Here is a 144179-nt window from a genome sequence, read left to right as displayed (position 1 = left end):
CTTATGCCTGGTGCGGCGCCCATTTCTTTACCCACCTATCGGATGCCTCCGAGTGAAATGGAGGAGTTGAGGAAGCAGATAGATGATTTGCTAGAATTGGGTTTTATTCGGCCCAGTGTGTCTCCTTGCGAAGCCCCACTTTTGTTTGTGAAGAAGAAGGATGGTTCCTTGCGATTGTGTATTGATTATCGCAGTTGAACTAATCACTGTGAAGAATAAGTACCCCTTGCCCGGGATTGATGATCTGTTTGATCGGTTGAAGGGGGCAGTACTTTTCAAGGTTGATCTGCGGTATCATCGATTGCGTCAAGGATGGGGACGTGCGGAAGACCGCTAGCTCCGGTCATTATGAGTTCCTTGTGATGTCGTTCGGCCTGACAAACGCACCGCCGTGTTCATGGATCTGATGGAACAAGGTATTTCGGCCTTTCCTGTTGATTCGTCATTGTATTTATTGATGACATCTTGATTTATTCGGCGAGCCGGCAGAGCACGAGGAGCACTTAAGAGCGGTTTTGGGTACTCTTAGGGAGCATCGGCTTTTCGCACAAGAAGTGTGATTTCCGGAAAGAGGAAGTCAAGTTCCCGGGACATGTGGTGTCCAAGGAAGGTATAGCCGTCGACCTTGCCAAGGTAGGTGCAGTACGGTTCGATTTTCGAGGTGAGGAGTTTTCTTGGCCTTGCAGGATATTATCGACGCTTTATTCAGACTTCTCGAAGATTGCCGACCGTTGTCGCGGTGACACGGAAAGATTTGAAGTTTGCTTGGAGTGAGCAGCGGAGTTAGCTTTTCGTGAAGGACAAGTTGACGTCCGCCCCTGTGCTAGTATTGCGAGCAAGGGGTTAAGTATATTATATATCCTGACGCCTCTCGCGTTGGTCGGGGTTGTGTCTATGCAGAAGGACAGGTGATTGCTTATGCTTGCGTCAATTAAGGAAACACGAAGAGAATTACCCTACGCACGACTTGGATGCTGCCATCTTCGCATTAAAGCTTTGGAGACATTACCTCTATGGTGAGGAGTTCGAGCTCTTTGCGACCACAAGAGCCTTAAGTATATTTTCACGCAGCGTGATTTGAATATGAGCAGCGCAGATGGATGGAAACATTGAAGGACTTCAAGTTCGATGTTTCTTACCATCCTGGTAAGGCGAACCTTGTGGCAGATGCGTTGAGTCGCAAGAAGGCTTTGGAGTTTGCGGCTCCGCCGATGATAGCAGAGTGGGAGATGTTGGAGTTCGTGCGCGATTTTGAGCGAAGCTTACGGTGGTTGAGCCGTATGAGGTTATCGCACACATTCGTGTGCACGCTATCGACGAGAGGATCGTTGCGGCTCAGGCCGATGATGAGCTTTTGGTGAAGATGAGGCGGCGGGTTGGTACAGATGAGAACTCGACTGGAGTGTTAGTTCCGATGGGGGCCTACGTTTTCGTGGCCGGTTATGTGTTCCCCACATCCTGACTTGAGACGTGAGGTTCTCGAGTTAGCCCATAGTTCTAAGCTTGCGATGCATCCAGTAGCACGAAGATGTATCAGGATATGAGGAGATCATATTGGTGGGATAATATGAAGGTCCAGATTGCTGAATTTGTTTCTCGTTGTCTCACGTGCCAGCAGGTCAAGGCGGAGCATCGCCGACCTCCTGGGCTGTTGCAGCCCATGCCCATAGCCGAATGGAAGTGGGATTTCATCTCTATGGATTTTATTTCTGGGTTGCCGAGGACGAGAAAGGGATTTGACTCTATTTGGGTGATCGTTGATCGATTAACGAAGTCGGCACATTTCTTACCGATCGAGTCACTTACTCGCAGACGAGTTGGCTAGGTTGTATATCAAGGAGATAGTGCGCCTGCATGGTTCCCCTGGAGATTGTGTCCGATAGAGACACGCGTTTTACATCTATCTTCGGACTCGTATCCAGTGAAGCGATGGGTGTGAAATCAAGTTCAAGACTGCGTTTCATCCGCAAAGATGGGCGACGGGAGCGCGTGAATCAAGTCCTGGAAGATATGTTGTGAGCTTGTGTTTTGGATTTCAAAGACATTTGGGATGATTCCTTATGCCGAGTTCGCGTATAATAATAGTTTCCGAGTATCGGCATGGCTCCCTTCGAGGCGTTGTATGGTCGCCGTGCGAGCACCACATTGTTGGGCGTAAATTGGTGAGCGTAGTTTGCTTGGCCCGCAATTGGTGCAGGTGACTTGAGAGAAGGTTGACATCATTCGACGTCGACTTCTAGCAGCACAGAGCAGAAGAGTTATGTCGATACGAGGCGTCGACCGCTTGAGTTCGTAGTGGGAGATCATGTTTTTCTCAAGGTCTCTCCTATGAAGGGAGTTTTGCGGTTCGGTAAGAAGGGAAGCCGACGCCGAGATTTATTGGTCCATTTCAAGTTCGATCGAGTGGGAGCGGTAGCTTACCGCCTTGCTTTGCCCACACCTCTTGCGGGCGTGCATAACGTATTTCACGTTTCTATGCTGAAGAAGTACGTTCCTGATCCTTCGCATATTATCAGTTGAGAGCAAGTGCAGTTAAGTGAGGATGCCACTTATGTATTGCAACCGACACGTATCCTAGACAAAAAGGAGCAGGTTCTGCGTAGCAAGGTTATCCCTCTCGTGAAGGTGTTATGGTCGCATCATGGCGTAGAAGAGGCTACTTGGGAATCTGAGGTCAGGAAGACCTACCCTCCGATCCTCGAGGATTATATGAAGGTATGAATTTCGAGGACGAAATTTTCTTTAAGGGGGTAGATTGTAACGACCTTGGAATTTTTGTGCTAATCTTTCCTTAAGTAGTTGTTTTTGGGGTAATTAGCGCTACTTGATTGCTTGTGAAATTCGCATCAATCACTTTAAATTGTATCCGCATGGCTCTAAACGTGTAGATTAGTGAGCGCTACGTTACTCGGAATCTGGGATCCATCGCTAAATCCGGTTGTTCGGGGAATTTTTGGAAGATCCGGATCGGACTGGACCGCGCGTCGAAAGTCCGATGGCGATGATCTTAGTCAGGTCACCGAGTTGGGCTTGGTCTTCACCTCAAAATCAAGTCGATCGATGTTCTGGGTCGATTTGGTTGAGTTCGAGTGAAGAGTGTGAGAACGGTTGGAATTTAATAAGCTTTTATGAAATTGAGTCGTGTCGCTTGACGATTTTAAGCTATCTGACCGTTGGATTTCGACCCAATTTCACCCTCGAATCAGGGGTTGGCCCAAGCATATCCTAGTGCTTGTGGACTCGATCGAGATTCCGTGACCGTTGAATTGAGTGTGGTCCGCCACCGCTGATCTGAAGAGCCGGTCGGTACGAAAACTCAGCCTGACCTAGATCCATGGTCAGTAAGTCCGACCTATAGTGGTTATAGGCCCACCATAAGTGAATAGATGCAACGAGAACGGCGTACTTTGGTTATAACCTAAGAATACCATGACCCCAGGGTTATATCCATCATTTTAAGGCATATATAAACTCCTTAAACCCTAGCACTCATTTCCATACGAATTTTCTCTAACCTAGCTTGGAAAGAGAGTGAAAAAGAGAGAGGTAGTGAGAGAGATTGGTTGGTGAATCACCTTGATTCTTTCTTGTTCTTTTTCACCTTTGAACCTTCTCTTTGAATCGTTCCTCTGACGTTTCTGAGTTCTTTTGGGTTTTTTTAAGCTATCCCTATTCTGTGTTAGAGCTTATATTAGACTTGGTTTTGTTGTATCTCATTTCTATCCTTATTTTAGTGTATTCTTGCGCCGTTGACGAAGACATCTCGTCTATAAACCAGTTCGGCGGTTCTTTCTTCGCTTAAGGTGCGGACTTTAAGTGTATAGGTTATGGTTTTCAAGGCTTTCAATCCCGATTAGTGATTTATTCTTGTTATGGATGAGATTTCACATGTCAAATGTTATGTTTACATTGCTTTCCGATATGCATGTGCTATATTGAGATTTGTGTATTCTCAGTGTTTTTATAAAGTACCTTATACGTATAAAATACTCAATTAGGTTTGCCATGATTTTTGGTCATGTATTTATGATAGATGCATGTATGACAACTCCTTGGAAGAAGGAATTGTCTAAGTGCACGTATTTCAACATGCGTCATGTATGTTGTTCAATGAATGCTAAGTGTTTGTAGAAATGCATGAATGATCTACGTGTAAATGATTACACTAAATGCAGGCGTTGAGAAGTGATTCTCAATACTCCTATGGATGCGCATGATTTCCTTATGCATTTACATTCCAAGTTATTTAAATTCAAGCATTCCTATGCTTACATTTATGTTAAATTGATATTCTTCAGATGTGTATGCACCATGATTTGAGTGGTTGTTCCATTCCTGTTTTACATTCCATATGAATATCTGTCGTAGTGTAGGATGTTTGGGACTATGCCTTAGTCCAGAACATCGGTAATTGACCCTTTGGTCGTGGTTGAGATTGCTTTCGCCACGTGAGACGCATTAGACGAACCCGAGTCGTATTAGAGTTGGCGGCAGTGGTTTGGCCACGCGAGTGTTTGCGCACTCTATGTCGCTCAATTCAACGTGCGCTCGTGCTAGTCGAGTTCGTCAACTAACCCGATTGTCCGTGTATGTTAACCATGTATGGACGCCATGCTTGAATCTAGGTACCGAACTTACCAGTGAAATCCTAATAACCATGGTACACGATCCGCTAAGACTCATGAGCCGGCATGGTGGTATGGGACACCGTGGTCGAGCCGTCGCCCTACCCTGGGGTGACGAGCCTCCCGTAGTGACCAATGAGCAACTAAACTCGTGAGCCGATTATGGTGGTATGGGACACTATATTCGTGCTGTATTGCCGGCCTACATTGATTGGTGACGAGCCCTTTGTAGTGACCTCGAGCATACCTGGATACCGCAAGGAGGTGACGAGCCGATCCTGTGGTAGTAAGGGCATGAAAGGCGTGCATTGATTGGTGACGAGCCCTTTCTACGACCTCAACTATATGATCGTATGAGATGTCTAGGATTGACGACCCTAGTATGGATCCCTGTTGGATGGTGATATGAGGAAGGTATCTTAGCTTCCCAATCCCGCTGTATGAATTGGACTAATAACAACTTGGTAATCATATCCATGCACCGCATTTGCATGTGCTTTGTAGATGTGGCGCACTTTGAGGCGATGTCATGCGTAACGTAAGATGAAGACGCGAGGGTGTACGCGTGAGGGCACGCATCATATTGCATTCATACCGCATTAACAAGAGTACTTAGGATTTATTTAATTGTCTTCGCTTTATCATTATTCTTGATTGAATCGATAAAGCATGTTAACCAAAGGCCTTATTGTTCCACCGAGTTGATCACTCACTCCCACGCTTCGGCGGTGTTACACACCCACCGGACTCTTAGGCCCTGGTGTTGCAGATGTGGATGCGACGCCCGAGGCGAGGCGCTGAGGCCGGATGACGACGAGGCCCTTCTCCTATATGCGCGTTTGACACGGGTTCGGGTTATGGCGAGCCTCGTCTTGCGCGGATCTATGGGATGATTATTTTGGGAACTGAAATGATGTAACTTGTACTTATAATTTTGATAAATAACACTTTTACACGATCTGGTTGTATATGTAATTCAGGGACTTACACTTGTACACATATTTTACTATAAGTCTTCCGCTTGCTTTATTCACTTACCCCTGAATCATATCTGCGTTTTGGCTTAATCTATCCCATGTTTATGTGTTAATACAGTCAACATACATCATTCATTAATTATGTTGCATAAGTGATGTTTTGGAACTCGGGAGCTGAGTTATGCTCGACCCCCGAATTTCAGGGCGTTACACCTGTGAAAATGTACTAATACATGTAAACATGGATTGGGCAATGGACCGGTATGCAGGCCCACCCCAATGCAATAAGTTAACCCAACCTACAGCTTCAAGCAGAGGAAGGATGTCAAAAGGTGCAATGTGATTAACATCAACAGGATGTTCAACAATAACATTACGTGATCTAATGTCCCTAACATATGATGGATCATCATTAGGAACAAGAAGATAACGCTTAGAGATAGCGGTCGATCTGGAGGAAGAAGAAGGACCACGTGAAGTAGTTTTTCTACCTCTAGAAGCCATTTGTAACAAGGATTTCAAGAAAATAGGAAGTTGCAAAGGATTGAGAAGTGGGTTTGCTCAAAACAGATTTTTTACAATCCAAACCCCAAATCTCAATGATTTTCAAAATAGAAAGCTTCAAGAGAGAAAAGGAAACAATCTAGACATAAATATGCAAGAAAAACAGGATTTGGAACACTAACCTTGAAGAACTTGAAGGATGGGTTTGACAAGTCGAAATTCGGCTCCAAGGAGAAGAAAGAAGAAATGAGGAAGAAAGTGAAAAATCTCCAATTTGAAGTGAAACCCGTGTTCCACGACTGGTCGAATAAACCCCAAAAATTCAAATTTTCTTGCAATTTAAACAAAAAATGGAATTTAATCTAGCAAATATATACAATATAATACAAGTAAGCATAAATTATCAATTTAAAATGCACATGCCAAGATCAAATTTCATCTTTTTGAACCTGCTTTTATCGAGAGGTTTTGTGAAAATGTCAGCTCGTTGATCTTCAGTAGGAATATATTCTAGAGATATAACTTTTTCTTCTACTAATTCTCTTATATAATGAAATCTAATGTCAATGTGCTTAGTACGAGAATGCTGAATAGGATTTTTTGAAATATTTATCGCACTGGAATTATCACAATGTAATAACATAGAATCCTGTTTAATTCCATAATCACTTAGCATTCGTTGCATCCAAACAAGCTGTGTACATGCATTACCAGCTGCGATATACTCAGCTTCAGCTGATATAGAATTTTATTTCTTACTAAACCAGGAAACTAGACAATTTCCAATGTAAAAACAACCACCACTGGTTGATTTTCTATCATCTAGATTACCAGCCCAGTCAGCATCCGAGTACCTAGCTAATTGAACATTGGTTTCATGAGGATACCAGAGACCAAGATTTACAGTACTTGCGACATATCTAATAATTCGCTTGACAGCAATCAAGTGAGATTCTTTTGGATCAGATTGATATCTTACGCAAATACCTACACTTAGAGAAATATCAGGTCTACTAGCAGTTAAATATAACAAACTACCAATCATACTCCGATCAAGTTTTGAATCAATATTTTTACCATTAGAGTCTTTTGATAGTTTCAGGGTAGTACTCATAGGAGTATCGAAATTCTTGCCATTCTCAAATTCAAATCTTTTGATTAGATTCAAGGTATACTTAGATTGAGAAATGAATATTCCTTCAGGTTGTTGCTTTACTTGCAATCCAAGGAAATAAGTCAATTCCCCAACCAAGCTCATTTCGAACTGTGATTTCATCAAATCTGCAAACTCAGTAGTCAAGTCAGTACAAGTTGATCCATAAATGATATCATCAACATAAATCTGTACCATTAAGATATGATCATTATGTTTCTTAACAAACAGAGTTTTATCAACAGATCCCATTTGAAAATTATGACTTAAAAGAAATTTTGTTAGTTTCTCATACCATGCCCTAGGTGCTTGTTTTAATCCATAAAGTGCCTTTTTAAGCCGATATACATGATCAGTATTTTTGGAATCTTCAAATCCCATTGGCTGTTCAACATAGACTTCTTCATGTAAATCGCCATTTAGAAAAGCACTTTTCACATCCATCTGATAGATCTTTATCTTTTTAAAACATGCAATGGATATAAATAGTCTGATAGATTCAAGACGTGCTACCGGTGCAAAGGTTTCATCGAAATCAATCCCTTCAATTTGAGTATAACCTTGTACCACCAGTCTAGCCTTGTTTCTAATTATATTTCCACATTCGTCAAACTTATTTTTGAAAATCCATTTTGTTCTAATGATGTGTTTATCTTTAAGTCTTGGTACGAGATACCAAACATCATTTCTTACAAATTAGTTGAGTTCATCTTGCATCGCAATAATCCAGTTCTCATCAGCCAGAGCTTCTTTTACGTTAGATGGTTCAATATGGGATGTAAAACATACATAATTACATATATCCTCAAGTTGTCTACGGGTGCGAACACCGGTGAGAGGGTTTTCAAGAATTTGTGTGGTTAGATGATCTTTAACAGTCCTCAACTCAGAATCAGTCTGATTCGATGAAGTATCGGGTTTATCAATGATTAGTACTTCATCATTATCTGAATTAGAAATTGGTGTGTTTAAATGATCATCAATGACAACATTAATGGATTCTTGAATCACACTAGTCCTTTTGTTTAGGACCCTATAAGCTCGACTGTTTAAGGAATATCCTAGAAAGATCCCTTCATCACTCTTTGTATCGAATTTTCTCAAATTTTCACGATCACGTAAAATATAGCACTTGCTGCCAAAAACTCGAAAGTATTTAACAGTAGGCTTTTTATTGAACCACAATTCGTAAGCCGTTTTATTATTATCTTTGCTAGTGTAGACTCGGTTAATAATATAGCAAGCTGTGTTGACTGCTTCAGCCCAAAGATTTTTAGAGAGCTTCATGCTATTCAACATGACATTAGCCATTTCTTGAAGCACCCTATTCTTTCTTTCAACAATTCCATTTTGTTGTGGAGTTTTGGGAGCAGAGAATTCATGTAATATTCCTTGGTCGGTACAGAACTTCTCAAAATTGCTATTCTCAAATTCAGATCCATGATCACTACGAATTTTACTGATTTGAGAAGATTTTTCAGTTTGAATCCTTTTGAGAACTTTTCTTACTTCTTCAAGGGTTTCAGATTTATCCCTTAAGAAGACTACCCAAGTAAATCTGGTAAAGTCATCAACTATTACCAAGATATACTTTTTACCACCACGACTTTCTGATCTAGTAGGTCCTATCAGATCTATGTGGAGAAGTTCAAGTGGTCTTGATGTGGTATTTGAATTCACCTTTTTGTGTGAGTTCTTTGTTTATTTGCCTATCTGGCACTCACCACATATTTTATCTAATTTCTGAAGTTTGGGTAAACCTCTTACAAGTTCTCGTTTGCTCAATCGATATAAATTTCGATAATGTACATGTCCAAGACGTTTGTGCCATAAATCAGTCTCGTCTGTATGGACCATGTAACATGTTTGATTAGATGAGCTGGATTCACTAATAATATAGCAATTTTCAGACGTTCTACGTCCAGTTAATATTACAGAACACTTATTGTTTAGTATTTCACAGCTTTGATTAGAAAATCGAACATTATGGTTATTATCACATATTTGTGATATACTAAGCAAGTTGTGCTTTAGGCCTTCAACGTATAAAACATTTTTAAACACTGGAAGATTAAAAAGTTGAACCGTACCTTGGCCTATAATCTTGCAGTTGCTACCATCACCAAATGTGACTGAACCATCAGTCATATCTTTCAGATCGGTGAATAAAGCTTTGTCACCTGTCATATGCCTGGAGCATCCACTGTCTAGGTACCACTTTGAATGACTTGTTGCTTTGAAAGCAGTGTGAGCAACCAAGCAGGTGACTTTAGGAACCCATTTCAAAACTGTTTTGGGTTTAGGAACATGGTTGGTCTTCTTTTGTGTATACTTGTAGGAATGACCTATAGAGTTAGATTTTAAGAGCTCCTTGAGTAAATCAACTATCTTTTCAGCTAGTGGATTTCGTTTCTGATTAAAGTTGACATGGCTGTTTCTAGGTTTTTGAAAAGTTTTTGAATTTTTAGAAAAATCTTGATAAGTACTTTTTCCTTTTGAGTTTGAGGACTCTCCTTTAACAAACATAGGAGTATACTTTTGTTTAGGAGGTAGATTTTTATCATAGCCCAACCCGGATCGATCGCCACATTTTCTTAATCCGGATAAAAGTTTCTCTAACTTTGGATCACCTTGGGCATATTTCCATGTGTCCTTTAAACTCATAAGAGAAGATACTTCAGTTTTAAGTTTCTCAATTTCAGATTTTAAATCAATAATTAGGGAGTTTTTGAATTCCAAATCGCATTTTGATTTTTCAAAACAATCTGAAATTTGTGATTTTTCTAAGACAAGTGATTCAAAACAATTTTTGAGTTTAGAAAACTTTTCTTTTTGAAGTTTAAGTTTGACAGCAATTTTACAACTTTCCTTATATAGGGCATTGTAAGCGTCTTGAAGATCATCTTCATTTTCACATTCACTATTCAGATTTTCTTCACTTGTAGAGTCATTATCTGAAAATGTGAATTTGGCTAGAGTCATAAGAGCTTTGACCTCATTGCCCGACTCAGTTTCAGAATCTTCTGATTCAGAAGTACCTTCAGAATCAGATGATTCATCCCATGTAGCCAACATACCCTTCTTCTTGGGTTTGTCCATTTTAGGACATCTATTTGCTAAGTGCCCATATTCTTGACAGTTGTAACATTGACTATCTTTCAAAGATTTTCTAGATTTGGGTCTAAACTTCTTTTTATCATTTGATTTTTGAAAATCAACCCTTTTCTTGCTTTTGAAAATCTTGTAAAATTTTTTAGCTAAAAGAGCCATATCATCTTCTGAATCAGAATTTGCTTCTGAATTACATTTAGAAGATTTTAGTGCGATAGATTTTCCTTTAGGAGCTTTAAAGTTTAACTCGTAGGTTTGTAGAGAACCAACTAGTTCTTCAACCCTCATATTATCCGTATCACGAAGTTCCTGGATCGCGGTTACTTTAGAATTGAACCGTTCAGGAAGTGAGCGTAGTATTTTTGCACACACTTTACTTTCTGGGATTTTATCGCCAAGACCCCACATTGAGTTTACAATGTCATTCAATCTAGTGTAAAAGTCCATAAACATTTCATTTTCCTCCATATGAATTTCTTCAAATCTGGTTGTGAGGAGTTGGACTTTAGATTTTTTGACAATTGTAGTACCCTCGTGTGTCATTTCTAATATATCTCAGGCTTGCTTTGCAGTATCACAGGAAATGATTCTTTTGAACTCATCCGGTGATAGTGCGCAAGTAATTGCATTTAGTGCTTTAGCATTTGCACTACTCTCACTTTTCTGAAGAGTGGTCCATTGGTAGTATGGTGTGGCTTTCATAAACTTTGAACCATCAACCCCAGTAACTTCCATGATAGGAGGATTCCATTCAGTCACTGTAGCTTGCCACACATTTTCATCCATTGATTTGAGGAAGATCCTCATTCTGGCTTTCCAATAAGCATAGTTGGAGCCATCAAAGGGTGGAGGCCTAGTGACTGAAAGGCTATCAAAATTTGACATCTTAAATAGCTTAAATCGTTAGCTCAGGAATTAAATCCAAGAATTAAAAAAGAGCTATTAGGCTCTGATACCACTTGAAAAGGCCAAGCTATATGTCCTAGAGGGGGGGTGAATAGGACAATGCCAAATAAAACTAATAACAGCGGAAATAAAAATAAAATGATAGCCAAAGTAAATAACAATGCAGGAAAGAAAAACAACCTCAAAATTCAGATCTTGAGAGGTTGATACAAACGTTGTTCTAAGGACAACCTTACACCAAAAACAGAGTTTATGGTAGGACAACCTTATTTCTAGAAAGATCTTTGTATCAAGTCTCAAACCGAAGAGGAAAACAATAATAAATATAAACTGAATTGAAATAACTTGTAATTAAAAATGTATTGTTCTAGGGACAGCCATACACCATAAAAATGGCAGGGCAACCTTGCTGGAACAACTTTCAAATGAAATTGAAAATCAAGCTTATAAAGGAATAGCAGAAAATAAATTCTAAGCTATTACAACATTCTCACAAAGCTTGAATTAAATAATTACAACATTCATCACCATACATACATCCCACAAAAATTAATTAAAGATTAGAAATATAAATCATTCAACCACAACACAAGGGTTTATAGTGGTTCGCCTGTGTGTTCACCAACTGTTATACAACAGCCACACAAAATGCTACTCCACTCCTAATATCCTCACACAGGGGATATTAGCGTTCACTAAAAATAGGTTTTCCCATGTTCACCCAAAACCTTTACAATTGTGTCTTTGTCTGTGGGCTTACACAATTAAAAAACCCCACTTCTGAGTTTTCCTGGCTCTCCTTAGAAAACCAATACAACAAGATTTTTCTGGCAAATCTTGAAAGAAACCAAAATAGAAAGGAATTTACAATAAGATGTAAAATACCTGAATATCTCCTTCGATGTAGCAGCCCGGTAGAACCAAATCAGAGTAGATGATTGAATGTCCAAGTTCAATGTCCAGTACTCAATTACAATGGTTCTAATTCTAATAGATTTTAAATTAAACCAAATAGGGCTTGCCTTAATTGATTTTGATTCCAAAGAAAGGGAATAATAATTCCTCTTATCAAATCAGATTGGAATAGCAGAAACAAAATCAATTAAATAAAGCTAAGGAAAGAGAATATTAAATAAGCACACTTAGCTTAGATGGAGCATTGAATTATCTCTCAGAAGTTCAACGAAGATTGGCTTGAATAGATTAAGTAATTCGATGATTTCTTCTGAGATTCGTGCACTATTTATAGGTGAGAAGATCGGGTCTTCGACTGGTCTAGAGTGTTCTTCGACTAGTCGAAGCAATAACAGATATTTGAAAAATCCGGCGGGATATGCTTTGACCGTTCTACGACTGGTCGAAGCTCTCCTACGACTGGTCGTAGGTCACCTACGACTAGTCGTAGGTCTCCTTCAACTGGTCGTAGGTCCTGTAAAACTTCGCTGGAATTCGAGTCGAAGATTTTCGGAGTCGTAGATTTGTTTTAAATTTCTGGTCGAACAGATTCCTGGACTAGTCGAAGCCTAACAAATTTTATCCGGAATTTGTAACAAACTTACAACTGATCGAGGATTTTCTTAGACTGGTCGAAGCAAGTCTAGGACTAGTCGAAGAAGGCCTAGGACTAGTCGAAGAACAAACCAATCACATGTAAAATAAACATTCGGTTTATGTATCTGAAATGACCTACTTCTAAGGTCAACCTATGGTCAATCAAACCGCAATCATGAAGTATGGACATTGAAACATTAGGAACAAGTGACCTTGAAGTATGAGCCTTGAAGTCTTGATGTAGTTGAAATCTTGATGTAGCTCAATCTTGAAAGTGGCTTGAGTTTCAGCTTGAGTCTTGCCTTGTACTTTCTTTTTAGCTTGAGTCTTGTTTTGTGAGCAGTTCTTGCACTCAAGATTGATCTTTGTACTTGAGCTTTGCTTGTTGTGAGCTTAGCTTGTTCATGAATGTTGATCCTTGAGAGAGCTTCACTTATGCAAGTTATATATAACATAACAGTGATTTTGGCACCACAAATTTGACAACAAACAGGGATAGAAACTATAGCACTTACAGACATCGAAACCTATTCGATGGCATGGAGAATTCTGAAGATTTTGGAGTAACTCGCTGGAACATTCTTGACACTTTTTCGATTAATTGAAGCCCTGTTCAATGACATCAAAGATATGTTCGAAGGCATCAAAGATTTATGTAGTGTGAATAGGTGCAACATCTGAATCCAATTCAAGCTAGTATTCCATGTTCAATGGCATCGAAGGTTGTTCGATGCCATCGAACGCGTTACACAGAGTAAATTTGAAGTGGTTTCCAAAGATGGTCCCGGAAAGCATATAAATATGGGGTTCTTCAAGGAGTTTTAGGCACGAATTAGGGTTCAAGGAGCAGAACAAAAGGATAGAGTAGCCTCCCAAAGAGTTTTTCTTCCTTAATTTATTTTTAATGTTTTGTTTGAGAGTTTTAATCTTAATCATGTATATGGTTAACTAAACCTCTTAGCTAGAGCTAAGAGGTGAAGCTTGTAGTTTGTTTAGATGTTTATCTTACTTTGATTTAAGTTTTTGTTGAACTCCATTGATTTCTAGTTTGATTAAAGGATGATTTCAGTTTTCAATGGTTTATTGTGACTCTAATTACAGTAGATGTTATAAGAGCTTTAAATATCTTCTTACTTATTTTAAGTTGTAGGATCTGTAAACTTTGTGAACCACCATTGTCTCTTGGGCATAATGGATGGTTGAATTTCCTTCTGATCACCACAATGGTTCTTGATGTGAGAACTAATTCTGTGAGGCCCGTATCCTAGTCTGTACCATTCCTTAGACTCTCACGGTCATCCCGGTCGAACTCCGGTGACCCACGATGCGTAGATAGCATTTGCGCGTGACCCTAAGTCACATCTTGTCAATTTAAGTCGGCTCAACCCAAGACTTATACCCTTGCAACCGCGCCTTCGCCACTGTTCCAACACCACGTCTCACGCACCAATGAGATACCCAAGCCAAGGGTTGTGGGCGTGCATTTATTTCGAGAAAACGCCCCACATTTATAAATCTTGAGAAGTGAATCTCTACAATATATCAAATCAATCCCATCAATCAGTCAAGTACAACACCCATATCTTTCTCACGGCCCAAAAGTCAACACAACCATACCTCTCAAGTCAAGTACATCCATCACTCACCCATCACACCCATCCATCACTCTCTCTCTCTCTCATTTCTCTCTTCACTTCCATGCAACCAAAGAGGAGAAAACATCCAAGCTCTTCTAAGAGAGCCAAGTGTGGCCCACTTCCTACCCCTCTTATCTCTCATCCTAACCATCCATACTTCATCAACCTCCATCAAAAGGAAAGCTTAGGAGCTAAGGAGTCCATGAAGCCTAAAAGAAGCGGAATCGGTGGGTGTTTATAGGTTTAGATTGTGCTTTTTGTGATGGACCGAGTGGGGTCCACCAATTGATGGTGTGGATCCTATTTGGCACTCCCTTTGATGTATGTTTTGTAACCTAGAGGGGCCCATAGTGGCGAGGTCCCTCCACTTCACCAATCTCTCTCTCTCTCTCTCTCTCTCTCTCTCTCTCTCTCTCTCTCTCTCTCTCTCTCTCTCTCTCTCTCTCTCTTTTGTAGTGGTGTGTGGCCCACCTGATGTGTCCAAACATCCAAATTGTTCGCCCATTGGTCGGACATGGGGCCACCTTGATGATGTATTCCATCTAGGCCTTCCGTCCGCTGGACGTCCAGGACGCCTGGATGGGAGTAGGGAAAACACAAATATCAGCTTGATATTCTGGTGGGTCCCACACGTGTGGACCCACCCCATCCATGAAAATCCACACCGTCCAGCAGCTATTTAGCTGCTGGATTAACATCAGCAAGCTCAGTGATCCCATCAAGAGATGTGTGTTATAACCATCCGTCCACTTAGCTTGTGTGGGGCCCATCCCACACATGCAATACGTGTGGGGGTAGGGCCCACCTATCATGTATGTATTGTTAATCCAGGTCATCCATACTTGGACGGTCCTATGGGATGCACATGAGGTATACATTAAATCCATACCGTCTAACCATTTGAAAAGTTCGTTTTATGTCATAACAAAGGGAATGAGATAGACCTAAATTCCAAGTGGGACCCACCGTGCACGTGTGGGGGGTGAGGCCCACATTGATGTTTGTGTTTTATCACACTGTCCATCCAGACGGTGGGTCTCACACAGCTCAAAGCTGCTGAATTTAAACCTAGTAAATGCTGGTGGGGCCAACCGTGATGTATCTGTATATCCCACCGTCCATCTGTTTGGGTGGGACCCACCTTGATGTATTATTTGATATCTACATTGTCCATTTGGATGGTGCGGTGTAACACCCACCATGATGTATATTTTATATCTACACCGTCTATCTGGACGGTGCCGTGCGGCGCACATTGTGATATATGTATTTCCCTATGATGTCCATCCTTTTGGCAGGTGGGGCCCACCATGATGTAGTGTTGTAACCCCACCGTCCAACCTACTAGATGGTCGGCCCCAGCAGCAGCCGTGCTGCCTTGCCGTCTACAAGTTCTGTGGGCCCCTCCGTGATGTATGTGTTGTATACGCACACTATCCATTTGGAAGGTGTTGCGTGGGCTCGCTCGATGTCTATGTTGTGTATGCACACCATCGATCTGGATGGTGCTGCATGGACCACCCCGTGATGTATTTGTGGCCCATCCATGAGGCCCACCTTGATGTATTTGTAGCCCATCCATGAGGCTCACTTTGATGTATTTATAGCCCATCTATGAGGCCCACCTTGATGTATTTGTGGCCCATCCATGAGGCCCACCTTGATGTATTTGTGGCCCATTCGTGATGTATTTATGGCCCATTCATTGAGGCCCAATGTGACGTATTTGTGGCCTATCCGTTAAGGCCCACCTTGATGCAATTGCGGCCCATTTGATGAGGCCCAATGTGATGTTTATTGGGCACAAGTGATGAGGCCCATTGTGATGCATTTGAGGGTCAGGCGATGGGGCCCATTGTGATGTATATTCGGCACGTGTTTGTGGCTCATTGTGGTGTATATACGGCCCATATATGAGGCCCATTGTGATGTATTTGAGGCCAATGTGATGCGGCCCATTATGATGTTTATTAGGCCCATGTGATGTATTTTAGGCCCAAGTATGAGGCCCAATGTGATTTATATGAGTCCCATGGTGAGGCCTAATGTGATGCATATAAAGCCCTTGCGTAAGGCCCGATGTGATGTATATGTGGCCCTTGAGTGAGGCCCATGGTGATGTATATTAGGCCCTTGTGTGATGCCATGGGCCCACTATAAGTTTGGTCCTATGAGGGCCACTCCTTGGGAGCAATGTTGGTTGAATGTCCACATTAATGGGCGATGATGGTTAAATGTCCACATTATGACCTTCCCTTAGGCCTCGTTAGACCCATTCTTAACATTAGTAGGCCGTCTAAGCCCATCCTTGATATCAGAAGAGTACATCATCATCATATAACATGCTTAATATAGCTTCACGATCCATGCCCATGCACGTCATATGTATGCTTGATATGAGGAGTGATTGATCATAGCACATGTCATTGGGCGAATTATTATGTGACTCACTAAGAGACGGGGTTGCTCCACATGAGCGCTCGGTATGCGTAGGTTTGATGCATGACTAGATGGTATAAATCATGCATCTCGAATTTTGTGATATGACCACTGTACGCCCTAGCGACATCAGGGTTGTGGCCTCCACAAGCATGTCGTGGATGGCAAATGGGACACCGAAAATGTTTAGTTCGAGCATCTGGGCACATTGGATGTCCGTGGGTGAAAGTCCTTAAACCTCCATGGCTAGGAGACGCTCCAACGTCTAGACTGAGTAGATATACATGAGCGTCTGAGTGCCGAATACTAGTAGGTCGCGTCTCCCACTATATCATGGTCGGTTGGAAGGGGGTGTGACCTTATTCACCCGAGTGAGGGGCTGTAAGCTAGGCTGAGTTTGACCAGCTCCCAAATGGGTCCGCTATTGACGAGCTAAGTAGGCATTGGTATACTGCTGACAGGCAGGTAGTGAGGTCTTTTTCACTTACATGGCTGCGCGGCTAGGGAGGTGGTAGCTAGAGTGGAGTGTACTAGACCCTGGTGATGATCCCATAGATGTACAGTACTGATATGTGGACTTACTAAGCTGGAGTTGTGTACTCAGCATTATACTCATTCATTCATTCACTATCCACTCGGGTTGGTGGTGCACAACTAATTGTTATGTGCACCTTCACAATGGCTAGGATTTTGTAATTGCATAGTTTATAGCCCTTTGGGTTGTCAAATTTATGGTGTCAAAGACACTACTATGAAGCTTGCATATATGAAGAACAAAGCTCTACTCAAGATCAGCTTTGATTAACAAGCACTGTTCATAAGTCAAGACTCGAGAAAGTGAGATTGTTCGACTAGATTCAAGAAGCTTTCAAGTTCAAACTTAAGATCTCAAGAAGCTTTCAAGTTCAATCTCAAGCTCTCAAAAAGTTCTCAAGTTTAAACGACAGCAAGACTTCAAGCTCCATTACTTTCAAAGGTCACTCGTCTCTAAAGTTTCAATGTCCTTACTTCACTATTGAGGTATGACTGACCTTAGGTTGACCTTTAGAGTAGACCATTTTGGATACATAATTCATATGTTTTATATAAGTGAGTTTGGTTTATTTTAAGACTAGTCCTGGACTTTGTTCGACTAGTCCTAGCACAGTTTCAACCTGTCTAAACATTTCCTGGATCAGTCGTAAGTTTGTTACAAAAATTAAAAAATTTCTATTAGGCTTCGACTAGTCCTGGGGACTGTTCGACTAGTCGTAGGAACAGTGTCGACTGCATCTTCGACCAGTCGTAGACCTACGAATCAAAGAACAGCGTTGAAATTCGGCCACCTACGACCAGTCGAAGGGATCCTACGACCAGTCAAAGGAGACCTACAACCAGTCATGAAGGAAACCTATGACTAGTCGTGAAACTACCAAATCTTATCACGCCCGAATTGTAGAGGTCCTTAGACCAGTCAAAGACATGATTTGTTCACCTATAAATAGAGTACGAATCTCAGAATAAAATAAGCAATTCAAGTTAATTTAATTTGGTCTTCTGAAAGATAAGTCAGTACTCCATATAAGCTAAGTGTGCATATTTAATATTATCTTTCTTTAGCTTTATTAATTGATTTTGTTTCTTGCATTCCAATCTAATCTGAAAAGAGGAATTGTTGTTTTCCTTTTTCTGGAATCCAAATCAATTAGAGCTAGCCCTTTTATTTTAATTTAAAATCTATTAGAACCTAGAACCATTATAAGGTGAGTATTGGATATTGAACTTTGACATTCAAATCTCTACTCCGACTTGGTTCTTCTGGGTTGCTACAACAAAGGAGAAAATTAGGTATTTTACAATTTGTGTAATTTACATTGTTTGGTTTTATTTGAGGTTAAGTTAGAAAAATCTCAAAGTTGTTGGTTATCTGAGGAGAGCCAAAAAACTCAGAAGTGAGGGTTTTTTGAATTACATAAACCCTTTGAAAAAGACACAATTGTGAAGGTTTTGGGTGAACCTGTGAAAACCTATTTGATAGTGAACGCTAATATCCCCTGTGTGAGGATATTAGGAGTGGAGTAGCATTTTGTGTAGCTGTTGTTTAACAGTTAGTGAACACACAGGCGAACCACTATAATTCTTAGTGTTGTGGATGTGTGATTTATATTTCCTATCTTTTATCATTCAGAATTGTGGAATGTATGTGTGAATGTGAATGTTGTAATCATTTCATTTCAAGCATAGTGGGGAATGTTGTAATAATTTAGATTTACATTTTAGCATTATATTTTTGATTTCTCCTTATCACGTTGAGCTTCAGTTTCTCTATTTGTTCTAGAAATAAGGTTGTCCTACCATAAACTTTGGTTTTTGGTGTAAGGTTGTCCTTAGAACAATTTTTGTTTCAATTTCTCTATTTTAGGTTGCTTTCTATTCTTATACTGTGATTGGTGTATAGTGCTATCTATTTCTTATTTCATATTCCGTAGTATTTATTTTTAATTGGGCATAGTCCTATTCACCCCTCCTTAGGACATATAGATTGGCCATTTCAAGTGGTATCAAAGCCTAATAGCTCGCTCTTATTGCTTTTTATTTGGATTTAATTCCTGAGCTAACGATCTAAGATATATATAAGATGTTTTGATAGCCTATCGGTCACTAGACCTCCACCCTTTGATGGCTCCAATTATGCCTATTGGAAAGCCAGGATGAGGATCTTCCTCAAATCAATGGATGAGAGTGTGTGGTAAGCCACAGTGACTGAATGGAACCCACCTGCCACTGAAGTGACTGGTATTGATGGTTCAAAATCAATGAGAGTAACACCATATTTCTCATGGACCACCCTTCAGAAAAATGAGAGTAGTGCCAATGCAAAAGTACTAAATGCAATCACTTGCGCACTATCACCAGATGAGTTCAAAAGAATCATATCCTATGATACTGCAAAGCAAGCCTGGGATATATTAGAAATGACACACGAGGGTACTACAATTGTCAAAAAATCTAAAGTCCAACTCCTCACAACCAAATTTGAAGAAATTCATATGGAGGAAAATAAAATGTTTATGGACTTTTACACTAGATTAAATGACATTGTGAACTCAATGTGGGGTCTTGGCGATAAAATCCCAGAAAGTAAAGTGTGTGCAAAGATACTACGCTCACTTCCTGAACGGTTCAACTCTAAGGTAACCACAATCCAAGAACTTCGTGATACGGATAATATGAGGGTAGAAGAACTAGTTAGTTCTTTACAAACCTATGAGTTAAACTTTAAAGCTCCTAAAAGTAAATCCATTGCTCTCAAATCTTCCAAAGGAATTTCTCAAGAAAACTCGGATTTAGAAAATTCTGAAGACGATATGGCTCTTTTAGCGAAGAAATTTTATAAGATTTTCAAAAGCAAGAAAAGGGTAGATTTTTAAAAATCAAATGATAAGAAAAGATCTAAACCTAGATCTAAAAGTTGGAAGTCTTTGAAAGATAGTCAATGTTACAACTGCCAAGAGTATGGGCACTGAGCAAACAAATGTCCTAAAAAGGACAAAACAAAAAAAAAGGGTATGTTGGCTACTTGGGATGAATCATCTGATTCTGAAGCTTCTTCTGAATCAAAAGATTCTGAAACCGAGTCGACAGTGAAGTTAAAGCCCTTATGACTCTAGCCAAATTCACTTTTTCAGATCATGACGATTCGACTAGTGAAGAAAATCTAAATAGTGATTATGAAATGAAGATGATCTTCAAGATGCTTACAATGCCCTATACAAGGAAAGTTGTAAAATTGTTATCAAACTTAAACTTCAAAAAGAAAAGTTTTTTAAACTCAAAGAATGTTTTGAATCACTTGTTTTCGAAAAATCCCAAATTTCAGATTGTTTTGAAAAATCAAAATGCGATTTAGAATTCAAAACCTCGCTGATTGAAAATCTGAAATCTGAAAATGAGATACTTAAAAATGACGTATCTTCTCTTCTGGGTTTAAAGGATATATGAAGGTATGCCCAAGGTGATCCAAAGTTAGAAGAACTATTATCCGGATTAAGAAAAAGTGGCGATCGATCCGGATTGGGCAATGATAAGAATATACCTCCTAAACAAAAGTATACTCCTCCCAAGTTTGTGAAAGGAGAGTCCTCAAACTCAAAAGGGAAAAGTACTTATCAAGGTTTTTCTAAAAATACAAAAACTTTTCAAAAACCTAAAAGCAGCCATGTCAACTTTAAAAATCAGAACCGAAACCCTCTTGCTGAAAAGATAGTAGATTTACTCAAGGAGCTCTTAAAATCTAACTGAGTAGGTGATTCTTACAACATCAGTCAGAAGAAGACCAACTATACTCCTAAACTAAAACAGTTCTGAAATCGGTTCCTAAAGTTGCCTGCTTAGTTACTCACACCACTTTCAAAGCTACAAGTCATTCAAAGTGGTACCTAGACAGTGGATGCTCAAGGCATATGACTGGTGATAAAGGTTTATTCACCGATCTCAAAGACATGACTGATGGTTCAGTCACATTTGGTGATGGCAGCAACTGCAAGATTATGGGCCAAGGTACTATTCAACTCTATAACCTTCCTTTGTTTAAAAATGTTTTATATGTTGAAGCTCTAAAACGTAACTTGCTTATCATATCTCAAATATGCGACAATAACCATAGTGTACGGTTTTCTAATCAAAGCTGTGAGATTCTAAACAACAAGGGTTTAGTAATACTAACTGGACGTAGAATGTCTGAAAACTGTTATATTGTTAGCAAATCCAACTCATCTAATCAATCATGTTACATGGTCCATACAGACGAGACTGACTTATGGCACAAACGTCTTGGACATGTACACTACCAAAATCTATATAGATTGAGCAAACGGGAACTTATAAGAGGTTTACCTACACTACAAAAATTAGATAAAATAAGCAGTGAATGCCAGATTGGCAAACAAACAAGGAACTCACACAAAAAGGTGAATTCCAATACCACATCAAGACCACTCGAGCTTCTCCACATGGACCTAGTAGGACCTACCACGACGGAAAGTCAAGGTGGCAAAAGATATATCTTGGTAATTGTAGATGACTTTACCAGATATACATGGGTAGTCTTCTTAAGGGACAAATCAGAAACCTTTGAAGAAATGAAAAAGGTTCTTAAAAGGATTCAAACTGAAAAAGGTTCTCAAGTCAGTAAGATTCGTAGTGATCATGGATCTGAATTTGAGAATAGCGGTTTTGAGAAGTTCTGTAGTGACCAGGGAATATTACATGAATTCTCAGCGCCCAAAACTCCACAACAAAATGGAATAGTTGAAAGGAAAAATAGAGTGCTTCAAGAAATGGCTAATGTCATGTTGAACAGTATGAAGCTCTCTAAGAATCTTTAGGCTGAAGCAGTGAATACAGCTTGCTATAGTATTAACCGGGTTTACACTAGTAAAGGTAATAATAAAATGGCTTACGAAATGTGGTTTGATAAAAAGCCTACTGTCAAATACTTTCGATTTTTTGGCAGTAAGTGCTATATTTTACGAGATCGTGAAAATCTGGGAATGTTTGATATGAAGAGTGATGAAGGAATCTTTCTAGGATATTCTTTAAATAGACGAGCTTATAGGGTTTTGAACAAAAGGACCGATGTGATTCAAGAGTTCATCAATGTGGTCATTGATGATCACTTAAGCACACCTATCTCAAGTTCAGATAATGATGAAGTTCTTGTAATTGATAAACCTGATACTTCATCTAATCAGACTGATTCTGAACTAAGGATTGTTAAAGATCATCCAACCACACAGATTCTTGGAAACCCTCTCACTGGTGTTCGTACCCATAGAAAACTTGAGGATATATGTAATTATGTATGTTTTACATCCCAGATAGAACCATCTAACGTAAAAGAAGCTCTTGCTGATGAAAACTGGATTGTTGCGATGCAAGAAGAACTTAACCAATTTGTGAGAAATGATGTTTGGTATCTCGTACCTAGACCTAAAGATAAACACATCATTGGAACCAAATAGATTTTCAAAAATAAGTCTGACGAACTTGGCAATATAATTAGAAACAAGGCTAGGCTAGTGGTACAAGGTTACACTCAAATTGAAGGTATTGACTATGATGAAACCTTTGCACCAGTAGAGTATCTTGAATCAATTAGACTCTTTATATCCATTGCGTGTTTCGGAAAGTTTAAGATTTACCAAATGGATGTGAAAAGTGCATTTTTAAATGGCAATCTGCATGAGAAAGTCTATGTTAAACAACCGATGGGTTTTGAAGATCCTAAGAATGCCGATCATGTTTATTGCCTTAAAAAGGCACTTTACAACTTAAAACAAGCTCCTAGGGCATGGTATGAGAAACTAACAAAGTTTCTATTAAGCCATAATTTTCAAATGGGATGTGTTGATAAAACTCTGTTTATTAAAAAACATAAGGATCATATTTTATTAGTACAAATCTATGTTGATGATATCATTTATGGATCTACCTGTACTGACATGACTATTGAGTTTGCAGATTTGATGAAATCTCAGTTTGAAATGAGCTTGGTTGGGGAATTGAATTATTTCCTTGGGTTGCAAGTAAAATAAAAACCTGATGGAATGCTCATTTCTCAATCTAAATATGCTATGAACTTGATTAAGAGATTTGGATTTGAGAATGGTAAGAACTTTGATACTCCTATAAGTACAACCTTGAAACTCTCAAAAGATTCTGCAAGTAAAAATGTGGATCTGAAATTATACTGGAGTATGATTGGTAGTCTATTGTATTTAACTGCTAGTAGACCCAATATCAATTTAAGTGTTGGTATTTGCGCTAGATATCAATCTGAACCTAAAGAGTCGCACTTGACTGCTGTCAAGTGGATTATACGATATGTCGCAAGTACTGTTAATCTCGGTCTCTAGTATCCACATGAGACTAGTGTTCAATTAGCTGGGTACTCGGATGCTGACTGGGCTGGTAATCTTAATGATCGAAAATCAACCAGTAGTGGTTATTTTTATATCGAAAACTATTTAGTTTCTTGGTTTAGCAAGTCACTTTCAACAGCTGAAGCTGAATATATCGCAGCTAGTAATGCGTGTACACAGCTTGTTTGGATGAAACGTATGCTAAGTGATTACGGAATTAAACAAGATTCTATATTATTATATTATGATAATTCCAGTGCCATAAATATTTCAAAAAATCCAATTCAGCATTCTCGTACTAAGCACATTGACATTAGATTTCATTATATTTGGGAATTAGTAGAAGACAAGATTATATCTTTGGAATATATCCCTACCGAGAATCAACGTGCTGATATTTTCATTAAACCGCTCGACAAAAGCAAGTTTAACAAAATGAAATTTGATCTCGGCATGTGCATTTTAAAATGATTAATTATGCCTATTTGTATTATAGTGTATATATTTGCTAGTTTAATTTCCAAATCTTGAAAAATATATAAAAATCAGATTTTTTTTGGCCTGTACTCGACTAGTCGTGAGTATCTACGACCAGTCGTGTATATCCACGACCAGTCGTGAATCACGTGGATTCACTTAAAATTTGGGAGAAATCATCTCCTTCTTCATTTCAACTTCACTCTCCAACGAGCCGACACACGACTAGTCGAACCCATCTTCCAAAATCTTCAAGGTTAGTGTTCCATTTGCATTTTGCTTATAGATTTGTGTCTTGATTGCTTCTATTTCTCTCTTGGAGTTGTCTATTTCAAATTTAGTTGAGATTTGGGATTTTTCTTTTGAAAAATCTGATTTAAGAAAACCCTTTTCTCAATCCTTTGCAACTCTTTATATTCTTGAAATCTTTGTTGCATATGGCTTCTAGAGGAAGAAAATCAACTTCCCGTGGTCTGTCTACTTCTTCCAGATTGGCCCCTATCACTAAGCGTCATCTTAGGGCTCCTTAGGACGATCCAACTTATGTTCGGGACGTCAGATTGCATAATGTTATTATTGAGCATCCAGTTGATATTAATCATGTTGCTCCTTTTGATATTTTTCCTATGCTCCAATCTGTAGGTTGGAATAACTTATTGCTTTGGAGTGGGCCAGCATATCGGTCCATTGCCCAATCCATGTTTGCATGCATATGTGCTTTCTCACTGGAAAATTTAACTTTTTCTATCTCCACAAGAGAAGGGCCATTTGAAGTTGATCGTCATTTGATTTCAGCCCTTATGGATATTCCAGTGAATGATGAGGGTATTCCCATCCATACTTTATCTGATAAACCCTCCGTCGCTGAAAAACGTATGCTGACTAAGGACTTATGCAATTTGGATGTACAATGGACGCATAAAGGGAATGCGCTTCCTTCAAAATATCTGTTACCCAAATATAGAGTTCTTCACAAAATCTGGGTCAGATTAGTATTTTTAAGATTACTGGTCTGTAATAACTTTATTACTCCTAACTTGTTTTGAGTTTGTCACTCTCTTTAACTTAGCTCAGTCTATGAATTATGTGTGTTGCTTATGCTATGTTCTCATATCTTGACTAGTTACCTCTCGTATTTTTCATTGATTATTTCTCCTCAGCCATCTATTTTATGCTTCCTTTGTCATATTGTGACAAAAAGGGGGAGTATGGATATGTTATGAATATTTATATGGATATGGATGTTGTCATGAGGAGGGAGTAGCATTGTATTGTATGGTGTTTTATGAGTATGTTACTCAGGGGGAGTATGTTACTCAGGGGGAGTATGTGCAGAGGTGTGAGCAGAGGTGGACTGAATATTGATTTACAAGTCTGCAGGATGCCGGTTGATAACAACTGGTGCATGATTCTTTAATCAGATATTCTGTGTTATGTAACATATCTTGAAAGTGTGTTTTGTCACTAATTTGACAAAGGGGGAGATTGTAAGTGCCATAGTTTATAGCCCTTTGTGTTGTTAAATTTATGGTGCCAAAGACACTACTATGAAGCTTGCATATATGAAGAACAAAGCTCTACTCAAGATCAGCTTTGATTAACAAGCATTGTTCATAAGTCAAGACTCAAGAAAGTGAGATTGTTTGACTAGATTCAAGAAGCTTTCAAGTTCAAACTCAAGATCTCAAGAAGCTTTCAAGTTCAATCTCAAGATCTCAAAAAGCTCTCAAGTTTAAACGACAGCAAGACTTCAAGCTCCATTACTTTTAATAGTAACTCGTCTCTAAAGTTTCAATGTCCTTACTTCACTATTGAGGTATGACTGACCTTGGGTTGACCTTTAGAGTAGGCCATTTTGGATACATAATTCATATGTTTTATATAAGTGAGTTTGGTCTGTTCTAAGACTAGTCCTGGACTTTGTTCGACTAGTCCTAGTACTGCTTCGACCTGTCTAAACATTTCCTAGATCAGTCATAAGAAATTTTCTGTTAGGGTTCGACTAGTCCTGGGGACTGTTCGACCAGTCGTAGCAACAGTGTCGACTGCATCTTCGACCAGTCGTAGACCTAAGACTCAAAGAACAGTGTTGAAATTCGGCCACCTATGACCAGTCGAAGGCATCCTACGACCAGTCGAAGGAGACCTACAACCAGTCGAAGGAGACCTACAACCAGTCGTGAAACTGCCAAATCTTATCGCGCCCGAATTTTCAAATATCTGTTGGTTCTATGACCAGTCGTAAAAGTCCTTAGACCAGTCGAAGATGTGATTTTTTCACCTATAAATAGAGCACGAATCTCAGAATAAAATAAGCAATTTAAGTTAATTTAATTCGGTCTTCTGAGAGATAAGTCGGTGCTCCATATAAGCTAAGTGTGCATATTTAATATTCTCTTTCTTTAGCTTTGTTAATTGATTTTTTTTCTTGCATTCCAATCTAATCTGAAAAGAGGAATTATTGTTTTCCTTTTTCTGGAATCAAAATCAATTAGAGCTAGCCCTTTTATTTTAATTTAAAATCTATTAGAACCTAGAACCATTATAAAGTGAGTATTGGACATTGAACTTTGACATTCAAATCTCTACTCTGACTTGGTTCTTCTGGGCTTGTACAACGAAGGAGAAAATCAGGTATTTTACAATTTATGTAATTTATATTGTTTGGTTTTATTTAAGATTAAGCCAGAAAAATCTCAAAGTTGTTGGTTATCTGAGGAGAGCCAGAAAACTCATAAGTGAGGGTTTTTTTGAATTGTGTAAGCCCTTTGAAAAAGACACAATTGTGAAGGTTTTGGGTGAACCTGTGAAAACCTATTTGATAGTGAACGCTAATATCCCCTGTGTGAGGATATTAGGAGTGGAGTAGCATTCTGTGTGGCTGTTGTTTAACAGTTGGTGAACACACAGGCGAACCACTATAATTCTTAGTGTTGTGGATGTGTGATTTATATTTCCTATCTTTTATCATTCAGAATTGTGAAATGTATGTGTGAATGTGAATGTTGTAATCATTTCATTTCAAACATAGTGGGGAATGTTGTAATAATTTAGATTTACATTTCAGCATTATATTTTTGCTATCTATTTATTACGTTGAGCTTCAATTTCTCTATTTGTTCTAGAAATAAGGTTGTCCTACCATAAACTTTGGTTTTTGGTGTAAGGTTGTCCTTAGAATAATTTTTGTTTCAATTTCTCTATTTTAGGTTGCTTTCCATTCCTATACTGTGATTGGTGTATAGTGCTATATATTCCTTGTTTCATATTCCGCAGTATTTATTTTTAATTTGGCATAGTCCTATTCACCCCCCCTCTAGGACATATAGCTTGGCCATTTCAGATTTCTATTGGGGAGCACGACTAACTTGAGATCAGGAGTCTGACTATCTAAATTTATATATGGGACTAGTTTGGATAGAAGTCCCTTGTGATGGACCCCATAGTCGTGATAATATGTACTATCATCCCAACTTCACACTCCAGCTTGGTCATTTCATTCACACCGCATATTGCATTACATCCATGGCATATGTTATTTTCAGTTGCTATGTTTCTGCATTTATATGGCCTAGATGAGGTTGATGGTATTCGTGGCTCTTAAGAATTGCATATTGTATTGCATCCTCGATATATGATATTTGGCTTACTGTGTCTCCATATTGCAGAGTTGTTCTACATTGCATCTTCAGTATATGATATTGGCTTATTATGTTTTTGCATTGTATAGTCTGGATAAGGCTGATGGTATTTATGAACTTACTAGCATGTTTCCGCATTGCTCTAATATTGCATAATTGGCACTTACCTTGCGCACACACTTACACCACCCTCTAAGCTTTCTATAAGCTTATGCACGATAGATGCGTGCAGGTGGCATTAGGTCAAAGCAATGTTGAGCTTAGAGCATGCAGTTGTCTTCTGGAGCTTTCATTTTTTATATATGTATTTCCCTTTTAGTATTGTATTCAATTGTTTATATTAGTGGATATGTGATGATGATGTTGCCTTTGTAATTTGGGTAAACTAGTGGTTATGCTTCTTACGAGATAAATGTACATTGAAAACCCTCCTTGTAAGATCCCAGGATCAGAATCTGGCGTATGGGCGCTGGGAGCTGAAAATGGGGTACTACGGAGGCTGTCAGCATTGGATTCAGCGATTGAGAATTTTGTAGCCCAGTTTTCGAGTTTGGTATTAGAGCATAACTTGGGAATACCTGAGGATAACATCACATATCTACTGATAGCTATCCTACACTTTATAATTGTTAAGAACTTAAAATAGTTATATCCTCGAGTTCGAATAACTTAGAAACTTTCTCATATAGCTCCCTACCGTTGGGATTGTAAGGCTGCATAGTATTCCAATCTCGATCGTTTCTGACCAATATCCGAGGATCAGTGGGGTCACCATATTGTTGATGAGGTGTCTTAGGAGCGTGAGGTTGAGGTTAAAGGGTGTTATTTGTCACGCTCCAAACTCGGACAGCGGGCTCACAAAATTCTCAATCGCCGAATCCGGTGCCGACAGCCTCCATAACACCCCATTCTCGGCTCCCAGCGCCCTTACGCCAGATTTCGATCCTGGGATCCTACAAGGAGGATTTTCAGTATGAATTTTTTTTGTAATGGAGCATAACCACAAGCATAACCAAGTCACAAAACAACAACACCACATATCCACTATATCAAAAACTTTAAGTACAATGCGTATGAAAAGGAAATACAATATAATTAAAGTAACAGAAACTCTAGAAGCTCGGCTGCACGCTCCAAGCTCAACGCTGCTGCAACCTAACGCCACCTGCACGCATCTATCGTGCATAAGCTTATAGAAAGCTTAGAGGGTGGTGAAAGTGTGTGCAAGGCGAGTGCCAAGTGTATAATATCAGAGTAATGCGGAAATATGTGGTAAGTCCATAAATGCTATCAGCTATATCAAAGCTATGTGATGCAAGGCATGAATGCTATCAGCCATACCAAGGCCATGCGATGCGAGGCCTATGTAGCCAAATGTCATATGCGAGATGCAAAGCAAGCGTGCCAGTACTCATCACGTACACATATCAGTACAGTTCCTCTTTGGATATCCCCGGGGTCTAATACACCTCACACTGACTGCCTCCTCCCTAGCTGCACAGTCAAGCAAGTGGAAGAGACCACACTATCCGCCTAACCAGTAGTCTGCCAATACCTACCCGGCTCATCGATAACGGACTCATTTACGAGCTGGTCAAACTCAGCCTAGCTTATAGCCCCCTCACTCGGGCGGATAAGGCCACACCCCCTTCCAACCGACCACGACACAATGGGAGACGCGGCCTACTGGTATTCGGCACCCGGGCGCTCATGTATCCACTCGGTCTAGACATTGGAGCATCTCCTGGTACCAAAAAAGTTCTGGGACTTTCACCCAAGGACATCCTAAGTGCCCACAGTGCTAGAACCAAGCATTTTCGGTATCCGATACGGCCATCCATGATGTGTCTGTGGAGCCACAGCCCTGATGTCGCTAGGGCGTGCAGTGATCACGACACACAATGCGAGATGCATGAGTCACACCGTACAATCATGCAGCAATCCTGCGCGTACCACGCGATCATGTGGGGCACTCTGTCTCATAAGGAGTCCTGTAAATGTCTCAGCCCAACGGCTTATGCTATGATCAAACATTCCTCATCTCAAGCATACATATGATGCGTATGGGCATGATCATGGAAGTGCACTAAGCATGCTTATAAAGTAATGAATTATCAACAAGTATGGGCCTATCAATGGGCCCTAAGGAGAGTCATAATGCGAACATTTAACCAACATTATTCTTACAATGTGGACGTCAAACCAACATTGCTCCCTAGGCATGGCCCGCCATAAAACATCATTTCATAAACTAAGGGGGAATCACACATTGCAATGGACCCTAAGGACATCCCGTTGGGCCTCGACCCATGGGCCTTAGATACATCAAATGGGCCGTATCGCATGAGCCTTACATTCATCAAATGGGCCGCATTAATGGGCCCCCACCAATGGGCCTTATGTACATTGCAATGGGCCCTATCCCATAGGCCTTTGAAAACATCACAATGGGCCTTGTAACATGTGCCTTATGTACATCAAAGTGGTCCTCAACAACGGCCTTGTACACATCAAGGTGGGCCTCAACAATGGGCCATAAATACATCAAGATGGCCTAATCACATGGGCCTTATGCATACCAAATGGGCCTAATCATATGGGCCCTAGATATATACCAAGGTGGGCCTCAATGGACGGCCATAATTAAATCAAGATGGGCCCCAAACATATGCTAAGGTGGGGTCCATTTGAACTACAGATCTATCTTATTTTTAGTCTCAAGCCTTAAAATGGGCTTTCAAAATGATTGGACAACTTGGATGCAGCACATGCATCATGGTGGGGGTCCACATGAAGGCCCACCATCAGGTATATTATAAAATATAATATATATAATACACACACACACACACACACACACATGCACACACAGGGCAGCTGTAGGGGTGGGTCCCACCATCCAGGGTGGACGGTGCAGATAGAACATATAGATCATGGTGGGGTCCACTGTCCAGACAGTGGACAGTGTGGATAAACACATAAATCATGGAGTTCACCGTCCACTGCTGTGGACGGCGTGGAGAGATCACATACACAGGACGGGTCCACCGTCCCGTGCTGGGGACGGTGTGAATAAAATACATACATCACTGTGGGTCCCACGTGGGGCCCATCATAACGTTTGCTTTCCATCCAACCTGTTGAGAAGGTCACGCAGACCTGGATTGAAGTGGAAAAATAAATTTCATCTTGATCCAAAACTTCTATGGCCCAAAAAAAGGGTTTCAAAGGTATACGTTCAATCCCACTGTTTCCTTTGATGTGGGCCACCTGAGCCGTTTATTCGGCTGATTTTTGGGGTGGGCCCACTGTTAGAAGTGGCCCACCATATGAACGGGTTGGATGACAAATATACGTCATGGCGGGGCCCACAGAGGGAGCGTGGGTCCTGCCTTCACGGCCGCCCGCCTGGCACATGTCTGCGCATCTGACAGCAGCAGCAATGCTACAGTTGTAATTTTATTTTTTTTGAAAAAATAAGTTTTTCAGGGGTTTTTCATGTGGGGTCCGAATCAAGTGAATCCACCCCAGCCAATGGATTCCATGGCCCGAGACAGGCTAAACAAGTCCAATATCGAATATATTTCAGCGTGTAGTAAAAATTAAAGTGAATTTAAACAATGAGAATCACTATTTAGAAGGGTATAGCCCGCCAAAAGCTTGGATCAACTTCATCTTTCAGCTTAACGCCTAAAATGATTTGGGAAATAGAATGGACGGTGTGGATTAGTCCCATACATCAAGGTGGGTCCTACATGGACAAGCCCCTTCCAAAGCTTATAAATCAAGCTCATATTTGTATTTTCAATTGACGTGCATGGACATCCTTAGACGTCTAGACATAACATGTGCGTTGAGGTGGGCCCTGCTTAGGTGGGCCGCCAAATGGTGAGTGGCGGGCATACAACACATATATAAAGTGGGCCTCACCCACCAATGACTTGGGTTCAATACATGCTTCATGGTGGGGTCCATCCAAGTGGGCCACACGGCCATATCATCACATAGAAAAAAATAAATAACTAAAAAGAGAGGGAGAGAGAGAAATAGAGTGGGACGCGTGTGATGGAGGGCTCCGCCACTATGAGCCCTCCCTTGCAAGAAATCATACATTAAGTGGGTCCCAATACATGTGGGCCCACCAAATCAAGGATTCAACGGTGGAGACCCTTTCTCCACCAAATGCAAGGTCTAGATGACCCTATCCATACATGAAAAATAAACATCATGATGGGGTCCATGGAGAATGGCCCCATCATGGAATGATCATGAGGATCAAAGTGGTCCATCGGCCACATCAAGGGTCCAAAGTGAGATCCATACCATCAATCGGTAGGCCTCACTTGTCCCATCATAAAAACACAAAAAAACCTATCCTATAAGGCACCCACCGGTCGATCTTCTTGGTCCGTTGGAACGCTTATCTCCTTGTGCTCTTCTTTGATGGTGGAAGATGAGAAGTGAATGGCTAGGATGGAGGATTTGGGATGGGAAAGTGGGCCACCAAAATCACATTTCTCTCACATGGAGAAGCTTGGACGTGAGCTCTCTTGTTTGCTTGGGATTGAGTTGAGAAAGAGAGGGAGAGATGGGATGTAAGGAGAGGAGTGATGGATGTGAGTGATGGGTGAGGTGATGGTGTACTTGACTAGCATGGGTGTGTAAGAGAGAGGGTGAGAAAGGATTGACTTTGGAGAGAGAAAGCATGGGTTGCTTTGTACTTGACATGAGGTGATGGATGGGATTGATTTGACATATTGTAGAGATTCTCTTGGGATTGCAAACGCGCGGTGTTTCCTCGAAATAAACGTCGGCTCACATCTTCCTGTCAGGGTATCGGATCGGTGCACGAGTCGCGGCGTTGGAACCGCGGCGACGGTGCGGTCGCAATAGTACAAGTCTCGAATTAAGCCAACTCAAATCTACAACATACAACTTAGGGTCGATAGCAAACATCGATTACTAATCGCAGGTTACCGAAATTCGACGGGAAGGATCGTGGGATTCGACGGAACAGTACAGACTAGGATACGGGTCTTACACTATTCCCATCCTTTTCTAGATTGATTGTGCCTTGACATATATATATATAGTGATGCTTCATCTTCCCTTACTTTGTCCTGCGTCATAATAAATTTCGAGGATGAAATTTTTATTAGGAGGGGAGACCTATAAGGCCTGTATCCTAATCCGTACCATTCCATAGACTCCCACAGTCCTCCCAGTAGAATTTTCGTGACCCGCGACGCGCAGATAGCATTTACTCACAACTCTGAGCCACATCCTGTTGATTTGAGTCGGCTTGACCCAAAACTTGTACCCTTGCAACGCGCCGTCACTGCAGTTCCAACACCGCGTCTCGCGCGCCGATGCGATACCCAGGCCAGGAGTTATGGGCCCGTGTTTATTTCGAGAAAATGCCGTGCATTTACAAATCCCGAGAAGAGAATCTCTACTATATATCAAATCAATCCCATCAATCAATCAATTACAACACCCATATCTCTCTCATCCAAAAGTCAACACAACCATACCTCTCAAGTCAAGTACATCCATCACTCACCCATCACACCCATCCCTCTCTCCCATCCATCACTCTCTCTTTCTCTCTCATTTCTCTCTTCACTTCCAAGTAACCAAAGAGGAGCAAATGTCCAAGCTTTTCCAAGAGAGCTAAGTGTGGCCCACTTCCTGCCCCTTTCATCTCTCATCATAGCCATCCATACTTCATCAACCTCCATCAAAAGGAAAGTGTAGGAGCTAACGAGTACATGGAGCCTAGAAGAAGCAAAATCAGTGGGTATTTATAGGTTTAGATTGTGCTTTTTGTGATGGACTGAGTGGGGCCCACTGATTGATGGTGTGGATCCTATTTGGGACTCCCTTTAATGTATGTTTTGTAACCTAGAGGGGCCCATAGTGGCCGGGTCCCTCCATTTCACCGATCTCTCTCTCTCTCTCTCTCTCTCTCTCTCTCTTGTAACGGTGTGTGGCCGACCTGATGTGTCCAAACATCTAAACTGTCCACCCATTTGGCCGGATATGGGGCCACCTTGATGATGTATTCCATCCAGGCAGTCTGTCCACTAGACATCCAGGACGCCTGGATGGGAGTAGGGAAAACACAAATATCAGCTTGATATTCTGGTGGGTCCCACACGTGTGGACCCACCCCATCCATGAAAATTCACACCGTCCAGCAGCTATTTAGCTGTTGGATTAACATCAGCAGGCTCAGTGATCCCATCAAGAGATGTGAGTTATAACCATCCGTCCACTTAGCTCGTGTGGGGCCCATCCCACACGTGCAATATGTGTGGGGGTGGGGCCCACCTATCATGTATGTATTGTTAATCCAGGCCGTCCGAACTTGGACGGTCCTGTGGGATGCACACGAGGTATACATTAAATCCATACCGTCCAACCATTTGAAGAGTTCGTTTTATGTCATAACAAAGGGATTGAGATAGACCTAAATTCCAAGTGGGACCCACTGTTCACGTGTGGGGGGGGGCACCTTGATGTTTGGGTTTTATCACACCGTCCATCCAGACGATGGGTCCCACACAGCTCAAAGCTGTTGGATTTAAACCTAGCAAATGTTGGTGGGGCCAACCGTGATGTATCTGTATATCCTACTGTCCATCTGTTTGGGCGGGGCCCACCCCACTTATGTGACACCTGTGGGGGTGGGACCCACCTTGATGTAATTATTTTATATCTGCACTGTTTGTCTAGACGGTGCTGTGTAACACCCACCATGATGTATATGTTATATCTGCACTGTCCGTCTGGACGGTGCCGTGCGGCTCACACCGTGATGTATGTATTTCCCTACGCTGTCCATCCTTTTGGCAGGTGGGGCCCACCATGATGTAGTGTTGTAACCACACCGTCTAGCCTACTGGACAGTGGGTCCCAGCAGCAGTCGTGCTGCCTTACCATCTGCAAGTTCTGTGGGCCCCTCCATGATGTATGTGCTGTAGACGCACACCGTCCATCTGAAAGGTGCTGCGTAGGCCCTCTCGATGTATGTGTTGTGTATGCACATCGTCGATCTGGACAGTGCTGCATGGGTTGCCCCGTGATGTATTTGTGGCCCATCCATGAGGCCCACCTTGACGTATTTGTAGCCCATCCATGAGGCCCACTTTGATGTATTTGTAGCCCATCCATGAGGCCCACCTTGATGTATTTGTGGCCCATCCATGAGGCCCACCTTGATGTATTTGTGGCCCATTCGTAAGGCCTAATGTGATGTATTTATGGCCCATTTGTTGAGGCGTAATGTAACGTATTTATGGCCCAACCATTAAGGCCCACCTTGATGCAATTGCGTCCCATTTGATGAGGCCCAATGTGATGTTTATTGGGCCCAAGTGATGAGGCCCATTGTGATGCATTTGAGGGCCAGGCGATGGGGCCCATTATGATGTATGTTCGGCCCGTGTTTGCGGCCCATTGTGGTGTATATGCGGCCCAGATATGAGGCCCATTGTGATGTATTTGAGGCCCATGTGATGCGGCCCATTGTGATGTCTATTAGGCCCATGTGATACGGCCCATTGTGATGTATTTTAGGCCCAAGTATGAGGCCCAATGTGATTTATATGAGGCCCATGAGTGAGGCCCAATGTGATGTATATAATGCCCTTGTGTGAGGCCCGATGCGATGTATATGTGGCCCTTGAGTGAGGCCCATGGTGATGTATATTAGGCCCTTGTGTGATGTCATGGGCCCACTATATGTTTGGCCCGATGAGGGCCACTCCTTGGGAACAATGTTAGTTGAATGTCCATATTAATGGGTGATGATGGTTAAATGTCCACTTTGTGACCTTCCCTTAGGCCTCGTTTGGCCCATTCTTGATATGAGTAAGCCGTCTAAGCCCATCCTTGATATCAGAAGAGTACATCATCATCATATAACATGCTTAATATAGCTTCACGATCCATGCCCATGCACGTCATATGTATGCTTGATATGAGGAGTGATTGATCATAGCACATGTCATTGGGCGAATTATTATGTGACTCACTAAGAGACGGGGTTGCTCCACATGGGCGCTCGGTATGCGTAGGTTTGATGCATGACTAGATGGTATGAATCATGCATCTCGAATTTTGTGATATGATCACTGTACGCCCTAGCGACATCAGGGTTGTGGCCTCCACAAGCATGTCGTGGATGGCAAATGGGACACCGAAAATATTTAGTTCGAGCATCTGGGCACATTGGATGTCCGTGGGTGAAAGTCCTTAAACCTCCGTGGCTAGGAGACACTCCAATGTCTAGACTGAGTGGATATACATGAGCGTCTGAGTGCCGAATACTAATAGGCTGCGTCTCCCACTATATCATGGTCGATTGGAAGGGGGTGCAGCCTTATTCGCCCAAGTGAGGGGGCTGTAAGCTAGGCTGAGTTTGACCAGCTCCCTAATGGGTCCGCTATCGATGAGCCAGGTAGGCATTGGTATATTGCTGGTATGCGTGTAGTGAGGTCTTTTCCACTTACATGGCTATGTGGCTAGGGAGGTGGCAGCCAATGTGGAGTGTACTATACCTCGGTGATGATCCCAGCAATGTACGGTACTGATATGTGGACTTACTGAGCAGGACTTGTGTACTCAGCATTATACTCATTCATTCACTATCCACTTGGGCTGGTGGTGCGCAACTAATTGTTATGTGTACCTTCACAATGGCCAGGATTTCGGCTAGGGCGCGCCACTAACCTGAGATCAGGAGTACCACATTGAGTCTGACTATCTAAATTTAGATATGAGACTGGTTTAGATAGAAGTCCCTTGTGATGGACCCCATAGTCGTGATACTACGTACTATCATCCTGACTTCACACTCCAGCCTAGTCATTTCATTCACACCGTATATTGCATTACATCCGCAGCATATGTCATTTTTGGTTGCTATATTTTTGCATTTATATGGCCTAGATGAGGTTGATGGTATTCGTGGCTCTTCATAATTGCATATTGTATTACATCCTCGATATATGATATTTGGATTACTATGTCTCTATATTGTAGAGTTGTTCCACATTGCATCTTCAGTATATGATATTGACTCATTATGTTTTTGCATCATATAGCCTGGATAAGGCTGATGGTATTTATGGACTTACCAGCATGTTTTCGCATTGCTCTGATATTGCATACTTGGCACTTACCTTGCACACACACTTACACCACCCTCTAAGCTTTCTATAAGCTTATGCACGAGAGATGCGTGCAGGTGGCGTTAGGTCGCAGCAATGTTGAGCTTAAAGCCTGCAGCTGTCTTCTGTAGCTTTCATTTTTTTATATGTATTTCCCTGTCAGCACTGTATTCAATTGTTTATATTAGTGGATATGTGATGACGATGTTGCCTTTGTAATTTGGGTAAACTTGTGGTTATACTTCTTACAAGATAAATGTACATTGGAAATCCTCATTATAGGATCCCAGGATCGGAATCTGGCATATGGGCGATGGGAGACGAAAATGGGGTGCTACGGAGGCTGTTAGCACTGGATTCGACGATCGGGAATTTTGTGAGCTCGGTTTCCAAGTTTGGGGTATGACAAATTCAATGAAAAGTTTAAGATTTTTTAACTATTCCATCTTCCAACTAGATAGGATAGGACTTCGATTCCACTTGTGTTTATTAAATAAAGTGATGTTGCATCTTAACAGCTACAAGTGGATCCTTGGTGCTCTAGTTCCTCTTTTGATTGATAGTTTATTCCCAATTATTCCCAACTATTCCAGGTTTTAGTTTAGTTTCGATTATAGTTCTAGTTTTAATTATTTTTCAGAATAGGTACACGTTTAGTCCATGTGGATTCGACCTTGATCTCACTGAGTTATTACTACATCGCGACCCTGCACTTAGGGTTATAAACAAGTTTTTTGCGCCGTTGTTGGGGACTTCGGCTACATTTTATGAAATTTGATTAATTTTGGAATTAGTTTAGGATTAGAATTAACTTTTTGTTGTTCGGACTTTTCTGAAGTTATTTTTAAAAACTAACTTTGTTTTCTATTTTGTAGAATCCTAACCTCACAACTCCAATCCGGTAACTTCTCTCCAACCCTCTCTTATTTTTAGAATTTGCTATGGTTTTTTTTATTTTCTTTTTCTTAGGTTTTAGTTGTTTAGAATTTGTGGCTTGTAAGTGTTTCATGCCCAAGTGGGTTCGTGACAACACTTAACGTCTCTTAAGTGAAGGAGGATTAGTCGAAGGGCAGCCTATCCATCAACGAATTAGACACTACTTGAGATCTTCTAAGTTAATTAAAATAATGGCTGCAAATCAACCTCAACATCCAGTTGAGGAAGTTCAAGATGAGAATGAGGTGCATCATACTCCCCCGCCTCGTACTTTATGAGATTACTTACAACCGGCAGGAGTGAGTATACCTTCCTATATGGTGTTTCACTTAGAGCAGGAAATGTGGATTTCAAACCTGGAGTGATTCAACTCCTTCCTAAATTTTATGGACTAGACTCTGAAAGTCCATACTTGCACATTAAAGAATTTAATGAGATAGTCGTCATATTGCACTTTCCAAATATGTCTGAAGACACATTAAGACTGAAGTTGTTTCCCTTCTCATTGAAGGAGAAGGTTAAGTCATGGCTACACTCCTTAAAGCCGCGATTTATCAGCACATGGGCTGAGATGACCCGAGAATTTCTTAAAAGTTCCTTCCATTTCATAAAACAAACACTTTAAGGAAGATAATCATGAACTTTGCCTAAAAAGAGGAAGAAACCTTCTTCCAATGCTGGGAAAGGTTCAAGGATCTCATGAATTCATGTCCATATCATGGCTATGAAATCTGATAGATAATAAGCCTTTTCTATAATGGACTGACATCGCGTATGCGCCAATTTGTAGAGATGATGTGTAACGACGAATTCATGAATAAGCAGGCTAATGATGTGTGGGACTATTTAGATCAACTTGCAGAGAACGCGCAATCATGGGACACCTCCCCAAGACCCACCATGTCTAAGCCTACTCACTCAAGAGAAAAAGGAGGAATGTACTTCTTAAAAGAAGAAGATGACATGTGTAAGTGCTAGGATGTTGAGCACGCATATGTTGTCAAATTTCGTAAGACAAAACCACTTCAATATAGAACTTCAAGATCGGTCTATGTTCAAGAGAAGATCAAGCTTAAGATCAGTTTATGTTTAAGAGAAGATTAAGCTCAAGATCGGTCTATGTTCAAGAGAAGATTAAGCTCAAGATTGGTCTATGTTCAAGAGAAGATTAAGCTCAAGATCAGTTTATGTTCAAGAGAAGATTAAGCTCAAGATCGGTCTATGTTCAAGAGAAGATCAAGCTCAAGATCAGCTTATGTTCAAGAGAAGATTAAGCTCAAGATCGGTCTATGTCGAAGAAAAGATCAAGCTCAAGATCGGCTTATGTTCAAGAAAAGATCAAGCTCAAATTCAAGATGACGTCCGAGTCAAAGTTCAAGCCAAAGTGATTTGATATTTGATATATCTCAGGTAGTATAAAACCCTAGAGAGACCTTAGGACTAGGTGCTTTAAAAAATATTTGATCATGGATTTTTACATTTGTTTTTGCCTAGAATTCGTCCAACCTAACTTCTGGTTTGGCCAGCCTAAGCTTCCTCGGCTAGCCCAACTTCAAGCCCGAAGCAAATAACAACTTTTGTTGAAAATTCAGCTAGCCTCGAGTTTTAGTTTGGCTAGCCCGAGCTTGAAATTCAGCCAGCCGATCTTAACCTCAGGCCAGCCAAATTTTGGATAATTCTTATCCCGCGCAATCCGAAATCTGTTGAACTCAGGCTAGTCGAAGCCTGTCTTGGGCTAGCCGAAGTTCTAATTTCTTTGCCTATAAATTGAGGTTTTCTCTCATTCCAAATTACACAATTTAATTATCAGAATTCTTCTGTAAGAGAAAAAGAAGTTCAAGTCATTGGCAAGCTATTGGTTGGTATTTATAATTTATTTAAATAGCTTATTCAACTCCCTATAGTCTCAAATCTTTTAAGTTTAATCTAAGAGAGTAAATTATACTCCTCTTTAAGATCTAAGAGAATTGAATTAAGTAGCATTTGGGTTTAATAAAATTAAAATCTATGGAACCCTAGACCCTTTTTATCTGATTGAACATGACGCTATCTACATTCAAGAAAGAGGTCCTTTTACATTCTAAAACTCTGTTTGGGTTTTTTTGAGATCTCCTATGAAAATCTCAGTTGAGGTTTTGTTTGAGATAGCCAGGTAAAATCTCAGTTTGGGTTTTTATTGTGATAGCCCATGAAAATGATAAGGAACTATATCAAGTTATTAAGGTGACCCTATGAAAACCTTTTTATAGTGAAAGCCAAAATTACGAGGGAAGTACTTTGGGGAGTGGAGTAGGTGTGGTGGTTTTTAAAGCACTGAACCACTATAATTATTTGTGTCATGTGGTGAATGCCTTATTTTTATTTTTTATGGATTTGATGTATTTAATTATTTCAGTTGTGTGGTGAATGTTGTAATTATTTAATTTACTCTTGCTAGTTTGAAGTTTTGATTTTGAAAATATTCATGAAATAAAGTTATCCTGCCTAAAATTTAAGTGAAGGTTGTCCTACGAATTATTTGGAATCAAGGTTTCAATATTCAAGCAATTGAGATCTTTGTATTATTTACATATTCAGCACTTGTTTCGATTATTTGGCATTGTCCTATTCACCCCCCCCCCCCCCCCCCCCCCTAGGTCATCATAAGCTCTCCATTTCAACATGAGTGCAAGGGTGGCCAGTCTCATAAGGAAAGTCAAGGCCATGGAACTTACGAAGGTGGAAACGTTCAAACCAAAGGAAATTGTGGAAGTTTCTTGTAGTATTTCTGCTAGGAATATATACTTAACACATGATTATCCTACAATTCCTGCGTTTTAAGAGTTGTTTAACAAGCAATCAAACGCCATAAACAATTACCAACGCCCATTAAACGACTGACCTCAAATACTTATAATTCCAGCTGGAGGAATCATCCAAACTTCAGTTGGAGGAATGGATAAATGGCCAATCGTCAAGGGGCCTTACTCAATTTCTTAATCAAAAGAAACCTTGAGAGGATCCAATTTAATAATTCATGCAAAACCAAGAGCTATTCAATTGGAATACAGTGCAGGATTCCAAGATCTCAAAACGACAATGGGAATGTTTGCATCATCAATTCAAAAAATTGAGTAACACTTAACAATTGGAGAGAAAGTGACTTTTTCAGCTCAATCTCTTCCCAATTCGAAGCCACAATGTGAAATCAGTGACCCGAACTCTTCCAATCAACATATGGAACAAGCTAAGTCTATCACCACTCCTAAAAGTGGAAAGACAATTGACAAAACTACTCCGGTGAGGGCTGAGAAGCCTAAAGACTCAAAAGAAGTTAAGGATAATGGATTTAACCACATCCCACATGAGATAGAATCAGACTCCCAAAATAAGCCAATTGTGTCATTCCCTAGCGGTTGATTGCACCCAAACCTCTATCTAATTCACAGGATATTTTGGAGGTGCTTAAATCAGTAAAAGTCAATATCCCTCTATTGGATGCGATTAAACAAATTTCCTCATATGCCAAATTCTTAAAAGCACTATGCATTACCAAAAGGTGGCAAAATATTCAAAAGAAAATCTTTTTGACAGAAAAAGTGAGTGTCATCCTCAAGTAAGATGCGCCACAAAAATACAAGGATCCCAGTAGCCCAAACATCACTTCTGTAATTGGGAACCACCAGCATAAATATGCACTCCTTTACATGGGGGCAAGTGTAAGACCCCGTCCATTCCATATCATTTTCTATGCCTATGTGCACGATGATCGATGCCCTTAACTAAACCTGGACTAACCGTGCATAGTGCACACCTAGCTGACCGGAACCTCAAGACCTCGAAACATATTTCATATTGATTGCCCCATCGCCGTAATCATGGAGGTACAACCGATGCGTCCGTACGAGCTCCATTAGTAAGATACACCACGAAGAATCGTTGTTGTATCATGTGCGCATGGCACCATATATTCTATTCCATACATGTACACAACACATGCCATGCACACATGCATATACCACACATGGGTGAGAGAATCTCTACCCATGTGTGTGATGTCACCCTCCCATGCCATCCTCTCTCATGTGCTCCCCAAAGTCAACTTCTCTCCATACCATACCCTATGCATGACATCATCACACCATGCCATCCCATGCCCCTTTAATCCACCATTAATTCCTAATCATGCATAAATTCTCATAATCCTAGCCTAAGCTAACATTAATAACATTAGCCTAACTTAACCAAATTTTTATCTATTTCTCTACAAATACCTCTCCATCCCTTAGCATTTCACCATTTCCTACAATAAGGAGAGAGAGAGAGAGAGAGAGAGAGAGAGAGGAGTGATCTTGATGGGCCATCAACTCCATCAATCCCATCACTTCCATCCATCTCAACCATCCATCTAGTCCATCAAGGTGAGTACACCCCTCTACTCTTATGGTTTATTTTCTTTTTTATTATTTAAATGATTAATAGTGGTGATGATTTGATGATAATGATTTGATCAATGGTGTAGATGCATAAGAGAATACATATAAAAAGATGATTAATAGTGGTGATGATATGATGATAATAATGTGATTAAGGGTGTGGATGTATAGGAGAAAATAAACCCAAAAAAACTTGTTATAGACTTCATGTGGGACCCATTGATAGTGGGTCCTACTAGAATTTTGTATGCCATCCAAGCCATCCAAAGTGTGGCCCATTGGGCTGGCCAAACTCACACACACACACACACACCCCCATGCACACACGTGCACACAGCCCCACAAAAAAATAATAATAATAAATAAATAAATAAATTTTAAAATAGGGGGATTGGACGCTACTAACAGTGTCCAAAAGACACTGCAGCAAGCAGCGTCCCTGCTGCTTGAGTTCAAAGGGTTTGGGGCTATGGGCCCACAATGGGCCCCACCCATGATGTACATATTTAATCCATGCCATCCATCCGATTCCCTAGCTCATTTTAGGCATGGAGCCAAAAAAATGAAGTCAATCCAAAGATTGTTTGGATTGACTTCATTAGGGCCTGCTGTGATGTTTCTGTACATCAAAAAGATTGTTTTAATAGTAATAATCTATTAGGGCCTGCTGTGATGTTTCTGTACATCAAAAAATGCTGAATATTAAGCATGTTAGATTTGTCTTGGGCCATAGAATCCAACAGATGGAGTGGATCATCCTGATATGGGCCCCACCTATGAAAAACTAGGAATAAATAGAAAAAAAATAAAAAAAAAAAGGTTGGATGATTGCCAGGGATAGTGGATCCCACCACAAGTCCCACCATGATGTATATCGAACATTTATACCATGCATTTGATGGGCCCCCTCTAGATAATGGGTCGCATCAAAAATCAGCTGTACACGGAACTCAGGTGGCACACACCATCAAAAATCATGTGAAGACATGCCTAAAACATATAAGGGCACTTGCTGGGACCCACTAAAAATTTGGATGCATCTAAAACTTGGATTGATCCCTCAACCAAGTGGGACACACATAATGGATGGGCTGGATTCGTGAACCACGTCCCGGTGGCCCAACAAATGATTATGAATGTTTTAATGGAGGATAACCCTCTCAACCTTTGTGTGTGGTGTGGCCCATAAGAGCCACATATTGACATGATTTTAAGCCCTAGGCCCCACCATCATGTATGTGCTAAATCTACACCATTCATCCATCTTACTAGCCCCATCCATTGCATGGCATAAAAAATCAGGCCCATTAAAAGCTCATGCAGGCCATACCACTTGGACAGTGGAAATTATACTCAAAATGCTTAGATTTTTCTGGGGCCCACCTTAGTGATGAAAAGTATATCTAGGCCATTCATCTACTCCTTCAGAATATTTTAAGACATGAGTAAAAGAATGAGGCAGATCCACGCCTTAGGTGGACCACACTATAAGAAATAGTGGGAATAAAAATCCCTACCATTAAATCCCTTGAGTTCTACCATGATGTGTAACTGCCACCAAAGTTGGCTCGGTCATTGAACAATAGAACCAACTAGTTACATGTATTTTATATCCAGGTCGTCCATCATTTAGACCATCCATGTATTGTGGGCCCCACCCGACATATGTACCTTATAGCCATGCCATTCATCAAGTGGGTGATATTAACTATGATGTTGTTTGTTGTATAAACTGTTATGGGGTGGACCCCACCATGTCAACGGGACCCATAATTATACAAAATATAATAATAATAATATGGAAAGGGAATTGCATGCTTACCAATGAAAATTTCCGTGGACATAACGTAATGCATGTGGAGCCCACCTAGGTACATGTGTTGTATACCCACACCACCTATATTTTCCAATCGCTTGGGAAGTGGGCCCACCTCCTACCCGTGACATAAGATGAAGTAGAAATCAATTTTAGGTGGGCCACGCTGCAAGTAGAAACAGTGGTAACAACCATTGGAAATTCTTAGGCTCTAGTGTGCCCCCTATACACTGGGACGCTTCCTTGACCATGGACTCCACCATGTAGTATGATGTAGATCCATGATATTTATCGTTTTATCCTTATCATTTTAGGGTATGGTCCCATAGACTAGTCAGATCCAAATCTCATGCCACGGGAGCAATATTGATCACTTGTCCACCGTTAAATATTCCCTAGAACTATAGCAATGTTTGTGAGAAATCTATTTATCTATCCTTTTTCACCGATCATGGGCCACCTAATATACTTGTTTTAATTGTCATTCATCTATTTTGTTAGATCATTTTAGAGTGTGGGGCTGCCTATATATTTACTGCAATCTAAGTCATTTTCATGGTACCCATTGTAATGGTTATTCCTCATTTAGACTGTCAGTTGGTACAAATCATGTGGATCACTACACCATAGGAATTTGGGATTTTGGGTGGCCCAAAAGTCATGTGAATTGGTGGAATTTGTGTGGGTCACCACACTATGTGAGTGCGTGATTTTTATAGCCCACCTAACTGTATGAAATTGGGGCAATTGTGTGACTACTTATCTAAGTGGATTTATGATTGTTGTGGCCCTTAATCATATGATCACTGACGAGATGAATGGCAGCTAGATTTGGCAAAATGGTGTTGAATATGTAGCTCATAAATCTTATGATCATGCGTGACATGGATAGCCATACATCATGTGGGTATGTGGAGAATGTGTGGCCCAACCTTATGATCATGTGGTGTTTAGGTGACTGCTAAACTATGTCAATTTGTGGCACTAACCACCTGAATACGTGAAAGTTTAGTATAGCGGTTGCCCCATTATGTGGGCTACGAGGTAGTGAAAGTACATAACCATCTAACCTTAAATCCTTCATTATGGCAAGTGGAGTGACATTTGTGTGGCCACTCAACCATATGGACTTCTGATAATGGAGTGGCCATAAGACCATGTGGGCTTGTGAGAATTGTGTGATTACTCAGACTCATGGACAATGCTGATGGTGTAACCTCTTAGGTATGTGAACTTAATTAGGACATGTGTCAGATCGATTATAGACCCTACTTTGATACAAGTATTGTATATTTCACCATTTATCCATTAAGCTAGCTAATTCTAGAACATGATTTCAAAATGGCCTAAATTCAATTCCTAAATAAGTCAAACAACATAGTGTTAATTGAACGTATAACTTTCGAACACTGGTGAACCCACTCAATGTACATATTTTATCCACACTGTTCAATTATTTTGCCAACTAAATAGTTCGATCATGGAGCCCGCTGACTTGTGCCTTGTGCATCTGAGCTGTTATTCCTTGTACTACCTTAATGTATGTGAGTTACCTATACTATCTACTTGTTAGGACCCACCGTAATGTTTGTAAGTGGACCCATCTGCTTGCAGTACCACTTGGAAGTAGGACCCACTACATTGTATGAGACAAACCCACATCATCGATCTGTAACTAACTCTTATGTGTATATTATATACCCGAGTCGTTCAACTTAGGGCTCACTGTATCTTATGAGGTTTACTTGTGCCTTCCAACGGCTCATTTACTATATATTATATCTATGCTTTTCATCTCATAACCATTTGGTACATGTACTTTGCGTCACCACCACTCATTAAGCATAAGGCCCAGTTAAGGTATAACCATGTGGTCCTAATAGAAGAAAATCATGTCAGGCCAAAGCCGCTAATGGAATATCTATCTTGTGAAGGATATGGTGTAATTCTGAATACAATTAATGCTCGTGATTATTATAGTTATGGATGATATTAGTGATGTTAGTGATTATGGTTGATAGAAGTATGTGATTTAATGTCTTGATTAATATTGTTCCACTTCCTAGCATACTAAATTCATCTGCTTAACCATGTTGATATTGATCATACTCATTGACCATGGAATGATGGTATGTGCAAGTATACTTTAATACATTTGTTCATGTGTAAGATATGTCCTCTTCAATTTAGTCACATGACCATGGATTGATATAGTTGATAGTAGCACATGATGATTATATGTCATTTTTGGCTTAAAGGTTAAGCAGACCCTAAACTCATAGCATTATATGCATACCACATGCCCTTGAACATATGCCTTATCATAATTGCTTGAATTTATGCATAATCATGACATACATGATGATCAAAATACCATAGTCATGCCGTATAAGATGAGTTGGATCTTGACTACGAAATGTACATCTATGATGATGACTTCGGTTATCCCTGAAAATAAGCGGGACACCGGAAGTGTGAAAATAGTAGGGGATGATGTGCCCCTTGGGTGAAAAGTCCTTAAAACCCAATGCTAGCTAGGGATACCTCACCATCGGGCCGAGTGGATACATGGGTCATGGATTTGACTCCCATTGATGAGGTCGGGTTGAGAAGAGGTGGGTCCAAACTGTTTAAGGGCTGAAGTGCAAACAGGGACCGGTCTAACTCACCAGCGAGGAGAAGCGCGAATGAGGTCCGCTATTGGCATACCAGGTGGAATTCCACCGCAGGGCGGGTATGCGAGGTCGATTATTAGTGTCTAGTGCATCGGTGTTGACCACGGTGTTTTTCGAGATATACAGTTTTGATATGGCATGACAATATGATGATAATGAAGTGATTATAGATGCGTGTAATACGGTTATGGTTGTGTATAGGAGAAATGAAAATATGACTTGGTGATGCTTGTGGAATTGACTCAGAGTATTACTATGATGCATATGCATTGTATTGACATTGACATCATACCTTACGTACTACACGCCTTTCACCATATATGATTTTTTCGTGGCATATTTATCTTACTTGCATGTAGGACACGCTGCACACACGTGTGTACTCACTAAGCTTTTTTCCTAAGCTTCCTATTTTTCATTTTTTTTTCAGGGCAGGAGTACCTTAGAAGACTTAGCTTTCTCAATGCATTATATCTATTTTTCGATTTGGCAATGTTGACGTTGTGTACCTTTTAGAAAGCATTGTAGTTGCAACCATCAAGATTTATAATAGAGAGTGTTGCTTAGTATTTTGATCATGGATCTTCATGCTCAGGTATTATTATATATATATATATGTATATATATAAAAAGTCGGTAAAAAATCTTCCTTGTGGTGCGTCGAACTCTCTACTTAGTGTATGGAAGTCGAGTGCCAGATTTGGGGTATCACGGAAGCTGTCGGTCCCTGGATTTGGGGCATGACAGTAAGTGGTAATTTGATCCCTTACTCGGTTTATGAATAGTTGAGTCTAGGTGAATTAAAACCCATTGGACCACCCTACAACTTGCTAATCATTCGATTCGTCTACCGAGAGGGATGATTGAGGACATGTTGATCCAATTTGATAAATTTTACTATCTAGTGGATTTTATCGTTTTGTATACTTAGCCTATCATGGACATGAGCACTCAGATTCCCATCATTCTTAGCCATCCATTTCTAGCTACATCAAACGTCATCATCAATTGTAGGAATGGAATGATGAATTTATCTTTTAATAATATGACATTAGAGCTCAATATTTTTTCAATATGAGCAAACAATCGGAGGATGTCAATGATACCCACAACATTAACATGATTGATTCTTTCATGGAAGATAGAGCACTTTTGAGTCTATACTCTTACCCTTTGGAGATGTGCTTGGCCCACTCCCCTGATTTAGATGATGACATGATTAGGGAGATGGATGCCTTATTTGATGTAACACTAGTACTTGAAATTAACTGGTGGAGGCCACAATTTGAGACTTCATCCCAAATTGATACAATGCCTCTACCTTCTAGTCTCAAAGCACCGAAATTTAACCTAAAACATTTGTCTGCTGATCTTAAATATGTCTATTTAGGTCAAGAAAAGACACACCTAGTGGTGATTTCTTCCCACCTGGATGAAAAATAATAGAGTATGCTCATTTATACTCTCAAGGAACATAAGGGAGCCCTTAGATGGACGATTTCGGCCCTCAAGGGAATTGATCCTTTGATTTGTACTTACCACATTCACTTAAAAGAAAATGCGAAAACCTCTCGACAACCATAGCATCATTTAAATCCTAACATGAAAGAAGTGGTTAAGGCTAAGGTACTTAAATTGTTAGATGTTGGTATCATATACCCTATATCCGCAGTTAATGGGTGAGTCCAACATAGGTGGTTCCTAAGAAGTCCAGAATTACCATCGTAGCTAATGCCATTAATGAACTTGTGTCAAATAGAGTTACTTCTAGTTGGAGGATGTGCATTGACTACCGAAAGTAAAATACCGTCATAAGGAAGGACCACTTTCTTTTACCTTCCATTGATCAAATTTTAGAAAGGCTAGCTAGTCACTCTTACTACTATTTCTGGGATGGGTATTCGGGCTACAATCTGATTGAGATAGCCCTTGAAGATCAAGAGAAGACAACATTCACATGTCCCTTTGACACCTTTTCTCACTAAAGGATGTCATTCAGACTGTGTAATGCCCCTGCCACATTTCAACGATGTATGTTAAGCATTTTTTCTGACATGGTGGGGCAATATTTAGAGGTCTTAATGGACGATTTTTCTGTCTTCGGTCCATCTTTCAGTGAATACCTTGAACATCTTAAACTTGTACTGAAGAGATGTGAAGAGAAGAATTTGATTCTAAATTCGAAAAAATGTCATTTCATGGTTCCCAAGGGAATAGTTCTTGGACACATAATTTCATCCAAGAGAATTGAGGTAAATTAGACTAAAATTGATTTAATCTTCAATCTACCTCCGCCAAAAGCATACATGATGTGCGATCATTTCTAGGACATGCTGGTTTTTATAGAAGATTTATAAAGGACTTTAGTCACCTCTTTCGTCCTTTATGTAATCTTCTTCAAAAGGACACCCTATTCGAGTTGAGTGAAGAATGCAAGAGAGTTTTTTTTAAGCTTAAGGGCACCTGACTACCGCTCCTATCGTGTAACCACCTGATTGGAGCGCTCCTTTTGAGATTATGTACGATGTTAGTGACATGCTATTAAGGTGGTGTTAGGCCAGAGAAATGAGAAGAAGCCCTATGTAATTCATTATGCGAGTAGAACTCTAAATTCTGCCCAAGTGAACTACTCTACTACGGAGAAGGAACTCTTAGCCGTAATGTTCGCTTTGGACAAATTTATGTCCCACTTGATCGGATCCAAGATCATCATCTACACTAATCATGTGATGTTGAAATACCTACTTTCTAAGAAGGATGCTAAGCCCCACTTGATAAGATGGATCCTTCTACTCCAAGAGTTCAACATTGAAATACGCGATAAGAAGGGAGTAGAGAATGTAGTGACTGACCATCTCTCTAAACTTAACTTACCCAATTCCCTTAATACGACACCAATAAACGACATGTTCCCTGACGAACAATTGTTTAAACTTTCCCAATTACCTTAGTTTGCTGATATTATGAATTATCTTGCTACAGGTTTCACACCGATCCATTTGACTACACAAGATAAGAAAAAATTCTCCGCCGAGGTACGTAAGTTCATATGGGATGACCCCTACTTGTTTAAATATTGCCCATATCAGATTTTAAGGAGATGTGTGCTCGATAATGAACATCAAAGTGTAATCTCCTTCTCTCATTCTCAGGCCTGTGGTAGTCACTTTTCTGTTAAAAAGACCATGGTCAAAATTCTGCAATGCGGCTTTTATTGGCTCACTATGTTCAAAGAAACTCATGAGTTTTGCAAAGCTTGTGAGCGTTGTCAAAAATTGGGAGAATTGTCCTGTTAAAACATGATATCATTAAACCTCATTTTAATCATTAAAGCATTTGATTGCTGGGGCATTGATTTCATGGGACCATTGCCCCAATCCTTTGAAAATATCTACATCTTGTTAGCCATAGAATATGTTACCAAATGAGTCAAGGCGATCCAGTGCCAGAATAATGATCAATAAACGGTCATTCAATTCTTAAAAGAAAATATCATTTACCAGTTCAGAACACCTCGAGCCATCATAAGTGATGGAGGTTCACACTTTTGCAATAGGCCACTCGAGAACTTAAGGAAGAAATATGGCATCTCTCACAAAATTAGTACCCCTTATCACCCGCAGACAAGCGGTCAAGCTGAAATTTTGAACAGGGAAATCAAACAAATTTTGGAAAAAATGGTTAACCTCGATCGCAAAGATTGGTTAATTAGACTGTTTGATGCTTTATGGGCTTTCCGTATAGCTTACAAGACCTCCATTGGAATGTTTCCCTTTATACTTATCTATGGGAAGGCTTGCCACTTACCTATAGAGTTGAAATATAAGGCCTACTGGGCAATTAAGAATTTAAACTTCAATTTGGACAACGCCTGCTTACTACACAAACTTCAACTGAAAAAACTTGAGGAAATTCAAAATGATGCATATGAGAACTCGAGAATTTACAAGGACAAAATGAAGGTGTTCCATGAAAATCATTCACACCAAGGAAAAAAGTCATCTTGTATAATTCTCGATTACACCTTTTTCTAGGTAAGCTTCGATCTCGTTGGACCGATCCCTTCATTGTTACTACCGTTTATTCTCATGGGACAGTCGAGATAAAGAATCCAATAAATGACAATATTTTCAAAGTGAATAGTCATCATCTCAAGCCATTCGTTGAGAAGTTTGATTCAGAGGACATGTCCATGCCTCTGATTGATTCTGTGTACCAGAATTGACCTCCTAATTTGATGGAGGTGTAGTTAAGTTTATTGCTTTCATAGGATTTAGAATTAGGATATTTTGATTTCAGTTTATTTAGTCTTCATGCTAACCCATTTACATGTTGAGAACCTTGGAAAATTTTCAATTCTCCTCCTTCAAGTACTACCTTCCCATCACTTCTCCTTTCTTTTCATTATCTCATATGCATTGCATACTTATATCTTTTACGTTGCAGACAATGTAGGATTTAGGTTGGGGGTGTGGATTAGGTAAACTAATAAGTGTTTTCTTATTCTTTTGAGTAAATTTTTTTTCAATTTTTCAAATTTTCAAGTAAAAGAACTATTTAAAAAATAAAAGTTTGAGTAATTAAGAATCCTTTGAGTATAATGATAAGATAGAGATTGAATTTTGAATTGTTGGAGTTTGTTTAACTAAGTAGACTATCGCTTAAGTTCTTTCATTTAATTGATTAAGGGGAAGTTTGAATATCATGTTGATCTAAATCACAATTTTTGATAGATATTGAGAATTGAGTTTGGAGAATTTTAACTAGTTAGAAAATAGAGAGATCGACAAAAAGTTCATGTATGATAATAATAAAAAAAAAACTGGAAAATAAAGAAAAGACTAGAAAGAATGTAAAAAGATAATATATATATATATATATTGTAACGACCTTGGAATTTTTGTGCTAATCTTTCTTTAAGTAGTAGTTTTGGGGTAATTAGTGCTTTACTCGATTGCTTGTGAAATTCGCATCAATCACTTTAAATTGTATCTGCATGGCTCTAAACGTGTAGATTAGTGAGCGCTACGTTACTCTGAAATCTGGGATCCATCGCTAAATCTAGTTATTCTGGGGAATTTTTGGAAGATCTGGATCGGACCTGGACCGCGTGTCGAAAGTCCGATAGCGATGATCTTAGGCTGTTGCGGTCACCGAGTTGGGCTTGATCTTCACCTCGAAAATCAAGTCGATCTGATGTTCTGGGTCGATTTGGTTGAGCTCGGAGTGAAGAGTGTGAGAACGGTTGGAATTTATTAAGCTTTATTGAAATCTGAGTCGTGTCGCTTGCGTGACGATTTTAAGCTATCTGACCATTGGATTCTGACCCAATTTCACCCTCTGATCAGGATAGTTGGCCCAGGCATATTCTGTGACCGTTGAATTGAGTGTGGTCCGCCACGGATGATCTGAAGAGCCGGTCGGTATGAAAACTCAGCCCGACCTAGATCCATGGTCAATGAGCTTAAGTCCGACCTTTCGTGGTTATAGGCCCACCAAGTGCTTCGTTGGATCGAGAAAGGCATGCTTTGGTTATAACCTAAGTATACCTTGACCACGGGGTTATTTCCATCATTTTAAGGCCTATATATAGTCCTTAAACCCTAGCTCTCATTTCCATACGAATTTTCTCTAACCCTAGCTTGGAAAGAGAGTGGAAAAGAGAGAGTTAGTGAGAGAGATTGGTTGGTGATTCATCTTGATTCTTCCTTGTTCTTCTTCACCTTTGAACCTTCACTTTGAATCGTTCTTCTGACGATTCTGAGTTCCTTTGGGGTAAGTTAACCTAACCCTAACCTATGTTAGAGCTTAGACTAGACTTGGTGTTGTTGTATCTCATTTCTATCCTTATTTTAGGGTATTCTAGCGCCGTTGACGAAGACAACTCGTCTAAATCAGCTCGGCGGTTCTTTTTTCGCTTAAGGTGCGGACTTTAAGTGTATAGGTTATGGTTTTCAAGGCTTTCAATCCCAATTAGTGATTTATTCTTGTTATGGATGACATTTCACATGCCAAATGTTGTGTTTACATTGCTTTCCTGATATGCATGTGCTATATTGAGATTTGTGTATTCTAGGTGTATTTATAAAGTACCGTATACGTATATATTATGCACTTATGTTTGCCATGATTATTTGTCATGTATGTATGCTAGATGCATGTATGACGACTCCTTAGTAAAAGGAATTGTCTAAGTGCATGTATTCCAACATACGCCATGTATGTTGTTCCATGTATGTTAAGTGTTGGTAGAAATGCATGAATGATCTAAGTGTAACTAATTACACTTATTGTGAGCGTTGAGAAGTGATTCTCAATACTCCTATTGATGCACATGATTTCCTTTATGCAGTTACATTGTAAGTTATTTAAATTCAAGCATCTCCTATGCTTACATTTATGTTAAGTTGATATTCTTCAGATGTGTTTGTGCCATGATTTGAGTTATTGTTCCATTACTGTTTTACATTCCATATGAATATCTGTAGTAGTGTAGGATGTTTTGGACTATGCCTTAGTCCAGGAGATCGGTAATTGACCCTATATTCGTGGTTGAGATTGCTTTCGCCACGTAGGACGTATTAGACGAAACCGAGCCGTGTTAGAGTTGGCGGCAGTGGTTGGGCCACGTGGAGTGTTTGCGCACTCTATGTCATTCAATTCAACGTGCGCTCGTGCTAGTCGAGTTCGTCAAATAACCCGATTGTCCGATGTATGTTAACCATGTATGGACGCTACTGCTTGAATCTAGGGTACCGAACTTACCAGTGAAATCCTAATAACCATGGTACCTGATCCGCTAAGACTCATGAGCCGGACATGGTGGTATGGGACACCGTGGTCGAGCTGTCGGCCTACGCTGGGGTGACGAGCCTCCCCGTAGTGACCAATGAGCAACTAAACTCGTGAGCCGATTATGGTGGTATGGGACACTATATTCGTGCTGTCGGCCTACATTGATTGGTGACGAGCCCTTTGTAGTGACCTCGAGCATACCTGGATACCGCAAGGAGGTGACGAGCCGATCTGTGGTAGTAAGGGCATGAAAGGCGTGCATTGATTGGTGACGAGCCCTTTGCTACGACCCCAACTATATGATCGTATGAGATATCTAGGATTGACGACCCTAGTATGGATCACTGTTTGGATGGTGATATGAGGAAGGTATCTTAGCTTCCCAATCTGTATGAATTGGACTAATAACAACTTGGTAATCATATCCATGCACCGCATTTGCATGTGCTTTGTAGATGTGGCGCACTTTGAGGCGATGTCATGCGTAACGTAAGATGAAGACACTGAGGGTGTACGTGTGAGGGCACGCATCATATTGCATTCATACTTGCATTAACAAGAGTACTTAGGATTTATTTACTTACCCTGCTTTATCATTACTGTTTGATTGAACTGATAACATGTTAACCTTAGTGCCTTATTGTTCCACCGAGTTGATCAATCACTCCCACGTTTCGGCGGTGTTAAACACCCACCGGACTCTAGGCCCTGATGTTGCAAATGTGGATGCGACGTCGAGGCAGAGCGGGAGCCGGATGATGACGAGGCCGCCTTCTCCTATATGCAGTTTTGAGACGGGTTCTAGCGAGCCTCGATCTGATGCGCGGGATTTCGGGATTTCTTTTGGGACGAAATGATGTAAATTGATACTTATAATTTTGTTAAATAACACTTTTACACGATCTGGTTGTATATGTAATTCAGGGATTTACACTTGTACACATTTTACTATAAGTCTTCCGCTTGCTTTATTCACTTGTCCCTGAATCATATCTGTGTTTTGGCTTAATCTATTCCATGTTTTATGCACTAATACAGTCAACATACATCCATCATTAAATATGTTGCATAAGTGATGTTTTGGAACTCGGGAGCTGAGTTATGCTCGACCCCCGAATTTCAGGGCGTTACATATATATATATATATATATATATATATATATATATATATATATATATATATATATATATAAAGAAATGAATGTTGATATAAAATTAAAAAGTGAAAAAAGAAGAAAAGGGGATAAGTTTGGAATCAACACTTGATTATTCAATTAATCTCGAGATGATGAGCATGGTTAACATTATGAAATGAAAGTATTTTTATGAAAAGTAAGTTGGAATTCACTTAGCACATTAAAAAACTTGATATATGAACTTGTGCTCCTAAGTGATTGATAAAGAACCTATTTAATAGATTGCTTGTGTGATTCAACCCTAGGTTTTCAATTTTTCACTCTCGCTTCTATGGTTCATACTCATTCATACTTGTTTGTACAAAAGATTATTTTCTGAAAGTGATTTGAACATTGAGAATTTAGGATTTCTTCATGCATGTTTTGCTCGGAACTAGCAAAATGCTGGTTGGGGGGGTGTGTTGAGTGTCAAATATTACATATTTCTCCCAGTTTATATCTTGGTTTTATGAACATGATAATGCTTAATTGGTATATTTTATACATGTTTGTATTGCGAGGTGAGTCTGAGAGCTTGGATTGAAAAGAATTATAAAAACATGGAAATTGATGCTTGAAGATCACCAAGGCAAGGGATGGATCTTAGGAGACCAAGATTGCAGATTTCAAGGGTCCAAGATTCAAGAAAATCAAGTAGAGAAGGAAGTTAAAAGTACAAAGTGTAGAAATTCAGATAAATTAACTTCACTGTCGATGACATCGAACACCCTTCGATGGCATCGAAGTAAATGCCCGATGTCATCGAAGACGGTTCGATTGCATTAAGAATTACATGAAAATAAAGTTTGGTTGTTGAACATATTGGTTGTTTTTCTTGATGATATCAAAGACCTGTTCGAGTGATCGAAGACCCCCTCGGTGACATTGAAACCTATTCGATGGCATCAAGAATTCTGAAGATTTTGGAGTAACTTGTTGGAACATTCTCGACACTTTTTCGATTAATCGAAGTCCTGTTCGATGACATCGAAGATATGTTCGAATGCATAGAAGATTTCTGTAGTGCGAAAAGACACAACTTCCGAATCCAATTTAAACAGGGATTCCATGTTCGATGGCATCGAAGGCTGTTCGATGCTATCATAAGCGTTACGCAGAGTGCGTAAATTTGAGGCGGTTTCCAAAGACGGTCCGGGAAAGCTTATAAATATGGGTTTTTCAAGGAGTTTTACATACGAATTAGAGTTCAAGGAGTAGAGCAAAAGGGTGGAGCAGCCTTCTAAAGAGTTTTTCTTCTTCCTTAGTTTATTTTTAATGTTTTGTTTAAGAGTTTTAGTCTTAATCATTCTATGGTTAACTAAACCTCTTAGCTAGAGCTAAGAGGTGAAGCTTGTAGTTTGTTTAGATGTTTATCTTACTTTGATTCAAATTTATGTTGAACTCCATTGATTTCTAGTTTGATTAAAGGAATATGTTCAGTTTTCTATTGTTTGTTGTGACTCCAATTACAGTAGATGTTGTGAGAGCTTTGAATAACTTCTTACTTGTTTTAAATTGTGGGATCTATAAACTTTGTGATTCACCATTATCTCCTGGGCATGGTGGATGGTTAAATTCCCTTCTGATCATTACAATGGTTCTTCATGTGAGAACTAATTTAATGAAAAGTTTAAGATTGTTTTAACTATTCCATCTTCCAACTGGATAGGATAGGACTTCGATTCCACTTGTATTTATTGAATCAAGTGAGGTAGCATCTTAACAACTACAAGTGGATCCTTGGTGCTCTAGTTCCTCTTTTGATTGATAATTTATTCATAATTATTCTCAACTATTCCAGATTTTAGTTTAGTTCTGATTCTAGTTCTAGTTTTAATTATTTTTCAGAATACATACAAGTTCAGTCCATGTGGATTTAACCTCGGTCTCACCGAGTTATTACTACATCGCGACCCTGCAATTGGTGTTGTGAACAACTGGCATTCATGAATGTATGTCAAAGTTCTTCTTCCGTTCATAAATTTATTTCTCGCAAAGTATCGACCATCGGTTGCCCCTCGTTTTCTATCTATTTCGGAGCTATTTCTAGACGGTTGATCATTTCAGAATTTGTTTCTCTGCTAACCACTGGATCTGTTGTAATCATTTTTGCTTGCGCATTAGAAGATGATGCTCCTAATCCACAGAATTTTTCTCATTTTTCTTCATTTATGTCGATCGGTACCTGTATACCCTTGCCATTATTCAACCCGGTTGGTTCTTCACAATCGAAACCCATACTCTGCATAATCTTTCTACTTACGGGACTGTATCTTTCCAAATCTTCTGATGTCAATCTGTTGCGATTCTTTTTATTGTCAACCCTTTCTTTTGTCCTTGTCTCTAAAGGGGCATAGAATTCAATGGGTTTGGGGTTTTTTGAACTGGACTTAGCATGAAATCTTTTTCGCATGGCTAGAAACGGCTTATTTCTCTCAGCACATGGTATTGACACTATATAATTTGACTGTAGAGTTTCTAATTGTTTTGGCGATATCAATGTCAGAGGACGTTGTCCAGCTTGTCTCAAGTGTTTTGGCATGAAGTAAAATTTCTTTTTCGTGTTCACTTTCCCAAACAATTCTATTATCACAACTTTGTTTTTTATTGCCCTTGTTTGGCTGTCTTTTATAGCCATGTTTCTATCATATTTCTTCTTGTCTTCGACCGCGAATCCATCCTAACAACCTGCATCCACAAAGAAGGATTCTGCTTTTGAATACGGTTTCGCATCGGCCATCACTTTATGCTGAATTCCATCTTTACAATATTTGAAGCACTAATGAAGAGTAGACGGTATAATGTTGTATTGGTGCATCCAGGGTCTTCCTAAGAGGAGATTATATGTTGTTACCGCATTGATAACATGACATACAACATTCATAGTCAACTCTCCTATTTTCAACGTCAATGTAATCTTCCTCAATGCCCATTGTCCATCTTGATTAAAGCCCTGAATCATCATTCCACTAAGTCCTAAATGAGAATGATGAAACCCACGCTCATTCAGTACTGTTAACAGCAATAAATTTATTGTAGAGCCATTATCCAGTATTATCCGCTTGACTTGTTTATTGTGAATATGACCGACAATCATTAATGGTCTATTGGGCTCTCTGTCGCAAGTCAGATCATCGTCAAAGAACGTGACAACAGACATACATTCACTTCCCACAATAGCTTGAGGTATATCTAGTCTTGTGCTTTCCATTTCAACAAGCAGTGCCTTTCTGATATTATTATCAGACAAACTTGAATCAAGGTCTGTCTAAAATCTTCTAATAATCACAGTGCATCATATATGCTTAATCGAGTGGGGATGCCCTTCAAATGATTCATGACATCATAAGTTACTCTTTCAACTTTTTTTCTTTCTTCTTTCTCAATGTTAGTAAATGTTTCAGACATTTCTCCTTGCACTATTTTGGGTCTCTATTTTCGGAGTGGATTTGTTTTTCTTTTCCCAGAACGTAACGTAATTACCGCTGCCTTACACACATCAGTCAGTGGCATTTCAATCACTTCATCAGAAGAATTAGCGATAATTGTGTTGCAACTTTCTTTCTTCTTTCTCTTGTAACTTTTATACAGCTTGCGTCGCTCATCTTCTTTTTCTTTAAATTCTATTTCTTCATATGCAGTCTTTCAGACAAACAATGCGTTCACTGTTGCTTTTCTATTTCTTTCCTTTTCTTTTCCCATCAGAATTTCACCTTTGTAATATATTCTTTAATGTAAAGCAATTTTCTATCGAGTGTCCCAACAAACGATGATAATGGTAATAGTTCTTTTCTTTTGTTTTCTCAGCTTCTTCAAGTTGTTTAGACGAAGGCAACTCTATCGTCTCGGCAATCAGCAATTGGTTCATCATAGGGATGACGTCTTCTCTTTCAAATGCATATCTTTCATGAGAATCATATGGTTGGGGCCTTTTATCACCAACGCACCCTCTGTAGCGATCTGTATCTTCTCTTCTTTATGTTTTTCATCTATCACGAGGAACATCCATTTTCTTCTCCCAATCAACGACATTTGCCATCAGTCTGTTTGGCCTTCTTCTACCTGTCTCACTTTGAAATGCTGGCATTTTCTTGGTCATCATTTCAAGTGTGTACGCCTTCGTAGTGAGATTGTGGAAAGTTCTTATGTTAACGCTTGTGAGGTCGAATGCAATTCCTATTTCCTTCGAATTCAAACACATCTTCACCTATTCCTTTCTTTTGGTAACGGCCTGCATGATGCCCCCAATGTCTTCCATTAATTGATGAACTTTTCCACTAAATCGTTCTCTCTTTGCCATACAGAAGCTAACTTAGTGATGATGATGTCTCGATCGGATGAGAAGAAACTAGTCATGAACACGTCTTGCATCTGTTCCTAGGTTCGTATGGATTCCGGAGCTAGACTCGAGTACCATCGAAATGCCTTTCCTGTCAAAGAAGAGCCAAAAAATTGTATACAATATTGTAGAACTATGGAAAATTACCCATGGTTGTAATGATGCATGAGATGTTCTTCTAGATCTATCTCCGTTGAATTTCTAAAAGTCTAGATACTTGAAATTGACAAGGAATGACACATCTTCCACTTCCCTGGGATACGACGTTATGTATCAAAATCTTCCTAAATGCTCTCTCTCTCTCTCTCTCTCTCTCTCTCTCTCTCTCTATCCCAATGACCTCTATTATTACTTGTCGCATCTCATCTTACGTTATTACTCTTACTGTAGGAGCCGATCCATGTGACCCTGCCTTCGGTGGCTGCGAGCCTTCTGGTTATTGTTCATGGCCGTTCACAGTAGCCATTACAAGAGGATTCATGATCTGAGCTACGTTATGAGCAAGGGCAGCCAATGCTTCTCGGTGGCTTTTGTATTCCTCCATTAAAGCTCTTTGTGCCTGTGCCATTTCGACTATACGTTCATCCGCGGTTGGCAGTATGGATTCTGGCTTGTTTCTGCCATGCATATAGCGACTTCCCCGCTTCCTGATTGAGTTATTGCCAGAGTAGGACAGGGTTATGTTGGCACGAAAGGGCTTGATGAGAGAGGACTTCCACTGGATCCTTTGACAGTCCCATAGGATTCAGATGATCTTGATGTAGTTTGCGAAGGCGTTGTTTGTGAAGGCACGGTGAACTTTGTGAAGAGTGATTCGTCTTCCACAGGTAATTTACCTTTTTCTTTCCAAGTCCATTGAATGGTCGCAACGAAAAGGGTTGGGAAATCTTGTGAAGTGAAAGAACAGGGGGACTTTCCAAGGTATAGCGGTGGTGGAGCAAGTGCGGGATTTCGTTTCATAGCATTCCGCATGACTAGTCTCCCGATCATTTGTAGCGGAGCTGATTTGATAGCCGAACAGGCTCTGGCTTTTGACCTCCTTGGATATACGACAACCCATCCCTCACTGTTATCTTGAGCTAGTGGTGATACGAATATCACTCCAATGGTAGCTTACGACGTATCGCTTTCAATCGAGGCTGATCGATCTTTTTGGTTCAGAGATTCATTGCGAGCATATTCAATGACGTATCTAGTCAGTAAGAAGTAGAAAACTGCTTTGCTGGAAGAAGTGGCCATTGCGATCGAACAAGTTTGCGATTCCTTACAAAAGACAATAATATATTATTAGTAGGAGTTTGAATGAATTTACACTTTATTTTGGAGATGAATGAGGGAGAATGTTCCGGTTGAGAGTCACCATTTTGGTGTCTATATGATGCCAAACAGTGATAAAAGTCCTCTTGATAGTTTCTAAGTTTATATTGAATAAGAATACATACCTAGCAGAGTCTCCATTTTGTTTCGACAAGAAACGAATGTATTTGGTTTGTAGGAATTATCTTATTCAATAATAACAAAGAAAGAATGAGAGAACAATCATCACAAAGTATTTTATTAATTCTAAATTCATTTACATCGTCAAATCTCCCTTCATTCCAACATAAAGTGTAAAGTGTTAAGTACAAATCATGTGAAATAATTCAAACGATAATTTTAACAGCATTCTGGCTCACGATGTATTCATCTTAGTTAGAGAAGTGTTGTGCGGATCTGAACATCTTTCACTCTCTCGTTAAATCATTCAGAATAACTACTCTTATGAAGGAATGACTGCATTCTAAGAGATATTGTAAGAAATACAAAAATTCGACAGTATGCATGCTGCATGTATTGTTCGGCGCAACAAGTCTCTGACCCTCTGCTTCTTCTTTCTTCTCCTTCTTCGAATACCTTGCAGAGGTACTCAGAATTCTTTCTTCGAGAGATCTGATCTTGTATATCTCTCAAATGAAGGAGTGGAGGGGTATTTATAGGCATTCACATGTGTAACATCTCGAATCTTGTGTAGTGGACCCCACTGTGCACAACACCCCCGTTGCACAGCGCGTAATGAATCCCACACCTGCAATGTGTTGTGCGGACCCACGTAACAGACATGTGTTACGCGGTCACATGCAACTCAACTCTCTCTTCATTTTTCTATTACACAGTCGTTTCTTCTCTTTTACACCTTTCTTTTCTTCTTTTCTTTTTCTACTAGTTTCATGCTCCAACAACAAATATGGGTGATCAACCTCGTCCTTCAAAGAGGATAAGGCTTCCTTCTAGGACTAACTGAGGCTAATTGAAGAAGACGGTCAAGAGGGTCGTTGTCCCTCCTTCAGCACCTCAAGGAGGGTCCTTTACTGCTATTGCGGCGAAGGGTAGGCCAGAGCCCGTCATCAAAGGGCTAGTAGTCGACTCCGACCGCGGCAAGTGGGGTTTCTCAGGAGGCTTCCCCATGCAAGATCCCTCTTCCTCAGCCACCAGCTCAGGAGGTTGAGGATCTTCACAGTTTGAACCCCCATCTCTTTCACCAGCCTGAGCCCGATGAGGAGTGCCTCGTACTTTGCCTCATTGTTGGACGTCGAGAATCAGAATCTCAAGGCATACTATGTGCAGGTCTGATCTAGTGTCATAAGTATTATTCCTGCCCCATTGCCTTTTGAGTTGGAAGACCCATCAATGTGAAGGGTACATACTTGTGGGTTGACTTCTTCCTTGGTTCCCTCATCTTTGATTTCCTCAGGGAGCTCGATATTGGTGAATTCAATAATGAAGTTGGCCACTGTCTGTCTCTTGATAGTAGTTCAGGGTCGATATTCGATATCGAATTCACCAAGCTTAATTGCCCACTTTATTAGTCTCCTAGATACTTTAGGATTTTTGAGTACTTAACGAAGGGGCTGATTGGTCGGGACCATAATGGTGTGGGCTTAGAAGTAAAGGTGGAGGCGACGTGATGACACGATCAGAGCTAGTGCGAGCTTCTTAATATTGGGGTATCTGGTTTCAGCTAGGACTAGAGCCTTGCTGACGTAGTAGACGAGAAGTTACTTGCCTCCGACCTCTTGTATCAAGGCTGAGCTAACTGCTGCGGCAGAGACGGCTAAGTAGAGCAGCAATGGCTCCCCTTGCTTGGACTTGAAAAGTAATGGGGGTGACCTCAGATACTATTTGAGCTACTGAAATGCTTGCTCGCAATTATCCGTACATGTTGGTTTTGCCTTGCCCTTTAGTTGTTGAAAAAACGGGAGACACTTGTCGGTAGCTCTGGAGACGAACTTGTTGAGGGTCGCTATTCTGCCCGCGAGGCACTGAATTTCTTCTTCAACCTGAAAGGCATAACCTTGTAACAATAGAGCCCTTGGTTGGTGACAGAGGTTGTCTTCTACTTATCATGCACGTGCATGGCGATCAGGTTGTAACATGAGTAGGAATCCATGAAGTCGAGGAGCTCATGCCCTGCCATGCCGTCAACCAGCTGGTCTATCCTCGAAAGAGGAAAACTGTCTTTACGACCTAAAAGTCTACTTTTCTTTAATAAAATATCTCTTTCAAATGTTATGATGATAGATAGTATTACAGATTTCTTATCTTAAGATTCATCTAGGTCCTTATAGTCGACTCATACTCGCCATTTTCCATTGGATTTTTCACCATCACGACATTTGTTATCTAGTCGGGGTAGTAGATTTCTTCAATGAATTCGGCTTTTAGGAGCTTGTCAACCTCCTCATCAATGATGGTGTATTGTTCTGACTTGAATGCCTATCACTTCTGCCTCACTGGTCGGTGGTCGGGGTTGACGTTCAACCTTTAAACCATTACCTTTAGTTTGATGTCGGGCATGTCTTGGTGGGACCATGTAATGGTGTCGGTATGTTGCTTTAGTAGGCTGACAATATCCTCTTGCAGTTCTGGGGCTAACAGTGAGCCGACCTGAATTGTGTGGATCGGGTCAGTCTCGTAAAGGGGTATTGCCACTAGGTCTTCCACAAGAGACCCTCTTTCAGCTAATTCTTCTTAGGGGTCGAGAGAGGTGATAACCATTATATGTTGTCGTGTTCCTGCCCTCAATACAGCTGAATAGCATTGTCAAGCCTCGTGCTTGTTTATAACTTATCCAACCGGGACCCATTTTCAGTCATTCAGGGTCAAACGCGCGTGAATTATGCGTGCGCGTATTTAACGGTCAAAAGATTATGATATATACGATCGTATTTAGAGAAAGGACCATAAGACATCGAGCGCATTGTAAGCAATCGACAATGGTGCGACCGAGTTCGAAAAGCTAAGCAAACAATTAGCCAATGGTCAAAGTTTGTATGGATGCTGACATATGTCAGAAGACTAGAAAAAGTAAGGTCGTGGGAAGAATCTGGAAGCAGAAAGAGGGAAAAAGTAGTTACAATAACTGTCAGATCGTGAAAAGCATCTAGAGTAGCAAATTATTAGTATAAATAGAAGATTAAGCAAGTTTAGAAATTGTCTCACACCAACCCAAATAAAGCTATAAATCAATTATCTTCAATTATCTTTCAATTAACATATCAAATTTACATTCCGTAGTGTAAGAGCAGTCTTTATCAAGTAAATCCATTCCCTTAGTGTAATTATTTACTTTCAACATATGTTGTTTACATTCCTTAGCTTAATTCATGGCATAAGTACATTAGTTGATAATCGTAGCTGTAATCAGGGCACTTTCTAGCGACTGATCTTAATTTCCCTTTTCTCATTCCACTTCCCCTGCATTAAGAAAGTCCTTTCGTACGGAAGGCAATGAGAAACCCATCATCAAAGGATGAACCCCACCCTCTGACTATTGCTTGATCTATTTACACTTTGAGCAAGTGGCTGAATAAGCAATCGATCTCCTTGGATCTTGGTCATACCCAGTGTCTGCTTACTTCGGCGCTCGGGGTCATTGTTGTTCAGTTTGAATTGGAACTGCAATTCGAATTTTGGCACACCCAAGCACTCAGCACCCGTGCTGAAGAGAGGATCGCCATAACCCCGGCAAATAGTGCTGATCACCTTTAACTTGGCAAGCCCTATGCTCGGTCGGGAACTTCATCGCGAGATGATAAGTAGGCACTACTGCTCGCATGACGTTAAGGGATGGTTGTCCCAGGATGATATTGTAGATAGAGGGACAGTCGGCTATAAGGAAGTCGATCATCATGGTGTTCTGGTTGTGACCCTCTCCTACAGTCACGTGTAATAGTATACTTCCTTCGAAGGTGACCTTCCCTCCTGCAAATCTGAGCGAAGGAGTTCGGATAGGATGTAGTCGGGATCTCCCAATCCCTATCTTGTCGAAAGCAGCAGTGAAGAGGATATCAATCAAGCTGCCCATGTCCACCAATATACGGTGCACCTTGTGGTTGGCCACTGTCATGGTCACCACTAAGGCGTCGTTGTGAGGGTGGTAGATTCCTCGGGCGTCTTCCTCGGTAAAGGTCAAGCTGCGAGGAATCAACTTATGTTCCTTTACAACCTTACTTGTGAGGTTGATGTGATGCTCGATATTGCTGCCACTGATGCTCTGAGCATGAGCCCTGTGAGCTCTGTTCGAATCCCCACCACCTGCGGGGCGTCCGAATATTGTGCGGATTTCACCTGTTACTCGTTCTTGTCGCCTTGTGGCTCATCCCTCTTGTCTGGTCAATCATCTCTCCTTCTGTGGATGAAATCTCTCGATGTCTGCCTTGAATAAGGGACTCGATCTCTTCCTTGAGATTGAAATAATCCGCAATAGTGTGGCTGTGGTGGCGCTGAAAGTGACAATACTTCCTTTTATCCCTTTTGTCTGCTTTAGCTTTCATCTTGTTCAGCCATTTCAGGATCCTTTTGTTGCAAACTTCCATGAGGACTTGCTCGGGAGTCGCGTTCAGCGGAGTGTAGGAGTGGAATCTGCTCTCCGGTCATTAGTTCGGGCATTGACTTCTACTCAGGTCGTCATCCCTTTTCTTCTTGTTGTTGACAGTGGGTGGCTACTCCTTCTTGCTCTTCCTGTCTTTAGTCGAGCTCCCGACACTCTGTGTAGCTTTCCGCGAGCTAAAGAGCTCCTCAGCATTAAAGTACTTTTACGTTCGGTTATGGAGATCGACCAATGTGGTCGGAAGGTTCTTGTCGATTGAGAAGAGGAATCTCACTTCCCAAAGATTGGATATCATGACGGTTAAGGCTATATGGTCTGAATATCCCTCTACCTGCACCGCCTCCTTGTTGAAACAAATGATGTAGTCTTTTAGTAGCTCATCCTCTCTCTGGGTAACAGTGAGGAGGTGGGTCGTTGACTTCCTTCTATCATTTCCTCCAATAAACTGAGTGATAAAGGCCTTACTGAGCTGTGCAAAAGGAGCTAATGGACCTCGACATCAGTTTCCTATACCACTTTCGTGCTGCCCCTGACAAGGTCAGGGAAAATGCTTGGCATATCATCAAACTAGTCTCATAATGCAATTACATCCATAACCTGAAGGACTCTGGATGCTCGGCTAGATCTCCGATTCTAGAGTAGGGAGTAATCTGTGGCATCCAGAATCTCAGTGCAAGTAGAGATCTCATATTGTCATTAGTAAACGGTGACTCTGTTTCCTCCAATGTAGCCTAAACTAAGGTTGGGACCCGATCTCAGTATGCTTGTCAGATGTCACTAATTCATCCTTGTATCTCTCCGAGTTCGGCCTCCAAAGGGACCTCATTTTTACCATCACCTTGGGGGCCTTTCCGTACCTTCTTTTCTCCAGCGTGTGGCATAAGTCAAAGTTGGCGAGGGCAGTAGTTCCCATGCACGGTGTGAGTGGGCGCATGGCTATGCTATCTCAGTTGTTGCTAAGTCAACAGGTGCTTGAGGAGGTTGAGAGAGCTCGGTTGCTGTGGATGCTTCCCCTCTAGGGTCTAGAAGTGGATTCTGCCTTTCCAGTATCTACATTATACGATTTATGTTGTTGGTTAAGGCCTCGACTTAGTTTTTAAAGGAAACAAGTTGGCCTCCCCGATTGCTGGACCTCTGCACAAGCGCCATAGGAGTAAAATCAGTTTGGTGTTTGTGAGGGTGGATTTTGAGGGTCTACAAACTGCTCAGTTGGTGTGGGAGTAGTTGCAGCGATAGTAGCCAAATCCCTCTTTCTACCTTTCGCTATTGTAGAGCAATTTAGACACGATGGGTGAGTTGGGAATGACTTCACTGTCTGTTCCCATAGACGGCGCCAAACTATTGATGTTGATATCTAGTTATTCCAGCTAGACCTTCGTGTACCTGCAAAACAAGATAACAAGGGGGACCCTGGCTGCAATAGGGGTCCCTCCGATGACAAAGTTAGACCAGGCACTCTAGGTCTAGTAAAACTAGGGTTTTTGTGCATACCTTCTACTGTGTGTAGGGTTCATATTTATATTACTTTGGTGCTGGTTACATACATGGTAATGAATCTGCCAAACAGTTGTGTATCATGCAAGGAATCATCCTCGAGATCCAAGGTGTTATCCTCGGTGAAGATTTCAGAGAATTAATCCTCCTCGTATAGGAAGTAGATCTCCCGGTGGTCAGGTCTCGAGGAGATAGTGGTAGATTGTAGATGTCATCCTCTAAGTCGGGGTGGTCGGCTTCCGAGGCACTGTGGTCAATAGTCGATGCCGACCTCAAAGTTGGTTTGGTCGGGTTGGTACTTAGAGTTGTTCATTGGTCGCAACAGTGGGGTATCAGCCAGAGCTGAGGTCACTACTTGCAGTTGATGCTTAAGATGATCATGGAGGTCGTGCCCAGTTATCTAAAGCGAGCTCTTACACAACCTCCTATACCGAGTTACTTACCTTGTGTTTTCTATCCCATTCCTGCTACCTGGTCAATCAAATTTTACCCATAACAAACATTATGATATGCCAATAGAATTGGTATCTAAACTTTAGAGGGGGCTTAAGATCATGTTCTTCTTATAGAGGAGCTTAAAATGCTCATTAGAGTGAAGAATCACTAAGAAGAGAACATGAATCTCATTGGGATAAAGTGTAGAAGGTCTGATAAAGCTTGGAGTGCACTAGGATCTTTAAAATGTCAAAATCCATCATATGCACAAATATCTAAATATAATATTTATAAATAAAAGGCTCCAATGGATCTTTAACGTCTAGCCTTGATCGATTGACTAAGGGCCATCGATCAATCGAGCAAGGCCGAAATAGTCCAATGAACTCCTTGGACTTTTGGCCAAGTTTGATCGATCGATCAAGGAAGTACTCGATCGCTCAATCGATCGATTGAACTCCCCCCTAAGTTATCTAGTTTGTGCAGTTTAATTTCCAGCAACTCGAGACCTTTATAACCAATCTAAGCATGTTTAATTAAGGCTATTAAGACTATGTGGCAATCAAATAAAGGTTTACCTATTAAGGTTATAATCATCTAGAGGTTTTTTTTTTTTTTTTTGGGTTTTTGGTATAAGATTAGGGTCACCAAGGTATCTCACTTACCTATTCTTCACTCTTTTGATGCTTCATATCCTCTTGTGTCTTCGGTCTTCAACATTCAAGGGTGCAATTGATACATGACACACAAACTCGTGTGATTGACAAAACAGGTGCACAAATAAGTGCACTAACATACAGTAGGGTCCCTAGCTGAGTGGACTCCATAGGTTGAGGTTGGATGTCTGTATATTTTGGATATTTTCATGACTACACTCTTTTTTGGACTTAAATATATTGTTTAACTTAGCTCTTATAATAGTTTTTATACCATTATAATTGTAATGAGAAATCACGCTTCTGCAAATCAAAAGTGACATCCAGAATGTCAAGGATCGAGTTTGTGTTAAACCCCCTGAAATTTAGGGTGTGACAAGGGACAACTGGTTAAAAGACCCAGTCCTTTGTAACTACGAACCGGGTCGATTGCTTGAAAGACCGGATTCATATAAATGGGAATGGGTTGACTTTTTGAAAGATCCATTCTCTTACATTTGGTTTGGCTAGATGTACATCCCTAGAGCAATGAACATTTGCATGCATCCATGTATTTAAGTAAGTCTCATTGTATATTATGTATATGCGAAAGTTTCCCTCGATACTATAGTTGATTTATATGTCATATGTGAAATCTTAAGGGGATTTCTCACTGAGCTAGCTACCAATGCTTCAATTTTCCAACCGTCGGGCAATGTAGCAGTAGAGAGTGGAGGTGAGCCATATGAGAATAACTTGCTTGTGAGCAGCGAGCAGTATGTCAATGAGGAGCAGGCGGCTAGTGTGACTGAGTTCTACAAGTTCAACTAATAGGCTGCTAGCACTTTCTTTTGGACAATCCATGTCTTTTATGTTAATTCATTCTGGGTTGTACAACCCTGCTGAGGGTATTATTTGAATTGTATGTATTTTGGATGTTAGCTCTTCATTTCACGTATAATTACGTGGCTTAACTTTGATACCCACCTTGTCTAGTTTGCTACTTTGATTTATGAGACGTTAACCAGATTGTGTGAATCTGTGGGAAAACTGTCCTGTGTGATATTTATTGGTGTGACACTCGAGTCTCTCTGGCAAGAGTGTTGTACTCGAGCTGTGAAAATCCGAAGCATTACATTAGCTGATGGGAATTCCTTTACCAACTTAGGTTCAGATTCAAATTGGGTTGGCTTGGACATGGATTTGATCTCCCGATGTTTGGAACCTTTTCAATCGTTATTGGTTCTTCGAACATCTCTTGGGAGATTTCCCATTTTGGAAGGATTATGAGGGACGGCCTCGCCGAGTATATCATCGCCAGATTCACGATAGATCTGTTCTTCAACGGATCCTTTATAAGTATCTTTAGTACGTTTCCATGTAAATGGGAACATTAATCGTGGCCACATGACATCTGATGATTCACTCTTTCAAAAGCAAGCCTAAAGGTTTGTGCCATCACATTGATAACGAAATTAGTAATATTGAAGGGAAAGCAACGAAAGATCTCTTTAATTACGAATACACCTCCTATATGTACTAAATGCGTGATGGCCCCATGTGATAGTTTTTTTTTTTTTTTTTTTTGGGCTAAGTTAGGACCGGAAATGAGTATAAACACTAGCTGTGTTAATCTAATTAGTTTTTTTTTTTTCCAACCCTTTAAATTCAGCTACTTTTTTAGTTAAAAGTCCAAGGGTGCCTGTATGTCATTTGACCTTTGCATCAAATGGACCCCACCGTGATTATGGGGCAATAAAAAAATCAAAGCAATTCAACCATCAAGTGGGCCCCATCACTTGAATTTGAATGCATTTTTACACTGCTTTCTATTGTGCAGGCCCATCGGTGGATTTGTGGTGCTGGCGCCATCCAGGGTTAAGACCCATCTTATTAACGGCTTTGATCCATGAATCATGGTCATACGTACAAGCTCTCGGTCCGATGATAAATTAAAAAACATCAAGTCGTGGGATTCCCTATCCGGAGAAGCAGCAGCTGAAAGGCAATGGAAGGCCAGAGCAGCATGAACGGCAACGACAATCCTGCCCAAGCGCCAGACCTTGATCTCCCTGACAACCCCAATCACCAGTGGGCCCAGTTCGGCGCCGGATGCTTCTGGAGCGTTGAACTGGCCTTCCAACGCATCGTCGGTGTGACGAAGACGGAAGTGGGCTACTCTCAGGGCCACGCCCACGAACCCACATATCGGATGGTCTGCACTGGCAACACCAACCACGTGGAGGTTGTCAGGCTCCAGTTCGATCCTGTCGTTTGCCCTTACACCACCCTCCTCGACGTCTTCTGGTCTCGCCATGATCCCACCACCCTCAATCGCCAGGTACATTTCTAGATATACGAACATTCATCTGTAAATCATATGCATCCCGGCTCTTCTGTGTATGAGGGCCGTCGATCTAGACCGTCCGATTGACTATTTCTCTGGGATTGGATGGCCAGTAAGCGCACCGTCCTTCTGATTGGGCGTGGATGTTGGTAGCGTCCAATCAATAGTCTGACTGTAATCTAGTCGTGGGCAATGACTGTTCAAGAGCACAATTGAGAATCCTTGGATGGGTTACCTTTACACCGCACTCAAGATCAGGACGCGATTGAGCCCACTGCGGTTTCCTTGTCACATCCACTCCGTCCATCAGTTTTGCCAGCTCATATTAGGACATGGGCCCAAAAATAAGGCAAATTCACAACTCAAGTGGGCCATGCCACTGGAAACATTGGTGATTGAATACCCCCATTGGAACCTTTGCAGGGGCTGCAGAAGTTTTGGATCAGAATAATTTTTGTGCTTTGTGTTCATCTTGGTGGGAATAATCTTTTGAACGGTTTGGATGGTATTTAAAAAAATCGTGGAGCCCCATGAAGGTGTCAATGGTAGTTGTTCAATCTCCACTGTTTCCTGTGGTGTGGCTCACTTGAGTTTTGGATCTGTCTCATTTTTGGGCTCATGTCTTAAAATGATCTGGTGAAACTGATGGACAGAGTGGATAACACATGGACACCACGGTGCTTTACAGGAAAGTCTCGTCCCAAGATTTTTTCATTCTGACATCAATGGGGAAAGATATGGCCAGAATACGGTTGGGATATGGTGAAAGATGTGTTATGATTGTGGGAATATGAGAGTTAGTGGCCATATCATCCCTGTTGGGGCCAACACATGCAGTGGGGTTTGCCCACAGCCCAAATGGTGTCTAGAATGGTTTGCTAATTTGGAAAAGGATTGGATTTTTTTTTTTTTTTTGAACGGCTGAAAAGGATTGGATTCGGCATTGGTAGTTTCTTAATGTGTGGTTAAATTAAAAGCTCGTTTGGCCGGTCAGATTGGAAGGGATTGGATGGTATTGGAAGGGATTGGAAGTTAAATCCCGGTATTGGCCGGGCATGCCAAACAGAGTCGGTGATCTGATCCCAATCCCATGGATCTTAAGACAATCCACTGACAACACCATCATTACCTTTAAATCCCATCCAATCCACCCTAATCCGTTCAAATTTTCCTAGATGTGTTTGGTTCGAGGGATTGGAAGAGATGGGAAGATTTAATCCCAGGATTGGCTGGGCGTGCCAAACAGACTGGATAAAGCAATCCAGGGATATAACAATCCCATGGATCTCAAGACAATCCACTGACAACACCATCATTACCTAGAAATCCATGCCATCCACCCTAATACCATTCAATCCCTTCCAATCCACCCAGCCAAACGGGCCCTAAGGTTGTGCTTTAGATGAACTTTGGGACAAGTCCTTAGGTTCTGCATAACAAATTTTATATGTATGCACTCTTACTTACACAAACACTCATACTTAGATGGACCTATACACATACACACTCACACTCACACAGATATGTTTTTTTTTTTTTTTAAATACCGAAGAATTTTTACTACAACGGAAAAAAAGCAAAAATAAAGTACAAAAGTGAAGATGATGAGGTGTCATCAAGCCAAAATGATAACAGAACCACCCCCAATAATCTTCCACAGAATGCTTGTTGTAATTGCCAAATGGAATAGAGCTCAATGTGCTACTAAGGACTGTTTCTAGCCTTTTGATAATCTTTCTCATACATTTTAGAGATATTACAAAAATGTCTATTATTGTGGCCGTTCCACACGGGCCACAAGGCTGTAAGCATTGAAAGATGCCAAAGGGTCCTTTTTTTTTTCTTAATGAAAACCAAATATTATTAAAAAGAGAAAAATCAAACAAGAAAACATCAATGTATGGTGATGAGCTAAGCTAATACGGAATGGAAGTTCTTGATTAGATTGGAAGAGATCACTTGGAGAGAAAGGTTGGGAACCCTATGGCTTAGAGAAGGGGACCATAATACAACTTATTTTCATAGCATCTCAAACTCTAAAAGAAGAGGAAATGCAAATACCAAAATTGTTGTGTAGGGTAAACTAATAGAAATTGGGGAAGGAATTAAAGATATAGCATCAGATTTCTTTGAGTGGCTTTACTCAAAAGAAATGATATCTATGCTTATTAGAGGGGCCTTCTATCTCAACCATTTATGAAGAGGCAACAATAGCCCTCGAAAAGCCTTTTGAATAGGAGGAACTTTAGAAGGTCATTTTTAACTTCGACAAAGACGAGGCACTTTGGCACAGGGAGGGACATGATGAGGTTGATCACTGTCTTCCTCAGGGGATAACTACTCCGAATCCATAGAGCTCTCTGGACTCCTCACAGAGCTTCCTCAAATCCACGAGGGATAAAAGTAGGAATAATTCCTAATAAATTCAAAATAATTTGATTAATGATAAAAAACAAAGTTAAAACTCTTTAAATAAGGAACTCAAACCTAGGACAAAGTTTTAGACCTAAACTCAACTCAAACACCCTAAAAACGTGACTTCCTATAAATAGTAAACTTACTATTTATGGATGACCTCTATTCCTACTAGATTTTGTGGTTTTTGGCCAAAAATAGTAAGTGTCCAATTTGGCCCAACCACGTTATTCTCCTAACTTTTCAAAGCCCTTTTCATGTTGGGCACAACTTATACAACTCAAAGGGTCAAAAGTTATACCCGAACTAAAACTTACCATTCATAGTAAAAATCAAACTAAACGGGACTTTTGACCATCGATCTGATGGAATCTCGCAAAGCCAGCATGGGCAACCCAACATAGTAGGGTTGGGGCTTAAGTAGGTCCTACCCCAAAATCATATATAATATGTTGAAAAACTCATCCCGGTTTGGGAGATACGACTGATTTAAGGTTCTTACGGTTTGGATCATTTCTGCCTCCAATTGGGCCTTTTCTGGTCCATCTTTGCTATGAAAGTGTCTGCGACCCTCTCTGCATAAGTCCCCTCCACTTTAAAAGAATTCAACCTTGAGTTCTCATACAGCTTTGATTCATAATACTTGTTCAGGTCCACAACGTTGAAAGTACGCGAGATCTCCATATCATCCGGAAGATAAACAACATTAAGCATTGTTATTGATCTTTCAAAGGATCAGTATCAGTCCAATCTTCTTATTTTTTAACTTGTTGTAGGTCTCGGTCGGAAACCTCTCTTTTCGTAGATGAACCATAACATTGTCACCCACCTCGAACACATTTTGCCGCCGATATTTATCGGCTTGCTCCTTGTACTTTTCGTTCAAAGTTTGCAACTTGGCTTGCACATCTGCATGAATGCCCACGATTCGGTCTGCCCATATGTTATGTTGCAATGCTCATGCTTAGGAGCTTGGGCAAAGGGACCAAGTCAAGTGTGTGGCGAGGCACTCGACCATAAACAATCTAGAATGAAGACTTCCCCGTCGAGCGATTCATCATATCATTGAATGTAAACCCCGCTTGAGACAAAGCCAAATCCCACTGCGTTGGCTTGGTACTTGAAATGCATCGGAGGAGGTTTCCCAACGTACGATTCATAACTTTAGTCTGCCCATCGATCTGCGGGTGGTAGGCACTGCTGAATTGAAGTCACGTATCGAACTGATTCCAAAAAGTTTGCCAGAAGTGGCTAATGAACTTAGTTTCACGGTCAGAAGTAATGGTCTTGGGAACCCTGTGTAGATGCATGACCTCATTAAAGAATAGATTCGCCACATGTGTTGCGTCGAGGGTCTTCGTACATGGGATAATGTTCGTCATTTTTGAGAACCGATCTACCGCCACGAACATTGAATCCAAGCACGAAGTCCATTAATTAGTCCTGCCAAGGGCCATCAATCATAGGTAACGGAGTGTGGAGGCCGCCTGTATTCTAAGACTACCCCTTGCAGGTCTGACAAACATGACAGCGCTGCACCACTTTACCCATGTCACATACCAATTACGGCCAATAATATCATTCCTCAACAGGAGCTCGCGTCTTTTCTCTCTTAAGGTGTCCACCAAGGTTATCTCCATGTAGCTCTTGGATAATCTGCTCCCTCAGAGAATTTTGGGAGATGCACAATTGATTCCCTTTGAAGAGGAAACATTCTTGCATATGTAGGTCATTGGGATGACCCTCTTGGCACCTAATCCATTCATCCTTGAAGTCCTCATCTTCGGCATACAACTCCTTGAGACAGTTGAAGCCAACCACCTCATCGTTCATCGTAACCAGTAGTGATGTATGGTGGCTAAGTGCATTAACCACCTTGTTTTGCTGCTCTGACTTATGCTAAAGAATGAACATGAATTCTTGTAAAAAATGCTACCCATCTAGCATGCACACGGTTCATGTTGGCCTTACTATTAATAAACTTTAAGGCTTGATGGTTAGTGTAGATAACAAACTCTCTCTAAATTAGATAATGCTGCCAATGTCGCAACGCTTGAACCACTACGTACAACTTAAGTTCACATATCGACAATTTCTTTTGGGTTTCGCTGAGCTTCTCGCTGTAGAAGGCTACCCCGGCTTGCCTTCCTGTGATAAGACTCATTCAATCCTGACATATGAGGCATCACACTCAACCTTAAAGCAGTTTGTTGAAACTGGGAAGAACCAAGGCTGATGTTGTGGACAATCGATGCTGAATTACAGCAAAGCTCTTTTCAGCCTCATCGATCCATTGAAACGGCCATTTTTTTTAATGCAATCTGTAATGGGTGCAACTATAATGCTGAAATTCCGCACGTATCGACAATAGATTGTCGCAAACCCGTGGAGACCCATGGAAACTCCTCACTACATATATGCTCGTCGGAATCGGTCATTCCCTAATGGCTCGCACCTTTTCATCATCCACACGGATACCCATGGGTGTCACAACAAATCCTAAGAACAGTGTTTTAAATAGCACCCGTAGCGTAGCGGTAGCGTACGCTACGTAGCGTAGTGTGGCCGTAGCGCTACGTAGCGTCCCAAATAGCGTAAATCCCCTGTAGCGTATGTTATAGGGGTCATAGCATACGCTACAGCTACGTAGCGCGTAGTGTAAGCTACAATGTATTTTCTTACTATTTTATTATTTTTTTCACGTTTTCTTTATTTCTAATGTTGAGGAATGTGACACTTGTATTGTACTTGATACTTTTAACCTATGGGATTTTTATTACTTTTCATAATTGTGACTCGTGGTTTCAATTACACATTATTAATTAAAGTGGTTTGCTTAGAAAGTTGTTGATGTGATAATTATTTGATTTGGCTTATATGTGGATTGGCTTTTGATAAATGATAACTAATAACTTTTTTGAACATGCTTATAATTGATAAAATGAATCATCTTTTAGGCATTTTTATTTTTTTTTCCCTTTTTTTTCACTATTTATTATATTTGTCCTATTGTTAAATTTAAAAATAAAAGTATCGTGTAGCTTACGCTACACGCTACATATTTACGCTACACGCTATAGAGGGCTGAGCGCTACGCATCACACTACTGCTATTTAAAACACTACCTAAGAACAATAAACTGCCAATTAAAAAATTACACTTCTTCAAGTTTAGTTACAACTTGTTAACTGTCAAGACTTGTAATGCCTGCCTGAGATGTTCCATGTGCTCTGTCTCACCCCGGCTATATATAAGGATATCATCAAAATATACTACCACAAACTGGCCAATGAAAGACCACAACATTTGATTCATCAAATGCATAAAAGTGCTCGGTACGTTCGATAGACTGAACGACATGGACAACCACTCATACAACCCCTCGGTTTTGAATGTCGTTTTCCACTAACCACCAGGCCGAATACGAATATAATGGTACTCGCTCATCATATCTAGTTTAGAAAACACCTTGACACCTTCTAGCATATCAAGCATGTCGTCCAACTGCGGTATTGGGAACATGTATTTAATGGTAATCTTGTTAATTGCTTGGTTGTCGACACACATGTGCCAGCTCCCATCTTTCTTCGGCGTTAATAAAGCTAACACGACGCATGAGCTCATGCTCTCTCAGAAGACCCTTACAAATCAATTCCTCAACCTGCCTTGAAGTATCTCATAATCTTTCGAACTCATCCCATAGTGAGGGCGGTTGGGCAAGCTAGCCCCTGGGATAAGATCTATATGATGTTGGATGTCTCGCATGATGGGCAATCCATCGGGTAAGTCTTCGGGCCAGATTTCTTTGAATTTGTTCAGCAACGGCCTTAAATTGGGAGGAATGTCTAAGGGCTCCTATTCCTCACCCTTTACCATCACGACGTACACCTAGCTGATTTCCTTGGATTCCTCCACGAAATCCCAAATGGTCAGGAGGGAGCTCCCCTCTACTTTATAAGCTTCAGGGTGGTTCTCTGGTGCCATAGGGGTAAGGATTGTCTTGCGATCGTCCTTAATGAAAACGTAGACATTGTCTCATACTTGGTGGGTCATATCATGGTCTGATTACCATGGTCAACTGAGCAACTTATGACATGCTTCCATGTCGACCATGTCATGAAGTACTTAATCTTTATAATTCCTACCAAGTGAAAACGAGAAAACGCATTGTTCAGTTACATTGGTCTTGTTCATCTTTTTTATCCAGCCAATCAAGTAAGCAGAAGGATGCTTTGTCGTGGGTAGCCGCAAGTTGTCCACCATTACCTTTGAGACGATGTTCTCGCTACTGCCACTGTCTATGATTACATTATAGACCTTGCTGTTGACGGTACACTGTGTGTGAAATATATTGTGCCACTGCAAGTGCAACTCCTTCCTTGGAGTGTACAATAACCATCTCTCGACTAAGGATTCACCATGATCCTCGCCCAACCATTTTTCGTCACCAGTTCCTTTAGCGGCTTGTTCATCCTCATTAAATTCAGGGCCTTCATCCACTGCCTCACCTTCAATGTCCCCTTCGTTAATGGCCAAGTGGGTTGCAGAGCGTTGAATGCAGGTGTTTAATAAGTGGCCCGGTTGGCCGTAACAGTAACAATATTTTGGCCTTAATCGACCACAAGGATTTGGAATCCTGCTTGAACTTGCTGTCGTGGGTGTTGCATGTTGAGGCTAAATGGACCGCTTCTCGTGTCACAATTTGCAGTTGTAGGAGGTTGAGGATGCCCTTCTACTGGTTTCTTTCCTTTGGCCAGCGCTAAATCCTGCGTGGGACCCGTCATGGGGGTTCGAGTCAAAGGATAAGGTTGAGTAGTGACTCTTGCAAGCTGCGTTTTCGCCCTACCTGTCAACTGAACCGCTTCATCCACGGTCCTGACTAGGTGCATCTCAACTTGGTCTTGTATTGTCGGTCGTAAATTGCCTATGAACCATGCTACCTTCTATGATTTGGTCTCCGACAAATCATTCCACGTTGCTAATCGTTGGAATTTTTCGGTGTAATCTATGATGGCCCGATTCCCCTGCCGGCAATTTTGGTATTGCTAGAACAAGACTTGCTCATAATCACTAGGGAGGAATCGTGATCGAAGAAGGTGTCTCATCCGCGGTCATGATCGGATGTGTGCCTTGTTTTGTCGGGTACATGAGACCTGTAATTGCTCCTACCATGCAGAAGCACCATATTTCAATTTGAACGCAACCTCCTTCACTTTCTTTTCTTTCAGCATGTCCATGTAATCAAAATACCGCTCTACTTTGACTAACCAATTGAAGAAGTCTTCTATACGCAATAAGCCATTAAAATTAGAAAGTTCGGCCTTACCTTGATGGTTTATTTCAGCACGATCTAGTCGAACGTCTCCATGGACCGACCGTCAGGCAATGACGCCTCTGACGTCCTCGTCGTTGGAGCTTGATTCATCAGGAATAGCCCTGTGATTTTTGTCTGGGAGCGCTCTATGAAAAACGGGGTTGTGTCGTACAACGATCATGGGAGGCTGAGCGTCACCTTGGGCTCGGGCTGGAATTAGTGCATCTGCAATATGGTCGAGGGTTGCCTGTAGCCCTTGCATGGTCAAATGACTCTTTCGTGGAAAGTTTCCATTTTTTTTTTCGATAGATAACTAATTTCTGGATCACCGTCCACAGGATTTTGGTCAATTCCGTTGTTTGTTGTCATCGGCCCGAGGGGAGTCCTCTCTCCGATTCCACTTGGCACAGGGAGGGACGTGATGAGGTCGATCACTGTCTTCCTCAGGGGATAAGTACTCCAAATCCACGGTGCTCTCTAGATTCCTCACGGAGCTTCCTCTAATCCACGGGGGATAAAAGCAGGAATAATTCCTAATAAATTCGAAATAATTTGATTAATGATAAAAAAAAACGAAGTGAAACTTTAAATAAGGAACTCAAAAGGGAGTTTTAGACTTAAACTCAACTCAAACACCCTAAACATGTGACTTACTATAAATACTAAACTTTCTATTTATAGACGACCTCTATTCCTACCAGAATTCATGGTTTTTGGCCAAAAATAGTAGGTGTCTAATTTGGCCCAACCACGTTATTCTCCTAACTTTTCAAAGCCCTTTTCATGTTGGGCACGACTTCTACAACTCAAAGGATCAAAAGTTATACTCGAACTAAACTTACTATTCATAGTAAAAACGAAACTAAACGGGACTTTTGACCATCGATTTGATGGAATCTCGCAAATCCAGTGTGGGCAACCCGGCGTAGCAGGGTTGGTTGGCTTAAGTAGGTCCTCCTACCCTAAAATAATATATAATATGTTGAAGAACTCATCCCGGTTTGGGAGATACGATTGATTTAAGGTTCTTACGGTCCGAATCGTTTCCACCTCCGATCGGGCCTTTTTTGGTCCAACTTTGCCATGAAAGTGTTTGCAACTGTTTGCGACCTGCTCTATAGCACACATGGCCTTGAGTGGTTTCTCAATGGCCTTCTTTTGGAAGTGTTGGGTATTATTAAAAGTGTTCTCATGTTGGTGTTTGCATAAACTCCACTTGAATCAACATCCGTGGCAAAGACAGTTTGTACTTGCTCATCGGTAATGGTGGAGGTCCGAGACAACGAAGAAGGTACACAATTTCCATACTCTAGCAAAACAAAGGAACAAGAAGTGGTGTGCTGTAGCTCTTTCATTGGAGGAAAGGGAGGTGGGGACGGTGGAAGAGATGTTTTTGTGACAGGTGGTAAGAACAACTGTTACCAATTGATGTTTCCAGAAGGCATGGGTCTTGAGGGGGCGGTAGGTGAGGAAAGCTTGGACGAGAGGGAGACACATAGTGGGCAGGTCTTTCTGTCTCTTAAAGATGGAAGAGGAGAAGACGACACATATTACAATGACATCACCAGAAAAAAGGGGCTTTTGTAATATGGAAGTTTCGAAATATATTTTAAACATCCATCTCTTTGTACGTGCGGAAGGCGGTCCACGTGTGGTATTGCTTACTCAATAGGGACCCACAAACATGTTTTACTTCACATAGGTGGGGGGTGCTTTTAGTAATGGCACATGTATAGACTTACTTTATAACGACATGTTGGTCTGTTTATTCCTTTAAAAAAAAAAAAAATCTTTGTACGTGCGGAAGGCGGTCCACGTGTGGTATTGCTTACTCAATAGGGACCCACAAACATGTTTTACTTCACACAGGTGGGGGGTGCTTTTAGTAATGGCACATGTATAGACTTACTTTACAACGACATGTTGGTCTATTTATTCCTTTAAAAAAAAAAAAAAAAAAAAAAAAAAACTTCACTTTCGGTCTGCTCCGGGAAGAGGAAAACAACCAAAGAGGGTTGAAGGTTCTCATTGTGGAAGTTGTAGAAGATCAAACGGAATCGGGCAACAACGAAGGGGGATGTGACTGTGCCTGTGCATATGCCTGTGTTAAGGATGTAAGCAGCCGAATACAATAGAGATGACATTTGGCTGCCCCATCTTCTATCTATAATATCTATAATTGACTTATAATCACGGTCTCTATAGTTAAAATGGTCCATGATCTTATTTTTCGCTCTATCCATCGCATCATATATGTAGCCCATTGCGAACTTCTCATCCCTGTCCACCAATCGCAACACAGTGACTAAGTGTTCGGATGCTTTTAGCGCCTTTACCACTTGTGTCCAAAAACTTTGTGAAAGGATTGTTTGTTAAACTTGTTTCCTTTCAGCCTTCTTTGACCAAGACCCACTTGTAAAATTGGCTGACACTACAAAGCTTCTAAGTTTTGATTTTTTTTGCATGTAATCTTTGTAGTGTTAAAAATGCTGTAGCGAAATGGGTGACTGCTGGATCTAGTAAGTTACCCTCAATGTGTTTTCTCATTCGACTGAGAAGAAGGGCTTGTTTGTATATAAAGACTGTGATTCTTCTAGACCTTGCAATCATATTTATAAATAATCTACCTATATCTTTTAACATAAGATCAACACAATGAGCCGCACAGAGGATCCAAAATAAACGTCGCCTCTTCTCCATAAGAAGACAACTGGCCATTACGTATGAGGTTCTATTGTCTGTAATTACTTGTATAACATATTCTTCACCTATTTCTTCAACTACATTATCTAGTAAGCTAAACAAATATTCTCCTATGTGTGAATGACTCGATGCATTCACAGATTTCAAGAACATTGTCCCAGCTAGACGATTTACCAAAAAGTTAATGAGAGATCGACCAGATCTATCGATCCATCCATCGGCCATTAGTGAACACCCATATGTTTTCCATAATTCCTTATATTCAGTTATAAAGGATTGTGTATATTCGACTTCGGTTTTTAGGCATGTCTCCCTCATTTCATGATATGAAGGAGGTTTAAGCCTAGGTCCAAATTGACCTATAGCCTCAACCATTACATTGAAGCTTCTCAATTTAACGGCATTGAAAGCAATACCAGTTTGGTAAAACCACTTAGCAATATATTGAATAGTGGTTTTCCTATCTTTTTGTTTATACTGGTTCTCTAAAGTTGTTTGAGTCGGCCCTTTGCCTCGATCCCTTTGGTCGATCACATCCTCGAGGTGTGGTCTACACCATCTATCCATGGGCTCATGCCCTCGAGGTCTTTTCGAGACCGTTGGTTGTACTTGTGGTCTAAACCGACCTGTCGAAGTAGGGGGAGTGGGACTAGCTTCATCTACATTAACCACGTTTATATTTTTATATGCGTCTTGTTCCAAATATTCCTCCTGACGTAGGGCACTATTGTATCTCTTTCTTGATTGTTTTTCCATATACTCCATGATCTCCCTTCGGATTTCTGGAGTAATTTTGTCGCATGCCTTTGCATTTGACCCCGGTAAATGTGTAAGGTGTTGCTTGTGCCTTGTAATGCCACCGGAACCCTCATACCCACATAACTCACACAGTATGTGAGTCTTATCTGAAACACTACGATAGTGCCCATACTTCCAACTTGGGTCATTCGACTTGGGTTTCAAAGAGGAAGATTGGGAAAAAGACATTATGTTGGTGCCTTGATGGTGTGTGTATTGATTGCTAGTATAAAAAAATAACTAAAAAGTAAACTAAAAACTAAAGTAAGAGATTGGAGAGAGAGAGAGAGAGAGAGAGAGAGAGAGAGACGTACACTTACACTAGTAAAAGAGAGGGAGAGAGATTTACATACAAACACAACAATTACAATTACAAATTTACAAAAAAAATAAATAAATAAATAAAAATTCTTCACTTCTTGATCTTGTCTTCACTTTTGCCTTAACCCTTGAGTCTTGATTCTAGAATATTGTAGACTTGTAAGTTGTGTTGTTTTACTTGTAAACTTGTAAGTAACTTATAAGACAAAGTAACAAACTAAAAAAAAAAGTCAACAGTTAGAAGTTAGAACTTGGATATGATTATGAAACTTTAAGAGATATTGAGATAAGAATGAGAGATAGGAACTAGAAAGAGAGATAGAAAGAGAGTTGTGTGAATATGATTATGAATTTATAATCTTTATAACTTGGAAAAATTAGAAACTAGAAAGAGAGTTCAACGGATGGAGCTTGGTTGTCTTGTCTCTTGAATCTTGATTTTTGAATCCTTGTAGATGTACTTGTCCCTTCCCTTGATTGAAACTTCAATCTTGAAAGAAATATGGATGGAGTGGAGCTTGGGGCTTGGAATTATATAAGAGAGAGTGTAAGAGAGAGCAAAATTGAGATAGGGAGAGAGAGAGTTTGAGCTTTGAGTGCATGTAAGAGTGCTTAGAATCCTTTTTTTATAGAGAAAAAAATCAAGATTTAAAAATAAAATAAAATTTCCAACGGTCAGAAAATGGTCAGATTTCTGACCGTTGGCACATATGTGATCGCATATGCTGTATGCGATCTCATACATCGCATATGCGATCGCATATTATTGCACATGTGGCATATGCGATCGCATGTGCAGTGATCGCATATGCCACTGTCGCATCTGTGCACATGTGTGCGCATATGTGATCGCATATGCGAATGTGCGATCGCACATAACAACACCGCTAACACCTCTCAAACTTAAACCCCGATCAAGCGATCTTGAATGCTTCATGTGTGGATTCGTCAGTAGTAGGACTACAAAAGGGAAGAGGAAGTTGGTGGAGCAACGACTTCGATGCTGAATGTTTTAGCAGTGCAGGAAAATGACTCAATTGCGAAGATTCAATGGTCAGAGGTAACAAAAAATGAACAAGGGGACAAATAGATGGACACATTGAAGCTAATGATGGAACCATTCCCAAATGGTAGTAGATAACATGGATAGAAGGATGTTTAATTAAGATAACATTGTTTTATTCTTCATAATTGCAAGGAATTATTGGATGAAGTGTCATGCAATGTTAGTCATAGTGATGCTTGTCACATCTTACTCATTAGACCATTGCAATTTATAGAGGCCCCATACATGGGAGGGGAGTGATAAATTCTTGTTCTTCAAAGATAATGTGAAGTTTGGCCTTGCTTGAGAGAGGAAACTAGCTACGAGTCTTCTAAAGAGGAGGATGAAGTTTCTTTACCATGAATCGCTTTGTGGACGAACTTAATGATTGTCCAATGGCTCATTTGATACGTGACCCATCGGGTCACATGATATTAAATTAATTTCTTGTGGGGGAGGGCCCACCACAGTAGCTTGCTGCTGGCGTCCTCAAGTGTTGCCCATGTGTTGCACGATTACATGGGCCTGATGCACCCCTATAAAAAAAGAAGCAATTCCAAATCCATTATGAAAGTAAAACTGCAAATGGATAGTATGAAGATGTCAATCTGGGGAGTTTTTATTTATTTATTTATTTATTAATTATGTCAATTTGGTAGAGTAAATGAAAGGTTATCCTCCCGCAAGGCATGTCATACATAACATGAATGTTCTTGGTTCTAGTTTTCCTAATGTCGATAACTACTAGGTAAGTCTGAAAGAGGATGTGAAGTTGCATGAAGATGTGACAAACATGATCTGCAAAATTGAAACCCATGCTAAATACAAGGCAGAGGTATGTTGAGAGAGGGGAGGAGGGTATTCCCACAATCATGCAAGAGCAAGAAGAGAGAAACCTGCAAGCATGCCAAAAAAAAAGCAAACAAGAAAAAAAGAGGGAACAAAGCTAATGCAGGACAATTAACCACTTGCTCTAAAAGCTTGAACTGTTAGAGCATGGCAAATTAATCCCTTTATCTCATAGCCCAGGCCCCAAATCTATGGGTTAGGTCTTCGGTCGAACCCTCCTTGTGAGCCCTAAATCCATGTGTTCCACCCTCTCGTGGGCCCCAAATCCATGCGCCTCACACGGGCCCCAAATCCATGGGTTATGTGGGCCACCCACCCCGTGCTCCTGCATCCCACAAGCCACACCACTCGAGCCTGATGTGAAAATGCCCCCGCATTAATCACCCCCGGTGAGAAGTCTCGAACACGAGACCTCCCGCTCTGATACCAATTTGATGCAGGACAATTAACCACTTGCTCTAAAAGCTCGAACTGTTAGAGCATGGCGAATTAATCCCTTTATCTCATAGCCCAGGCCCCAAATCCATGGGTTAGGTCTTCGGCCGAATCCTCCTTGTGAGCCCCAAATCTTTGTGTTCCACCCCCTCGTGGGCCCCAAATCCATGGGCTCTGCCTCACACAAGCCCCAAATCCATGGGTTATGCGAGCCACCCACCCCGAGTGTGCTCTTGCATCCCACAAGCCACACCACTCGTGCCCGGTGTGGAAATGCCCCCGCATTAAAAGCGCTAATTAAATAATTAGGGGGGGGGGTGGTTTAGAAATAGCAAAAATGACATACAAAGCACTAATGAAATGATAAATGCTTAAACCCTATATTGGAAAAGGGATGCCACTCTAACATGGGCAATAACATACATTCTAAAAACTTGAAAGCCCCATAATTCTCTCTATAGCAAATTTGGACAACACGATCATCTTCAATACAAATTTCATTCAAATAGAAACTAAAATCACTAAAATGGAGATTTGAATGTCTAGATAAAGGGAAAGAATGCTTCAAAATTGTAGTAAGCATGCACATCATGGGATGGTTCCTTTCAAGTTGTTTTTGTATTTTGCTTGAGTTTAACATTCATGCACTTAGGGACTGTCTCGAGGTGGAATATCTTACTTTGTCCATCATTGAGGAATAATGTTCTTACAATCTTTTCCATTGCAAGGTTAGGTTTGTCGAGAGACCTTTTGTTTCCCTTTCTCACCTCCCCACCCCCCCCCCCCCCCCCTATTTCCTAAGACTTACACCCCTAATCTAGCCTTGTGTTGGTGTCTTCCATCCCACCTAGAGTCTTTTCTTATTAATGAAGCTGCGTTATTCATAAGAAAAGCAAGCACATATAAGTTCCATGTTTCGATTTGTGATGAATATCTTATCACCTTGCTGGATTTTCATAGAAGCAGTTCACACTACCCTCAGTAAAATTAATGTAAGGGATCTGTTCATGGGCCCAAGATATATTTTATCCTTTTATAAGAAGATCTTCGCATTGGTCTGGTCTACCATTGTTCTTATTATTAAATGGTAAAAAATATTTGTTAAAAATTTTTTGTAGAAGAAGATTGGATTTTTTGAAGTGATGGAGTTGATGGCATTTGCCATCTTTTGGTGGTTTCAATTCTTTTAAAAGGTCATTTCACTTGAATAAACGATTTCGACTTGTTAAGTCTATGTTTTGAGTTTGCCATGCTTTATAGGTTTCAAGTTGAATTTTGGAAAGTTACAACCCCCATGCACATGCATGTGTTGTATGTTGGACAACTTTAGAGGATATCATTATAATTTTTTACCGGAAGCTTTATTTTCATTGTGAGTATTGGACGTTGCCATTTGTATGCCTATGCACTAGAAGCTATCTTTACTTACCTTGAATTTTGTAGTAATACATGTCCTTCCAACCCCCCAGGCTCTCAGACTCTTCCTAGTTCTATCCGTGTGTCTGCATCTTCCTTAAAAAGCCTCTAAAATTAATCTCTCTCTGAAATGGAGAGCTAGGGGGGGTGAACAATGCCAAATAACCGAAATAAATGCGGAATATGTAAAGATTATAAAAATCTCAATCGCTTGAGTATTGAAAGTTTGATTCCAAATAATTCCTAGGACAACCTTCACCTAAAATATTAGGCAGGACAACCTTATTTCACAAATGTCTTTAAAATTAATCTTTCAAACTAGTAAGAAAATATAAAATGATTACAACATTCACCACAAGAATGAAATAATAAATAACATCCAACACCAAAAAGAATAAAACAATCACCACACGGCACAATGAGTTATAGTGGTTTGGTGTTTAAAACAACCACACCTACTCCACTCCAAAAATTACTACCTTCGTAATTTTGGTTTTCACTATAATAAGGTTTTCACAGGTTCACCTTAACAAACCTGATACAGTTCCTTGTGATTTTCATGGGCTCACCACAATAAAAACCCATTTTTTGATTTTCATGGGCTATCACAAATAGAAACCCCACTGAGATTTTCCTAAGCTATCTCAAACAAACCTCACTGAGATTTTCATAGGTTATCTCAGAAAAACCTAAAATGAAATACAATAAATGTACATATCTTTAAATGGAGATTCGAAGACGTGGCAGAAGCTTGTAGCCAGGGTGTCCCAAATCGGTAAGTATCGGCCATAACGGCCGATATGTAACGGTAACGGCCGACACCGTTACACGATATGGGGTCGAAACAGACACCCCCCTGATTTTGTGACCGTAACTGCCGTTACGTCCCGTAATGGCTGTTACAGGTTAAAGAAAAAGGAAAAAAAAAAAAAAAAACGTTCTTCTTCTTCTCCTCCTTCTCCTTCTTCCCTCTCTCTCCCTCTCCTTCCTCCCCTCCCTCTCTCTCCCTCCCTCTTCTTTCCCTCTTTTTCTTTTTCGGTTTCCCTCTTCTTTTCCTCTTTTTTCATTTGGCGTCGGAAATAAAATGGGAAGCAGATTTGCTAGTGTACCACACACCAGCTATGTAGCTGCTGCAGGTACGTGTCATGCTAAGACGAGTGCTGACACTCCTCGAGCTCTGAGTTGTACGAACGGTTCAAAGGAGATCAAAGTTACATGGGCTCCACAGTGATGTATTTATTATATTGACACCGTTCATCTAATTTTAGAGATCATTTTAAAGCATTACTCAAAAAATGAATCATATCCAAAGATCGTTTGGACCACACCAAAAATAACAGCGGAGATAATGATTTTCACCGTTAAAAAATTCGTAGGGCCCACCGTAACGTTTATTTTCCATCCAATCTATTCGTAAGGTCAAAAAGACCTGAATGAAGAGGAAAAACAAATTTCATATTGATCCAAAACATCTGTGATCCCAAAAAGGGTTTCAACGGTAGACATTCAATCCCCCACTGCTTTTTGCAGTGTGGTCCACTTGATAATTAGATCTGTATTATTTTTCGCGTCAATCCTTAAGTCGAGCTCATCAAATGAATGGACGATTTAGATATAACACATACCTCATGATCAGACCCACTGGAATTGCTGACGTCAAATGAATGGACTGGGTACGCGACACCCTTTTAATGGACAACTTAATAAATGGTACACGTGCCACATGGGCCCCAACATGATATATGTATTTTATCCATGCCGTCCATCCATTTTGCCACATCATTTTAAGTCATGATCCAAAAAATTAGTAAGATCCAAATCTCAGGTGGACCACAACATAGGAAACAGTGGTTATAGAATGCTCACCATTAAAAATTTCTTAGGGTCCACTGTAATGTTTATTTTCCATCTAACCTGTTAATAGGGTCACACTGACATGGATGAAGGGAAAGCACACATGTCAGCTTGATCTAAAACTTTTGTAGCCCCCAATAAATTTTTACTAGTGGACGTTTAATTATTGTTGTTTCTTATGGTGCGGTCCACCTGAGCTTTGGATCTGCCTCATTTTTGGGCTCATGCCCTAAAATTATTTGGCAAAATGGATGGACGGTGTGGATATAACACATTCATCACGGGTGGGGCTCAAAAAACTTTGACACTCGTGTGCTACACTTCACAATCCGAGTCCCACCTAATTTGGGCCCTTAAAAAATTGTACACAAGACACGTATTAACTTAAAATTTACCAATTAAATTATGGACTGTAATTGCTAACTCATAATGCCAAAATCAAATTGTTTGAATAGTTTAATTGTTAATTTGTGGACGCTTATTTTTTAAAATAGGGCCTTTTGATTTTTTTTTTTTTCATGATTCACTATCCAATAAATGTCCACCAATTCATAAGTGGGATAATTCCAATAAATTGCATGAATTTGAGGCTGATTTGGGGCATGGATTGGTCCTCCAAGTCGGCCTCAAATTGGCAACGCCATCTACCTGAATTTAATTTCATTTTTTAAAAGAATTATTGGGAGAAATGATATCAAATTGTTAAGTATATAAATTAGATATTTAGAAAAATAAATATATGAATTTTGTAGTCAAATTCAGGTTATCTGGTTCATAAATTCATCAGACAATCCGATACAACTTCTCACCAAAGAGTGGACCGTTACACCACCATAAACATGTTCCAATTTATAAATGAATGCATATTTGGAATGCTTAGAATATTCCGGATTTAATCCATATTTTTTCATATTTTTTTGGCAAAAAAAAAAAATTTGCGCCGTTACGCTCCCGTATTGCCGTTACGCCCCCGTATCCGTATCGGTTTCGGAGGGCATCGTTAAGCCAACCGATACCGATACAGGACACCCTGCTTGTAGCAGAAGAACTTCTTTCTTGAACTTTTTGGGGTAATGTTCAATAAGACAGAAAGATTCTAGGGTTCTATAGATTTTATAAATGGAAAACCCAAATGCTACTTGATTTAATTCTCTTAGATCTCAAAGAAGAGTATAAATTACTCTCTTAGAATAAGATTAAAAAGATCTTGAGATAAGGGAATTGAATAAGCTATAAATTAAATTATAAATACCACACAGATAGCTTGCTAAAGACTTAAGCTTCTCTCTCTCTTGCATAAGGATTATAGTAAATTTTCGTTGTTGTTTAGAATGAAAGAAAGCTTCAATTTATAGGCAAAAAGGTTGGAACCTCGGCTAGCCTAAGACTGGCTTCAGCTGGCCGGATTCCCTCGGATTCATTCCAACAGCTCTCGGATCGTGCGGGATAAGATTTATCCAAAATTCGGCTGACTCGAGGTCAAATGCGGCTGGCCGAATTCCTATAAAAATCAAAGATTTGCATTGTTGGAATTTCACCCGAACTTTCTTGGGCTAGTCGAATTTCAAGCTTAGGTTACCCGAACCAAAACTTAGGCTACCCGAATTTTCAACAGAATTTGTTATTTTGTTCGGGTTTGAAGTTAGGCTGGCTGAGGAAGTTAGGTTGGACGAATTCCAGAGCAAAAACACTTATTAAAACTAAGATAATGAATTTTGAAAGATCCTAACCTAAGGTCTTTCTAGGGTTATTGTAACGCCTTGAAAATCGGGGGTCGAGCAGGAGCCCAACTCCCGAGTTCCAACACATCACTTATGCAACATAGATAATGATGTGTATTAGTGCATTAAACATGAGTAGGAATATACCAAAACAACATATCATACTCCAGAGACAATTAAATTACGCAAGCGGAAGACTGTGATAGATGTATAAAGCATATAAGTGTGGTGAGTCCCCAGAGTATGAACATGATACCGGGTTAAATATATATACATGTATACTCCTAAAATGGACAAAATGAATATACATGTCCCAAAATACATAATAACACATGTAATGGCATCTAGTCAGCATCCCTATAAACCCCGTCGATCAGAACATGGTCTACATAGACCCGCCTGATAGCTGCATATAGGAGAACCCCTCATCTTCATAAAAGTTCGGCTCCGCTTCGTAAGCATCGCCATCATCTGCAACTACAACAGGGTCTGGTTGGTGTTTAAAGCACCGTCCCAGAACGTGGGAGTGAGTGATTAACTCAGTGGAGCTATAAAGCAAAGGTTAACATGTTATCAATTCAGTCAAGCAGTAATGATAAAGCAGTACAACACTCATGTCCTAAATACTCTTGTTAATGCAAGGATGATATGCGATAATGATGTATGCCCTCGCCTGCACTCCCTCTGCGACATCATCTCATGATCGCGGCATGCAACACTCCCGCTGTGCTCAACTCCAACGCCAAAGGCACATGCAATGCGGTGCACGTGCGTGATTAGCCAAGTTCTTAATTAGGCATATTCATATAGCAAGATTGGGAAGTTAAGGTACCTCCCTTTTTATCATTTACCCAAACAATGATTCATCTAGGGTCGTCAATCCTAGTTAATCAAATATGATAGGCAAGTTCTAGGTCGCTACGGAGAGGCTCGTCACCGTCAACGTAGGCCTAGTTATACTCGAGGTCACTACGGAAAGGTTTGTCACCTTAGCGTAGGCCTAGTGTATACTTAAGGTTAATCCATCAACGCCCTACCAACTGGCAGTCTATTTTCGAAGGCTCGTCACCAACCCGACTGAGGACCACAGCCAGGCTGCGCCAGTGTAGGCCGATAGCTCGAATACAGTGTCCCAAACACCACCATATTCGGCTCATGAGTTTGGGTTGCTCACTGGTCACTATGGGAAGGCTCGTCGCCCCAGCATAGGCCGACAGCTCGACCACGGTGTCCTATACACCACCATGCCCGGCTCATGAGTCTTAGCGGATCGAGGTACCAAGGTTAAACGAGCTTTTCACTGGTAAGTTTGGTACCTTAGGTTCAAGCAGTAGCGTCCAGACATGGTGAACATACATTGGGCCAATTGGGTTATTTGACAAGCTCGACTGGTATGAGTGTACGTTGAATTAATCGACATGGAACGCATAAACACTCCACGTGGCCTAACCACTGTCGACAATCAACGTACGACTCAGATTCCTCGAATGTATCCGTCGTGGCTAAACAGCATGACCACCGATCGTAAACCATTACCGATTGCCTGGACTACATCGTAGCCCCAATCACACTTCAAATACGATAACATTCACATGTGTTAATCAAAGGTAGCATGTAGCAACCAATTTAAATATGAATCTCATATAAGCATTTTAATGAACACAGAGTACGTGTTAACATACATAGGCATTCATCCATAAAACACGTAGTAATAAGATAGGTTATATGAAGGTGATTGTAACTATAGATAACGGGATCGAGAATCGTATCTCAACACCCTAACCAATTACATTTCAACAAGTATTTTCTCATTTAGGCATATTATCAAACACTTAGGCTACACATATTAACATACATATAATATAGTAGTTATAACAGGCATTATAGCAAATCCTTTCACAAGGAAGTTGCCACACGTACAACAATCGTGTACCCTCAAACATAAATCATGGCAAGCACAAATCATAATTCCATACTCATACAAACATTTCAACAAACCCATGGAATGCATGTATTTCAACATAGTTCATATATATGTGTAATATGCGGAAAACATCGTATCTAAGCATATGTGATAGCAATCAAGTCAGACATAAATCATTGCTGACATTGAAAGCCTTGAAAACCATAACCTAAACGTTTATAGTTCTCACCTTTCACCGGTAGACTCGTAACAAACTCAGTTTAAACACTAAGTCTTTGTCTACGGCACCACAACCTAAAGCATGAAATAGGTTAGCTATTCCACCATCTGCTCTATTTGAATCCCTAAAACAGGTTAGGGTTAGGATTTTTTACCTAAGAACGGAGTCGGAATCGCCGGTATGGTAACACGGAAGCGGTGGTTAAGCACGTGGAGTGGTGGGATCGAATCCCAGGAACAATCTCTCACTCTCTCTTCTCCCCTCTCTTCCCATCTCTTTCTTCTCACTTCTCTCTCCTAGGGTTTAAATTCGTATGGAATGAGAGAAGGGTGGGTTTAGGTCTTTATATAGGCCCAGAACTAACCCCAATGGCCCCAGGGCCATGGAATACTTAGGTTATAGCCAAAGAGTGGCTGTTTCGGTCCAACGGGGCTCATCTGGAGGCCCATTTCCTACATACGGTCTGGAGAAAGTTCCCTGACATCGGATCTAGGTCAGGTTAAGATTTCGGTCCGATCGGATCAGTGGATCGACCGCGGAGGACCTGTTTCAGTTCAACGGTCATCGACACTCGATCAGGGCCACAAGTACACTGACATGTGTTGGAAATTTTTCCTGATCTGAGGGTATAGTTGGGTCAGAATCTGACGGTCTGAAACCTTAAATTTGGCCTGCAAGCGAATGACTCAAATCACTTAAGTTTTAGTTCATTTTCTAAAGATATTCGCATTTTTCACACACTTTGCTCTGGGCTCAAGTTGTGCGGTTCGGGATACTATTTGGACTTGATTTCCGAGATGGTCGTCAAGCCCAGCAAGGCGGTCATAACCGTATAGTTTCGCGGTAATTGGACTTTCGATGCGTGGTTTAGGTCCGATACAGAGTTTCAATGTGCTCCCGAGAGCAACTGGGTTTTGAAATTGCTCCTAAGTTTTTAAGTAATGTTGAGTTAGTGATTTTGATGGTTTTGGGTCTTCTAGTTCATATAGAAAGTGGTTCAAGCCAAATCCATCAATTATTTAGTTTAGTACTTAACCAAATTCTGTCCTAATTACGACAAAATAAGTACCTAGGGTAGTTCTATGCTCCTTTTTGGCAATTTTAGTTAGTATATTATTTTAATTATTTTTCTAGTAGTTCATCATTAAGTCTACTTCATCTTTACCAAATTTCATGAGATTTCGTGTTGTAGAAAAATTCTAAAAATTCTAGAAGTAGCAGCTGTCCCAACTAATGATTTTCGGACAGTTGTCACAACGACCCATATTTAACTATATTAAGATTTTTATTTTATTTTTTCACTAATTTTTATATGAAACTATACTTATCAAGCTTTAATCTGACTTTTGAATCACCTAAATCGGAGTTATAACGAGGGAGATATGACTTTTTGAAGTTGGACGAAAAAAAACTGCAGAAAATGATAAGAAACGGGCCGCCCGGCCCGCTGGTTGGCGAGGCCTCGCCGTTTCGGCAATGCCATCGCCGACTCGCTATCCTGTTTGGTGGTAGTTTCACCACCCGATATTTGAAACGGGTGTATTTTGCAAGCCGGAATGAGTTACGCGACGTGCAATATATGATTTTGGGGTAGGAGAAGCTGCTCTATCCAAATAACCTATTTATTTCGTGAGATTCCAAAAGGTTAATGGTCAAAAACCCATTTTATTTATTAATTTACTATTTATAGTAAATTTTAATTTCATTATTGTTCTTCGTCATTTAAACTTTAGGATTAGTGTATAATATGAAAGTACTTGGAAAATTTTGAAGAATAAGGTGGTAAATGGTGAGATTTTGAAGGAAATGGGTCGAAAGGGGATTTGAGGCTTTAGGATTGAGTTCTGAGAAGTCAATTAAGGTGTTATAATTGACTCATTGCCCAAGGACGTCTAACTCTAGGTTGGCGAAAATCCAGGATGTTACAGTTATATCACCTGTGTTTTAGCAAATATATGGGTCACGTTGTCTTGAACTTTGACTCGATCTTGTCTTGAATTAGGGCATCGACTTCTTGAGAAGATGTGTCGATCTTAAGCTGATCATGAGTTGATCTTGAGATTGATCTTCAGGCTTGTATAGTAGTTGTGATTCCACACTTGTGATCTGACCTTCAAGCGCTTTTGTCTTACGAAATTTGACAATCTGTGTGCTTAACATAAAAGCACTTACAATCTCCCCCTTTGTCAATTTCGTGATAAAACACACAACATTACATAATACATCCATTAACTCATTTACAAGATCAAGCAGACTCGAGATTTAATAAACTTGAAGCTGCCCTATGTGAGCATCCTTGTAATCTTCATAGCCAACTGTGCATAACACAACTGATGATGCTCAACTGATGCTCCCCCTGAGAAATACAACATATATACTATGCACAAAAAGTAATATGAATCATATTCATTCACATTCATTCCATTCATCACATCATCATCATCACATTCACCAATTTCTTTAGCAATTTCTCCCTCTTTTTGTCACAAGTCGACAAAGGAAAAATTAATGCAATATCATGAAGTATAGCAAAGTTAGAAAATAAAAGAAATGCCAATAGTCATGAATATAACAAGTAGGGATAGCATTAAAATCCAAGCATCTAGAATAAATCATTAAGATTAAAAACACTGTATGAGACAAGTGTATGAAATATCCAAGCAACTCATACAACTATAATATATCATCAAACAAATCATCCGAAATATCCAAAGATCCAAATATGTTTACTACAGATCCAACGTAAGTAAGCAAAATAAGCAAATCAAGCTCAATCTGACCCTAAGGAAGATGGTGCAGGCATCGAAGGATCATTAATCCACAAGCTCCGATTGATACGATGGAAGTACTTTTTCATGTACTTCATTGTAGACTGTTGGGTTTGGGCTAATGATGCTTGAGATACATGCAGTGCATCAACCTTTTCCTCTAATACAGATAACCTCTCATCAAATTGAGAGGGATGATAATTAGAATCAGCTGGATCATCTGAATCGTCTAATTCATTGAATATATCTTCCATGGTGGTGTCCGCCTCTTGCGGTTCTTCTTGTCGTCCTTATCTTTGTTTAGGTAGGAGAGTGAAGTTCATCATATTCAAGTTCGAGTTATTGCAGGAGAGTTCAGATTCTGGTGCCTTAAATGTAGGGACTTGGACATTGTAATGAAAAGCAAGACTAGACATAAGATGTCCAAACGAAATTGACCCATGCTTTGGATGCAAGCGAAATTGAATGATGATGTAACAAATCAAAGAAGGTAAGCAAACACGAATACCCGTAACAACGACATGGAAGACTTGAAGCATAAAGGGAGTAAGATTAGTCTTATTCCCAACTCTTGGATATACATTAGATGTAAAGATGCGATGTAAGATGCAGTATTTAGGAAATAACTTGTTGGAGGGTAAGGCGTTACTGGATCGCCATTCAGCATTGAAATTGCATAATGCCCTTGTAATCGATTGCAATCGATTGCTTTTCAGAGTTAGACATTTTCTCTGAAAGTTTAGCGATTGGAATTCCATCATCTGCAACGTATATGTCCATTAAAGCAAATATAACGATAGGTGTAATAGTGACTGTCTCTTCTACAAATTTTACTGAGAATGATAAATCCTCAAGAGAGACATTACAAATGGAGGCAAACATGCCTTGCAGAATGGACCGGTAAGCCGTCCCACCCCAATGCAAAATTCTTTCCCATCTAACCTTAGAAAGAATTTCAATAAGATCAAAACGAGCAACATGGTCTAGATTCATAGATTTTTCAATAATAATATTTCTCGTACAGAAATCCCGAAGATTTTCTGAGTCATCCTTTGGTGAACGCAATGACCGTACACCAAGAGGGATGGATCAGGGCGATGAACCAACTCTTGATTTACGAACAATTCGTTTTACTCTTGGTTCCATCTTAAAAGCACAAGAAAAATTACAAGAAAAATGTAAGGAAGAGTGTAGATTAGATTTTAAGAAAAACCCAACAAAAGAAGGATTTTAAAATGAAGAAAAACTACACAAACTTGCAAATCTAGGAATGGACAACCTAAATCTTCAAGGAAATTGAAATAAAATCACTTACAAGAAGGTTGGGTTGATGGGTTGGCCGAATGGGGCACCGGCTAGCTGAATAAGAAGAAGTGGAGTGAAAAAGAGTTTAGGGTTTTTTCCCTTTTTGTTCAATTGACGCGAACTTCAGCTAGCCCGAACATGTGCTTGGCTGGCCGAAAAATCTCCAAAATTTTGATTTTTTTTTTTAATTTTATTTCAACATTTATATTTATTTTTCATTTTACTTTTCATGCATTTCATAATTACAAATAAACATAAACATAAATGCAAATAAAATAATAATTATTTAACAATACACAGTCCAATATCATGCTTCATATTTGAAAATTTAACATTGTCAAGCGGCTTAGTCAATATATCTGCAAGCTGCTTCTCAGTTTGAATGTATTCCAGCATGATAGTCTTATCTTCAACTAATTCTCGAATATAGTGATATCATATGTCAATACGCTTTCTACGAGAATATTGAATTGGATTTTTAGAGGTATTTATTGCACTTGACTTATCGCAATATAATGTCATTGAATCTTATTTAATTTCATAATCAACTAGCATTCTTTTCATCCACATTAGCTGAGTGTAAGCATTCCCTGCAGCAATATATTCAGCCTCTGCAGTGGATAGAGATACGAAATTTTATTTCTTGCTAGTCCATGATACTAAGCAATTTCCAACATAGAAACATCTACAGCTGGTAGATTTTCTATCATCAACATTTCCTACCCAGTCTGCATCCGTATAACTAACAATTTGTATAGATGTATCATGTGGATACCATAAGCCTAAGTTCACAAAACTTGCGACATATCTGATTATCAGTTTGACAGTGGATAAGTGAGATTCTTTAGGATCCGATTGATATCTAGCACAAATTCCAACACTGAATGCAATATCAAGTCTACTATCAGTTAAATACCGAAGACTACGATCATACTGTGATATAGTCGAGAATCTACACTTTTACTTAATTCATCTTTTAAGAGTTTAAGAATCATAGTCATCGGAGTATTAAAATTCTTACCATTTTCAAAATCAAACTTTTTTACAAGGTTTAATGCATGCTTGGTTTGAGAAATGAATATGCCATCTTCAAGTTGTTTGACTTGTAATCAAAAGAAATAGTTTAGTTCGCCGACCATACTCATTTTAAACTTGGATTTCATAAGATCTGCAAACTTAGTAGATAAATTAGTGCATGTAGATCCATATATAATATCGTCAACATAGATTTGAACAATCAGGATATTATCATTATATTTCTTGACAAATAAGGTTTTGTCAACACTAGCCATAACAAAATTATGACTAAGTAGTAATTTAGTCAACTTTTCATACCATGCTCTGGGAGCTTGTTTTAAACCATAAAAAGCTTTTTTAAGAAGGTAAACACGATCGGAAAGTTTAGGATCTTCAAAAACCCTTTGGTTGTTTAACATAAACTTCCTCACTTAGATCATTGTTTAGAAAAACACTTTTTATATCCATTTGATATATTTTGAATTTTTTATGGCATATAATGGAAATAAATAATCTAATTGATTTAAGACGCGCAACTGGTGCAAAGGTTTCATCGCAATCAATACCTTCAATCTAAGTATAAACCTTGTACGACCAATCGTGCCTTATTTCTGATAATGTTCCCCATTTCATCAGTTTTATTTTTAAAAATCCATTTGGTTCCAATCACATGTTTGTCAGTAGGTCTGGAACCAAATACCATGCATCATTTCTAATAAATTGATTTAATTCATCTTGCATGGCATTTATCTGACTTTCATCAGTGAGCACTTTATTTACATTACCCGGTTCAATTTGGGAAGTAAAGCAGACATCATTACATATATTTTCAAGTTATCTTCTTGTCTGAATGCCAGTGTGAGGGTTACCAAGTATTTGATTAGTCGGATGGTCTTTGACTAACTTTAACTCAGTATTGTCAGATTTAGATGAAGATTCAGGTATATTAACCAAATTGATATCATCATCATCTTGATCAAGACTAGGTGTGATCGATTGATCATCTATCACAACATTTATAGATTCTTGTATAACCCCAGTTCTTTTGTTAAATACTCGGTATGCTCGACTATTTAAAGCATAACCTAAAAATATTTCCCCCATTGTTTTTGGCTTCAAAATTTTCCAAGTTTTCACAGTCACCTAAAATAAAGCATTTGCTTCCAAAAGTTCGAAAATATTTAACAGTGGGCTTTTTGTTAAACCATAGTTCGTAAGCTGTTTTGTTTTTAATTTTTCTAATGTAAACACAATTAATTATATAATATGTAATATTAACAGCTTCGACCCATAAATATTTAGGTAAATTCATGCTATTTAGCATTACACTAGCCATTTCTTGCAAAATTCTATTTTTTCTTTAAGCAACCCTATTTGGTTGAGGTGTTTTTGGAGCAAAAAATTCCTGCTTTATTCCATGATCATTGCAGTATTTCTCAAAATTGTTATTTTCGAATTCAGTTTCGTGATCACTTCTAATTCTGACCACATATAACTCTTTTTCAGTTTAAATGCGTTTTATAAGTTTTCTGACTTCGTCAAGAGTATCTGATTTTTCTCTTAGAAAGGCTACCCATGTATATCTAGTATAGTCATCAACTACAACTAGAAAATATTTCTTTCTACCTCTGCTCTCCGTTCTAGTTGGTCCGACTAAATCCATATGGAGAAGTTCAAGAGGTCTAACCGTGGCTAAGGAGTTCACTTTCTTGTGGCTACTCCTAACTTGCTTGCCTATATGACAGGCGCCACATACTTTTTCTATCTATTTCAGTTTGGGTAGGCCATGTATGTGATCTCTTTTGCTCAATGTATATAGATCTCTATAATTTACTTGTCTAAGACGTTGATGCCATAGTTCAGTTTTGTCTGTTTGGACCTTGTAACACGAATGGTTTGTTGAGTAAGAGTAATCAATTATATAGCAATTTTCAGAAGTTCTACGGCCATTTAATATTACATTTTCTTTCTCATTTATTATCTTACATCAGTGATTTGAAAATTTTACGCTATGTTTATTATCACAAATCTAAGATATGCTCAAAAGATTATGTTTTAACCCTTTAACATATAAAACATTTTCAAAGAGAGGTAAGTTAGGAAGTTGTACATTACCTTGGCCAATAATCTTGCAGTTGCTTCCATCTCCAAATATAACTGAGCCGCCATTTATTTAGTTGATGTTTGAGAGTATAGCTTTATCACCTGTCATGTGTCTTGAACATCCATTATCCAGGTACCATCTTGAATGACTACTTGCTTTGAAAGCTGTGTGGATTACAAGACACTTAACCTTTGGAACCTATTTCATTATGGTTCTAGGTTTAGGAGGATCTCTTGCTTTACGCTGTGTTTGGAAGTTAGGATTTCTCATTTTTCTATATACTCCAGCCTTACCAGAGTTGGATTTCAATAGCTCTTTAAGAAAGTCCGCAATTTTATCAGCTAAAGGAGGATTTCTAATATTATTTCTTTTATATTAGTAGTTGGCATTATTTTTTATATTAGAGACTTGAAAAGGTTTTGAATTTTTGAAATCATTCCTTTTATAGTTTAATTTTTTTTAAAGTCTCTGCTTTAGAATTCGAAGATTCTCCTTTTACAAAGGTAGGAGCAGAATCTTTAGATTTCAAAGAGTTATTTTTAATATAACCTAGTCCAGACTTGTCACTACATCGCTTAGATGAGGTTAATAGTTTTTCAAGTTTCTGGTCACCAAGGGTATATTTCCAAGTATCCTTTGAACTCTGAAGGGAGAAAACTTCAAGTTTTAATTTCTCATTTTTAGACATAAGTTTTTGTGATTCAGAAGACTTGAAACTCAAATCTAATTTAGTCTTTTCAAAACAATCGGAAAAATGAGATTTTTCTAAAACAACTTTTTCAAGTTCTAATTGTAGTTTAGCATAATTTTCTTTTTGAATTTTCAATTTAGTCGCAATTTTACAACTTTCTTTGTATAGGGCATCATATGCATCTTGAAGATCATCTTCGTTTTCAGAGTTACTTCTTGGAGTTTCATAATTAGATATATCACAGTTATCTAAAGAAGTAAATTTGGCGATAGTCATAAAAGCTTTCAAATCATTTGCATTTTCCTGGTCTGATTCATTAGTTTCAGAATTAGTTTCAGATTATGATGATTCATCCCAAGTAGCTATCGTGCATTTTCTTCTAGATTTATCCTTTTTAGGACATTTGGAAGCTAAATGCCCATATTCAAAACAATTGAAACATTGTGTGTCTTTTGTTTTAGATTTCCAAAAATTTGAATTTCCTTTTCTTTTATCAAATGGTTTTTGAAAATTTATTCTTTTCTTATTTTTGAAAATTCTATAAAATTTCTCTGCCAACATAGCCATATCATCTTCATTTTCTTCAATGTTAGAATTTACATTAGAATCCTTTGAATTAGATTTACAAGATTTAAGAGCAATGGACTTGATTTTAGGAGCTTTGAAATTCATCTCATAAGTTTAAAGAGAACCAACTAACTCCTCAACCTTCATGGTATCTGTATCCCTTAATTCATGTATTGAAGTAACCTTTGAATTATACCTATCAGGAAGTGATCACAGTATTTTTGCGCAAACCTTGCTTTCAGGGATTTAATCTCCAAGACCCCACATGCAATTTACTATGTCATTTAGTTTCGTACAGAAGTCCATAAAAGACTCATCTTCTTCCATACGAATTTCCTCAAATTTGGTTGTGAGGATTTGGATTTTAGATTTTTTGACAATAGTAGTTCTTTCATGTGTCACTTCGAAAATATCCCATGCATGTTTAGTTGTATCGCAAGAAATGTTTCTTTTGAATTTATTTGGCGATAGAGCATAAGTTATTGCATTTAAGGCCTTTGCATTAGCATTGCTTTCACTTTTCTGAATAGTAGTCCAAAAAGTATATGTGGTTTCTTTCGTTGATATAGTTCCATCATCGACTACTACTTCCATCATAGGAGGGATCCATTTAGTTACAGTAGCTTGCCACATGCTTTCATCATAGATTTGAGGAAAATCCTCATCCTGGTGATGGGGACATCACACGCACACGCACGCCGCCCCCCTACGCACATACGCAAGGAGGGCCCCATCGTCGATCTGGATTGATGACGACGTCCAGGGAGGGCCTCCTAGCTAGAAGACGGAGTTTTGGTTCGTTGTACTGGGACCGATAGTCAAGTAAAGCCTATCATGGGATCTCATGATCGTGGCCCACTAGTCTGATTAATCTCATATTTTAGGTTTTGCTTATTAATGTTATTTAGAGTATCATGGACGATTTAGATTTCTGTGATTAATTTTTATTTTTGTTCACTTTATCGCCAAGTAATAGGTTGCGCACATGGTGCGAGTTTTGGGGTATAGGGTTTTCCTATAAATAGGCACCCCTTGTAGGTTTTTTTTTTTCATTGAAGCTTAATAAAAAATTCTGCATTTTTCTACTCTGAGTTCTGGAGTTGTGGAAATCCAATTGGGTGCGAAGCCCTCCCTTCATCGAAGGGCTAACTACTGTAGTGCAAAGCCACATCAATCCTGATTCGCCCCCATCCTCTACCATCTCTATTTCTTATCTCGTACCACCATCCGCGCTTCAAATCTATCCTTTATTGCAATAGTTTTCCTCTTTACAGCAGAATTCCAGATTCTTGCCCTGTGGGAGGTCTGAAACTTTGGCAAAGCACCACGCATAAACTGCGCATCCGATCGACACGAAACTTGGAGATTTTGAAGCCCTCCCCTAGCCGACTAGAGCCAAGGAGGCGCTTTCCCCATTTAGTGCCCCCTTGCACGTGCAGCCAAACCCCTGCGCATGTGCGCCAGGCCTGGCCCGCAGTCCGTGCGAGGGGACTATCTCCAGGTTCATATTTCCACTTATTTTACTCCTCTCATACCTATTCTCCCTAACCCTAACCCTAGACTGCATTACTTTCAATTTATTTGCCCATTTTCTTACCCTAGGGTTCTCTGAATTGGAATTGGTGAATCTCTTGGATTAGGGACTGATTGTTGTGCATGTGTGGATGATTTTTTACTTCCCTTTTAGTATCGTTTGGTCCATAATTTTACTGATCCAGCCCTAGTCTATGTAGGCCTGGACTCGCACAGATTCCCCTTGCTTGAATGTTTGAACTTTTGCGTGGGATGTGGAATTTTATGTGATTGTTTCTGAATTAGTATAATTTAAAGCCTGAGATCTTGCATATCATATTTAATTTTCATGTCCTGCATCACCTTGCTTTCCAATATGAATAATTAGAGCTATCAAAGGGAAGTGGCTTGGTAATGGATAAGCTTTCGAAATTTGACATCTTGTAGCTCTGAATCTAGTTCAAGGAGGTAAATTCAAAAAATAAAAAGAGCAACCCGCTCTGATACCACTTGAAATGGAAAGCTAGCGATGTCCTAGAGGGGATGGGGAGAGTGGGTGAATAGGACAATGCCAAATAATCGAAATAAATGCGGAATATGTAAATATTACAAAAACTCAATCGTTTGAGTATTGAAACCTTGATTCCAAATAATTCGTAGGACAACCTTCACCTAACATATTGTGCAGGACAACCTTATTTCACAAATATCTTTAAAATCAATCTTTCAAATTGGCAAGAGAATATAAAATGATTACAACATTCACCACAAGAATGAAATAATAAATAACAACCAACACCAAAAAGAATAAAGCATTCACCACATGGCACAATGAGTTATAGTGGTTCAGTGCTTAAAACAACCACACCTACTCTACTCCAAAAATTACTAACCTCGTAATTTTGGCTTTCACTATAATAAGGTTTTCATGGGTTCACCTTAACAAACCTGATACAGTTCCTTGTGATTTTCATGGGCTCACCACAATAAAAACCCCTTTTGTGATTTTCACAGGCTATCATAGATGGAAACCCCACTGAGATTTTCACAGGCTATCTCAAACAAACCTTACTGAGATTTTCAGAGGTTATCTCAGAAAAACCTAAAATGAAATACAGTAATTGTACTTATCTTCAAATGGAGATTTGAAGATGTGGTAGAAGCTTGTAGTAGAAGAACTTTTTTAAACGTAGATGACGCAGTGTTCAATCAGACATAAAGAGTCTAGGGTTTTATAGATTTTATAAATAGAAAACCCAAATGCTACGTGATTCAATTCTCTTAGATCTCAAAGAGAGTATAGATTACTCTCTTAGAATAAGATTAAAAAGATCTTGAAATAAGGGAATTGAATAAGCTATAAATTAAATTATAAATACCACACAGATAACTTGCTGAGGACTTGAGCTTCTTTCTCTTTTGCAGAAGGATTATAATAAATTTTCGTTGTTTAGAATGGGAGAAAATCTCAATTTATAGGTAAAGAGGTTGGAACTTCAGCTAGCATAAGATTGGTTTCGGCTGGCCGGATTCCACCGGATTCATTCCAACAGCTCTCAAATCGTGCGGATAAGAATTATCCAAAATTCGGCTGGCCCGAGGTCAAATTCGGCTAGCCGAATTTCACAATTCGACTGGCCAAATTTGCCAATCTGCTGGCCGGATTCCCACAAAAATCAAAGATTTGCATTGCTGGAATTTCACCCGAACTTTCTTGGGCTAGCCGAATTTTAAGCTTAGGCTAGCCGAACCAAAACTTATGCTACCCGAATTTTCAACAAAATTTGTTATTTTGTTCAGGCTTGAAGTTAGGCTGGCCGAGGAAGTTAGGCTTGTCGAACTAGAAGTTAGGCTAGTCAAATTCCAGAGCAAAAACACTTATTAAAACCCAAGATAATAGATTTTTAAAAGATCCTAACCTAAGGTCTTTCTAGGGTTATATCACCCGTGTTTTAGCAAATATATGGGTCACCTTGTCTTGAACTTTGAATTAATCTTGTCTTAAATTAGGGTGTCGACTTCTTGAGAAGATGTGCTGATCTTGAGTTGATCATAAGCTGATCTTGACTTTGATCTTGAGGCATGTAGAGTAGTTGTGATTCCATACTTGTCATCTAACCTTGAAGCGTTTTTTGTCTTACGAAATTTGACAATCTATGTATGCTTAACATAAAAGCACTTACTCTCTCTCTCTCTCTCTCTCTCTCTCTCTCTCTCTCTCTATAATCTCATCATCTTTCACTAGGATCTCCTAATTTGCACAATCCTTGATGCATCTACATCTTTCTCACTTTTGCTAGTTTGTAGTATCTCTCCCCTGCCAATGCTCTGGATCTTAATTGTTGGCAATTTTCCTTTGCGGGTATAATGCAATAGTTTTGACTGATGTGTAACTGGGGTACAACTGTGTTTGCATGTGTAGACATGACTCAATTGGCTCCATTAGGGCTCCAACTTGGGTTTGGGTCAACTTGAACCTGATTGACCCACCCCAAGCTCGGATCGGGTTGGGTTCAGGTTGAGAAAATTTGGATTAGGTTAGGTTGGGTGGCTTAGGAATAATCACATGTAATTTTGGGTTGGGTTGAATCTAGTCGGGTCAGTATAAGGTTGAGTATAGAGGAGTCAAGTTGGGCAAGAGTTGCATGAATGGGAGGAAAGTCCAAACCATTTCCAGATTGGCGTGACACTTTTGGTATCAAAGTCGAAATCCTTTGATTTCAAGTTGGATTCTAAGTTGAGTTTATCGATTGGTTGAACACGATAGAGTGTGTGTTCGACTACAAGGATGTGGCCAAAGATAAGAAAGTGACATTCGTCGCCATCAAGATCAAAGGCATGCTTGTGTAGGGTCAGAGCAACTCAAAATCACTCACTAATGATAAGGTAAGTCTAAGATTATTGTGTTAGACAAAAAGATGAGGATCCTTAGTGAAGCTTTCCTACCATTTAATTACGTGGAAACACTGTACCAAAGATTGCACTTTCTTCGTCAAGGATAGCAATTAGTATATGACCACAACGAGGAGTTTAATTAGTTAATAGCTTGTAACAACTTCTTTGAAAGGAGGAGCAATTAGTCGTACACCAACTGGCTCAAACGAGCTATTAGAGATGTTTTGTTGGTACAATCTCTATGGGCGGTAGCTGAGGCCAACCAATGAGCCCTTGTTGTAGAGGCCCAACAAAAGTGTGGAGTTTCATTGACTTATCAGCCTAATAGTTGTCAAATGGGCACTTCTTCGAGAGGGACAACCTATGATCTGATCTACCCAAGGGGCTACCATGGGAAGTCCATGCACGGCTACAACATGCCTTGATAATTTGAGGTTGTGCGCGAAAAAAAGGTAACCGATGCTTTAAATGTGGCGATCCAAATTATCGTGTGTTTCAGCGCCTGAAAGAGCATAGTGTTACCAATAGAGGCAAACAATTGATGATAGAAGTTGATGACCTTGATGAAGATCAAGAGCCATGCGGAGATGTCATTTATGATGAATCAGTTGGAGACAACGAAGGAGAAGTAATATGTGCCGCCCATTGCACCAATGGACTCAAACCGACTATTAGACTTGTTTTGATGCCATAGTTTCTATTGATGATACCCAAGGCCTACCAATGTCCCCTTGTTGTAGAGCCACAACGAAAGCAAGTTGGTGTTGGGTTAGGTTATAAGTATTGTTGCCATAGTTTCTATTAGACTTGTTTTGGTGCCATAGTTTCTATTAACGATACCCAAGGCCTACCGTTGGGCCTTTGTTGTGGAGCCACAACGAAAACAAGTTGGAGTTGGGTCTGTTACAAGCCTAATAGTTGTCAAATGGGCAACTCTCAAGGAGAGAGGACTATGTTCCGATCCACTTGAGGGGTTGCTAATGACAGGTCCGTCCACTGCTACGATTCGACCTGATAATTGGAGGACAAGTAACGGGTAGTGGATTGACATTTCAATGCTCTAAATGTGGTGATCTAAATAATTTCGCACTTGAGTGTTGAAGAGATCCCACTGTGACCAGTAGAGGTGAACAATTGATGGTAGAAGCAACGATCTTGGTATAGATGAAGAGATTGGGGAAGATGCCATTTATTAGTCAGCTGGAGATGACGATAGAGCAAGTAATATGTGTTATGAGGAGGCTCTAGTCGTTAGAAGAGCTTCCTCCTTAAAAGCAAGGAGCACAAGAAGATTGGCTCCACTCCAACATTTTTTGCACTGCATGTGCTATTGGTTAATAGCTGTGGAAAATCATTATTGATCGTGGTAGTTGCAGATATGTACTTTTAGAGAACATTATCAAGTGGTTGAATCTCTAGATGCACAAAAAATCTGTGACCGTAAAAGCTCTCATGGCTCAAAGGGAGTGAGGAAATTGTCTATAATTGTTGCTTCATTTCATTTCAATTGGAATTTTGGAAAAACACTACGGCAGTATGTGCTTTGACATTGCTGACTTATACACTTGTCGTCTCCTTTTGAGGCACCCGTAGAAATATGACCTTCACACTACATATGATGGGTGAAAAGATACATTTACCTTCCCCAAGGATAAATCAATAATGTTCTTAGTTTTATGACTGAGAAAGTAGCACTTGCACCCAGTGTAGAGATGGTGACAATTGCCTTTCTATGGCAAATTTCATTGAGGCTGAAGATGCTTGCCACATCTGTGCTATTTTTCTCAAACTACCAAAAGAGGTGGGGTCATTAATTAGTGAATTTGTGGACATCATGCAATCAGAACTCCTAGTGGGATTGCCCCCTATGAGCAATTTCCAACACAACATCGACTTGATTTTGAGCTTAAGCCTAAGGTGTCTTATTGAGTGGGCCTGAATGAACACAAAGAATTGAAGCAGCATGTGTAAGATTTAATTTCCAATGAGCTGATTCTATAAAAATTGAATCCCTGAGCTGTTCTCGCCTTTCTCATGGCAAAGAAAGATGACACAAGGTGCATGTGCTATGTAGTTGGTTAATAAACAAATTTACTATTGAATATCACTTCCCTATCCCACGTGGTCTCGCCTAGATGATATGCTTGATCAATTGGTGAGAGCGATGTGGTTCTCAAAAGGTTGACTTAAAGATTGGATATGACCAAATTCACATTCATCCTAGTGTTGTTTTGAAGATCACCTTTAAAATGTGTGAAGGATTGTATGAGTGGTTGGTGATGCCATTCATGAATTCTAATGCCCCTAACACATTCATGTGTGTGTGTGTTTTTTTTTTTTTTTTTTTTTTTTTTTTAAATTTATTTATTTTTAAAAAAAAAGCAACTGAAACTTCATTAAAAAAGGAGGAGAAGAGAAACAACAGAGGGAGAAAGAAACAAAGGAAACAAAAACAAAGCAAAAAGGGGAAAGGGCAAAGCTGCCGAGATGGCAAACAGCCCCTAACAACCTAGAAAGCTAAAATCAAGGAGCCTTAAATCCTTAACATTAGAAGCCCATTCTATCACCAACTTTTTGGCCCTAGATCCAACCACCGAAATGGAGGAGGAAGCATTGTTGAAACAACGATTATTTCTTTCCTCCCAAACAGCCCACCAAATAGCGATAATTGCCATACGCCAAATGATGGACTTGGCCTTTCCTACTTTCTGCCCATTCCAAGAAGAGAGCAGGCTTCTTGCTGAGTCCGGAGCACACCAACTCACAAAAAATTTTTGACAGAAGTCGGCCCGAATTTTAGACATGAAGTAGTGAATAAGCAAGTGGTTGACCGACTCAGCTTCACACATGCAGCAAAGACAAATATTAACAATCTGCATTCCTCTCTTGACCAGATTATCAACCGTAAGGATTCTGTTGCGGCCAACTAACCAAGCAAAACAGATAAACTTAGGAGGAACCGGATACTTCCAAATGAACGGAGATGCATCTTGAATATGGAGATTCGCAGGGCAGGAGGCAGCGTAGAGAGACTTAACGGAAAAATGACCCGACTTCTCTAACAGCCAAACAAGACTATCAGGCTGATTACTGAGGGGAGCGGACCGAAAGATGCACTCCATGAGAGCTTCAAACTCCATAGCTTCGCTATCATCAAGATTTCTGAAGGTTCTGATGTCCCAGACAATGCGACCAGACGAAACAGAGTAGCAGTTAATGATGGGGAAGTCTTTTATAGGGGACATGCAGTAGATTTGCAGAAATTGGAATTTAAGGGGCCGTTCCCCAATCCAAAGATCTTCCCAAAACCAAATAGAAGAACCATCACCCAACTCGAAAGTACTGTGCTGAATAACTAAACTTTTCACTTTAAGAACCCCTTTCCAAATGTGGGAAACCTTGTAGAGCGGCGAATTTTTAGGCCACTAATCCCCCGGAGATGAGCCATACTTACCTTTAACAATCAACGCCCATAGAGCCTCCTTTTCAGTAGCAAATCTCTAGACCCATTTCCCTAGCAACGCAGAGTTCATCGTTTTCAGGTTCCTCACATTTGCCCCACCTTCCTTGAAGACCTTACAGACATCATTCCAGTCTAGCAAGTGCAACTTCCTCTGATTTTCTTTGCCAAACCACAGAATATCTCTTCTAATTTTATCAATAGCCTTGAGCACCTGTCCGGGACACCTGAAAAGCAACATGAAATAGAGGGGGAGGCTAGACAAAGCAGCTTTGAAGAGAGTCAGGCGACCTCCCATTGATAAATAACGGCATTTCCAGGAGGCGGGGAACTTATGAAACTTGCTAATGATCTTATCCCACATGGATTTCGGCGGCTAGCCCACAGAGAGAGGAAGGCCAACGAAGGAGGTTGGAAAAGAGGCTACCTGACAGCCAAGAGTGTCAGCGTAGGCCTGAAGCATGGGAGAAGGAACGTTGATGCCCAGAATCTTAGATTTGGACATGTTGATCCTCAGACCAGAGACCGCTTCAAAGCAACGAAGGGCAATGAGGAGGTTATCAATGCATTCTACCGAGTCTTCTGAGAAGATGAGAGTATCATCCGCAAATTAGATGTGGGTGAGAGGACTGGGAAGACCAAGCAGTGTGATTCCACGTAGGAGACCTTGCTCCTGTCCTCTGGATAACATGGTAGACAGCACCTCTGCCACAATCAGAAAAAGAAAAGGAGAAAGGGGATCTCCCTAACGCAAGCCTCTCGAACTTCTAAAAAATCCTTTAGGGGATCCATTGAGAATAATTGAGAAGTGGGCCGAGCCGATGTAGGCAACTATCCACATTCCATCCGGGATAGCATATAAAGAAGAAAGTCCCAGTCAACATGATCGTAAGCCTTAGCTACATCCAGCTTGCAAAAAATGCCTTTTGATTTAGACCTATGGCAAGAGTGAAGGACTTCATTTGCTATCAGCGCCCCATCCATAATCTGTCTACCCTTTATAAAAGCATTCTGATTAGGCGAGATCAGATTACTAATTACCTTCAAAAGTCGAGAAGATAAAACTTTGGCTAGAATTTTGTAGGGGCTCCCTATCAGGCTAATAGGTCTGAACTTGGAAAAAGAACTGGCACCCGCCACCTTGGGGATGAGGGAGATAAACGACGCTCCTAGCCCCTTCGATAATCTTCCATGACTGTGGAATTCCTGAATGAAAAAGAGGAGGTCAACGCGGACCAACTCCCAGAAAGTCTGAAAGAAACTAATCGGGAATCCGTCTGGGCCTGGAGACTTGTCCCCTCCCAAAGCATTAACTGCAGCTTTAATCTCCTCCTCTGAGAACTGAACTTCCAGCTTCTCTACTTCGACAGACTCCAGAATTGGGAAGGAAGTGTTATCCTAGCGAGGTCTCACCCAGCTCTCCACCAATAGAAGATCATTGAAGTGGGCAATGGCTAGCACTTCGATCTCCTTTTTATCCTCAATTTTGCTCCCATTATCAAAAATGTTGAGGATGGCCTTCGAACGAGCATGCAAGTTGGCCATGTTGTGGAAGAACTTCGTGTTCTTGTCGCCCTCAGCGATCCATCTCGCTATGGACTTGATGTCAAAGGAAATATCAATCTACACAGCAGATTTACAGCTTTACAGATTTATAGATTTACAGCTTTACAGATTTACAGCTAATATCTACAGCTTTGACTGATATGACAGTTATACAGATTTATTCCTTCCTTAATTAGGATATATTGGCTGTATAGTATATTTAGATAGATGTATATATGGTAGGGGCTGAAGATTAGCTTGTATTTTCTTCCCTAAATAGCTTGTAATCTACCTATATAATGGGCAATTGTCAATGAAGAAAGGCAGACTTTTTCAAAAGGACTCTAAACTGTCATGGTATCAGAGCTATAGCTCTAAATTTCCATTTGTCTCGTGCTCTCAAGTTTCTTAGTTTCGGTTATTCTTGTTCTAGTTCTGTTGACCTCATGTCTTCCGATAAGTCTGATGTTTCTTTGATTCGTTTCAATGGCAAGAACTACTCTGCTTGGGCGTTTCATTTCAAGATTTTCGTCAAAGGTAAGGAGTTGTGGGGACATGTTGATGGCAGTAACCTACCTCCTGACAAAGACAAAGACAAAGACTGACACGCCAAGTGGGAAGTCAAGGACGCACAAGTTATGGCATGGATTTTGGGATCCGTTGAACCCAACATCATCTTGAACCTTCGATCTTCTCAGACTGCAGTTCAAATGTGGACATACCTGAAGAAGGTCTACAGTCAACAAAACACTGCTCGTCGTTTCCAGCTTGAACATGAATTGGCTTCTCTCCAACAGGATAGTCTTTCTATCTCTGATTTTTACTCTAGATTCACTAATCTTTGGGCTGAATACACTGATATAGTTTATGCTGACTTACCATCCGAAGGTCTTAGTTCTGTTCAATCTGTCCATGAAACTACTCAGAGGGATCAATTTCTAATGAAACTAAGGTCTGAATTTGAAGGCACCAGATCCAATCTTATGAACCGAGAATCTATCCCCTCCTTGGATACATGCCTAAATGATCTTCTTCGCGAAGAACAGCGCCTTCTCACTCAAACCACCATGGAACAACGACGATCTACATCTGTTCCTGTAGCCTATGCAGCACAAGGCAGGCCATGAAGCAGGGATATGAGCACTGTTCAGTGCTTCTGTTGCAAGGGATTTGGTCACTATGCTGCAAACTGTCCCCGAAAATTCTGCAACTATTGCAAAAAGGATGGCCATATCATCAAGGAATGCCTAACTCGACCCCCCAAGAAATCGGAGACAGCATATACTGTCTCAATTGGCTCTTCTAGTGCGGGTAGTTTGGTGAATACAACACAAAGTGCTCCTGCTCCTGCTCCCGTTTCAGTCCAACCCGTGACCCCTGACATGATTCAACAAATGATCATTTCTGCATTTTCAGCTTTAGGACTCTCAGGTAAACCCTTCACTACATCATCTCCTTGGTACTTTGATTCCGGGGCTTCCCATCATATGACAAACAATGCTGCTTCTCTTACCAATGTAAACAAATATTTTGGAAATCTCAAAATTCATACTGCTGATGGCAATCATTTACCTATCACGGCCACTGGTGATGTTTCCTCCTCTCTCACTGATGTCTTCGTATCTCCCGGTCTTACCACCAATCTTATGTCTGTCGGTCAGTTAGTTGATAATGATTGTAAAGTAGAGTTTTCTAAATCTGGTTGTGTTGTGCAGGATCAACAGTCAGGGCGGATGATCGCAAGGGGGCCTAAAGTGGGACGTCTTTTTCCTCTCAATTTCCTTTGTCTTCTTTTTCTTTGCCTTTTGTCGCTTGTAATTCTGCTCATGTTGATTACCGAGCGTGGCATAAACGTCTCGGACATCCAAACTCTAATGTATTTCATGCTTTATTGAAATCTGGTTTTCTTGGGAATAATGAAACACCATCTCTTAGTGTTGTTCAGTTTGATTGCAATTCTTGCAGACTTGGCAAAAGTAAAACTCTACCCTTTCCTTTTCACACACCGCATGTTGTCAAACCTTTCAATCTGATACATAGTGATGTGTGGGGTATGGCACCAGTCACTTCGCATGCTAATTACAAATACTTTGTCACTTTTATTGACGACTATAGTCGTTTCACATGGATTTATTTCCTTCATTCCAAAGACGAAGTATTTTCTGTTTTTAAGATTTTTCATGCATATATTCAGACACAATTTTCGGCCCATGTCAAAATCCTTCGTTCTGACAATGGGGGTGAGTATATGTCTCATTTGTTTCAGGACTTCCTACAGAATCATGGCATCATCTCTCAACGGTCTTGCCCTTCGACACCTCAACAAAATGGAGTGGCTGAAAGGAAGAACCGTCACCTTCTTGATGTGATTCGCACTCTTCTGTTAGAATCTTCCACGCCCTCTCGATTTTGGTGTGAAGCTCTTTCCACTGCTGTCCATCTCATTAACAGATTGCCTTCTCCCACATTGAACCATGACTCACCTTTCACCAGGTTATTTGGTCACCCTCCAACTTATTCTAACCTTCGTGCCTTTGGTTGTGTCTGTTATGTTCATCTTCCTGCACATGAACGCACAAAACTTACGGCTCAGTCAATTAAATGTGCTTTTCCAGGATATTCAGTACAACAGAAAGGTTTTCTTTGCTATGATCCAAATCTGTGTCGCATTCGAGTTTCTAGAAATGTGATTTTTTTTCTTTTCTACCCATCAGGATCATGTTTCTCCTTCATTTTCTGTTTTGCCTATGTTTCCTAACTCTCTTGCAGATCCAGTCCCTTCTAAACCTCTCCTAGTGTATTGACGACGCTCCACCGCCACTTCTCACCAACCTTCAGCACCTCCTGAGCCCCCTCAAGCTTCTTCCCCGACTGCTGCTCCTGTTTCAGCACCTGCACCTCCCTCTCTCCGACTCAGTACTCGGGTTCGTAGACCCCCAGATAGGTTTGGTTTCTCTTCTCCTTCATCCTTCACAGCCACTTTGTCGTCTATTTCTCTTCCTTCATCTTATAAACAGGCAATGGAGCATGAGTGTTGGCGAAAAGCAATTGAAACCGAACTTCTCGCACTTGAAGAAAACCAAACATGGGATGTTGTTCCATGTCCCTCCTCCGTGAAACCCCTTGGCAGTAAGTTCGTGTTTTCTATCAAGCTTAATTCCGATGGGTCCATAGATCATTACAAAGCTCGGTTAGTGGCACTTGGCAACAAACAAGAATATGGTCTCGACTATGATGAGACCTTTGCACCGGTCGCCAAAATGACCACTGTCCGAACTATACTCGCTCTTGCTGCATCCAATCCTGGCCCTTACATCAAATGGATGTTAAGAACGCATTTCTCCACGGTGATCTCAAGGAAGACGTTTACTTGAAACTTCCCTCTGGTATGCCCACTTCCTCACCTACTGATGTTTGCAAACTGAAACGTTCTTTGTATGGTTTGAAGCAGGCACCAAGAGTATGGTTTGAGAAGTTTCGATCCACTTTGCTTAGTTTTTCTTTCACTCAAAGTCAGTATGACTCCTCTCTTTTTATACAAAGGACATCCACAGGTATCGTCGTCCTCCTTGTTTATGTGGACGATATCGTCATCACTGGCTCTGACTTGGAGGCAATCTCTGCGGTTCAGACTTTGTTGAATTCTACATTTCACATGAAAGATCTTGGCCAGCTCACCTATTTCTTGGGTTTAGAGGTGCATCATCAGCCGCACGGTCTCCTCTTGCATCAGCACAAGTATAGTCAAGATCTGGTTCAGCTAGCCGGTCTCACCAACGCTACTTCGGTTGACACCCCCATGGAACTTAATGTGAAATATCGACGTGACGAAGGGGAGCTTCTTGAGGATCCTACTACCTATCGGAAGTTGGTTGGTAGTCTTATCTATCTAACCATTACCCGACCAGACATCTCTTATGCTGTTCATACCGTCAGCAAATTCATGCAAGCACCGAGGCATCTCCATCTATCTGCAGTCCGCCGCATCATTCGCTACATTCTTGGGACATCTACTCGTGGCTTATTCTTCCCTTCCGGTTCTTCACTTCAGCTACAAGCCTATAGTGACGCTGACTGGGCTGGCTGCCCAGACACCAGGAAATCTACTACCGGCTGGTGTATGTTTCTTGGTGATGCCCTTATCTCTTGGAAATGCAAGAAGCAGGACCACGTCTCCAAATCATCTACTGAGGCCGAGTACCGAGCCATGTCTGCAGCATGCTCCGAGATCATTTGGCTGCGTGGTCTCCTCACAGAGCTCAGTTTCATTCCCGTACATCCTACTCCACTCCATGCTGACAACACTAGTGCCATCCAAATTGCCGCAAACCCAGTCTATCACGAACGCACCAAGCACATCGAGGTTGACTGTCACTCAATTAGGGAAGCCTATGATCATCAAGTCATCACTCTTCCACATATCTCCACAACTTTGCAGATCGCCGATATCTTCACAAAATCCATGCCTCGTCAGCGCCATCATTTTCTCGTTAGCAAATTGATGCTTGTCGATTTACCAGCATCAATTTGAGGGGGGATGTCAAAGGAAATATCAATCTACACAGCAGATTTACAGCTTTACAGATTTACAGATTTAATTCTGACTTTGCTGATTTACATGATTCTGACTAATATCTACATGATTCTGACTAATAGCTACTGACTTTGGTGATATGATTATCTGATTTATTCCTTCCTTAATTAGGATATATTAGCTGTACAGTATATTTAGATAGATGTATATATGGTAGGGGCTGAAGATCAGCTTGTATTTTCTTCCCTAAATAGCTTGTAATCTACCTATATAATGGGCAATTGTCAATGAAGAAAGGCAGACTTTTTCAAAAGGACTCTAAACTGTCACTTGATTCTCCATGAAACTTCTTCTTCAATAGCTCTATTCGACAAAATCTGAATAATGGCGATACGCCTGGACAGAGAGTTGGGCGGTAATGGATTGGCTTCTGCCGCAGAATCGATTTGCTGGAGTTCCAACATCAAAGCATCAGCTTCAGCCTCCCTTTTCATAACCTCCTGCTAATGCCATTCCTTAATTTTAGCTTTGAGAAGTCTGAGCTTGCACAAAATTTTGTGACCAGCAAAGCCCGCCACCTGAAAACCAGACCCCCACTCAATAATCTTCTGCCGGAGATCATCTGTCTGGAGCCAGGAGGAGTTGAACCTAAAGGGCTTAGGACCCCAGTTATCTTCATCCACTGAAAGAAAAATCGGACAGTGGTTAGAGGTGGTTCTCGGCAAAGCCACTTGCTATACAGACGGAAAAGCCTCGACCCATTCGGGCAAAACGAGAAATCTATCCAATCGGGATTGGATAGGAGACGCCCGGCCATTGGTCTAGGTGAACCTGGCTCTCGAGAGCGGCAAATCGATGAGTTGGAGCTGGATCCACTCGGAGAATTGTATCATAGCAGGCGTCGGCCTTCTGCTTCTGGAGTGATCTTCCGCATAGCAAGTGGCATTGAAGTCTCCTACCACACATGTTGGCCTTGAAAAGGAAAGTCTAGCTTGCGTTAACTCCTCCCAGAACAAAGGTCTGGCAGAGTCAATGTTAGGCCCATAAACTACTGAGAGAAGACATTGGAAGGGAGAGAACTTATCTTGAAGTTTAACTGTCATAGAATGATTCCCTCTGGAGGAAGGTAGGAGATCCCATCTGGAGGATATCCAAGCAACCAGGATCCCTCCCGAGGACCCAACAGCGTCCAAGGTGATCCACTTGGCATCATTCGCACCCCATAACGTGGCCAAAAGGCTGTCTTTGAAACAGGCAACCTTGGTCTCCTGAAAACATACTACATCAGGATTTTTCCTAGATATGGTAGCTTTAATCAGGCTCCTTTTATGCTTGGAGCCGACCCCCCTAACATTCCAAGAGAGAATCTTCATTGGATAACCATACTTCCCCGGTTGCCCAGCCTCCTGGGTGAGGCTTTTAAAAGCTGAAATGAAACCTGGACTGGCTTCTAGGAGCTGAAGCTCGCGGTTGCTAGATATTCTGGATAGACGATTTGCATTTTGAATGGGCCTGCCTCAGTTTTCTATGCATTGAAATAAGGCTACATAATCTTCCAACCGATCCCCAAAGGACAGACCTAGAGACCTCCCAACCTTCCCAATAGCTTCTTTAATCCAACGTTTGTTCTGCAACTTGGATATCAAATCCACCCTGTCCCTATCCAAGGGCAAGGCCTCTAGTTGGGGATTGGCAATCATCTGGAGAGGTTCCGCCACTAAGACTTCGGTAGAGAGGTTTTCATCGAACAACATGATCGAACCCAGCTCCATGGTGTCACTGGAGGGGAAACAAGAGATGGAAGCGGAGGTGGGGGGTGATGGGCGAGACTGATAATCGGAGAGACTGCGGTTGGGCGTATCTCTCCCACCCGAATCGTCTTCAGGGTCGGAGAAAGGATAAGGATTGGAAGAGAGGAGGGGAGAGAGGATAAGGTTAGGAGTTTTCCAAATAGGAGTGGGAGAGTCTAAGTGAAAGGTAGGGGTAGGAATATTAGGGTGGGGAATGGAAAGGGTAATAGTGGGAAACGAAGCGGGGATGATTATAGGGCAGGTGTCGGGTTGGATTGGAAGATTAACGGACGAAGAGATTGGAGCAGGGATTGGGTCCAGACCTGAACTGGGCGCATCACACAAAAACCGAGAGGAAGTCTGAGACTCAGCAACGTGTCCCGCGTCAGGCACCTGACGACCTTCGTAGGGTGACACGCGTCCGACGTTGCATGACGGAGAGAAAGAGGACGTCGGATATATAAATGCTTCTGAGGATTTACAGCTGATAGCCTTGCGGACCGAGGGACTTGTCGGCTTATCCCCCGGGTGAATGACTCCCTTGTTGTACTGCAACCCCGAAATCCGTGTCATCACGCCACGTGTCTCTGGCGTCTTAGTTGCTATCGACGCGTACAGTGCCCGAGACGAAGCGGTTGATGGAGAAGACGTTTGAGACAAAACAAGAGCTCCACGTGTCTCCGAACCATCAAGAGTACAGTCCTTGTGACGACTTCCAACTGCACCAGTGTCAGACTCGCACAAGGGTGCTCCGCTGGAGTAATTGGCTTGTGCTCGCTCATCTATGGAGGACGGGTGTATCTCCGACAACACCGGCATCGGACCTTCTCTAATTCGCAAGAGATTGCCCCATCTAGGATACTGCTCGTTTGGAGTTTCTTTGATCACCGGGAACTCAAAAGGCCGATCTTCGACAATCGCCTTCACCGATGAGAGTGGCAAAACACCTTTCTTCCGTCTAACTCTAACTCTACTGACTCCAATCTCCTCCCCCAGCTTCGTCTTCTGGTCTAATTCGAGATACGAACCGAGATAGGCCGCCACTGAAATGAAGAACTCATCGAACCAAAGCTCCAACGAGATTCCCCAAATTTGGAACCAGACATTCTCCATATCGAAAATGGAGAACTCTTCCCACCTCATTACTCTGGCGACCGGCCCTTCGGAATGGAGATAACCGGCCATCAGCAACATCTCCTGATTAATGCCTAGACATACCTTCGCGCATAACTCGTTGAAACCGAGAGGTTTGATTTTGTAGTTACCTGGCCGGAAACCCGTTGTTTCTGTTATCCAGTCTCGAACCTGAGAAATAGAGGCCTCTTCCTTGCATAAAATGATGATGGAATCCTTAAGATCTTCACTGGCTTTGAGAAATTTCGTCGTGTTAACTACAATGGTTATGCCTAGTTTAGAAAAGGGTGGGTTGGGTTGATCAGACTAAGGGGTCGGACTGGGGGGGGGGTGGACAGCTGGTCGGGGCTTCTGGGTCGATGCTCGGGCGTGAGCGAAAGCAAGGCCGAATCTCGCCTGTTGAACCAGCATCGGGCATCCAACGAACTTGACGCCATGCAACATACCTACTGCTCTAGCTAACTCCTCCTCAGAGGACATACGTACCAATGCAAAACCTCTGTACGCACCAGTCTCCTGGTCACGAGGCATTACAACATCCATTACTGCTTCAACCTGCTCGAAAATTCATTCGATATTGAGTGGGTACCAACCCTTCGGGAAACCCTTAACAAACAAAGTAGGATGGGAGACTCGATTCCTAGCTGAGGGATGTTCCGTGGAAACTTTCCGACTGGAGACCACTTGCCAGCCCTTGTCTCCCTGGGATGAGTTTTCCGCATGAACCCGTTCATCATCACCGGACTTTGGTTGAGCGGGAAGTCTCTTTGTCGTCAGTGACCTGGAACCAATCGTCTTACTGGAATCCTCTGTAGAGGAGTCCCCCCAACGCCATGGAAGATGAACGCTTCTCGTTCATGTGTGTTAGGAATCAAGTGCTAAGACCACTCCTTTTGCAATTTATGGTTGTTTACTTCAATGTTATTTTAATCTACACTTGGATTAGAGGAGCATCTTCAACATTTTAGCATGGTCTTTGAGTTCTTACCATTTGAAAAGTTGTATGTGAACCACAAAATATGTTGCTTCATGGTAGATCGAGTTATCTTTCTGGGAACGTCATGATAGCAGAAGGGGTATAAGTGGATGAATCCAAAGTCAATGCCTTTTGTGATCGACTGACTCTTAAAAACATTCACGATGTTAGGAGCTTCCATGGATTGGCTACATTCTACTAGTAGTTCGTACATAACTTTAGTATCATTGTTGCTCACATCATTGATTACTTGAAGAAAGGAAAATTTCAATGAATTCCTAAGGTGAACAAAGTTTTGAGTTAATAAAATATAAGTCAACTACTGCACCCATGCTCACTTTCAACAAAGTGTTTGAAGTTAGTTACGACACCTCTCGAATTAGAATTGGAATTGTCTAAAAGGTTGCCCAATTGTTGACGAAGAGTCGAAGACTCAATATTCTATCTATGGTATTGAGTTCTATGCTATTGTTTGAGAGTTTGTGCTCATTAATGACATTATTTGTTGCTAACTGCAAAGAGAGTTTCTTCGTTACTTTGACCAAAAGGCCCTAAAGTAGTAAACTTGCAACAAGTTAAACCATCAACATGTAAAGTTGGTTGCTTTCTTTCAAGGGCACACCACCTCCATCAAACACAAGAGCTCAGTCACTGATGGTTTGAGTAAGCCACACTACAAGCCACTCTCTTAACTAGTGTGGTTTTAAAGCATTCAGAGGCACATGTGCCGAAGATTCCACTTTCAGTGACATTATAGAGTTGGTATAAAGGAAGAGGCACTGATTACAGAGAGCAAGGATTTTTATTTACAGGATTCTTGGCAAGAGAAGATCATCACTAAGTTACACGGTAAAGGATGCTTTAGGTGTGCTGAAATGCTCTCTAGTGGAATCTTGCTATTAATGGCCATATTTAAGGCGTGATGTGGCTAACTACATCGTACGGTGCCGTTTTTGTTGTGTCTCAGAAGAGACGGCTACTAATGCCTGATTATTATGTCCCTTTACAAGAGCCCAATGCCTCATGGAAGGGCGTGGGCATAGATTTTTTGTTTGGCCTTCCACATACTCAGTGTGGAACAGACAATAGTCATTGACCTAGTTTGTAAGATACTTGCTGCGAAACTATGAACATGTCTCATGTGGTTGATCTCTATTTTAAAGGAGATTTTTGTCCATGTGGGATTCTGGTTATGATCACTTCTAACTGAGAACTAAAGTTTGTAAGCCAACTTTAGAGATGCTTGTGGAAAATATGGGAGCTTTATTTGTACGTATCATTGTTCGTAATATCAATACTATCGGCCGATATTATCGGTATTGTAGTCCAACGACACGATATCCTTCGAAAGAGACCAAGAAAGTAAAAAAAAAAAATTACGCGGACGACATAATTATCCAAAAAAATTGAAAAAAAAAAAAAAACAGAGAAACTGGATTTCGGTACCTGTACAAGAGATCATCATCATCGGAAGCTTCCATTTAGTGGGCCATTCGAATCGAAGCTTCTTTCGTAGGTTAGCGCAAACAAAATCTCCGATTTGGGAGAGAAATCCGACAAAGTCCAAAGAAATCCGAGTATTTGGGCGACATTAGGGGAAATCCTCGTCGAAATCTGAAGAATCATCGCCGAAATCCGAAGATTTGGGAGATATTTTAGGGCCGGAACCCTCTTTGCTTAGAAAAAAAAAGGGCGTCCGGCCCTTTTTTTGGAATAGAGTGGTGTACAGCACACCACCGACTGGTGTGTTGACGTCAGCAAGTTCTGTGGGGTATGTTTTATATCCAAACTGTTCATCCATTTGGCGAGCTCATCGTAAGGCTTGAGCCAAAAAATAAGACAGATCCAAAGATCAAGTGGACCACACTGAAAACAGCAGTGGAAGATTGAACATCTACCATTGAAACCCTTTTGGGGGTCACAAAAGTTTTGGATCGATATGATATTTGTTTTTCCTCCTCATCTAGATTTGTGTGACCTAATGAATGGATTAGATGAAAAATAAATGTTATGGTGGGCCCTACAAATGTTTTAATGGTGAGAATCAGTCCCCACTGCTATTTGTGGTGTGGTCCACTTAAGCTTTTGATATTACTCATTTGATCTCAAATGATCTCTCCAAATGCATGAACGGTATAGATATAATAAATACATTACTATGGGGCCCATTTAACTTTGAACTGTTCATACAACTCAAGTTGGAGGAGCATTTGCGACGTCTTTGCAGTGTGGTGGGAAGTGGATGACGTAGTGAGTAAACTTTGTGGGGCCCACTGTAATTCATGTATTTTATGCGCTCCATCCATCCATTTTACCATATAATTTTATGATTTTAGCCCAAAAAGTGAAGCATATCCAAAGCTCAAGTGGACCACACCACAAAAAATAGTGCGAATTGAACGTCTACCGTTAAAAATTCCTTGGCGGCCAAAGAAGTTTTGGATCAAGTTGATATTTGTTCTTTTTCTTCATCGACATCTTTGTGATCTTATGAATAGGTTAGATGAAAAATAAACATCACTGTAGGCCCTAGGAAGGTTTCAACGGTGGAAATCATTATTCCTATTGTTTCTTGCGGTATGGTCCATTTGAGCTTTGGATATGTTTCAAATTTGGGCTCAACCCCTAAAATGATCTGGAAAAACGGATGGCTAGTGTGGATAAACCATGTGCATTCGCAGTGGGCCCAACAAAGTTTACTTTGTACTGTAATAGTGTATTTGAGTGGATTAGGTGAGACCCCGAACTCACCCAAGACTGTACAACCCCTACTATGGGGTCCAACTTGACGTGCGTATTCTGTATCCACTCTGTCCATCCATTTTTTCAAATCATTTTACAGCATGATCCCAATAATTAAGAAGATCGAATTATCAGGTGGACTATACTCAAGGAAACTGTGGTAGTTGAACATGGTATCATTAAAAACTTCTTAGGGTGCACCTTAATTTTCCCTATATTTTATTAGGCATCAAATCTACTGATAACTTCACATAAGTTCAAATGAAGAGAAAAAACAATTATCAGCTTGATCCAAAACTTTTGTGGCCCAATAATGGTCGATCACCATTGTTTCCTATGATATGGTCTACTTGATTATTGGATCTGCTTGATTTTTTGAATAATGTCCTAAAATGATATGGAAAAACAGATGGACGGGGTGGATACTGGATATAGTTGTCTTAGTTCAATCAAACAACGCATAGCTTAGGACCCTATACAAAAGAAACCTATTATGTGCCCTTCTTTTTTTGAGATTTTATGATTTAAAAGTATGTATTGAGGTCTTTTTTAATAATCTCTGAAGTTTCATGGAAATATTCAACTGTTTTCCCAATGTTTCCCCATGTTTCCCAAAAAGTGCGATAAATTATGCGATACAAACGATATATCCCATGCGATAACCAATACGTATCTGTATTCCAAGGGTGCGGTACATTGCGCGGTACCGATATTTCGAACACTGGTACGTATCACCACCCCCCAACTGATAACCAAATGGATCAACCGAAGTTTGAGAAATTACTTCATAGCTTGATTTGTAACAAGCCAAAGCAATGGGATTCAACCTTGCCACAAGTCGAGTTTTCTTTTGATCAATCTCGGAACTGCATTATGCATATGAGCTCATTCAAAGTCATCTATGGCCTAAACCTATCTAGCTTGCTTGATCTTGTAGCCATACCAAACATGAAACGAATTAGTGCCAAGGTCGAGGACCAAGTCGAGCATATTAAAGCCTTGCACGAGGAAGTTAAGCAAAAGATTGAATATGCCAATGCAAGGTATGAAGTTGCTGCCGATTGTCATTGCCAAAAGGATGTGTTTGAAGTTGAAGACTGTTTGGGGCATTCTCATTGAAGATTGATTCTCTTGGGTGATTACAACATGCTTAAAGAGAAGAAGATCAGATTGCATGAGGTTGTTCAAAAGATCAATGATAATTCCTCCTTCTGAGCCACATTTGCATGTCCAACATATTCAACGTAAAATACTTAGTGCGATACATGGGAAATTCCTCAAATATGATAGTAGCAGCAACAACTTGGTGTCGAGTTTTCTGCTGGTAGGGTATGATGATGCAATCCAAGCCCTTCAATACATGAACAATTTGAATAGAACCAAACAACATTGTCGACGAATGGGTCATCATCATCGTCTAAGTCTTAACCCCTACTAATTCAGTTTGGCTACATGAAATAATGTTCCCCATACCACTTTCTCAAGGACTATATCCTCCAATTAAACCATAAGTTATTCAGTCTTTTTTTACAACCTCCATCCATGTCCTTTCGGTGCCCTCCTTTGTCCTCGCTCCTAATTGATGTAGTTCCTAGTCATCATTGCACATGGTTAAAGCATCCAGGTCTACCATGGTGTGCTGTAACGACAGTTACATAAAGGTAACACTGACAACCGTTACAATTTACGGGGTCGTAATGGCTGTTGCGCAGAAAATGACTTGTAATCGCTATTACGCCCCCCGTAATGGTCTATTATGGGATAGATACAGGTTTTTCGGGTTTTTTTTTTTTTTTTTTTAAATAAAAATAAAAAAGAGGTCGTAACGGTTGTTACGGCCAATATCGCAAAGGTAACAGTGGTTCCTGTTATGGTCTTCGTTACTGTTATGTTACAGAATACCTTGAAGCCGGATACTCCTAAGTTTCCTCATATGCATTCATTTCTAGTTCTATCCCTCCTCTCATCTTGCTACTTATCCATATCAACATCCTCATCTAGCTATACTCATCCTATGAATATGTTGTCCCTTGACTTGCAACATTTTGTCCCATAAATCATGGCTGCTCTTATAGCTATCTCATAAAAATCTTCCCTTCGGTTTGATTGGTATGTGGCGATCATATAAAACTCCAGTGGCACATCTCCACTTTATCCACCTAGCTCTAATAACATGAACAACATCCTTTTCACTCTCTCCACTCTCATGAATTATTGACCCAAGATAGGAAAAATGGTCATTTTTGGGTTACTTCTTGGTCAACAATCTTAATTGATTCCTATTTCCACTCCTATTGTTAACTAAAGATTGCATTCCAAATACTTTGTTTTAGTCCGACTATTTCTTTTATATATATATATATATATATATATATAGAGAGAGAGAGAGAGAGAGAGAGAGAGAGAGAGAGAGAGAGATTCTAAAACATCTCTCCATAGTTATAGCTTCATGTGTACCCTCTCCTTTGTCTCGTAAATCTAAGTTATGTCATCTGTAAACAATGTACACCAAGGGATGTCTTTCTTTAAATGCCTCGTTAACTGGTCAATAAACAATTCAAAAGGACACAACCTCAATGCCGACCTCTAGTGTAAACCACAACAAAGTGAAAGTCACTCATATCTCCATTAGTGATCCCTACATTTTTTACTGCTCCCTCATGCATATCCTTCATGTCTAGAAATCCTCTTGAGACTCCTTTTTTCCCACCATCCACTTAATTGTCTCTCTAGGGATCCTACCATATGCTTTTTCTCTCTAGTAAATAATCTCAATCGTTGACTTTCCTGGCATAAATCCAAATTGATTTTCTAAGACAATCATTTCATGCTTCAATCTTTGCTCAATCACTCTCTCCCAAAGTTTTCATAGCATGACTCACAAGTTGAATCCCACGATAGTTAGTGCAACTCGATGTCTCCTTAGCACAGTACTCTTATTTTCTTTTACCATTTCTTAATCATGCAATCTTGTTGGACAACTTTGTCAACCAAAAGAAATCAATATCTCCGGATCACTTCCAAACCTCTACTGGTATACCATCTGGTCCTGGGGCCTTTCCAATCTTCATCTTTCTTAAAGTTTCTTTCAATTAATATATCTTAATCTACGGAAGTATCAATGGTCTTTGACCTCATTTAAGTTTATGATTCCTTCTATCCCAAAGCTTTAAGAGTGGTCATCATTTAACAAGTCTGTTGAATTCTATTAAAATCTCAGGACACTAAACCTGGAAAAAGATCAGAGAGTGGGCCACTTTGAAAACTAATCCATTCAAATCTCAATACATCAAACCTAGAAAGAGGTCAAAGAGTGGGCTACATGAGGATGAGGACATAATCTTCGAAGCAAGCTCAATTTCAAGATCAGACCGCTGGAGCCTTGGAACCTGCCCAAGAGATGGTCAGTTTCTAGCATCTAGAGCAGATTGACAGTCATCATATGATTGTAGATTGTACCCTGGTGGGTCCTATCACCTTTAAAGCAAGTGGCCATGTTCCGGCATGGAAGGGCACATGTTGCTTGATCCTCCATGGAGTCCCAACCATTCCTAAATCCTAAAACTCCACACAAAGCTGGATATCCCAACTAGTTAGAAGTGCCAGGCATTCAACAATCCTCCGATTGCAATTTCTTCTTTGCTCAGGTGCTAGATTAAATTCTATATATTGTTTGTTTTAAATAATGGTTTCCTATTGATTTTAGGTACTAGGTCAATTTCTTTTGGTTAGATTAAAACAAAAAACAATTTCTATTGGTGGTTGTACATTGTAGGTTGTGATAGGGAGTTTTGAGTTTAAAAAGAAGTCTCTAAAGATTAGAGTCGACGTTTTTGAGTATTAATCATTTCTGTGTGTCATTAGGAGAGCAGGTTCTGTCTTCTCTTTAGCTCTATCCTTAGGCACTGAATGCTAGTGTTTTTGGCTTGTTTATTTCCTTTGTGTGCATGAATCATCATCACTTTTTTGTTATCTGGAACTAGAGCTTTTGTGTTGCTACAGCCGGCGTCGTAAAGGGTTAGAACCTGTAGTCACCCATCTACTACAACGTGTTGGAGTGGAGGCGAGGGTTCTCATAGGTTCCTGCATCTTTTCATCTGCAACAGGAGTGACTTGATTGTAGAAGGTGACTCAGATCTTGTCATTAGGTGGTTGGCAGGGAGCAGTCCACAGATTCTGCACCCATGGAAGCTGGTTTTTGTCTTTTAAGACAGTCACAATGTTTCTTCTGGGTTGAGTAGTTCATTTAGTCATGTAGGATGAGAGGCAGTTGGCAGTTCTGACTCAAGGAAAGGGGTGTATTGTTTTCAGTTCTTTCCTAATTAAAACAGAGCACAAAATTGAATATGATTTACGAGTTTTGTGCCTGAGGTGTTATTCCTGAATGTATAATTCTTTAAAAGTGAAGTTCAATTTTAGTGGGATTGAACCGGTTTCCTTGGGCCCCTCTTCACGTTGCATCTCTGACCATTCAACAAAACATCTCGAGGAATGTTTTATGACAAACTATTGACTGGATAACTGCATCACTATGAATCTTTCTGATCCTCTCCTAGGAAGCATTAGCTGCTAGTCTTACGAAGGATTCTTTCATCAGGTAAGGGAAATTGAGTTATCCCTTAGACTGGGATTAAGAGGCTGGTTAACTACTTTATTTCATGCCCATCCCTAGGGCTGTCAATGAGTACTCAGACCCATGGGTATCTGATGGAACCGACCTGTTTTTAATGTGTCTGCGTCCAATTTTCATGTTTAGAAACCACGTCAGTTAAAGTTTACCATTTTGGACCAGCTAAAATTGGGTCTAGTCAGATTCGGGTTAGGTCCACCATCTTGAACTCGGTTAAAATTGGGTCAGGTTGAGTTTATTTTATGGAAAATTTATATATATATATATATATATATATGGGAAAAGGTACTATGCGCTCGACCTCACGATAAGCTACCGTGAGGTCGAGCTGTGTGGGCCCCACCGTGATGCGTGTTGACCATCAACACCGTGCATTTGATGGGTCCCCTCTAAATTATGGGATATCCCAAAAATCAGCCGTATACGGAACTTAGGTGGGCCATACCATCTAAAATCATGTGAGGACACCGTTAAAACATATAAAAGCACTTGGTGGGGCCCACCTGAGTTTTGAATGCTGCTGAAACTTGGTCTGAACCCTCATCCAAGTGGGACACACATAATGGATGGGTTGGATTTGCAAACCACATCTTGGTGGGCCCAAAAAATGATTATGAATGTTTTAATGGTGCACGGCCCCTCCCCACTTCTGTATGTGGTGTGGCCCACACAAGTCACGGATTGACTTGATTTTTGAGACCTAGGCCCACAATGGAATGGTGCATCTGACTGATGGGGTAGATGTTCGAAACGCATCACGGTGGGGCCCACACAGCTCAACCTCATGGGACGGACTCGTGAGGTCGAGCGCATAGTACCTTTTCCCTATATATATATATATATAGTGTTCGAAATATCGGTATTGTTACAAGTTTCATTGGCCAGGGATACGGAAATAATATCGATATCGTCGATAATATTGTTGATAACCAGAAATGCGGGGAAACATGGGGAAAACGTTGTAATTTCCAGCGAAACTTCAGTAGATGTTAAAATGTACATATTTGCATATTTAGAAATTAAAAAAATAAAATAAAATTGCAAAACAACTGCATACATAACAAGTTTCCTTTTAATGGGGCCTTAAAAGCATGTGTTGTTGTAAGAAATCAGCCTAACCATCCCCTCTGGCCTATTTAACCATTCAACATTCCATCCAAACATCCATCGATATTGCAAAATATCAACACCGCATGATTTTTCACCAAGAAATCATCAACAATTGGAAAGGAAACAAAAGATTGTGGTCTCAATATCTCGTATGTTGCGATATCGATAATATCGAGATATTATCAATGTTATTAATGATAAATTGAACACTACATACAACCATGTGCCCATGAAAAAAATTTGAAATAAATTTTTTTTTTTTTCTAATAAACAAAATTTTGATTATATCAATACGTTAGCGATATTATTGAAATATCGTTGATACATTTATGATACAAGCATTACCTAGAATTTACATAGTCAAAAATATTGGTAATACATTGGCAATATTGATGCATTGGCAATACAAGCAACACCTAAAATTTACATAGTTGAAAATATTAATGATTACATTAGCGATATTGATACATTGGCGATACTTAGCGATATTGCTAATACTTGGAATTTCCGATACTACCAACATTATCGGTATCGCTACCAGTGTTATCAGTATCGTTGAGCTAGAGATAAAGATAATATCGGAGATAATTTGAACACTATATATATATATATATATATATAAACTCATTTTGAAATTGTTTACCTAAAATCTACTCTACTATTAAAGATTTTCCAAAACATACTGCCTTTGTCGAAGTATTTTTGAAGACACTGCCCTAAAACGTATTTTCCAAAACACACTTCCCTATAGTTACCCCTTTCTCTTGTGACAATGTGCCCCATTAGGCCTTTCACATTCCACGCCAACCTAAAGTGGTGCTACTGTAAAATGCCTTTATTCGCACCAACTTGTAATATGTATTGTGTACAACATATCCAAGCCATGAAAATGATTTGCTTCATCGAGAGGATCACTTGACCTGAAAATCAGGTTCTACTCATTTGGTGCGTCAATGGTCGATGATCTAACCCAACATACATGTTTGGTCCACTTGATGAATTGATTTGCCTGATTTCAAACTAGATCTCATCTTCGGAACTAGCATTTTCATGACTTAAGTTTCCTATGTTAACGGCTTTGTAATTTGAGATGCTTGCTTGTACCGATATGGAATTAGTGTTTTCGGTAGCGCTCCTAGTGTAGCTAAAATGCTACATAGTGTATCCAGGTAGCATAAGCTATAGGGATGTTGCATACGCTACCTGAAATTTCATTTTTTTTCAAAGGTGTTTCTTCTATGTTAATTCAACACCTATTTTAAAATAAAGGTGACTCATCCCCATCAGTGTTCGAGTTGTCGGTATCGCTACAAGTTTCGCTGGCTGGAGATAAAGATATAATATCGTTATCGCCGATAATATCGCCGATAACCGGAAATGCGGGGAAAACATGCTAAAACGATGTAAATTTTCAATGAAACTTCAGTAGAGACTTAAATACACATATTTACATGTTTAGGAATTAAAAAATTGTAAAAAAGAATGCATACATAATAAGTTTCTATTTAATTAGGGCCTACAAGCATGCATTATCATAAGAAACAATCCAATAGTAGCATAACAATCGCTTAAATCTCATTAAACCATTTAACAAGTATAATGCATTCATACATTTTACAACTATGCATAAATAAGCATATAAATTAAACAAAATACATATGCATGATGATCCAACCATCCATCCAACCATCCAACCACCCAACCATCCATCCCATCCATCCAACCATCCAACCACTCAACCATCCATCCCATCCATCCAACCATTCAACCACCCCAACCATCCCATCCATCCATCCCATCTAACTGTCCATCCATCCCATCAAATCATCCAATTATCCAAACATTTATCCATCCATCCCTATCCATCCCATCTATCCAATAATCCAACCATCCAACCATCCCATCCATCCATGCCATCAAATCATCCAAAAATCCACACATCCATCCCATCTATCCATCCAACCAATCATCCATCCATCCCATCCATCCATCACATCAAATCATCTCATCCAATCATCCATCCATCCAACCATCTAACCACCCAACCATCCCATCTATCCATCTAACTATCCATCCATCCTATCAAATCATCCAATCATCCAAACATTTATCCATCCATCCCATCTATCTAATAATCCAACCATTCAACCATCCCATCCATCCATGCCATCAAATCATCCGAACATCCACACATCCATCCCATCCATCCATGCCATCAAATCATCCGAACATCCACACATCCATCCCATCTATCCATCCAATCATCCATCCATCCATCCATCGCATCCAATCATCCATCCATCCAACCATCCAACCATCCAACCACCCAACCATCCCATCTATCTATCTAACAATCCATCCATCCCATCAAATCATCCAATCATCCAAACATTTATCCATCCATCCCATCTATCTAATAATCCAACCATCCAACCATCCCATCCATCTATGCCATCAAATCATCCAAACATCCACACATCCATCCAATCTATCCATCCAATCATCCAAACATCCATCAATCCCATCCATCCATCGCATCCAATCATCCAACCATCCAACCACCCAACCATCTCATCTATCCATCTAACGATCCATCCATCCCATCAAATCATCCAATCATCCAAACATTTATCCATCCATCCATCCATATCCATCCCATCTATCCAATAATTCAACCATCAAACCATCCCATCCATCCATGCCATCAAATCATCATCCATCCATCCCATCCATTGCATCAAATCATCCCATACAATCATCCATCCATCCAAACATCCATCCCATCTATCCATTTAAACATTCATCCAACCGACCCATCCGTCCATCCCATCCACCGCATCAAATCATCCCATCGAATCATCCATCCATCCATCACATCCCATCCACCGCATCAAATCATCCCATCGAATCATCCATCCATCCATCACATCCCATCCAACCATCCAATCATCCAAACATCCATCCCATCTATCCATTTAAACATCCATCCAACCGACCCATCCATCCTATCCAATCATCCAAACATCCATCCATCTATCCATCCCATCTATCAATCCAAACATCCATCCAACCATCCCATCCATCCATGCTTCTAACCATCGGGAATGGATGATGTGTGGCCTTGGCCTCACTTAAGAGGGTGACCCCAACTTTGAATTATGTATTCTATATCCATCTATTTTACAAGATCCTTTTAGGGCATGAACCTAAATATGAAGTGGATCCAATTCTCAATTGGACCTCATCATAGGAAACAATGGTGATTGACCATAAATGGGCCACAAAAGTTTTGGATCAAGCTGATATTTCCTTTTTCCCTTTATCCATGTTCACGTGACCTTAGCATCTGGTTAGATGACAAATAAACATTATGAAAAGATTAAGGTGAGCCCAAGGAAGTTTTTAATGGTATGGCATTCAATCACCATTGTTGTACGGTCCACAAGATTTGGATCTTGATTTTTGGGCTATGCCATAAAATGTTTTGGCAAAATGGGTGGACAATGTGGATAGAGAATACGTAGATCATGGTGTGCCCCATAGTAAGGGCCTCACCTGCCGTAAATATCCCACTCTATTTAAATTTTTAGCTTTTTTAAAGCTACATTTTTTTCTTAAAGTGGTGGTGAACTAGTTTTATTACATGATACGAAACTCACAATCTAAAATAACTTAAAAGTTACTTAAACTATTAGTTTTATTTCCATTTAAAATAGCGGTGACATATGCTTTTAAACGGTGGAAAAAGCATACTTTAGAAAAAGCTAAAAAGGTAAAGTTAAAGCAAATAGCTTCGACCCCTCTTTCAAAACCCTAAAACTCATGCCATCCCTCCGCAGCGGCCGCCGCAACGCGGGTAGCTCCGTTAGATTCTCCTTCCACAGGTATGAATCTATTCAATTACCTACTCTATCTAATCTAATATCTCTCGCTTTTTTTTTCTTTTTCTTTTTTGTTTTTTTTTTTGAATTTAAGCTTTATACAGAGATATAATCGTCGAATTGTCGATATATTCGTTGTCATCAACGTTATCGGCGATATATATCGCCGATATTTGGAAGAGAAACGAATTTTTGGGTTTTCGGTATCGCAAGTCCAGCGATACCGAAATTATCGGCGATAATATCCATTTTTCGCCGATAATACGAACACTGATCCCCATCACACATGGCACTGCAGTAGATCAATATGGACCATCCAAATTGTGGTCCACATTGTGGATAGCACTTCGATTAATCTGGAACATCTAAATTGTGGTCCACATCATGAATTTGTGATGTTTCAATAAATAAAAAAAGGTCTGAAGGCAAAGTGACAGATTTTGCATGGAATTATGCATTTTAAAATTTTTATCATATTTTTCTATTATTTTAATTAAAAATATATTAAGTATCCTGTAGCTTACACTATACGCTATATAGGGCCAAATGCTACGCTATACGCTACATGCTATTTGAAACACTGTATGGGATATGTCTGTGAGATCTGAAGTTTACATCAGGTGGACTGCACTGTTAGATCTTTTGGCTTAAGAATCAGGTCAGTTTACACCATAGGTGGGCCACTACACAAAACAAATGGCTAGAAAATTTCTCTTGACATTAGTTACTTTGTACTGTGTCTCCCTCCCATGGAGTGAAACATGTTGATTTTTAAGGCATAAGATCTAAACAATTGTTTTCAACTAGATGGAAAGCTCAGATCCTGAATAGGTGGTCTATGTTAGCACATGTTCAATCATGTGGATGAGTAAGTCTCTACCAATGTTTTAAATAGCGAATAGCGTGTAGTATATTGTTTAACCCTATGAAGTGTGAGGCGTAAGCTACATAGCGCTACCCATTACTTCTATATTTTAAATTACGGCTGCACTCAGTTGCATAGAAAATCATGAAATTTCATGATATTTGGAGCAACCAAACATAATATAAAATAATATGAAAAATAAGGCACATATTAGCTATAAAGATAAAGAAAGAGCAACAAAATTGGTTTAATAGTGTTACTTTTCTTGATTTTACTAAGATCACTGAAAAGATAAACTATTTTTTGTTGAAATTGAAAGGGAAAAAAAAGGCTTAAGCTAGGAATTAGGTCGATGTCATGTTAGATATCTCTTATATGGGGTGATCTTGATGGGAGTTCCAGTGGCATGATATCACAAATTCTCCCTAATTAATGGCTCGACCTCTATTGGTAATTTAGTCACTCCTATTTCATTGGAACATTGGCATAATTTGCCTATATCTTCAACCTCCTTGATAAAAGTTATCATAGTGAGGAAATTATTACCCTCCCTACAACAGGCTTTGGTGCTACTTCCTCATGGAACTTACAATGCTCTTGATCTTATGAATAAAATCAACCAACACTTAGAGACAATTACCTTGCTCCCTTTGTTGAGCTACGATAGCTTATGCAGTTGGTGATGCTTCTCCATCTTGACATTCAACTTCTTGATGACATTCTTTATAATGTTCTCGCAACTACTGCCATCAACAATGACTTCGTAGCGAAAGATGCTGGTGCTTTGCTAACTCTCCTTGAATGGCACATATTTATTGTCCATTGTCATCTTCGGCCGACTCATGAAAAACATCTTCCTTGATCTCTTGATCTTAATCAGGGCCAGTGTTCGAGTTGTCGGTATCGCTACAAGTTTCGCTGGCTGGAGATAAAGATATAATATCGTTATCGCCGATAATATCGCCGATAACCGGAAATGCGGGGAAAACATGGTAAAACGATGTAATTTTTCAATGAAACTTCAGTAGAGGCTTAAATACACATATTTACATGTTTATGAATTAAAAAATTGTAAAAAAGAATGCATACATAATAAGTTTCTATTTAATTGGGGCCTACAAGCATGTGTTATCATAAGAAACAATCCAATAGTAGCATAACAATCGCTTAAATCTCATTAAACCAATTAACAAGTATAATGCATTCATACATTTTACAACTATGCATAAATAAGCATATAAATTAAACAAAATACATATGCATTATGATCCAACCATCCATCCAATCATCCAACCACCCAACCAACCATCCCATCCAGCCAACCATCCAACCACTCAACCATCCATCCCATCCATCCAACCATTCAACCACCCAAACCATCCCATCCATCCATCCCATCTAACTATCCATCCATCCTATCAAATCATCCAATCATCCAAACATTTATCCATCCATCCCATCTATCCAATAATCCAACCATCCAACCATCCCATCCATCCATGCCATCAAATCATTCAAAAATCCACACATCCATCCCATCTATCCATCCAACCAATCATCCATCCATCCCATCCATCCATCACATCAAATCATCCCATCCAATCATCCATCCATCCATCCAACCATCTAACCACCCAACCATCCCATCTATCCATCTAACTATCCATCCATCCTATCAAATCATCCAATCATCCAAACATTTATCCATCCATCCCATCTATCTAATAATCCAACCATTCAACCATCCCATCCATCCATGCCATCAAATCATCCGAACATCCATACATCCATCCCATCTATCCATCCTATCATCCATCCATCCCATCTATCCATCCAATCATCCATCCATCCATCCATCGCATCCAATCATCCATCCATCCAACCATCCAACCACCCAACCATCCCATCTATCTCTCTAACGATCCATCCATCCCATCAAATCATCCAATCATCCAAACATTTATCCATCCATCCCATCTATCTAATAATCCAACCATCCAACCATCCCATCCATCTATGCCATCAAATCATCCAAACATCCACACATCCATCCCATCTATCCATCCAACCATCCCATCCAATCATCCAAACATCCATCCATCCATCCATCGCATCCAATCATCCAACCATCCAACCACCCAATCATCCCATCTATCCATCTAACGATCCATCCATCCCATCAAATCATCCAATCATCCAAACATTTATCCATCCATCCATCCCATCTATCCAATAATTCAACCATCCCATCCATCCATGCCATCAAATCATCATCCATCCATCCCATCCATTGCATCAAATCATCCATCCATCCAAACATCCATCCCATCTATCCATTTAAACATTCATCCAACCGACCCATCCGTCCATCCCATCCACCACATCAAATCATCCCATCGAATCATCCATCCATCCATCCATCCATCCATCCCATCCCATCCCATCCAACCATCCAATCATCCAAACATCCATCCCATCTATCCATTTAAACATCCATCCAACCGACCCATCCATCCTATCCAATCATCCAAACATCCATCCATCCATCCATCCCATCTATCAATCCAAACATCCATCCAACCATCCAATCCATCCATGCTTCTAACCATCGGGAGTGGATGATGTGTGGCCTCGGCCTCACTTAAGAGGGTGGCCCCAACTTTGAATTATGTATTCTATATCCATCTATTTTACAAGATCCTTTTAGGGCATGAACCTAAAAATGAAGTGGATCCAATTCTCAAGTGGACCTCATCATAGGAAACAATGGTGATTGACCATAAATGGGCCACAAAAGTTTTGGATCAAGCTGATATTTCCTTTTTCCCTTTATCCATGTTCAAGTGACCTTAGCATCTGGTTAGATGACAAATAAACATTATGGAAAGATTAAGATGAGCCCAAGGAAGTTTTTAATGGTATGGCATTCAATCACCGTTGTTGTATGGTCCACGAGATTTGGATCTTGATTTTTGGGCTCATGCCGTAAAACGTTTTGGCAAAATGGGTGGACAATGTAGATAAAGAATACGTAGATCATGGTGTGCCCCATAGTAAGGGCCTCACCTGCCATAAATATCCCACTATTTAAATTTTTAGCTGTTTTAAAGCTGCATTTTTTTTCTTAAAGTGGTGGTGAACCAGTTTTATTACATGATACGAAACTCACACTCTAAAATAACTTAAAAGTTACTTAAAGTATTAGTTTTATTTCCATCTAAAATAGTGGTGACATATGCTTTTAAACGGTGGAAAAAGCATACTTTAGAAAAAGCTAAAAAGGTAAAGTTAAAGCAAATAGCTGCGATCCCTCTTTCAAAACCCTAAAACTCATGCCATCCCTCCGCAGCGGCCGCTGCAACGCAGGTAGCTCCGTTAGATTCTCCTTCCACAGGTATGAATCTATTCAATTACTCGCTCTATCTAATCTAATATCTCTCGCTTTTTCTTTTTTTTTCTTTTTCTTTTCTTTTCTTTTTTCTTTTTTGTTTCTTTTTTTTGAATTTAAGGCTGTATACAGAGATATAATCATCGAATTGTCGATATTTTCGTTGTCATCAACGTTATCGGCGATATATATCGCCGATATTTGGAAGAGAAACGAATTTTTGGGTTTTCGGTATCGCAAGTCCAGCGATACCAAAATTATCGGCGATAATATCGATTTTTCGCCGATAATACGAACACTGATCAGGGCCACCTGTTTTTACCATCAATTGTTTTCCTCAATTTGTCACATTGTGGTCTTTTCAGGACTTGGGACACTGATGATTTTGATTACTGCATTTAAAGCATCGGTAGGTCAACTAATCATTTGTCATACAGTTTTCCCCAAATTGTTAGGGCAGGTTGTAGTAGTGGATGACCCTTGGCAGCCCCTTGGGTGGACCGAAATGTAGATATCCTATGTGGTGATTATTAGGCCGGTAAATTGACCTAACTCCAATTTGCTTTTGTTGTGCCTCTAAAACATCTCTAGTAGTCGATTGTGTCCCTTGGAGTAATGGATGGATGATTGCTCCTTGGTTTTAGAGGTTGTATCTATCAACTGATTAGAACTCCTTGGTCTAGTCAACTACAAATAGCTATCCTTGGCAAAGAGTGCAATCCTTGGTATATCCTCTACACGTAATTAAGTGATAGTATAGTTTCACTACAAATTTGACGCGGGGATGAACGTGATGAGATCGATCACCGTCTTCCTCAAGGATAACTACTCCGAATCCACGGAGCTTCTCTAGACTCCTCACAGAGACTTCTCAAATCCACGAGGAAAAAAATAAGAAAAATAGAAATAAATTCTAGAAAATTCGTAATTTGATTGATGAATGAAGTAAATGAGTCTACAACCCTTTAAATAGGGATACCAAGCCTTGGAAGAAATTTCGGAATTAAACTACAACTAAAACTCCCTAAAATTCGTAACATACTATAAATAGTAAATTTACTTTTTATAGTAAGTGTCCTATGTAGATTAACCACGTTATTCTCCTAATTATTCTAAGCACTTTTCATGTTGGACACAACTCCTAAAACCCAACAGATGAAGAGTTATAATCAAACTAAAACTTACTAAAAATAGTAAAAACGGAAATAAACATGGAATTCGAACATCAATATGATGGAATCTCACAAATTTGGCTTGGGCAACCCGGCATAACCAGGTTGGTTGGTTAAAGTAGCTCGTCCTACCCCAAAATCATATATGGTACGTCGAATAACTCATTCTGGTTTGCGAGATATGCATGTTTTAAGGTTCTAACGGTCTTAATGACTTCTGCCTCCGATCGGGCCTTCTCTGGTCTATCTTGGTCATGAAAGTGTCCGCGACCTGCTCTACATCAAAATCTTATTCATTGTCTAGGTAGTAATCTTAGACTTACCTCGTCATTGGCAGGTGGTTTTGAGTTGCTTTCATTGTGTTGTGGTGTGCCCTCTGGGCTTGATGGTGACTAATTTCACCTTCTTATCTTTGGGACGTCCTTGTAGTTGCACATACTATACCATGTTCAACTAATTGATAAACTCCTTTCGACCAATGGATAAATTCAGGGATATCAATTTTGGTACCAAAATTGCTTCCCAATCTGGAAATTGGCCAGGACTTCCATCCATGTGGCCCTGGTTACAGAGCATGATCATGTGCTAGGTAAACTCTTCGGCTTACTTACCTAATGCCACTTTCCCTTCATCATGTGGATCCATTGCCAGTTCATCTTCTACTAGACCTGCTACACCACGTCCTCTTCCTCAGTACCATGGAGCATAACGAATGGTTAAAAGGAATGGTGATTAGTTGCTAAGCAGGGTTGGGATTATGAAAAAGGTAGGGGTGGATACAAATTTCAGATCGAGTCGTAGCTGGTTAGGAAATAAATCATCTAAAATAAACAATCAATAGAATTTAAAATAAGACCTTAAGCAAAGAGGAAATTGCAATAAGACTGCTGAACTCCTGAACTTCTGGACTATTGGAAGATTGGGCCTGTGCAGAGTGCTAGGAACGACTGGACTTCTTGGAGGGTCATGCAAAAACATGTCTTGCCAGGCCAACACATGGCTCACTTGTAACAGAGGTGGTTAGGCTCATTACAGTACAGTCCACCATCAGATAAGGCTGACTGTCAATCCGCTTTGCACCTTGGGCTCTGTTCAACTCTTGGTCAGGTTCTGTGGCTCCCGCGATCTGGTCTTAAGGTTCAGTTTTTTGCTTCTGATATTCTGTCATCATGTTGCCCACCCTCTGGTCACCTTCTAGGTTACACTGTGATTTGAATTGCTGAATTTGCAGAGCAGACCCAACTGCCGACAAAGGTGTTTGGTTCAGTCCAAACTGTTCATTTATTGAAGGGCTTGGATTTTCATCACCCCACCACTATCATTTAAGTAACTATGCTTGGAAATGTTTTTATGCCAACTCTTCCATGGCCACTTTTGTTGTTTTGCATTCATGTGGCAAACAGCCACTTTCTCTAAAAGCTTGAGCTCATGTCGAAGGCCAGAGAAAAATTTAGCAACACGAAATTCCTCCCTTTGCCTAAGCATAACTTCAAAAATCTGTTGACAACAGTTGATAAACATTCAACTCTTCCTATATGCCGTGTAGGGCAAAATAATGTTCTCCCACTCTTTTATCTCCTTGTTGAAATGCAAATATATTCTATTGGAGTTCATAAATACAGATTAAGTTTTTCTTACTAGAACACATCTCCTTCAAGGTGTCCCAGGTGTCTTTGGTGGTCTTAAGAAAGATAACATTGGCATTGATATGTAATTCCATGCTATTTCACAACAATGCCCTAATTTGGCCATCCTTTGCCACCCAATCATCATAATCTGTTGCAGTGGTATTAGGCTTGAGGGATGTCAAATATTTAACTTTCCTCTTTACAGTCAAAAAAACTTCTACAAATGTGGCCCACAGTAGATAGTTTGTGCCATTCAATTTCATTGATGTTATTTGGAGGGGCATCAAATCTGATGATGATAAAATATTGCTCTTGGGATCATTTTTGGAATCCATGTGAATAATAACGACAATTTTCCTTCAATACAATTTCTCCAACAAACTAATGTGCGAATCAATACCTCTGATTCAGACCTTCAACTTGTCTCGATTAACACAATAAAGGAGAGTCTTCACGAACGTTTGAATTTTCAGCCCTCAAATATGATTTCATGCTTCAAGAAACTTAACGTAGATTTTACATTGGATGAACGATGTCCCACTTTGTCCCATCATGCGGGTATAATGCAAAAGCGGGCTTTACACATATTCGTTAAACACGATTTCTCCACCCATCACGTGGGGGTTTAACACCCGGAAGAGATTAGGTTAGATCAGCCTCAAACACTTTAGGGTTTCCCACTAGAGAGAATGGAAAAAGAATATGAAGAGAGGAAACAAGGTAAAGAAGAGAGATCAAGAAGCAAAGCCCCGGATCAAAGTCGCTTTGATACCATGTCAAACAACCACTTTCTCTAGTGCATGAAGTTTAGAATTGTGTTATAGGCGAGAATTATGATAATGCTAAAAACTAAATGCCTCATACAATGTAAGTATGATTACTGTGCATTTGTCACTTTCGACGTGGTCTATGTATGATAATGTATTATTAATTCAATACTGCTGCACAGTGAAGCTATTGATCCGAATAACGTACTATTTTATAGGTTCATGATGTTACCAAAAATTTTTAAAATGTCGTAGCTGTTACATAGCCTTTAGAAACTTCCACTTGGCAGAAGTCGTCTAATGGTCAATAAATTAGATGGATGGATCCTTTGATGAGTTCTTTTTGTGGGTTATGACCATTCATTAGGTGTCATCCATCAAATAGACTGTTGGTGGGCATGTGGATTGATTTGGCAACAGAGATTGTCTATGCAATGAATTTCTATGCATAACCTAGTTACAAATTCAATACTGCTAATTTTATATGCTTTTGTATGGAAAGGGTTGCACATGTGCTTAGGTTGGTTCGTATAGTTGGTCAACCGAACTAAGGGCCCCATACTAAGAACTGTGGTTCCCACTGTCTATTCGAACCAATGGAGGCATGTGGAGCATTTTCCTCAAATGCATGTTTAAGTGAGCATGTTCCTCGTGAACTTTGTATTATCCTTATGCAAAAAGGTTAGATTGGGTCCCCTTCACTTAGGAAGTTGCTATTTCCGGGAGATGTCCATCTGGCTGAAATGTCCACTTTGTAAAATTTGACTGTGAGCTGCATGTTGTTCAGTTATCCTTCTGAGCTAGTCTGATGTGCTTCTGTCACTGAGCGGGTTGTGTCATGTGATTTCCACTCTTTGAAACAAATGCCCAATTGAAATCTCAAGTCAGCATCCCATTCAAATGGCCAAGTGCACATTCTACAACCTACCGTAGTTTGCTTCTGAATTTTATTATTATTATTTTTTTAATCCTTTTTATTTCTAGGCCGGTGATGTTGGTACACAATACCGGTCTGGAATCTATTATTACAATGAGGCGCAGGCTATGAGTGCAAGGGAATCAATGGAGCGGAAGCAGGCCGAGATGAAGGATAAGAAGATTGTTACGGAGATTCTTCCAGCAAAGAGGTTTTACACAGCAGAGGAATACCATCAGCAGTACCTAGAGAAAGGAGGAAGGAGAGGGATGAAGCAGTCTGCTACCAAAGGTTGCAATGATCCCATTAGATGCTATGGCTGACATTGCTTTCTTCTGCTTTTTATGTATTGTATGTTGATTGTTTAAGAGTTCATATTTACACCTATAACTTTGGATTGATACACAACATTAGGTTTGCAGCTTGTTATTCTCTACCCTTCTTAATTTTCCTTGCAAAAGTACATAGAATAAAGGGGTGTATGTATTAAAAGCATGGGATGTTTAAAATAGCAAAACACCTTGGTACCTTAGAAAATATGGGTCTTCGTGAGTCAAGAGTTACTCTTATTTGATTATCTTACTATGGGATTGGTGGACATTTATTGGAATGTTAAAAATGGAAAAAATATCCAGTGGTCCTGTTTCAAGAAACAAGTGTCCACAAATCATATGTTAGGATTGGTCAACCAATCAGTGTTTTTTTTTTTTTTTTGTACTATGGGATGCAGATTGACTGCAGCGCTTGGCTGTACAAGGCTGCAGGAAGATTCCTGTAGCACTAAGCTCTATGGTGTCCACCATGGTGTATGCCATTGTTCTGCTTTGCCACCTCATTTTAATGAAACTCTAGTGGATCATACCACAGTAAACAGTGGAGAAAATGACGTCCACCGTGAAACCTTCCTATGGCAGACCATGATGTTTATTTTCCATTCAAAGCGTTCATGAAACCTGAATGAAGAGAAAACACATTGGCTATGATTCCAAGGCCCCGTTTGGATACCACCAAATAAGTTACTTTTTCTACTTGTAGCAATAGATAAGTAACTTATTTAAGAGAAGTGAGTTTGGTTTAAGATCAAGTAACTTTTTTACTTAAAAGTTATTTAATCACTTCAGCTTAATAAGTAGAAACCAAGATAAGTTACTTGAGGCATAAGTAGCTTATAAGTAACTTAGGACCCAATAAATGTCTGTGACCCCCAAAAAGTTTATAGAGGCGGGCATTCAGTCCCCACTGTTTCCTGTGGTATGGTCCGCTTGAGATTTGGACCTGCCTCATGTTTGGGCTCATGCCCTAAAATGAGCTGCCAAAAGGGATGTAGGGAGTTGATATAAGACATCCATCATGGTGGGCCCCACAGCTTAGGATTGCAAGCAATCGGAGACAATAGGTTCCAAAGTTTGCAGTAATGCATGCCATATGTACAGTTTCTGGGTGCCTGCCCGTCCAGCCTCTTGTATGTGTGTGATCTTACAATGTGATACTGTACAGTTGGGATTGTCTGCTATAGATTTTGTTTGGTCCCCAGAAAATCACAGGTGAACCTCACATGTGGTATGAGGTTGGTGCCACCGCAGGGATGATCAGGCCACTCCAGGATTGTCACTGCTAATTTGCATGTGATTTCTGCTTGAGTGGACAGGCCTCATCTTTTTGTGCCAGGCTATCTGCATGGTGGGGCTCGCCCCTATTCATGGGTCAGATCTGTGGGTCTCAAGTAGAGATGTAAATGAGTGTACGGACATGGTTTGAGTTCGACCAGGCAAACATCAGGATTGATATCTCGAAAGAAACGCTCTGGCACGGATGGTGCATGTGATCATTGTGTGGGACAAGTCTACATAGAATGTGAATAACTGTCAATTTTTCTCTAAACAGTTTTTTTTTTGTACACTTGTGACAACCTTCATAGTTATATTGTAACGGCCTGTATCTTTGGTCTTAGGCATGCAATAATCGCATATGTGCACCTTTTCCACTCGTGTAGCAAGTAAACTCGCATTGTGCACTCGAGTAAGTACGGTAGGGACGCCCATGTCATTATGTGATACAGGCCTTTCCCTTCATAGTTACTTCAATGACTACCTAATCATTGAAGTAACATTCCACGTGTTGGTGCATCATGTTTTGAAATATATTCTATATTGCTCTTTAATATGTGGCACCGGCATTCTTGAGGCTAAATGGTATAACTTTATAACAATAGATTCCAAGAGAAGCCCGGAAGGTATCCGGCATATCCGTCCATAAATTACATGACAGCATATTTCTTCGTACTGTCGATTAGAAATTCTATTATGGGCAACAGGAAATCGTCTTTTGGACAGACTTCATTTAAATCTCTAAAATCAACAAAAACTCTGATTTGTTTGCTTTTGATATCCATTTAGGATATTTGACTTATCTTATAAAGCTGACTTTAATTAACTTGTTTACTTCTTCCTCTATTAGAGGAATCAAATCTGGATGGAATCACCTCTAAGTTTGTTTAATCGGCTTCATGTCTTTGGAGATATTTAGCTGATACATTGCCATTGATGGTTCCAAGCCTGGCATTTCTGCATATGTCCAAGTGAACACATCTTTATTTTATTTCAACAATTGAATATATTAATCAACTTCCTATTCAGGCAGACTGGTGTTGAGTGTCAAATATTACATATTTCCCCCAGTTTATATCTTGGTTTTATGAACATGATAATGCTTAATTGGTATATTTTATATATGTTTGTATTGTGAGGTGAGTTTGAGAGCTTGGATTAAAAAGAATGCTAAAACCATTGTAAGTGGTATAATGTTTAAAGGACACTTTATTTGTCAAATTTTGTTTAGTTAAAACATATTATCAAGTGATATTCAAGTATGGTTAATGATCAAGGTTCAAGCCAAGTCCAAATTCTAGTAAAAGATCAAGCTCAAGTTCTAGTAGAAGATTAAGCTAGAAAGACAACATAAAGTCAAGATCAAATGATTTTCTAGTAAAAGATCAAGCTCCATAAAGAAGTTCAAGTCTTTAATCTACTTCAAGACAAACAAGTTCAGTCAATTCAGGTATTATAAACCCTAGAGAGACCTTAGGTTTAGGTGCTTTCAAAAACTATTTAAAATTGAGTTTTTATACTTGTATTTGGTTAAGTTTTGACCAGCCGAAGGTTTGGCTCGACTAGACTAAGTTTTACTCGACCAGTCCTACAATAAACCGAATCTATATAGAAAATTTGTTGCTTCTTTGACCAGTCGAGTGGCCTGCTTGACCAACCCTACGTTTCTTGGCTCGAAGTCCAGCAATTGAATCAGTTCAGATTTTGGCTACTTCGACTAGTCGAAGACCACTTTCGACCAGTCGAAGCCCACCCTCGACCAGTCAAAGATTTGTTATATCTTATCCCGGTCAAATCTAAAAATCCATTGAAACAGAATTCGGTGCTTGGGCCAGTCAAAGACTATCTTAGGCAAGCCAAAAAACCAACTTCTTGGCCTATAAATTGAAGTTCTCTCTCAATCCGAAAATTCATTCAAGACTATTCAAATTCTTTTGTAAGTGAAAGAGAAGCTCCATTTATATTCAAGCTATTGAACGGTATTTATAAATTACTTTTTATAGTTTTTTGTTTAATTCCTTAATCTCACACTCTGTCATTTTGATTCTAAAGAGAGTGGATATTACTTTTCTTATTGAGATTTAAAGGAATTAATATAAGTAGTCATTGGTTTAATCTTAATTAAAATCAATTGAACCCTGGACCTTTTCTATTGAACTGAACATTGAACATTCGAAATTCAAGAAAAGAAGTGCTTCGACTACAGCCTCTTTTACGGTGAAGATAAGTATACATTTGTTTACTTTTTGTATTTGGTTTTTCTGAGATAGCCAGAAAATCTCAATGTTAGTTTTTCTAAGATAGCCAGAAAATCTCAATCAGGGTTTTTATTTGTGATAGCCTGGTAAAATCACAATTGTATTAGGTTTTAAGATGACCCTGAGAAAATCTTATTAATAGTGAAAGCCAAGATTACATGGAGAGTAATTTTGGGAGTGAAGTAGGTGTGGCTGTTTGAGAACAGTTGTTGACACATAAAACCACTATAATTATTAGTGTTTATGGTGAATGGTTGTAATTTCATTTCAGTACAAGTGGTGAATGATTGTAATATTTATTTTATTTACTCTTGCTTAGTTTGGGGTTTTGACTCTAATCACATTCGTGAAATAAGGTTGTCCTAGTTAAACTTGTTTGTGTGAAAGTAGTGCTAATGTTAAATCCTTAAATGCCATAACTTGCGCTCTATCGCCTGATGAATTCAAAAGAATTATTTCATGCAATATAGCTAACCAAACTTGGGACATTCTCGAAATGACACATAAAGGAACAACGATAGTCAAGAAATCAAATGTTCAAATCCTCACTACTAGATTTGAGGAAATTCGTATGGAAGAAAATGAAACTTTCATGGACTTCTATACATAACTAAATGATATAGTAAATTCCATGTGGGGTCTAGGAGATGGAATCCCAGAAAGCAAGGTTTGCGAAAAAATACTGCGATCTCTTCCTGACATATTCAATTCTAAGGTTACTTGTCACGCCCCAAACTCAGAAACCGGATTCACAAGAATCCCGATCGCCGAATCCGGTGCCAACAGCCTCCGCAGTACCCCATTCTTAGCTCCCAGCATTCATATATTAGATTCCGATCCTAGGATCCTACAAGGAGGATTTTTAACATGAATTTGTCTTATAAGAAGCATAACCACAAGTATACCCAAATCATAAGAACAACATCATCACCACATATCTACTAATATAATCATTTGAGTACAATACTAAAAAGGAAATACATATGTCAAAATCAAAGCTTTAGAAGTCAGCTACATGCTCCAAGCTCCACGCTGCTGCAACCTAACATCACCTGCGCGCATTTATCGTGCATAAGCTTATAGAAAGCTTAGAGGGTGGTGTAAGTGTGTGCACAAGGTAAGTGTCAAGTATTCAATATAATGCCATAATCATACAATATCGGAAATACTGGTAAGATCATGAATCAAACAATATCAAAGTATGTAATACAGATCAGCTATGCAAATGAGGAGTCATAAAGAGTCAAATATCAGATGCCGAGGATGCAATGCAATATACGATCCCTGATAAGTTCACAAATACCGTCAAGTTTATCTAGATCATATAAATGCAGAAACACGGTAACCCAAAATACCATATGCTGAGGATGTAATGAAGTATGCGGTGCAAATGGAATGACCATGCTGGAGTGTGAAGTCGGGATGAAAGTACATAGTATCGCAGGCTATGGGGTCCATCACAAGGGACTTCTATCCAAACTAGTCCCATACCTAAATTTAGATAGTCAGACTCAATGTAGTAAACTCCTGATCTCAGGTTAGTCGGGCGCCCCAACTAAATCCTAGCCACTGCAAAGGCACACGTAACAAATAGTTGCGCACTACCAGCTTGAGTGGATAGTGAATGAATGAATGAATGAATATGCAACTCCTGCCCAATAGTCCACATATCAGTACTGTTTATCTCTGAGATCATCACCGGGGTCTAGTACACTCTACACCAGCTAACCGCCCCATCAAGCGTACAACTCGGTAAGTAGAAGAGACCTCACTATCCGTCTGGCCAGTAGTCAACCAATAACTACCTGGCACGTCATTAGCGAACCCATTCATGAGCTGGTCAAACTCAACCTAGCTATGCTTACTCCCTCA

At 40.1% G+C, this 144179-nt stretch overlaps 1 protein-coding gene and 1 pseudogene across 1 annotated transcript; both read left to right on the top strand.

Annotated features, from left to right (window-relative positions):
• The first annotated feature begins 69626 nt into the window (after positions 1-69626).
• On the top strand, positions 69627-139011 carry LOC131246177 (peptide methionine sulfoxide reductase-like). Its single transcript, XM_058246084.1, has 2 exons — positions 69627-70024; positions 138511-139011. The coding sequence occupies exons 1-2, from the start codon at positions 69692-69694 to the stop codon at positions 138763-138765; spliced, it is 588 nt and encodes a 195-aa protein (XP_058102067.1). The 5' UTR covers positions 69627-69691; the 3' UTR covers positions 138766-139011.
• On the top strand, positions 82990-83165 carry LOC131247535 (U2 spliceosomal RNA; annotated as a pseudogene).
• Positions 139012-144179: the final 5168 nt, after the last annotated feature.

The sequence above is a fragment of the Magnolia sinica genome, chromosome 5 (assembly GCF_029962835.1).
Source record: "Magnolia sinica isolate HGM2019 chromosome 5, MsV1, whole genome shotgun sequence".
Lineage (NCBI taxonomy): Eukaryota > Viridiplantae > Streptophyta > Magnoliopsida > Magnoliales > Magnoliaceae > Magnolia > Magnolia sinica.
Note: the sequence above shows the minus strand (reverse complement) of the source record. Positions and strands in the feature narration are given on the sequence as shown.

Bases quoted from the DNA above. Each gene is read 5' to 3' on its own strand.
- LOC131246177 (XM_058246084.1), top strand. From the start codon at position 69,692: ATGGAAGGCCAGAGCAGCATGAACGGCAACGACAATCCTGCCCAAGCG. The intron at 70,025-138,510 runs GTACATTTCTAG...TTTTATTTCTAG, and splicing joins CCACCACCCTCAATCGCCAG to GCCGGTGATGTTGGTACACA.